Source organism: Molossus molossus, unplaced genomic scaffold (assembly GCF_014108415.1).
Source record: "Molossus molossus isolate mMolMol1 unplaced genomic scaffold, mMolMol1.p scaffold_m16_p_12, whole genome shotgun sequence".
Lineage (NCBI taxonomy): Eukaryota > Metazoa > Chordata > Mammalia > Chiroptera > Molossidae > Molossus > Molossus molossus.
In genome coordinates this window covers 87,886,401-88,030,579 of record NW_023425347.1, presented here as the reverse complement: position 1 = coordinate 88,030,579, position 144,179 = coordinate 87,886,401, and the positions used below count along the sequence as shown (strand labels likewise).

The window sequence follows — 144,179 nt, the reverse complement described above, 5'->3', positions numbered from 1 at the left end:
TATGAGGGTCCTGTCCTGGAAGGAATCCATGCAACGGTCATGCCTTGGGCTCTGAGGACAAACCGAGCTGCGCTCCAATGTCGGCTGTGCTCCGAGCGTGTCTACGTTGTTTATGTGTGAGTCCCCAGGACCTGGCATGGAAGCGGCACCCATTTGGTGAGAGTAAATAACCAAACTCAATTGTTCTGTGCATCCGTTTCCTCACCTGTGAAATGGGGTTAATAATAGTACTTACCTCTCAAGGTTCTAAGGATTACATAGGATAGGACCTGTAAACAAGCTTAGTCCCACCCGTGCGTGTAGTAAGTCTTCAAGAAATATTTCTTTCATTTTCTCTTCTATCTACGGATAGCTCTATTCTAATCTGTTTTTTGTTGTTGTTTTTGGTATGTGCCCCTAGCGGGAACCGAACCCGGGACTCTCTGGTCTGCAGGCCAGTGCTCCAACCGCTGAGCTCTACTCTAATAGAGCTGTCCAGGGCTCTATTCTAATCTGAAAGGTCTCCTTTAGAAGACATTGAATTCTGAGTCCTACAAATTCCACACACTGGCCTTGGTCTTAGTTCTGTCCCTTGAAGCCACAAAGAACACTTTCCAAACGATTCAGCCCAGCTCAGCTCAGCATCCATATGTTGCCTGTGTGCCAAGCACTGGGATTACCAAGACAAAGACATGACCACAGTGTCTTCCTTCTGGTGCCTATTGGTCTAGCCAAGGAGAGAGAACCGAGCAGCAGGGGGTACTCAGTGAATATTTGGAATGAATAATAGGACTTATTTATCGAATCTTCATAGCACCTTATTTAATTCTTCCACCCAGCATTCCCACAGGCACCGAAAGTTCATGTCAGCTGGTGAGCAGTAGAACCAGGATTTGGATCCTGTCTGACTTTAGAACCCACACCTTAACCTCTAAGCCATGTTACCACCACTCTGGGGGATGCTCTGAGGCCCATGGGAAATTTCCTGTTCCTGAACATTCCACCACTACTACCTGGGGGTTATTGTGTGGCTTCCCAGAATCTCTGCCCCCATCAGAGCCATTCTGTTGGAATCCCAGGCCATTCAGGTAGAGGTGGGAGCACCTCTAGCTCCAAGTGGGTTCAGATGGCTTAGGCCAAGCCACGTGTCATCCCATCTCCCCGGTCACAACCATGGACACTACTTCAGTCAGAGCCAGTGATTTAAAAGAAGTCAGCAGGTTAGACTACAAGTCAGGATGCTTTAGGATTTTCTTAGTTAATTTTTGTCCAGAGAGACATGAAATTTAAGGAGTAGCCTCACTTAAGACAATTGGGGTCTTCTGTGGCCATTCATTCATACCTTGGTAGTGATACGGCCATACACGTCTGCCCTTTGCCATCTGCCATCTCGTTCGATCCTCCCAGCAGCCAGTGAGGAGACAGGACAAGGCAGAGCTGGACTGACGTGGTCTCATCTCCAGTGATAAAACAGCCGCTGTTGTTCCTGAACAGCTGCTGTTCTTCTTGTTTTCCGCCTACTGTGTGCATGGTCGTCTCAGTTCACTCTCACATCAAGCCTAGAGGGGTGAGGCGTCCAGTCCAAGGAAAGCACAGCAAAAGCGAGCAGCGCCGCTGGAATTCAAACCCAGCTTGACTGCCTCCAGGCCTGTCTGTTTTCCATCACACAACACCCCCCTTTGACATTCACAGAAGCACAACGGTGGAAAAGGGTGGCACAAAGCTAGGAGGCCAGAGACTTGGGTTCTTGAACGAACTCTGAAAACACATGTGGCCGAGGTAAATCACGCATCTCGGGTCTCAGTCTCCTTACCTGTATGTGATACAGGGGTAATGGCTCTCACCTGAATTGTCAGGACTTGGGGAAAACATTTTAGTGAGGGCATGTCTACGAGTAGTACTTGTATATTGCAAAGAGTTGTCTAAATGTAAGAAATTGTTTTTCTTAATCCTAGTATAGGAAATGGGCAGGAAGTGGGCAGACTGACCAGGGTGAGCCAAGTGTCCCCAAGTGGCTGTTTCCACCCTCGACTACATGAAGTCCCCAGGAAAGGAGTGGAAAGGTCATAAGGAAAGGACAAAGCCCTGGGTCCTTATCTAGAAACATTCCTTGACTCCAAGTCTGGGCGTGGGGGGAGGGGGGACTTCTGGATGTCACCACTGAGTTCCAAGCATTCCAGAGGGCTCAGTGGAGAGGAAATCTGTCATCACCTGACCCAGCATCAGCCAAGGGGTTAGGATAGGTTAGCTGTCCTCCTCCCCTTGCAGCCTCTGTCCTTGCCCTGCCCTGGTCTCATCGTCCAAGACCCAGCCCCGTAGCCTGTCCGACCAAGAGGAACCAAAGCCACCAGGCCAGCTGTGAAGACCAGCCGTCCACCCTGCTGGGCCGCAGCTTTGCAGGATGACTGGAACTTGGAGTTGGGACAACCGGCTCCGGTTCTGGTTTAGTCACTTCCCTTCTCTGGGCCTCCGTGTCTCCCTGTGAAATAGGGAGTACTAGAGGGGACTGCCATCCTGCTTAAGTCTTGCCTAAACCACAGCCACCGTCTACCCTGGCCCGAGGGCCCCTCCCTCCTCCTTCCTCCCCTCCCTCCGCGCTGCTGGAGGAGCAGCCCTCGGCAATGCTGCCCTCTTGGTTGCCGGCTCCGGCCCTGGGATCTCACACCCAAAGCCATCTTTAAAATGTGGTGTCTCTGATTCTTCCTGAATTCTAGGTCTTTCTTGCTCCCAATTGGACTGAAAGCGACTCGAGGACGAGAGACGGGCCTGCTTGCTTCTGTGCACTCTCCAGAGCGCGTCCAAGGAAGTGCAGCCCAGAGGAGAACCTCAGACCCGGTCACTTACTGTGCTATTGGACCATCCTTGAGGTCCTTGATGAACACCTACTCTATCCTCAGTGCCTGTAGGAAAGCTGTGGTCACACAGAAAGGAAACCCCACTCTGTCCCTGGCTCCACTCTGTTCATTCTGTATGACTTCAGGCAAAACCCTTCCCTTTTCTCAGAAGCATCTGTGGTTTCTCACAATGTGCTCACCGGCTAATAGCATGCAGTGGCTATTTCTCAATGGTGGGACAGGCCAAGGGCATGACCCTGGCTCTTCAACCCCGAGCTGCTCCATTCTTCACATTTTTTTTTTTTTAAATCCTCGCCAGAGGATAGATTTTTCCATTTATCTTTAGATAGAGTGGGAGAGGGGAGAGAGGGAGAGAAATAGAAACATCAATGCCAGAGAGACACATTAATTGGTTGCCTCCCACATGACCCCAACCAGGGCCAGGGACTGAACCATTCTTCACTTTTAACTTTTACACACTGGGCTTTCACACGAGATTTTTGTTTTGTTTTTACACTTTTACTGAGGGAAGACTGATATATAATAAGCTGACATAAAGTGTACATTTTGATGTTTTGATATATACATGCTCATGAAACCATCAACACGATCGAGATAGTGAACATATCCATTGCCCTCCAATGTTTCCTCATATCCCTTTTTAATTCTTCCCACTACCCGGAACCACTGGTCTGCATTCTGTCATTATACATGTTTTCATTTTTTAGACTTCTATGTAAATGGAATCATAAAGTATGTATTCTTTTTTTGTCTGGCTTCTTTCATTCAGCATAATTACTTTGATACTCATCAATGTTGGCACATGTATCAGTGGTTCATTCCTTTTTAACGCTGAGTGGTATTAGCACCCCTATTTGGCCATTAGCCTCTTGACGGGCATTTAGGCTGTTCCCAGTCTTCAGCTATTACAAATGAAGCAGCTATGAATTTTCCTTTACACAATATTTTATCTGAAGAAGTTACATTCTTGCCCTGGCCAGTTTGGCTCAGCGGTTAGAATGTCAGCCCTTGGACTAAAGATCACGGGTTCATTTCTTGGTCAAGGGCATGTACCTGGGTTGCAGGTTCCATCCCCAGCCCTGGTCAAGGTCCTTCGGGAGGTGTCCAATTGATGTGTCCCTCTCACATCGATGTCTCTCTCTCTCCCCCCCACTTCAACTCCACCTAAAAAAAAAAATCAATGGAAAAATATCCTCTGGTGAGGATTAACAAAAAACAAAACAACAACAACAAAGAAGTTGCATTGCCCTGGCTGGTTGCTCAGTGGTTAGAGCGTCACCCTCAGACTAATGAGTTGTGGGTTCGATTCTGGTGAAGGGCACATACCTCGGTTGCGGTTCGTCGCCAGCCCTGCATGGGGTCGTGCGGGAGACAGCCACTTGATGTGTCCCTGATGTTTCTCTCTCCTCTCCCTCCCACTCTATCTGAACACAAGTGGAAAAATGTCCTCAGGTGAGGATAAAAAAAAAGAAGTTGCATTTTAAAATAAAAACAGCCCTGGCCGGTTTGGCTCAGCGGTTTTCAGAGTGTAGGCCCGGACCAAAGAGTCAAGGGTTAGATTCCCATAGGCAGCCACTAGATATGTCTCTCTCATGTTGATGTTTCTCTCTCTCTCCCCTTTCTACTCTATCTGAAGATAAATGGAAAAATATCCTCAGGTGAGGATTAAAAAAACAAAACAAAACAAAAACAAAAGCTGGACAAGATGATCCCTGAAGTCACAGGTTTTTAAGAACCTGGAAGCTGGAGAGTTGAGGCCAAAGGGAACGGCCATTTTTTTTTTTTTAATCCTCACCCGAGGACATTTTTCCACTTTTTTGTTAAGATGGAGTGGGAGGGAGAAACAGGAAGAGAGAGAAAGAGAAACATCGATGTGAATGGGACACATCAAGTGGCTGCCACCCGCACGACCAGCCAGGGCCGGGGACAAACTGCAACTGAGGCACGTGCCCTTAGTGGGAACCGAACCCGGGTCTCTCTGGACCACAGGCCGACGCTCTAACCGCTGAGCCAAACTGGCCAGGGCGGGAACGGCCATTTTTGAGCCCCTACTGGTGCCAAGCATCTGACTGCTTTCGCTCATTTAATCGCAGCACGTCTGTGAAGCAGGTGCCATTGTTATTCCCAGATTACAGACAAAACAGCTGAGACACAGAGACATCAATGTGGCTGATCAATGACACACATTGCGGCTGTGGCAGAGCGGTGACTCACCCAAGGTCTGGTTGCCTCGGAGCCAGGCTCACAGCCACCACACGCCTGCAAAGAGCCTGCCCTGGTTCCTGAGCTTCCTTTGACTCATCGTGTGCTTGGGGTTGCTATCTGCATTGTCTCTCATCACGCCCGGCCCACATGGGGACACCCAGTCAAGCCTGGGGGACCTGGGGGGACACTCGGGCAGAAGCAGTGGCAGAAAGTGACTCAGACATGTTAACGAGGGGCACCCGTCCAGGCTGGGCAGAGGAAGACGAGAGGAAGCCCACGTTATGCAGAGGCCACTGAACTTTTCACGCGTTTTCTCCTGTAATGTTGACAGTCACTGTGCGGTAGAAATAATCATCTCCATCTTACAGATGAGAAAACAGAGGCCTGGGAGAGTCTGTCAGGCTCAGGATTCTGTCAGCTTCAAGGAACAGAAAAGTCAACCCAAAGTGATTGAAACAATAAAGACATTTCTCTGACAACAATCCCAAGTTCTAGACTTGGCAAGTTCTAGTTTCTTCATCCAGGGACTCCACAGGCCTTCGGGGACCCAGGCTCTTTCCCTCTTTGGGGGTTCCCTTCTTCATGCCTTTGCCCAGTCCTCAAATGGCTGCAACAGTTTCAGGGGCCAGCAATGGCATCCAGAGACAAAGAGGGAACCCTTTCCTCCCTGACACCCTTCCGGTAGCTCCCAGCAGATTTCCTCTCACATGATCAGCCAGCATTGCCTAGCACACTCCCTGGGTGAGGGAGTGAGACCCCACGTGGCCCAGACCCACCGGGGGCCCATTCCTGGGGCACGGCTCTCCTGCAGGCCCGGGGTACTGAGAGGAGGGCAAACAACATTGGGGTTTTGTCCGCAAGGAAGGAGGGGTCTGCCTCAGAGGAGAAGAGACTTACTCAAGGTAATCCAACTTGTCAGAGGTGGAGCTGAGCCCTAAAACACGGAGATGTTTCGCCTTGCCTGCTAACCTCCATCTTTACTTTCCTATTCCTGCTGGAAAACCCAGGCCAGCCCCACTGCTCCATTAGGAGCCTGTGTATAATAAAATAGTACTTTGTCCCATCACCTATGAAGTAAGAGTCTATCATTACCCCCGTTTTACAGAGAAACACACAGAGGCTCAGAGAGAATAAGAAGTTTGTCTGAAGTCAGCCAGAAAGTGGTGGTGCTAGTATCTGAACCCTGCCTGGTATTCTTGGATTCTATCACATCAAAAGGTCAGGGGCAGCCCTGGCCAGTTTGGCTCCGCAGTTAGAGTGTTGGCCTGCGGACCAGAAAGTTCCGGGTTCGGTTCCCACTAAGGGCATGTACCTTTGTTGCAGTTTGTCCCTGGCCCGGGTTGGGGTCCTGTGGGTGGCGACCACTCGGTGTCACTCAATGTGTCTCTCTCACATTGCTGTTTCTCTCTCTCTCTCCTGCTCTGAAGAAATTTTTTTAAAAAAGGTCAAAGGTGGCCTGGCCGGTGTGGCTCAGTGGTTGAGCGTCGACCGGTGTGCCAAGAGGTCACCAGTTCAATTCCCCATCAGGGCACATGCCCAGGTTGTGGGCCCGATCCCCAGTGAGGGGCATGCAGGAGGCGGCCAATCGATGTTCTCTCTCATCGATGTTTCTATTTCTCTCCCTCTCCCTTCCTCTCTCTCTAAAATCAATAAAGGAAAAACAATTTTTTTTTAAAGCTCAAGGGCAGTCAGTGGGGCAGAGGGCGGGCGGGGCAGCCCCCAGACCAAACGGGGATTGCTGAACTGTAACAGGTGAAGACCAGCTGCTTGGAAAGCCCAGTGGCTGGGAATGGGGCTGTGGCCAGGCCAGCTGGCAGGCCCAGCCAAGCCTGCAATGTGAGTCCAGGAGCCACCGCCACCCACTCACCTCGCTTCTCAGGTTCCCGTCTCCTGCCCGGCCTCCGCCAGAGGCTGAAGTGCTGATTCAGGTTTGGTGGGCAAGAAGCACTCGCAGGACAGCTCGAGGAACCACAGATGCTTACAGCCAGAGAAATTTCAAGGAGTTTTTTTGTCCAACCCAAACCACCATTTTCCAGATAGGGAAACTGAAGCTAATCTCACACAAAGGGTTTTGTTTGTTTTATTTACTGCCTCTTCCTCGTTGCCTAGGACACATATTAGGCATTCAGTAAACATCTGTAGAATGACTGACTGACTCCACTGAATGACTGCTGTTTTTCTGAGGCGCTGAGCATTGCGACAGGAAGCTGGCCTTCAAAACAGAGCCGGTACTTCTCCAAGCCCTCGGGTCGCAGGTGGGAAGATCCGGGTCACAGAAAGGAGCTTGTCCACAGTCAAGGATGTAGCCTGTCACAAGCCACACAGACTCTCACGGGTGCAACATTTAATACATTTCCCCAACACCAGACACACAAACACACGCATGCCTCACTTGAGCTAAAAGGATAGAACCTATTCAGCTCGCTTAATACATTGGCGGTGGGGGATACTGACAGGACCCTCGTGCCGGGAACTGCAGCTAGAACTCCCAAAGGGCCAGAAACAAAACCCGAAAATAAAAAATTAAATTACCCGCCACCAGCCCTGCCCATCTAGTCCACACACCCATTTTTTTCTCCCTTTCCCTGCTTTCAATAGCCTTCACGGGGCCCCTGGCCCAACTTCAAGAGTTCTCAGTTCAAACACCCACCAGACACCGGTGTCTAGGTCTCCACCTCAAATTCCAGGACAGAGAGCTTGGTTACTAGCTGGGGTGGAGCCACCCCCGGGGTCCTGCACTGCTGGGTGCCCACCATCCAGGACTGTGGAGCAGACCCTGAGAAAGGGGGGTGTGGGTGGCTTCACTAAGAGGAATGTGGAGGGTGGAGGAAGTAATGCCTCCCAGTCCAGTCAGCTGGTCTAATCCTTTCCCAGCCCCCATCTTTCCAGACAAGAAGTCTTGAATATCTCCCGTGATGGACCGCTTACTACCCACACAGCACAATATCATCCATTGTCCCTGATTACTCATTATTGGTTGAGGACTGACATCATCCCTTCTTTTGAACTAGTCATTACTCATTTGCTCAAGTCTGTGGCTACAGCATTTACGCAAGTTGAATTCAAGGGAACCCAACCGTTCCCTCCTTCTGTGGGGTTGGCTGCTATAAATGATTTTACACCTTGTAAATCTAGACGCCATATAAGAGAGAATGTGATTGGTTCTCTGACTTGCCAACTTGTCAGGGCTGCTTCTGTTGGCGAGAGCGGTCACACCAGTCCCCACCCCCACCCCCAAGCAACCCCCATTGGTTGCCAGCCAACCTATAGAATGGCTTCCCCATCCCTGGACAGAGAGAGTTGTGGTCATTTTTAGCTTTGGTTTTTGCAAACATTTTCTCTGCTTCTCCTGACTTTCTTCTGGGCCTGGGCCAGTCCCTTGTGCTCCTACCCCCACCCCAATTCTTTGTTCATTGTTTACAGAGGCTTATTCTTCTCTTTCCTGGCGTTTCCCCACCTTTTTCCTGCCGATTGCACTTTTTGGACACAGCTCTGTTAACGTCAAACGTGACCATGTATATGGTTTGGGCAAGTCGCTTCCTCTCTTTGTGCCTCAGTTTCCCCATGTGAATATTGGGGCAACTACTCATAGGGTTATTGACAGGAAGAAAGGAGTCCATGTATGTGCAAGTTCCTGCCACAGAGCTGAACACTAAACAAACTCAGTGTCTGTCCTTCCTTTTAGCTTCAGCCCTTATTTAAAGCTGACAATGCCCAGTGTGGCTCAGTAGATTGAGCATGGTCCCGTGGACTGAGAGGTCCCAGTTCGATTCCCTGTCAGGGTCACATGCCCAGGTGTCAGGCTCCGTCCTCAGTGAGGGACGTACAGGAGGCAGCTGATCGATGTTTCTTTCTTGCATCGAAGTTTCTATCTCTTTCTCCCTTCCTCTCTCTCTAAAAAATCACTAAAAACATATTAAAAAGAAAAAGCTGACAAAAGACCCCAGAGACAAGCTGGACTAAGCGAGAGAAGAGGCCTGAGTTCAAGCCTGGCTGGCATCTAGCTTCCTGTGTGACCCGGGGAATGTTCCTTTCCCTCCCTGGGATCAATCTCCCCATCTGTCAAATGAGAATTGGACCAGAGGAGCATTTCCCAAACTGCACAACAAGGATTAATAGTACAACAAGAAAAAGAAAAAAAAAAAGCCCTGTCCGGTTTGGCTCAGCGGTTAGAGCATCGGCCTGTGGTCCAGAGAGACCCGGGTTCGGTTCCCGCTAAGGGCACGTATGTCGGTTGCAGTTTGTCCCCGGCCCTGGTTGGGTTGTGTGGGTGGCAGCCACTCGATGTGTCCCTTTCACATCGATGTTTCTCTCTCTCTCTCTCTTCCTCTCTCTCCCTCCCACTCTACCTAAACAAAAAATGGAAAAAATGTCCTCGAGTGAGGATTAAAAAAAAAAAAAAAAGAGCCAGGCTGGTATGGCTCAGTGGTTCAGCGTTGACCCAGCACCAAGAGGTCACCAGTTCAATTCCTGGTCAGGGCACATGCCCAAGTTGTGGGCCAGATCCCCAGTGAGGGGCATGCAGGAGGTGGCCAATCGAAGTTCTCTCTCATTGATGTTTCTATCTCTCTCCCTCTCCCTTCCTCTCTCTGTAAAGTCGATAAAGAAAAAAAAATTTTTTTAAAAAAAGAGAGAAAGAGAGAGATTGAAACTTTGGCCAAATATGTTGGGGAAAGTCACTTAACACCTATTAGAATGTTAAAGACTCTGAGGCTGTGCTGTCCAATATGGCAGCCACTAGCTGCATGTGATCATTTAAATTAAAATTAATTATAATAAAAAGAAAATTAATTATAATCAGTTAAGATTTAAAATTCATTCACACCAGCCACATTTCAAAGTGCTTGACAGACATGCATGGCTAATGATACCACATAGCTCAGAAGTGACTAGAGCATTCCCTGGGTCACAGAAAGTGCTAGTTGCTGCTGTGGTCAGAAGAGGCCTGTTTCACTTGAACCCCAAATCTTCCACACACCTTTGACCACACTACCTCTGCAGAACATCTTTTTCTTTTTTTTTATCCTCACCCGAGGACTTTTTAAAAAATATTTTGTTCAGCCCTGGCCAGTTTGGCTCAGCGGTTAGAGCGTCCACCTGCGGTCCGGAGAGACCCGGGTTCGGTTCCCGCTAAGGGCGCGTACTTCGGTTGCAAGTTTGTCCCCGGCCCTGGTTGGTCGTGCGGGTGGCAGCCACTCGATGTGTCCCTTCACGTCGATGTTTCCCTCTCTCTCTCTTCCTCTCTCTCCCTCCCACTCTGTCTGTACAAAAATAAAAATAAAAAAAAAAAAAAAAAAAAAAAAAAAAAAAAAAAAAATATTTTGTTCAGATAGAGTGGGAGGGAGAGAGAGAGAGAGAAACATCGACATGAAAGGGACACATCGAGTGGCTGCCACCCACACGACCCAACCAGGGCCAGGGACAAACTGCAACCGAGGTACATGCCCTTAGTGGGAACCGAACCCGGGTCTCTCCAGACCGCAGGTCAACGCTCTAACCCGAGCCAAACCGGCCAGGGCTGCAGAACATCTTTGACCAATGTAAGAAATAATCCCACTTCCAGGAACATGGTCTGGAAGATACTGAGCTAGAGGATCTCTCAGGGCGCTTCCAACTGTCAGAGTGGAGAAGGGAACATTCTGGCAACCGGATTCCTCTCAGGGGAGGGAACTGCCCGTGGTCAGCAGTTCTCCTGGAAAGACATTGCAGTTGTGGAGAGAGAGCCCCTCCATGGAGCTGGGATGCACTTGGAAGGAGAGGAGGCAGACAACTTAATTGTTGAGGATTAAAAAAAGGAAGTGGAATTGGAAGGGGAGATGAGAGTGGGTTGAAGGCAAAAGAGGGGTCTGGCAATCTGGAGGGACGATGGAGTGGAGACAGGGGGAGACCAGGGGCCAGGATGACTGAAGGACTCTTGAGAACAGACAGCTCTCATGCTCAGTTTTAAGTCCTCTGCACACAGCTGCACACAGTGCAGCTCCCCTCGCCCACCACCCACGAGTCAGTAAAAGTCTACCACATCTTCACACCTAACCTTGGGGAAGATCAAGGAAAAGGGGCTGGCTATGTTCCACTTTCGGGCTGTCAGTGGAGGGGAGAGTACCTCCAAGGGAGTTGAGAGCTAAAGGAGATAAAGAATTCAGCAGAAGCAGGTTATATGGGTCCTTGACCAGGAATCAAACCTGAGACCCTTCAGTTCAAGGGCCGACTCTCTAACCGCTGAGCCAAACCAGCCAGGGCTTATATGGCAAGAGGAACTGACGTTGACTAGGAAATGGAGTCCTCCGAGAGATTGGGAGGTGTGATGGTTCTAAACCATGTCACCCAAATGCTTTGACATTCCTCCTATCGAAATGTGAGGTTTTGCACGCCCTCCCCTTGAATATGGGTTCTGTGACTGCTGGAACAATAGAATACGGTAGAAGTGACCCAAATCTTAAGAGACTGGTAGGTTTCACTTCCTATTTCTAGAGACACTTATTCTCGGAATCCAGCTGCCATGCTGTGCCCAAGGCACATTAAGAGGCCATGTGTAGGGGTTCTGACCAACAGTCCCAGCTGACATCCCAGTTGACAACCAGTGTCGACTGGCAGGCATGTGAATGAGGAAGCCTCTAGAGTCTAGACCATTCCACCGCCATTCACCATGACCGCAACCACACAAAAAGCTCTGAGAGAGAATGCCCTAGTTGAGCCCAGTGACCCTATAGAACCCTGAGAAATAATAATAGACTGATCTTGTTTTAAGCTACTAGATTGTGGCTGATTAATTTGCAGCAATAGTTTAATAAGTAGAAGAGGAGATAATCCATGAATCCCATCACAGTGGGATGGGATAAGAGAGCCTATTTTTCATGAAATCTGAAAGTATATGGGGGGACTCGCAGGGCGTCACACTTGAGGATGACAGGGTGACATCTGCATAAACCTGGTATGAGATCGTCTTTCTGCTGTGACTTTGAGGTGCTGTCTAGGTGAGAGAGAAAGAGGTGTCAACAATGACTTGGAAGTTTCTGTCTTGGGTAACTGTCCTCAGTGACAGCATGAACTGAGAGGAGAGGAAGAGGAGGAACAGGTTTGGAGGAAGATGATATCAGTTTTGGACACACTATTACATTTGCAAAGAGAAATTCTTGCTGGAAATTTCAGCTTATGTTTCCAAAGCAAAGATTTGAGAAGTCTAAACCCCAAACTTCTTTGATAAGTGCCCACATTTTTTTTTTTTCCACTCACTTAGTCAGCCATTCAGGCAGGTACAGTCATGCTTAAGAGCACATCCCCCAGACCCCAACTGCCTGGGTTCAAAATCAAGCTCTATCTCTGAGTAGCTGCATGGCCTTGGGCAGGTAACTTAATCTCTGTGCCTCAATTTCCTTATCTTTAGACGGGGATGATAATAACAGTACCTGCATTCTTGTCAAGATCAAAGAGTACATATTCAGAAAACTCTTAGAACAGTGCTTGAAATATAAGTGCATATTACATGTTAGCTAGTAATATTCAACAACTAATTTTGAGCACCTACTCTGTGCACTGAAGAGACAGCCATGACAAGATAGACACAGGCGCCCCCCATGAAGCTTACATTCTAGTCCTTCTTTAGCACCTGGGCCCTAGGTTTCCCTTCATATGTATTGTCCCCTTTGATCCTCAGAAGGGCCCCATGGGGTTGGCACAACAGTGACTTTCCCCCCATTTGACAGAGATGGAAACTGAGGCCCAGAGAGAACCATTGATGTCCTCTTTGCACAGTGCCTCATCTGCTGTCACAAATCTCTGCCTTCCAACAAAGGCACTGTGACATGCATGGCCCAGAGGCCCCATGTCTCCTGTTGGCTAGCTGTTTCCTCTGCCTGCAACCCCTCCCGGAAATGAAATCGCACAAAGGGCAGGCCTCGCTGCTAAGTCCTCTCAGGAGAGAATTCTGGAGGCATGAGGTCAGGGCTCTGTGTGCTGCTGCCCGTCTCCCTCCTGGGTCTCCTTGGCGACGTGAGTATGTTTCCACTTGTGACCAGTAAAACCCACCCAGTCACATCTTCATGGATGCCTGAAATTCCACCATTTATAATTCATTCTTTCAGCTTGAGCAATGGCGCTAGGAACTTCTTTTCATCTCTAAAACGCCTCCGGGATGGATTGCTAACACCTTAGTGAGCGAAGAGTTGCCTTAAAGAGGACCACCTTTCTTCCCTCAAGAAACTGGTCCAGAAGGAAAAGTGACTTGCCCAAGGACACATAACCTGTAACAACAGCGCCAGTGCCCTGCCCAGTTGGGCTCAGCGGCTGAGCATCGGCCTGCAGACTGGAGAGTCCCGGGTTTGGTTCCCGCTAGGGACATGTACTACCAAAAAAACAAAAACAACAGCGCCAGGACCAGATGCTGGCACTGTTCACACTGCTTCGCGCCCTGGGTCGGAGGGACAGAGGCACGCAATGCCCCACATGCCTTGTGCTACCTCGCGGTCTGTAAAGAGCTTCCCCCCGAGGGCTCACCAGACTCAGGCTGTCCCTACAAGCAGGCCCACCTCCTCCCCATGTGGACCTGTTTGCTCTGGGCTGCCTCCACCGGTCCCTCTTCTGAAAACAGAGCCAGCTTTATCATTTATTATAAACGGCCTAAAGGCACTGTTCACTGGTCTGCTGCTGGATCCCTGGAGTGGCCTAGTTTCTGGCCTTTCCAAGGTCCAGGTTAGCTCCTCCTTCCATCCTTGGTGAGCCCCAGAGCCCACCAACACTTTCCTCTTTTTGTTGTTTAAGTAAGCCAAAGCTGGTTTCTGTTGCTTGCTTCTGAAGAACTCTAACTGACAGCCCAGCCAGTGTGGCTCAGCGGTTGAGTGTTGACCCATGCACTAAGAGGTCGCCGGTTCGATTCCCGGTCAGGGCACATGCCCAGGTTGTGGGCCCAGTCCCCAGTGGGGGGCATGTAGGAGGCGGCGGCCAATTGATGTTCTTTCTCGTTGATGTTTCTATCTCTCCCTTTTCCTCTCTCTCTAAAATCAATTTTAAAAAAAAGAACTCTGACTGACAGACACACTTTACAGATGATGAGGAGGTGTGGAGGGGAAATGTAAACAAGAGATGGAGCAAGGACTCCCACCCAGGTGTCCCGCTCCCAGCTCAGCTCTGGCCTCACACCGCTGCTGGCTGAGCAGCTGGGCCCCGAGGAAAGAAGATGGAGAGAAATGCAAATAAACAGGTCTGGACACAGAGAGCGAAGCAGTTGAGCGTGGTGCTGGAGTCAGGCAGACCTGAGTTTGAATCCCAGATCTGTCCCCTCCTTGTAATGAGGCTTTGGACAAGTCATTTCGTCTTCCCAGAGCTCACCTCTCAGCAGCTGCAACAGAAGGAGCATAGGACCTCTGTATAGACACAGACCTGCAGGAACATGGAGAGCAGAGCACCTTCTTGGGCTGGGCCTCCTGATGCAGTGAACAGCTGGACAGATAGATAACACCGGCCTTGCATGGTTAAATGAGATAGCACGTGTGAAGTCATTGGCACCATGACCAACACTTAGAAAGTGCTCAGTAAATAGCAGCCAAGTATTATGACACCATCAGGCCCAGTCAGGTCTCCGTCAGTCTGTGGTGAAACTACACATCCTAAGTAACTCCCGTTCTCACCACCCACCCCCAAACCTCATAACCTTTCCTGGATGGCCCCAGTACCCTGCCTCTCCCTCCAGGGCCTGCAGGTTTGGCCGGGCTGCCAGGGAACAGGATTCCGGCCTTGTCTACCACACCATGGTTTTCAGTTTGGCGGAAGCCCAGTATGTCAGGGCCCAGCTGGCAAGTCCTTCCTGCGCCAGGGTTTGGAAGGTTCCAGTGGCCACCCCTGCCCTCCAGCCTCCTCCCTCAGACCCAGGCAGAGGGAAATCAAGAAGCAGCCTATCCTGGGGGCCCCGGATAGCAGCCGCAGCCCCCGCAGGCCTCCTGCCTCTTCTGGGGCAGGCCCAAGCAGCCAGGGACTGGAATGGTTGTGCCCTCTGGAGAGCCACATGTGCCAGCCCAGTGCCTGCCAGCTCTCAGGCTGATCTCACAATGGCTCCTTTCACCAGGGAGAGGAGCTGGCCCATCTGGAGCCCACAGGGTGATGTCTCAGGCCCCAGGGGCAAGGAGTGGGAAGTCAGAGACTAAGGAAGGGGTTGCTAAGACTGGGAGAGTCAGAGGTGCTCAGCAATCAGCCCCTCACAACGCTCCACCCTCACCACGCAATGTCAAGGTGACTACCGCACAACGGGGACCACAGGGGATCAGGTTCCCTGGGGCCTGGGGGTGGGGGGGCTGGTGGGAGTAAGTGTGGAAGCAGACGGAGGGAAAGAGCTAGTCATGGGGTTTGGGGGGAAGGGAGCCTGGGCCCTCAGCCCACGCTCTTGCTGGCATCTGCAGGCCCATAGCAGGAGGGTGACGTGGTGTTGGTCCTTGAAACATCCCTTCCAGTAACAACCGGGCATCCCAGCCGGGCATCTTCTGCATCTCCCCCCTCTCTCCATGCCTTCTGCCCTAGGCCTCCAGGATCTCTTAAAGGGACTTGCACATTCCTACAAGTATCTCTGCCCTCATTAGTTCCCTCTTCTCCACTTCTAATGCCCCAATCTAATGCAAGCTGCTCAGTCCCTGAACTAAAGCCCTTGCAGCCTCCCCACCGTCAAAGGACATGACCTCATTTTGCCCACAGCACCCATTCCTTTTCCTTCTGATCTCTAAATCTCTTTCTTCTGGGAAGCCATCCTCCGGCCACTCTCAGTTCATGAGGTTTGGGTGAGGCTTATGCCTGGATAGGCATGTGACCAAAATTCATCCAATCAGAGAATTCCACCCCAGGCATAGTCATGCAACCAAACCAGTCGAGGGAATTCAATTCCAGAACTTGTGTTTAAACATTTGGAGAACTGGGAGGGTGTCAGCCTAAAGATGCCTCCATTTCGAATCGTTCTGTTCCAGAGTGAAGCCAGAGAGAAGCAGAGAGATGGGAGACCAAGTCCTGGTGACATCATTGAACGCCTAGATCCAGCTTTACCTGACTCAGACAAGCTGAATTTTTCAGTTTTTTAAGTCAATAGATTTCCTGTTCATTGAAGCCTCTTAGGATTGTGTCTTTTGCCTCTAACAACCAAAGCGTTCTGACCAATACAGAGGCCCGGCTACTCCGGCCTCAAACCACCTCTGCAGTTTATTTATCTGCCTTACTCTGGACATATGGAACTTGCCATTACCCCAAACACTCCTGCTGGGCTCTCTGCCAGGGAGGGACTCGCTTTTCCCCTTTGGCACTTGCTCATCTCTTGAAGGTCAGTTCAAATGTCAGTTCCTCCGTAGAGCCCTTCCCAACTCCTCCCAGGGAAAATGTGCTCTTTGCTCCTGTCTGCTCTAGAACCATTGTTTGGCTAGAATCATAGTGATCTGTTTGTCATTCTGTCTCCTCTGTAAGGTAGCCAGGCGCCGCCAGTGGGAGGTGGGAAGAAACCGAAGAGCCAAACAGCCGAAAAGCAGAAATCAGGCTTTATTGGGTACACTCCGGGCGGGTTCACAGACTCGGGGGGTCGAGTCCGAGAAGCTGCGCCCAATGCTGGGGTTTGTGATTTTTATATCTGCGCCTGTGGCAGAGGGAACTTGTTGTTAGGGTTAGGTCCTGAGGGGCTACGCATGGGGGCCCCTGGAATGTGAGTCTATTGTCCCGGAGGAAACAGTTCCTGGACTAGGACAGGAGAATGGGACAGGAGTTGATCTATGAGTTTGGGGCAAACAGTTCCTGAAACGGTGGGAGTTTAGGTTGGGTAAGCAAGGTAACGGCTGAACAGTTTGCTTGGCTCCAGTTCCCAGGCTCTCGGACATCCTCCACTAGATTATTGAGCTTTTTGAGGGCAAGAACTGTGATTTCTTTCCTCAGGGCTCAGTACCTGGTCTGGCACAGAGGCAGAGCTCAGGAAATGCTTTTGGGAATTGCCATCAGCTGGGCAGGCCCTAGCTAGTGTCGGCACTGCGGGCATGGGGCTCTGGCTCTGGCACCACCACCAGGAAGCTGGTGGCCCGTGCCCATCTCTAGGCAAGTGCTGTTTGCTCAGCCTCGAATGTCTGTCTCCCTTCAGTCTAAAAATCCTGCTCATCCCTCAAGGAGCTCATTGCCCTTAATGTGTGATGAGAGGGCTGCTTTGGAGTCAGACAGACTTGAGTTCAAGTCCCGGCTCTTCCACGTGTTACTCGTGTGATTTGGGCCAAGTCACAGAACTTCCTCAAACCTCAGTTTCTTTAAAATGGCAAATGCGGTGTTCGCTTCGGCAGCGCATGTACTAAAATTGGAACGATACAGAGAAGATTAGCATGGCCCCTAAAAATAAATAAATAAATAAATAAATAAATAAATAGGCAAACACGGAGTGCCTATTATGTGCTGGGCATTTTTCTAAACTTTTCATATCTTAGCACCTCTAGTTCTTTTTTTTTTTTTTTTTAATCCTCATCCGAGGACATTTTTCCATTTTTTGTACAGACAGAGTGGGAGGGAGAGAGAGGAAGAGAGAGAGAGGGAAACATCGATGTGAAAGGGACACATGGAGTGGCTGCCACCCGCACGACCAACCAGGGCCGGGGACAAACCACAACCGAGGTACATGCCCTTAGCGGGAACCGAACCCGGGTCTCTCCGGACCGCAGGCGGACGCTCTAACCGCTGAGCCAAACCGGCCAGGGCGGCACCTCTAGTTCTTTCATTCCCCGTCTGAGGTGATGGATTATTATCCTTATTCTAGAAATGAGGAAACTGAAGCCCAGACAGGGTAAGTGCTGCCTGAGGCATGGCTAGGAAGAGGCGGAGCTGGGGTTGGAACTCAGGCAGGCTGGCTCTAGACTCAGTGCTCTTCGTACTCTACTGTCCTGTGCCTGGCAAAATGGGGACGATACTAGGACCTTCGTGCGGACTGGAGCTGGTGTAGTCCAGTCTTACCAGAGAATCCTGGATCTTGGGGCCAAGTGCAGGGAATGGGGCTGTGGCTAGTTCAGGATGGTGCCCACTTGGCTCTGGCTGCCCTTTGGGCTCTCTCTGCCTGGCGGAAAATCTCTGCTCATAATGCTCGTTTGTCCGGATGTGGATCACAGCTTCTGCATTCTCCACACGCACTGCCTGGGCCCGGCAGGGATGGAGGGGGACGACCCAGGCTCCAGCCAGGCCAGGGAAAGCTGCTGGGAATGAAGAAGTCGGAGTGGCCTAGTTTCTAGAAACCCCCCCTCTGCCACTGCCTAGTTGTGAGAACTTGGGCAAATCACCATCTCCTAGGACCTCAGTTCCTTCATCTATAAAATGGGGACAGTCATGGTACCTACTTTATGGTGGTATAAGGATGAAAGAGGATACACACACACACACACACACACACACTTTTATTATATATATATATATATATATTTAAAGATGCTATATTCTTCTTTTTTTTTTTTTTTTATTCTCACCGGAGGACATTTTTCCATTCTTTGTTCAGATAGAGTGAAAGGGAGAGAGAGGAAGAGAGAGAAACATCGACGTGAAAGGGACACATCGAGTGGTCGCCACCCGCATGACCCAACCAGGCCCGGGGACAAACTGCAACCGAGGTACATGCCCTTAGCAGGAACCAAACCCGGGTCTCTCCGGACCACAGGCCGACGTTCTAACCGCTGAGCCAAACCGGCCAGGGCGAAAGAGGATGTATTTTGCAGTATGTGTTGTGGGCACTCAATAAACGACAGTTAGTTGTTATTCTCATTCTGCTGTGTGCTCAGCCAGGCTGCCTGGGGTTCAGTCCCAGCTCTGCCATTTCCCAGCAGTGTGACCTTGAGCAAGTTACTTAATCTCTCTGCTCAGCTCCTCATTTGTAAACTGGGGCCAATGACAAAACAATAACAAAGCAACTGTGTGTCTGGCACATTAAAAGTGCTCCACAGCCCTGGCCAGCGGTGTTCAGTGGTTAGAGAGCTGGCCCTTGCATCGAAGGGTCACAGGTTTGATTCCTGGTCAAGGGCATGAATGTGGGTCGCAGGTTCAATCCCTGGCCCCAGTTGGGGCACACGCGGGAGGCTACAAGTCCATGTGTCTCTCTCACATCGATGTCTCTCTCCCCACACCTCCACTGTCTCTAAAAATCAATAGAAAAAATGTCCTCAGGTGAAGATTAACAACAACAAAATAAGTGCTCTATAAGTGTTAGTCCTTCTTGTTATTATTCTCCAGCTATAAGACCCGAGGCGACAACCTGCCCCTTGCCAGGCCTCAGTTTTCCCCTTTTTTTTTTATCCTCACCCGAGAACACTTTTGCACTTATCTTCAGATAGAGCGGGAGGGAGAGAGGAAGGAAGAGAGAGAGAGAAACATCAATGTGAGAGAGACACATCGAGTGGCTGCCACCCACATGACCCCAACTGGGGCTGGGGACAAATTGCAACCGAGGTACATGCCCTTAGTGGGAACCGAACCCGGGTCTCTCTGGTCTACGGGCCAACACTCTAACCGCTGAGCCAAACCAGCCAGGGTAGTTTCCCCATTTGTTTAGTGAAGCTTAGACTTGACTGTAGGCGCCATTTGCTAACATTCTGGGCCTCCACCCACCCTAATGACTCAGTCCCCCTAGGGAAGCCAGGTGCCCTTTCATGAAGGGCAGATACTGGGTCCTTCTTTTTTTTAATTTATCTTTGTTGTTGAGAGTATTACAGATGTCCCTCCTGGATCCTTCTTGCTCCTGCGCAGGGCTCTGTCCCCAGAACCTGGCCTGGACCTGACATATGGCAGGCCCCCACTAAATGTTTTCTGAATTAATGTTTTTCATGAAACAAATACTGACTTAGTGCTTTCTACGTGCCAGGCACTCTTCTGAGTGCTTTACAGATATAAATGCGTTCACTCCTTGTAATCTTGTGGGGTGGACTATTATTACCCTCTTTTTTTTTTTTACAGATGAAACAATTGAGGCAGACAGTTGACATCGTGTCCAGTGATTCAAACCAGGGCCCTCCAGCCCCAGAGATAATCATCTGACTTTCTTTGACTCTGTTCCCTTCGTTCAGGAGTTGGGGCGAACTGGGTACCCACCCATCCTGGCATCTGTTACTCATCTCCTGGGATAGGATTCTTCCTTCCTCGGGGTGAGAGGCGGGGGCTGGCTGTGGGATGTAGGGACCTGAGAAATGGGCCCAGCCTCTGGGGACAGCCTGCCAACGCCTGCCTCTCAGCCAAGTCCGAAAAGCAGCCTGGGCACAGCTCACAACCTGCTGTTCTTCCAGAGCCCAAGAGGAGAACAGGAAAGCCAGGGGCCTGGCTTCGGTGCTGAGTCACGGAGAGGTGGGGTGAGCAACCAGGCCGGGAAAGTGAGCAGTATGTCAAATTCATCTTTCCTTCTCTGGATACGCACTGGAATAAGGCCGAGCCCAAGGGCCAGGGGCCTGAATCTACCTGACCCGGAGCCTCAGATGCTCAGACTACGGGGGAGGAAAAGCGGGTGAGATGGAAGCCTGGTCACAGAATCCCTCTAGGAAGAAGGTCTTTGCATGGCTAACTATGTTGGTGGTGGCCCTGGGTGCAAAAGGCACACCCGCCTCCGCCCCCATCCCGCCACAGCCTGGAGAGCTGGAGGGCTTGGGGGAGGCCTTGGGTAAGGAAGTAAGGGGAGACTTGAGACCCCAAAGCAGGAGGAGGGAATGAGAGTAGAGAAATGGAGCCTGAAGAAAGAGCAGTCTGGCTGAGGTCCAGAAGTTCCTGGGGTGCAAGTGTTTGCTGTACTTTTAAGAACCAGGATATTTAATATTCAAATTTCAGTTGTTTAGAGGTGGTTCCTTCCACTGTCACCCCTTGCGGACTATCTGCCAGAGCCGCCTTGTGGCTGTGGTCTATTTGAGTGGGAAGGATGGGGCTGTGTCCCAGCAGTGGGGGTGGCAATGTGGACAGCATTGATTAGAGCTAGATTATGTGGGTTTGACAAACTTACTACCTGTGTGAACTCAGGCTCCATCAGGGACTCTCTGGGCCCTGGTTTCATCTCTAAAATGAGAATAATAATATAAAGACTAATTTTTTGAGTGCCTACTATGTGCTAGGCACTGATATAAGTACCTTGTATGGGTTATCCTATTTTAATGCTTCCTATGACCCTGTGAAGTAGGTGCTATTTTCAGATAAGGAAATAAGCAGAACTGGCCAAGTTTACGCAGTAAGTAGCAGAGCTGTGACAACCCAGGAGGTCTCACTCCAGAAAATGTGCTATTAACTGTGACACAGACCGCATCTACCTACTAAGGTAGTTGTGAGTGTTAAATGAATGTATGCATGTAAAGCTCCCAGAACAGTTTCTGGCACATAGTAAGTGCTCAATAAATTGGATATGAGCTCTTGTGCTATGATTAGTGAAAGTGAACACCCAACTCAAATGGCTTAAACATTAAGGGAACTTCTCATTTCACCACCAAGAAGTCCCAGGGCATTCCTGGCCTCAGGATCAATCGATTCAGTGGTTCACTGATGACATAAGGACCCAGGAGCTTTCTGTCCCCTGCTGTACACGTTTACTTCCCCAGCAAGAGAAAGAGGCTGTGCCCCTAGCCAGACATTTAAGACCTTCCCTTCAGTCTGATTGAGCAAGGTGTAGGGTATTGTGGATGCAACTTTAAGAGCTAGTGACTCTTGCCAGCTCGAGGCCCTGGGGGGACCCCTGGGTCACACAAATAATTTCAGTACAATGTGCTCATCTAGTGTCCAGTGGTGCTGGATCCAGAGAAGGAAGAGGTTTATTTGGACTGAGGGTGGAGGTGTGTTTGTGGGAGGATCCCTGGAGACTTTGCCCTTGAATCCTGAAATATGAGCAAGATTCCCTCACCCAGTAAAGCTTGGAGAGAGGGTCAGCAAAGATCTGTGGGCTTCAAGGAAGCTGGGGCTTGTGGGCAGGGTAGGGCCTGGGGCTGGGGGAGGGTGCAGACAAGGCCCTCAGAACACAGAACTTGATCCTCCCCACCTCTCTGTAGGGCTGGCAGGACCAGCAAAATCACAACGAATCATACTGAGGGCTTACTACATGCAATGCATACATTTCAAGGCATTTCATCCTCATGACAGCTCTATGAGGAAGTGTTCACTCCTCTTTACAGACAGAGAAAATGAGATGCAGAGAGATTAAGTAATTTGCCTAAAGTCACACGGACAGCAAGGGCAGAGCTGGGCCATGAACCCAGGCAGTCTGACCCCAAAGCCAGTGCTTTTCACATGCCCTGAACCTCTCTGCCAAGCCCCTATCCCGACAGGGTGAAGGCAGCCGAAAGGAGAGAGAAGACCCAGGCAGGCAGGGGACCTGCAGGCCTGCATCTGGCAGACAAAGGCGGGAAGCCAGGCTTTTGTCCGAGGGCCAGAAAGGCGGCTCCTTCCTGGAGCCTGAGAAACGGGGTGGAGGTGGGGGAACTACTGTGCGAAGGGCCTCTAGAGCCAGGAGATCTTTGCTTCATAGGACTTGACTTTGAGTCTCCATTTTCTCTTTCGAAGGAATAATAGTTCTCATTATTTCAAATTTCATGCCATTAGGGCGGGGCAGCTGGAACACAGTAAAGAATACCAAGATGCTTTTTACCATGTCACTCAAAGGTTACTTGCTTTTCTTTCTTTTTTGTTTTCTTTATTGATTTTAGAGAGAGAGGAAGGGACAGGGAGAGAGAGATAGCAGCATCGATGAGAGAGAGCATTGATTGGCCACCTCCTGTATGCACCTCACTGGGGATCAGGCCCATAACCTGGGCACGTGCCCTGACGAGGAATCGAACCTGTGACCTCTCAGTGCATGGGTCGACGCTCAGCCACTGAGACACACCGGCCGGGCCTTTTTTCTTGTTAAAGCAGAAACCGTGGGTTGAAAATGGCAGCAGTGATTGCCTTTGCAGCATCGCTTTTTGTTCCGCTTTTCTGCTTTGGGTTTTTCCCCCAGTAGTCTCTACAATAAACACATTTTTGCTTTTTAATGGGCAAAAGAAGAACATTAACATTCATTTTTTAAATTCCTCCATGGGCTAAAGCTACGTAAACCTATGCATATATGCACAGCATGTCTTTGGAAGGCAAGCCAGGAAAATGACCAAGGCCTGGAGAGGGAAACGAGAGACCGGAGCCGTGGGGAGGGGTGCTCTGTGCTGAGGCTCTGTGGACTGCTAGAATTACTACTCTATCTTACCTTATGCTTGCGTAACCGCTGAAAAACACGTTTTGATGTTTGTTTGTTTGTTTTTAAGTAAAGAGGAACAACCAGACCCAACCCCCAAATCCCTGGGCCCCATAGTTGTCATCCTTGGGATCCATCTCTGAGCTCCCCTCTCCCATTCTCTCTTCTGGCTCTTTAAGAGACACCCCTTTTGAAGAGACCCCGGTCCTACTGGAAGGCTGACTTGCCTAGAGGGAGTCTCCCAGAAGTGGGTGCCTGGCAGCTGAGGGAGCAAAACTGCAAAAATACTCCTCTGCCTGCCCCAGTTTGCATTCCTTACCCCCAAAGCATTCACATTAATAAGGCTTCCCCCTCCACCCCCACCCATCAGCCTGCAGGACCAGCCAGGAGCCAGGCAGCTGCTCCTCACTGGCTCCTGGGGGCACCTCTGCACCCAAGAGAGAGGCCACATTTCTCAGGGTAATACAAGGCCCTCCCTGGGCGGCCCACACTGGACGTTATGAGCTTCTTTTTTTTTTTTTAATCCTCACCCGAGGACATTTTTCCATTTTTTGTTCAGGTAGAGTGGGAGGGAGAGAGAGGAACAGAGAGAGAGAAACATCAATGTGAAGGGACACATCGAGTGGTTGCCACCCGCACAACCGACCGGGGCCGGGGACAAACTGCAACCAAGGTACGTGCCCTCAGTGGGAACCGAACCCGGGTCTCTCAGGACCGCAGGCCGACGCTCTAACCGCTGAGCCAAACCGGCCAGGGCCCTGTTATGAGCTTCTTGAATGCTGTGGCTGGATCATGTCATCCTGCTGCTCACCCAGGGCCTGGTACATATTTAAAAATTCTTATTAAATAAATGAAATGATCCATTCAAATCAATAAACATTTTTTGAGCATTTGCTAACCATATGAAGTATCTAAAGCTCCGTGCCAGACACTGAGCTACTAAGTACTTTCTACACATTATTTCATTTAATCCTTGTGATGAGGGCTTGAGTTAGCTACTTGTAGTATGCCCTTTTCACAGATGGGTAAACATTCTATCCCCTTAACGTGTTTTATTTTGTCTCTTTTTAAAAATATTTTTATTTATTAACTGAGAGAAAGAGAGAGCGAGATTGATTTGTTGTTTCACTTTTGCATTCAATGGTTGATTCTTTTTTTTTTATCCTCACCCAAGGACATTTTTGCATTTATCTTCAGATAGAGCAGAAGGGAGAGAGGGAGGAAGAGAGAAAGAAACATCAATGTGAGAGAGACACATCGACTGGCTGCCACCAATACGAACCCAACCGGGGCCAGGGACAAACTGCAGCCGAGGTACGTGCCCTCAACGGGAACTGAACCTGGGACTCTCTGGTCTGCAGGCCGACGCTCTAACCGCTGAGCCAAACCGGCCAGGGCTGATTCTTTTTAAAAAAAAATATTTTTTCGCCCTGGCCGGTTTGGCTCAGCGGTTAGAGCGTCAGCCTGCGGTCCGGAGAGACCCGGGTTCGGTTCCCGCTAAGGGCACGTGCCTTGGTTGCAGTTTGTCCCCAGCCCTGGTTGGGTCGTGTGGGTGGCAACCACTCGATGTGTCACTTTCACATCGATGTTTCTCTCTCTCTCTCTCCCTCTCACTCTATCTGAACAAAATATCAAAAAATGTCCTCGGGTGAGGATAAAACAAAACAAAACAAAACAAAAATTTTTTCTTTATTCATTTTAGAGAGAGAGGAAGGGAGAGGGAGAGAGAGAGAGAAACATCAATGAGAGCGAACATCGATTGGTGGCCTCCTGCATGCCCCCCACTGGGGATTGGGCCCACCCACAACCTGGGCATGTGTCCTTACCAGGAATCAAATTGGCGACCTCTTGGTACATGGATCATCCACTGAGCCACACCGGCTGGGCCAATGGTTGATTGCTGTATGGGCCTAGAACAGTGCCGGGCACAGAGCCGATGCTCAGTTTACATCTGCGTTGAACGCCCACGCCTCTGGAAAAGCTTCCTTGACTGTCCTCCACCTCAGACTAAGACAGATGCCTCCACTCTGCGCCTTCATAGCACGCAGCAATTATGTGGATTTCCTCTAACCGAGCCGTTCTCAGGCTTCCTTACATTGCTTCTTAAATTGGTGGTTTTCTTGGCCAGCCGGCTAACTCTGGGAGGGCAGGGCCTGTGGTTAATAATAATAGTAACACGAAACATTCGTGCAGTGTTCAGAATGCCAGCTCTTTACAGGAAATAGTCCTTTCAGTAGTTCCAAGGAGCCTCGGAGGTAGGGTGTTGTCCCGCTTTCCAGAGGAGGAAACTGAGGCTCATGGAGGTGAGGAGGCTTGCTGCAGGTGAAGTGACTAGTGAGTCACTTGCTAGCAGTATAGACATGTAGACAACAAACCGAGCAAGGAGCACTCAACAAGTGTCTTCTGACCACCCCTGACAAGAGGAAACAGAAAAGGTGGTGGCTCCTGGCTCCACTGATTCCTAGCTCCACTCGGGACAATGGGGGGCGGGGTGCCGGGCGAAGTCCATGCAGGGGCAAAACGGCGCTTCTTCCTCCTCACTTCCCCCTCAGAGCGGGTCCCAGAGGCTCCGGATCCCTGGCCTTTTCCCTTTGGAAAGACCAGTGGGTGAGCTGGAAGGTTCCACCCTGACTGCCAGACTCTGCGGCCCCACTGATGATGATCTAAGAGGGAGGGAGTGTCTTCCTGGCTATTAGCAAAAGGGAACCCAACCAACCCACACAAACGTCCTTCAAAAGACAGAAGTCATAGAGTGAGTCTGCCACCATCATCACTCAAAGAGGAGGGGAAAAAATTCCCGGATTCAGCCAGGAATCCAGCTGTGCCTCCCTCTGGACCCCTTTGATGTTTATTTTAATTTAAAATAATTCCAAACTAACAGAAAAGTTGCAAGAATAATACCAAGAGCTCTTTACCTAGATTCACCAGTTTTTACACTTTGCCACATTTATTTTCTGTCTCTCTTTCTAGATAGATAAAGACAGATATAGTTACACATATAATTATGGGATGTGTTATTGTTTTTTAATCATTTGCGAGTAGATTGCAGACATCACACTCTCTTTATCCGTCAACACTTCCGTATGTGTTTCTGAAGGAGAAAGCCATCTTCTTACATAGCCACAGTACAGCTATGAAATTCAGGAACTTTAACGTTGGTATAATACTTTAATCTACTATCCATGGTCCCATTCTGTCAATTGACCCAGTAACGTTTTTATGGAATTCTGTTCCCTCCAGTCCAAAATCCAGTCCAAGAGTGTGTCCTGCATTTAGTCGTCATGTCTTATTTTTTATTTTCTTGTAGTTGTCATGTCTTTTTTATTTTCCTCTAATCTAGAATAGCAACCTTTCTTTGCCTTTCATGACAATAAAATGTTGAAGAATAGAGGCAGTTTTTTGTTTGTTTTTTATTCAGATAGAGTGGGAGGGAGAGAGAGGAAGAGAGAGAGAGAGAAACATCAACGTGAAAGGGACACATCGAGTGGCTGCCACCCGCACGACCCAACCAGGGCCAGGGACCAACTGCAACCGAAATACATGCCCTTCGTGGAAACCGAACCTGGGCCTCTCTGGACCACTGAGCCAAACTGGCTAGGCCCAGACAGTTACTTTATAGAGTGTTTCTCAGTTTGGGTGTGTCTAATGTCTCATGATTAGATTCAGGTTATGCTTTCTCAGCTGGAATATTACAAAACTGATATTGTGTGTTTCTTGGGGTGATAATTCCAGACACCCCTGATGTCTGTCTGTCTGCCTAAAGAGGGTGATATTCATTTTGATCCCCCTGGTTAAGAGGTGATCTGGTTTCTCCACTGTATAAGTTACAATTTCCCCCTTTGCAAGTAATAAGCAATCTGTGGGGGCACTTTAAGGTCATGTAAATATCCCGTTCCTGCTGATTCTTGAAGAGTTATTTCTGATCGGCAGGAAAAGGTACCCAGCCCCCTTTCAGCTTCTTTGTCATTGTCAACCAGCTCCTGCCTCCCCCGCCACCTCCACCCGTGGCTGGGGTGAGGCCACTTTTAGCATACTATACCAGCATTATGTGAGGCTTGGACATGCTCACCCGCCTTGGGAGCCCTGCTGGGTCACTCCAGGGCCTCTGGTCCCTGCCTTGGCAGAGTGGATCCAGCAGCTGGAGGGTGAGGAAGGACTCAGGGGGAGGAAGGGTTCCTCCCAGAGCCTCACCTGGAAATGAAGAGGCACACCAGACAGGGTAGGCGGGGAAGAAGAATTGGGCTCAACCCTCTGGACCCTGCCCATGTCTGTGTTCAGCTCAGGCAGGGCTGTTGTCCTTCTGTCAGGGACTGTCCCCTGTGAGTACAGTGGCCACACAAAGGCTGGGGGTCCTGGTCCAAACAGGACATTGCAATAGGAAGTGTAGCTCTGTATGAGGAGATTAGCAACTGTTTCATATGGAAAACAAACAAATTCGTGAAGCCTCCAAGTATACCACCAAGTGAAGGAGGTGCACTGGCAGGGTGTGGATGCAGCTGGAGAACGTCGCTGGCTAATTTCCCCTGCTGTGGGTCTCTGGCTGCTGAGCCTTGGCACAGCTCAGAGCTGGGGAACTCATTCTTCTGAAGCATGAAGGACACTGCTCGGCTTTGAAAAATACAGTTGCCTGCTTGAATTTCAAATAGCTTAACCAGGCCTCAAAGTACCGAATAAATGCCCTAGGAATGCCCAAGGATGAAGAAGAAATGTCAAATTATTCAAATCCAACTTTACAGCTGGAGAGGAGCATGTCCCAGCCCACACATTGCTGATAGTAGACTAAGATGCAAATTGGCGTTTGCTCTGGTGTTGTAGGGAAGCAGCTGGGAAGTGGACGACCATCCCAGGGCTCTCCTGGGGCAACAGCTGGCTGCCCCTGCACCTTTAGGCAGTAGAAAATGGGCACCTCATCTGAGTCGGGCCATCAGCTCTGGTGAGGACTCTCCGTGATAAAAGCTATTTCTCTGTGTTGAAAGTCATATCCATAGTCTTAGGTCAAGGGGCAAAGGGCAGAGCAGGCATCTGAGGGAAGACTGCTGAAGGCAGGGCACTGCCCACGGAGTGCTTACCGGTGATGGTAAGGGGAAGAACAGTGTACTAAACTGCACCATCTGGAGTTTGAATAGACTTGAGTTCAAATCCCAGCTCTGCTGCTTACTTACCAGCTATTTGACTTGGGCATGTGATTTAATCTCTCTAAGCCTCAGTTTTCTCCTCCGCATAATGGGATGCGATGATAATATTCAACTCGGGTTGTACATATTAAAAGAGGTTGAATAGGCAATGTACTTAATCAGGTACTCATTAAGTGCTCAGTACACTTCTAATAATATTGTAAGCTCTAATAATAATGATAATAATAATTATTATTATAGCATTGCTGGTGGTCATTATTGTTATTTCTGAGCCTCCAGACTCGTGTGAGGTTTGGCTAGGAAGCGGGAGCAGGGAAGCTGGAGCTGTGGGAGTGGGGACGTGGGCCAAGGGAGCAGTGAATGGCACCGCGTGGAGGCCACCAGGCAGGGTGCCATCATCCTGATTGCTGACTCCACGCGTTCCCGCCCGCGTTGGCAACTCCATTCTCAGGAACCTGCGTCATCTTTCTTGGTGACTGTGTATTATTCCATTAAATAGATGAACTATGTTTTATTTAAGCAAACAATCATTTTTAACAGAATATGCCAATGATTGGATGGATTTTTTTGCTAGGAAAGCAAAGAAGTGTGTTAGAATCAAAACAGGCTTTGAACAGATAGAGATCTTCAGTCATTTAGTCAACACTTTCTCAGCATCAACTTTGAGCCAGGCCCAAAAAGAAGATAGACGTGGACCTCACCTCACAGTGCTTACGGTCTAGAGGGGAAACAGCATATAACTGACCTGAGTTTAAACCCCTGGCTCTGTGATCTTAAACAAGCCACACTTGGTTTCCTCATGTACGGAATCTCTATGCAGATAGTTACAAGCACAGTATTCAGCAAACAAACATTAGTTCTCTCTTCTAATGATTAGTACATTTAAATAGGTATATATAGCCCTGGCCGGTTTGGCTCAGCGGTTAGAGCGTAGACCTGCGGTCCAGAGAGACCTGGGTTCGGTTCCCGCTAAGGGCACGTACCTTGGTTGCAATTGTCCCCGGCCCTGGTTGGGTAGTACGGGTGGCAGCCACTCGATGTGTCCCTTTCACGTCGATGTTTCTCTCTCTCTCTCTTCCTCCCACTCTGAACAAAAATGGAAAAATGTCCTCGGGTAAAGATAAAAAAAAAATAGGTATATATATATTTTTAATTTTTTTTTCTTTATTGACTTGAGAGAGAGGGGAAGGGAAGAAACATCAATGAGATAGAACATCGATTGGCCGCCTCCTGCATGCCCCCCACTGGGGATCGGGCCCACAACTTGGGCATATGCCTTGACTGGGAATCGAACCAGCAACCTCTTGATGCATGGGTCAACACTCAACCACTGAGCCACACTGGCCAGGCTACAGTTGTCCCTCGCCACATTGTGCTTCAACTTTTGCGGCTTGACTTTATCGTGATTTTTTTCAAATATAGAAATAGAAAAACCGCGATAGAGCGAAGCCGCGAAAGTCGAAGCGGGAAGTGGCGAGGGACAACTGTATATAAATAAAGAATCCTACTTCGTGGAAATTCATTTATCGTGGTAGAGTCTGGAACTTATTAACCGTGATAAACAGAGGCCGACTGTATATATATATATTTAATTTTGCCTTTATGGGTAATATAGCCATGGATATCCTCCTAAATGTCACCTTTTTCTTTTGCGAATAGTTATATATCAGCATAGGACAATTTCTGTTAACCAGCTAAAGAAGTTTTTCTTTTCTTTCTTTTTAAAAAATTTTATTTATTGATTTTTAGAGAGAGAGAGGAAGGGAAAGAGAGTAACATCAGTTTGTTTTTCCACTTACTTATGCATTTACCGGTCGATTCTTAAATTTTTTTTCTTTATTGATTTTAGAGAGAGAGAGAGGGAGAGGGAGAGGGAGAGGGAGAGGGAGAGAGAGAAACATTGATGAGAGAGAACATAGATTGGCCGCCCCCTGCATGTCCCCCACTGGGGATTTGACCCACAACCTAGGCATGTGCCCTGACTGGTAATCAAACTGGCGACCTCTTGGTGCATGGGTTGATGCTTAACCGCTGAACTACACCAGCTGTGCATCATTGGCTGATTCTTGTATATGCCCTGAATGGGGATTGAATCCACCATTTTGGCATGTTGGGATAATGTTCTAACCAACTGAGTTACCGGGTCAAGGCCAAAGAAGTTTTTCTAAACTCTGCTGCTCTTCAGTGTTCACCAGGCAGAGAAGAGGATAAGAGCCAATGAATTGGTGGCAGGATGTCTCAGCAAAAACTCACCAAACTGTTTGGACCTTGATTTCTCACCTGTCTCTTTACTGTTTCTCCAACACACTGAGGAAATTCCTGCCTCAGTGCCTTTGCACTTGCTATTCTCGCTGCCTAGAACATCATTTGCCCTGATATCATCTTCACTTTCTTCAGGTCTTTACTCAGATGTCATCTTATCAGAGAGACTGTTCCTACTCCATGCCTCCAACATGCCTCTCCATTCCCTTACTCTGCTTTATTGTTCTTCGTAGCTCTTATTACCTCCAACAGGCATATGGAACTGGGTATTGGTTTATTGTCTGACTTCCCAAATAGATATATTCTTTGTAAAAGTCAAGATGCTGTCTGTCTTGGGTCTGGAACAGTTCCTGGCACATAGTAGGCCCTCAATAAAAATTTGTGGCATGAGAGCAACCCACTTGGGTCCCCTCCCTGCTGCGGGGAGTCAGTCTATCTTTCAAATACAACTTTCCTTTCACTTGAGAAAAAAAAAAAAAAACTGATATGAGTGAATAAAGAGATCAAATGAGCCTACTTACAATACAGTATTTACTAGTGTCTGGAAACAGTAAAAAGCTATTCAACTGGAAGGGAGAATAATAATAATTGGAAACTTAATGCAGCACCTTATTTGGGTAGTAGGCCATTGAAGATCTTGGCTGGGTGTGTGTGAGTGGGGATTGGGGTAGGGGAGGAAGTATTTCCTCTCTGCCAAGCTGCAGCAAGAGGCTAATGGCCTCCACAGGGATCCAATTCAATTAAGGCCCTGGCTCCAAGTCAACTCGGGTTCCCTTCCTGGCTGCAGCAGCTTCCAAGTGACAAAATGAAACCTGTAACTTTCCCAAGACAAGACAGTCTCCAGGCGAGCAGGGCAGAGAGGGGCTGAGGGTAGAGTTTCTGCTCCCAAGGGAACAGATCTGCATTGCACCCAAATGGTTTTAATAGTGTGTGTGTGTGTGTGTGTGTGTGTGTGTGTGAGAGAGAGAGAGAGAGAGAGAGAGAGAGAGGAGAGAGAGAGAGAGAGAGAGAGAGAGAGAGAGAGAGAGAGGAAAGAGAGAGAGAGAGAAAACCTGGCACTGAGGCTGGGTCACTATCCCCAGGACCAGTCCTCACAGGGAAGCAGCTGGATGCAGTGGGAAGCAGCAAGATGCAAAGCAAGGAGACATGGGTTCTTCTGCTCCCATCCAACTGTGTAACATGGGATGGGGGTAAGCCAAGGCGCAAGGAGGATGTGCCCCGCCGGAGGACACATAGCTCCCTGCTGCAGAACTGGAAGGGTGACTGTCCTAAGTTTAGACTTAATTGCACTCAGAATGCTTCAACTGTTTTTTTGTTTGTTTTTTCTGTTCAAAATCAATTTGGGGGTAGGTGATACATACCCATAGAACAACATTTTAGAGTTATGAAACAAAACAGTATATAGTAAACAAAGGTACCCTCTGTCCTCAGTGGCCAGTTTCCCTCTTTGAGGGTGAAGACTGTTAACCATTTTTTTGTGTATCCTTCCAGAAAGAAGTGCAAATGTAATAAACTGGCATGCAAAGACAATACAGGAGCATCACAATACCTTTAGATTAATGTAGAAAGACCAAACATTGTGATAATTTTGAGTCTCCTTATCCTAAAATGGATTATACCTCTTGATTTATCAAAGCATTTTCTCTTTTTGTTGTTATTCTAGTCCCCGGACAGGCACACTTCTTTTTCTCTTCCTCCAATCTGTTAGTGAGTTTAATTTCTTTAAATTAATTTTTAAATTTTGTATTAAATTTATTAATTATTTTAAATTAAATTTATTTGGGTACACTGGTTAAAACATATACATTTTAGGCGTACAACTTTATAATACTACATTTGTATTCTCACCACGTAAAGTCTCCTCTCCTTCCACCACCGTGTATTTCACTTCCTTTACCGTCTTCATTCCCCCACCTCCATTGCCTCTGGAACCATCATTCTGTTGTCTGTATCTGTGAATTTGTTTGTTCATTTGTTGCTTTTGGTTTTATCGACCAATATGAGTGAAATCATGTGATTCTTGTCTTTTTCTGTCTGATTTATTTCTCAAGATCCATCCATGTTTTGCAAATAGCAAGATTTTATCTTTTTTACAGCTAAGTAGTTGTAATACAAATAAATAATACGATAATTATCAATAATAATACAAGAATAAACCGTGTTTCACGGACTCACAACTGTAAACCTACTTTTGCTCCCCCCTGTTTATATGTACCACATCTTCTTTCTCCAGCCATCCACTCAGGTTGTTTCCATGTCTTGGCCACCATGAATAATGCTGCAGTGAACATAGGGGGACATATATCTTTATTTATTTATCCTCACCGGAAGACATTTTTCCATTTTTTGTTCAGATAGAGTGGGAGGGAGGGAGGGAGAGAGAGAGGGGGGGGGAGAGAGAGAGAGAGAGAGAGAGAGAGAGAGAGAAACATCGACATGAAAGGGACGCATGGAGTGGTTGCCACTCGCACGACCCAACCAGGGCCGGGGACAAAATGCAACCAAGATAAGTGCCCTTAGCAGGAACCGAACCTGGGTCTCTCTGGACTGCAGGCCGACGCTCTAACTGCTGAGCCAAACCGGCCAGGGTGACATATTTCTTTAAGAATAAGTGCTTTCAAATTTTCTGCTAGGGATTGCAGGCTGTATTCTTAAAATTTTTGAGAACTCTCCATACTCTTTTCTATAGTGGCTATACCAATTTACATTCCTGCCAGCAGCTGTGCAAGAGTTCCTCTTCCCCACACCCTCTCCAGAACTTATTTCTGGTCTTATTCATATTGGCCATTCTAACAAGTGTGAGGTGATATCTCATTGTGGTTTTGATTTGCACTTGCCTTATAACTAGTGAAGCTGAGCATCTTTTCATATATCTGTTGGCCATGGGTATGTTTTCCTTGAAAAGTGTCTATTCAGGTCCTCTGCCCATTGTTTAGTTGGATTGTGTTTTTTTGTTGTTGTTGAATCGTACAAGTTCTTTATATATTTTCAATATCAGCACCTTATTGGAGGTATCTTTTGTAAATATCTTCTCCCATTTAGCTGGTTGCCTTTTTGTTTTGTTGATGGTTTTTTGTTTTTTTTTTCTGTGTAGAAGTTTTTTAGTTTGATGTAGTCCCATTCATTTATTTTTGCTTTATTTCCCTTGTCTTAATCAAAACATTTTCAAAGTTTTTTGTGAATATATATTCACATATATAATTCTCAAAAGCATTAACATTCTTTTTTTTTTTTTTTTATTCCTCACCTGAGGATATTTCTCTACCAATTATCAGATAGAGTGGGAAGGAGGGAGAGAGAGAGACAGAGAGAAGCATTGATGTGATAGAGCCACATCGACTGGTTGCCTCCCACATGACCTGATCAGGGCCGGGCATGATCCTATTACCAAGGCACGTGCCCTTGACCAGAATCAAACCAGCGACTCATTGGTCCACAGGCTGACACTCTAACCACTGAGCAAAACCGTCTAGGGCTAACATTTGTTTTTTCAAATGGAAATTTCACATATAATTAAGATGCTTTCCTATTTCTCAGATGTTTTTATATTTTTGGTTGCTTTAATAAATGAGATATTTTCTTCTATTACAGTTTCTAACTAGTAGAGCTTTGTATATAGGAAGATATTAACTTTAGTCACTTTCATGAGGTTTCTTATTATTGGTAATAGGTTTCCAGTTGTTTTTCTTTGTAATTAATGTTGAAGATAGCCAACCCAATAGATCTGTGCCCATGGATGCTCTGTTATTCAATTTAAAAAATGTGAATAATGACCTCTCACATCTGTATAAACTTCCCTAACTCAACAGAAGCCTCTAATATAGACATTATTGCTCCATGCCACAGAAGAATAAACAGACTCAGTAAGGTGAAATGATTTGCCTAAACTAGTAAGTGTCAGAGTTGGAATTTGAACTGAGGCCTGTTATGCAAAACTCTTTTTTAAAATTTTTATTTTATCCTCACCCGAGGACATTTTTTCCATTTTTTGTTCAGAAAGAGTGGGAGGGAGAGAGAGGAAGAGAGAGAGAGAAGCATCGACGTGAAAGGGACATATCGAGTGGCTGCCACCGCACAACCAACCAGGGGTGAGGACAAACTGCAACCGAGGTAGGTGCCCTTAGCGGGAACCGAACCCGGGTCTTTCTGAACCTCAGGCCAACACTCCAACCGCTGAGCCAAACCGGCCAGGGATGCAAAAACTTTTTGATTTTGGCATATGAGGCAAAGGAGGGAAGGAGTTGGAAAGGATTTGTGCAGAAGCAGAAGGTGACTTTCTGAATGCCTACGCTGTGCCCAAAACTTGATGTACTATCTTTTCGAACACTCAAATGGAGTCTTCAAGGCAGCATTATGAGCAGGTAGCTAGCAGGGCATGGGCGACATGGACAAAGAGATTTCAATTTGATTATTGTATTGACTCTGCCACTTATCAGCTGTGTGACCCTAGGCAAACTGCTTAACTTCTCTGAGCCTCAATTTTCTCCACTGTATGTTTGATACAAATGGTACCTGGATGGCCCTAGCCAGTTTGGCTCAGCAGTTGGAGTGTCGGCCTGCGGACCAGAGAGACCTGGGCTTGGTTCTCGCTAGGGGCATGTACCAAAAAAAAAAAGAAAAAAGAAATAAGAAAAAAACAAATGGTACCTGGATGGTCCTTCACTTATCGAAGGTCCATCTACTGAGGCTTGTGGCCAGGAAGAACAACTCAGTCCTGGAATTCTGTTCCATAGAGCCTAGAAAAGCTGAACTAAAATGTGTCTTCAGCTCTTGTATTTGTTGAGTGACTTTGCTTCCTTTATGAGGTCCTGGATCTATAGGGAGGCAGGAAAAGTTGGTGCATCTGTGGATACAGCATTCAGGTTAGACTTTAGCCAAAATTATGAATAAATCACAATTAGCAAGGTTTTATAGCATCTAATATACATCGTGGGAACACAGTTGAAGTTCAAAGCTGCATTAGGATGTTCCATAGCTGGGTTGACCAACATCACCAAAGATTAATTGAGCACCTATTACAAGTATGGTGAGAGAAACAACAATATAAAATTTAGAAGGTGAGAGTTTAAAAGGCAATGTTTAGACTTGGCCAGTTTGGCTCAGCCTTTGAGCGTCAGCCTGCAGACCAGAGAGTCCCAGGTTCAGTTCCCGCTAGGGGCATGTACCCCCCCGTAAAAGGCAATGTTTAAAATTTTAAATATTTTGCCCTGGCCAGTTTGGCTCAGCGGTTAGAGCGTCGGCCTGCGGTCCGGAGAGACCCGGGTTCGGTTCCCGCTAAGGGCACGTAATTCGGTTGCAGTTTGTCCCCAGCCCTGGTTGGTCGTGCGGGTGGCAGCCACTCGATGTGTCCCTTCACATCGATGTTTTTCTCTCTCTCTCTCCCTCCCACTCTATCTGTACGAAAAATGGAAAAATATCCTCAGGTGAGGATAAAAAAATAAATAAATAAAATAAAATAAAATAAAATTTTAAATATTTGTTCTTTCACTCAATCTGATCATTATTATCTTATTATGTTACAGACACTGATTTAAGCATAGGAGAACATAAATAATAGCTAATGTTTATTGAGCACTTAGTATATGCCAAACAGTGTGCATTTATTAACCAGCTTAATCTCTATAAGAACCTTATGAGGTAGATATTGTAATTACCATCATTTTATATGAGAAAATTGAGGTATAGAGAAGGTAACTTGCTCAAAATCATATAGCTGGGAAGTTGAATATTCTGCTTTAGTTAATATGGATATAACAAGGTTCCTTGCACTCCAAGAATCTCATGGTATACCAAGGAAGAAGACACTGGTAAGAATAGTAACATTTATTAAATGCTTTACATAGGTTATCTCATTTAATCCTTACAGCAACTTTACTGTTATATTTTGATGTAGTGATGAGGAAATTTGTTTGAGTTAGCAACTTCCCCAACTCGAATTCAAAATCAGGCAGATTACCCTGGCTGGTGTGGCTAAGTTGGTTGAGCATCATCCCATGCACCAAGAGGTCACTCACTGGATTACCGGTCAGGGCATATGCCCAGTTTGTGGGCTCGATCCCTGGTAGAGGGTGTGCAGGAGGCAGCCAATTGATGTTTCCCTCTCTCTCTCAAACAAAAACGTATTTAAAAAAATCAGGGAGCTTGCTAGGAAAGCCCCTGCAACTGCAGCACCACCCTGACCACTTTGATGGGTGACATAGAATCTAGACAAGTGCATTGGCGGAAAGAAGCTCCATAGAGCAGGGGGATATTTGAGTTGGGCCTTGAAGGATGGGTAGAAAACTAACTTTTCTCACACCCCCTTAGTATACAGTGTAGTGAAGAGATAGTGGTGAGTTCGAATCTCAGCTCCACCATCTTCCCAGCTGAATAACTTGCATTTATCTTCTTTGACCCTCAATTTCCTTAATGGTTAAATGGGGACAATGAAAACCGCTGAAACACCAAGGGGAATAAATGTGATTGGATATAAAAATATCCAGCGAGGTGTCTGGCAGGCAGCATAGGAGCTCAGCGGTTGAGATTGTGGACAATTGGATATAATAGCTACAGCAAGTCCCTACAGAGCACTTATCACATGCCAGGCACCATTCCAAGCACTTGACATAAAATTACTTATCAATGATCCTATTAAAAAGATACTATTTTTAGACCCATTTTACAGAGGAGAAACTGAAGCACAGAGAGGTTAAAAAGTTATCTGAGCTAGCCTGGCCAGTGTGGCTCAGTGGTTGAGCATCGACTTATGCACCAAGAGGTCACTGGTTCAATTCCTGGTTAGGGCACATGCGTAGGTTGTGGGCCGATTCCTAGTTGGGGTGTGCAGGAGGCAGCCAATTGATGTTCTCTTTCATTGATGTTTCTATCTCTCTCTCCCTCTCCCTTCCTCCTCTCTCTTTCTCTCTATCTAAAATCAATAAAGAAAAAAAAAGTTATCTGAGTCAGCAAATGACAGAGGCAGGGTTGGAACCCAAGCAATCTGACCCCAGAGTCCCCTGTACATAGTACTTGACTCTACTGCCTTAATTGCAGAAAGTGGGGTTGAGACGGTCAGCCAGCAGCACCACAGAATCAAGAGTGGGAGGAGGGAAGTGTGTCATCAGGAGAGACCTTCTGGAGGCTCCATGAAGGTGGCATTTGAGCAAGGACCTGAAGGAGGCAAAGGAGTGGGTATTGCAGGAATTCTGGGGACAGAATGTTTTGTAGAGGGATAAGAGCAAGTGCAAAACCCCGAGGCAAGGTGTGTTTGGCATGTTCAAGGAATAGCAAGGAGACTATATGGCTGGGGTTGAGAGCAAAGCAGAGAGTATTAAGAGAATGTCAGAAGTGTGTGTTGGGGGGGTGGAAGGAGAAGAACACGTCTCTACCCATCTTCAAGATTAGTGTGTGTCTGTTATAAAAAAACATGAGTATAGAATGCAAAATATGCATGCTTTTCAAAGTTCGAAGATGAGACTTGAGGTCAATGTGCTTATGGACCCTCCCCTGCATAAACATTCTCTCCCTCTGTCATCCCCCTCCCCAGACCAGCTCTGCCCATCCATGTGAGTGAGCCACATGGGAGCGGACACTGGGAAATGTTGGTGTGAGTGGCTGTGACCAAGTTTCCTTTCTTTTTTTTTTTTTTTATCCTCACCCAAGGACATTTTTCCATTTTTTGTTCAGGTAGAGTGGGAGGGAGAGAGAGGAACAGAAAGAGAGAGAGAAACATCGACGTGAAAGGAACACATCGAGTGGCTGCCACCCGCACGGCCGACCAGGGCCGGGGACAAACTGCAACCGAGGTACGTGCCCTTAGCGGGAACCGAACCCGGGTCTCTCTGGACCACAGGCGGACGCTCTAACCGCTGAGCCAAACCGGCCAGGGCCAAATTTCCTTTCTTTCTTTTTCTTGATTGATTTTAGAGAGAGAGGAAGGGAGATGGAGAGAGAGATAGAAACATTGATGAGAGAGAACGTCGATTGGCCGCCTCCTGCATGTCCCCCACTGGGGATTTGGCCCACAACCTGGGCATATGCCCTAACTGGGAATCGAACTGGCGACCTTTTGATGCATGGGTCAGCACTCAACCACTGAGCCACACTGGCCGGGCCTATGACCAGGTTTCCAAGAAGAGCCTCTGGGTCTGGGCCTGGGAGATCATCACTACCTCAGGGCTCTGTGGAGGGTAATGCCACTGGCTTGCCCAGCTAAGATCTGAGTTTAGTCAGTGAGGCCTAAAAATCCCTAGTCTGCTCAGTCTTCCAGGCCCTGGTCATCTCCATATCCTGGTCATCACCACAGTGAATATTTGCTGATTCAAACCGAATTTGATAAACCTTCAGACACACCTCTGAAGCCAGCCTTGAAATAGTCCTTTGTCTTAGGGCCAACTCTGGGATCTCCTTTGAGATTCCCTTTGATCTTTTAGATCTGCATCTTCTTGGATCTGCTTTGAACTGGTTCACCATTTTGGTTCCTTTTCAGACAGGGGGGAGGCTGAAATGGAACTTTGGTACAGCTCGTGATTCCATGAAAAACTAACACTGGTTTCAGTTCAGAGTCCAGCCAGGCGCTCAGTTTGTTTTTGGCTCATGTCCCCATTTAGGGTCAGCGTCCTGGTGTTTCTTTCTTTCTTCCTTTTCAACAAATAATCTGGTCCTAGAGGGAGTTGACTATGATGCCATCCCGGCCTGCAGGAGTAAACAGGAACAATAGAAGGCCCAATGCAGTGATAATAGCCATCACTGACTGAACAGGACACAAGGACCAGCAATTTTCCTCGTCTTAGCTGTAATGAAAGAGGTTTAGTGGTTTAGGGACCTTGAAGTTTCAGAACGGTTTGACTCCAGAGCCTGTGCTCCTAACCCCTGGAGTTCGTCCACTGCGTCTTTATCAGAGTCCCTACAAGAAAATGGGAGCAACTTGCTTTGGTCTGGGAGAGGAAGAAGCTACAGGTTTCATTGTATTTTTATGTAGACATTTAATTTGTTCAAACATTAAACCATTCATGAAACTTAACTGCTATGCACTAAGGATGTGGAGACAAACCTATGTTTGGCCTTTTCATGACTCATCATTCATTCATTTTAACCAGGGAAGTAAGGAGTAGCTGTGAGTCAAATATTACAGAAAGTCAGAAGAGGGAATAAGTAACTCTTTCCAGAAGGGGTGACACTTGCCCAGGCATTCAACAGCAGCAAACCTGGACTGGCTCAAAGTATCACAGCCCCTGTCCTCAGTGCAGTTTTTCTGGTTAGAGGATCCCTACATCAAAATTGTCCCGGTGCTTGTTAAAATGTGAATTTCTCCCTTCTCTGGAGGAGAATCTGAGAATTGGATAACACAGGTCTAGGAGTAGCACCCAGGTGGAACTGATGCACACTCAAGTTTGCCAGGTGAATGCGGGGATGAAATTGGTCCAGGCAGGAGGAACAGCATGTATGATGGTTTGGGAGTCCTTCGTGGCCTGCAGAAACTGGGGTTGCAGTTCAAGACTAAGTTCGGGGAGGAGCGGAATCCTGTTCGTACTGTTTGTCACCTCGGGCCTGGAACACACTTTGGCCTCCTGAATATTTGAGATATATTCACTTGGCAAATTTGAGTGTTTATCAGATTCACCTGGGTGCTAGGCTGGCTCCCAAAATGGAAGTGACAAGGGAGTCAAAGGGGAAAACAAAGACGTCAGAGGAGGGAAAAAAATGTGTCTCTAAGGGGATAAAAACTTTCCAAGAAGTTGTCCTGGAAAAAGCAGTTCCATCTAACAGAGGGAGGTGGGGAAGTAGCTGCTTCAGGAAAGGACAATGAATCTTGAGGATGCAGCTAGGGAGATGGCAGGAAGCGCCTTCTCACCTCCCCAGGCGGGCTGAAGGCATGAGGTCACCTGGCACGACTCCAGCAGCAGCTGCGGGGCCGCGCCCGAGCTGCGGCGGGAGGCGGTGTCAGGCTCCGGCCCCGGGGGGACTTTCCTTTCCACCCGTTCGGTAGGCGTGGCTCGGAGGCCCTCTCACAGGCCACGCCCCGAGCGTGGGCCACGCCCCCTAGCTGCCTCCGGGCGCTGGGACGGGCAGTCCTTCTCTCCCGCCGGAGGCCACGCCCCGAGGTCCAGCAGTCCCATTTCCTCCAGAGTTCAGAGACTGCGGCCTTGGCCCCGCCCCCAGCGAGGCCCCGCCCCGTGGCTTGAAGCGGCTCGGGCTGCGTCCGCCCAGAGTCGCGCTCGAGGCGTGGGGTGGTGCTGAGGAGCTGAGGCTGCAGCGAGCTCGACGCCGGGACCGTCCGGGAAGGCGCCGCGCGAGCCCACACCAGACCGCCTCCGGAGCAGAGCAGCCGCCGCTACCCCTGTGCGCGGAGTCAAGTCGAGCCGGCCATGGCGTTGTCGATGCCGCTGAACGGGCTGAAGGAGGAAGACAAAGAGCCCACCATTGAGCTCTTCGTGAAGGTGAGCGCTCGCCCGCCGTCCCGCCCCGCTGAGTCCCCGGCGCCCGCCGGGCTGCGGGGGGCGGTGTCCCCGCGCGTGGGGAGCTCTTCAGCCCCCGCGGCGCCCCCGCGTGGCGCGCAGCACCCGGGGCTGAGGGGACGCGCTGCTCCCGCGCCCCCGGCCCATTGTCTCGGGCCCATCGGCGCCTTCCCGCTGCCGAGGTCGGTCCAGGGAGCCAGGGTGGGAGCGGGACCCCCGAAAGCTAGCACTCCGGGGCGGTCGTCACCGCCTCCAGGCGCGCGGGCTCCGGCGGACGCTAGACCGTGGTCCCGCGTGCGGGTGGGACCGGCTGCTCGCCCTCGGGCCCCAGAGTTCCCGGGGCGGCGTGGGTCCTGTCACATCCCCGCCCGGGGCCGGGACCCCGACCCCCATCCGCCCGTCGGCCCTCCAGTCCCACCCCGCCGGGCAGCAGGAGCCTCGAGCCAGCGGTGCGATGAACCGAACTTCTCCGGACGCTTCGGAAAGAACATTTCTCTCCCCGCTGGCATGAAACGAACTTTAATTTTCCATGCGATCTTAATTTATTTTTTAAAAAGAGCCGACCTTCCTGGGCTTCCGGAAAAGCCCGAGATTCCCAACTTGGGTTTTCCTGGTTTAGGCATTTTAACACCATCTGGTTTACTTGTTTCTCAAACGCGGAGTGTTTTGTCTGATGCAACGTTTTGGCTGCTCCCCTTGATGTTGCTGCCTCGGGAAGGCTGTGTGTACTCTTTTGTTTTGAAAGAAAAACTGATGCGGGCAAGAGTAACTTGCTTGGGCTTTAAAGGGTTGATTTCCCCCTCTGGTCGCTTCAATTTTTATATCCTGGAACTCCCTAATTTGCTTACAAATTCTACCCCTGTCCCCCTTTTTCTTTCTTTTTTCATTAATCTTTTTCATTTGAGCAAAAGAGAGAATAGACGTTAGGAACATCTGGATCCAGCTGCCTCCCTCAAAACTTCTTTAAAATCCTCTAGATTCTCTTAGTCACTGCCTTCAGCAGACTTATTGAAAGCAAGGCTCTGAAGGAAAGTTAACAGAAATCCAGAACAATTTTGTTCGTTTTCCCCTGAGTTTTTATGTTAACGAAGGGAAGACATTGAAGGGTGTGTTTGAGGCGTGGAGAGAGGAACTGGTCTATGCAAGTGATAGAAACAGTGCTTGTTTTAGGATTTTTTTAGGCTGTCGGTTTTGGAAACGTTAGGTCTAGGGAACTGAAACAGGAGATTGGTATAGAACTCCCAGAATGTCTTAAAAGAGTCTCAGTTACTTTGGGTGGCAGATAGAGTGCTCGGAGGTACAGAGGATGTAGCAAGGAAGATGAAGTAAGAGAAAGGAAGAGGAGTGGAAGGCAGCGTGGAGAAGGGCAAAGGGTGGGTCAGAGATTAGTGTTAATAAAATTTTACCTCACTAGGAATAGAATGGAATTTCCATGAACTCAAAAACACCGTATCTACTAAAAATCTAAAAAAAGACATGATACTTAATGGTGAAACTTTAGAAGTAGCATTACATTTAGAATCTGATATGGATACTGTCAGTGATGGTTTCTTTTCAGTATTGTACTGGAGGTCCTAGCCAATACAATAAGACAAGAAAATGAAGTATATGAATTAGAGAGGAAGAGATCAATGCTTAATGCCCTGCTTGCTATTTTAAAAGAATATTTTTATTGATTTGTAGAGAGAGAGGAAGTGAGAAAGAAACATCAGTGATCCACTGCCTCCTGCATGCCCCCTACTGGGGATCCAGCTGAAACCTGGGCATGTGCCCTGACCTGAATCAAACTGGTGCATGGAAGAATGCCCAACTGACTTAGCCACACTAGCCAGGGCCCTGCTTACTATTAATTTAACCCTTAAATTAGAAGGGGTGGAACATGATGCATTATTTCCCAAATTTGAATTATTTGCATACTCCCTTCTCAGTGTTCCATATTTGTGTTAGATTGGTATTATATTATTTATTAAATACAACTCATTTTTTAATTTAATTCTCACCTGAGGATTTTTTTTTTTTTAAATTGATTTTAGGGAGAAAGGAAAGGGAGAGAAACATTGATTGGTTGCCTTCAACAGACGCCCTGAATCTAACGTGAAACCTATGTGCCCTGATGGGGATTCAAACCTGCAACCTTTTTGATATACAGGACGTTGCTCCAACCAACTGAGACACTTGGCCAGGGCTCTATAACCCACTCTTTTTTTTTTTTTTTTAATATATTTTTATTGATTTTTTTAGAGACAGGAAGGGAGAGAGAAACATTGATCCACTGACTCCTGCACGCCCCCTACTGGGGATCGAGCGGGAAAGTGGGGCATGTGCCCTGACAGGGAATGGAACCCGGAACTCTCAGTCCATGGGACAACACTCAATCTACTGAGCCACGCCAGCTGGGCTCTACAACCCACTTCTAAAAAAACGTAGTTTAGTCTTAAGTTATAATACCTGTGAAACTGGATTTGGTGTGGTGATTATATTTCTTATAGTGATAAAAAAAAGTTTGTGAATCAGCTAAAAACATGCGATTTATCACTAGTTGTAAGGCTTTCTCACCAACCTTGGTGGCAGAGAAGTAGGGTTCAAGTCACAGTTCTTTACTCACTGTCTTGGTTACTCTGGTCAAATCGTTTTCCTCTCTGAGACTTATTTTTCTCAATTTTGAAGTAAGAGGTAAAATGTTTTCTGTTGCCCCTATACTGTGATTCAGTATAGGCAAAATTTTGTACTGATGTAAATCAGGATAGTTGTTTCTATTTTTTTTTTTTTACCCAAGGACATTTTTTCATTTTTTGTTCAGATAGAGTGGGAGGAAGAGGGAGAGAGAGAAAGAGAAACATCGACGTGAAAGGGACACATCGAGTGGTTGCCACCCGAATGACCCATCCAGGGCTGGGGACAAACTGCAACCGAGGTACGTGCCCTTAGTGGGAACCGAACCTGGGTCTCTCTAGACCACAGGCCAACACTCTAACTGCTGAGCCAAACTAGCCAGGGTGGGGATAGCTGTTTCAAAGGAAAAAAAGTGGGGGGTGTGGCAGATAAATTGTGGTAAAGAGTATTTTTCATTTCTTCTCAAAACCTATGTTCGGGAAATGCAAATGGGGGGAAACACCTTGTAAATATAGTTATTTTGAAAGCCAGTGAGGGGGCAGAGACCATGGTTGTCCATTGTGGTATTTTAAACCGTGTTAATTATTCTGCCAAAAGGTTTCTGTAGCGGAAAACTATTAAAACTATTATCTAAACTTAAAGCACATGAGTGACAAACATTGAGCTTACCTGTTTAGACAGCTTTAAATTTAAGAGAAATAGGCTAGGACCTTTCCAACTAGTGTGACTGAATGCAAAGTCACATTTCCCTCCCTGGGAGTATTGTTTTTGGAATTATTTGCCCATGAGCCCAGTGACTCCCCATCACCTGTGTAATAGCAGTTGTCTATATTTATGTTTATTTACCTTAATACTGATAGGATAGGAACCTTCCCAATAGTAAAGAGGTTTACAAAGGCAGTCATCCTCAACAGTGAGGATGACCACTTCATCACCATGAAAGACTTGGAAAGTATATCTGTTTTGATAACACTAGCACCAGTTTGGAACCAATAGGGTGAAAAGTTCAAACTCTTCATCAAGGGCCTAAGGTCTTATCTGACTGCTGCCTGGGTTTCTAATTTGTTCACTTACTAATTGTGTATTTCAAGGAATGTTGCTTAGCCTTGCCTGGTTTGGCTCAGCGGCTGGAGCATCGGCCTGTGGACCAGACAGTCCTGGGTTCAGTTCCCGCTTAGGGGCACATACCAAAAAGAAAAAGAAATGTTGCTTTTTCTGTGCCTCATCTGCAGTTGACCAACCTCATGGGATTAAATTAGTTAATATATGTAGCATAGAACAGTGACTAATCCATAGTAAGTAAGTAAATGCTAATTGTGTCATTGTGTATGTGCATATTTAGTTGCAGATCCCCCTATTAGATAGTCAGTAAGGAATTGGGGTGGTGAGTATAAAAAAAAAGAAAAGAAATCTTATGCACAGTGGCTTAACACATAAGAATAGTTGTTTCTTTTGAGACATTTGGCAGAGTTTCTGATGTACTTGGACCCTGGAGCCAGACTGCTTGGCTTGGATCTGGCTTCCAGTAGTGTCAGGCAATTTCATAAGTTCTCAGTATCTTATTTTCCTGACCTTTAATGTCAGGACAACAATAATGACAATTTTATAGGGTTGCTGAGGGGATTATCTGGTAATCTCTGTTAACTAATTAGGGTAGTCTAAATTGCTGTAATAAATAATCCACCCCAAACAATGGTTCACATAAGATGGAAATATATGTTCTTTCTTGCCTAGCAGTTCAGTTAGGGTATCCTAGATGTTAGGGTGGCTTTCCGCCTTAGAGTCGTAGGGATTAAGGCTCTTCCCAGCTTGTTTTTCCACCAATCCTCTGAGTAATAAAAGCTGGTGGATGAGAAGTCCTGGTTGTAGCCAGAGAGAGGTGGAGAGTATGGAGAAGGTACATTTCTCTTAAGAACCCCAACCCAGAAGTTCTACCTGTCATTTTCTCTCATATTCCACTGGGGAGAATTTAATCACATGATTTCATCTAACTGCAAGGAATGTTGGAAAATGTGATCTAGTTATATACTACCCTATGTAAAGCTTTAGAAATAGTACTTGGCATACAATAAAGGCCTATTTTTGTTGTTGAAGGTAGTATATTCTTCTTTTTTTTTTTTTTTAATCCTCACCCGAGGACATTTTTCCATTTTTTGTTCAGGTAGAGTGGGAGGGAGAGAGAGGAACAGAGAGAGAGAAACATCGATGTGAAGGGACACATCGAGCGGTCGCCACCCGCACAACCGACCAGGGCCGGGGACAAACTGCAACCGAGGTACGTGCCCTTAGCGGGAACCGAACCCGGGTCTCTCAGGACCACAGGCCGACGCTCTAACCGCTGAGCCAAACTGGCCAGGGCTAGTATATTATTCTTAAATGTGGGCTTCGCCTGGCTGGGTGGCTCATTTGGTTGAGCATCATCCCTTACACCAGAAAGATTTTGGGTTCAGCTCCAGTCAGGGCACCTACCTAGGCTGTGGGTTTAATCCCCAGTCGGGGCACTACAGGAGAAAACAAATAGATTTTTCTCTCTTTCTACCCCCTTCCTCTCTTCCTAAAATCAATGAAAAAATATCTTCAGGTGAGGATTAAAAAAAATATGTGAGCCCTGGCTGGTTTGGCTCAGTGGTTAGAGTGTCAGCCTGCGGTCCAGAGACACCTGGGTTCATTTCCCGCTAAGGGCATGTATCTCAGTTGCAGTTTGGCCCTGGCCCGGTCGTGCGGGAGGCAGCCACTCGATGTGTTCCTTTCACGTTGATGTTTCTCTCTCTCTCTCTTCTCTCTCTGAACAAAAAATGGAAAAATGTCCTCGGGTGAGGATAAAAAAAATAAAAAATATGGGCTTCATTAAAAAGATTCTGTAAATTCTTGAAATCAACGTAAAATATTCTCTCTGAGTCCCCTCCCCTATCCTCCCATCAGATTCCTAACCCAAGGGTTAAGAACCATTTTTCTAAAAAAGTAAATGGCTGCCCTGGCCGGTTTGGCTCAGCGGTTGGAGCATTGGCTTGTGGACCAGAGAGTCCCAGGTTCGGTTCCCGCTAGGGGCAGGTACCAAAAATAAAAAAAAAAAAAAAAATGAAAAAGTAAATGGTGGCATTCTGATTGTCAAGCACAATTCATATAAGTAAGGTATAGAAGAAAGGTGTGTGCTAGATGATCATTAAAGTCACTTCCATCTGATTATCTGTGACTTTTACAGGCATGAGCTAAATGCCTAATACTGAGTTAAGTACTATGGAAGATATAAGAAATTATTTAAAATTTTCTATCTCTAGGTATATAAATTTTATTGGAAAGAAAACAATACAAGATGGTATATACTTAAGGAGTCAAGTGTGGTTCACATTAAGTTGGGCTAGGAAATGGTTTGGAAAGATGAAAGTAAGTTTGAACTTGACCTTGAAAAACTGGGTGAAGTAGGTGGTTTGGGAATAGCCAAGAATGGCAGTGTTAGTTGTGACATCATTTGTGAACTCCTTATACAGAAACAATAGGTAGATTGATACTTTTGAAAAAAGGAACAAGGAATGAATTAAGTCTATAGTGCCAGGGAAACAAATTATTTAAAAGTCAAGGATCAGGCCCTGGCCTGTTTGGCTCAGCAGCTGGAGCGTCAGCCTGTGGATCAAAGAGTCCTGGGTTCGATTCCCACTAGGGGCACGTACCAAAAAAAGTCAAGGATGAGACTTTTAAAACCTAACTTAGATTTTTGCTCATACATAAAAATTTCCTAGCCTTGTTTGTTCTTCCAGCACTTCCCTATTCAACAACTTCCCAGTGGGTTTGTGAAGGTGCAAATGGATCATACAGATGGGCAAACTCTTAGCTGTTTTACCAGTATAAAGCGGGAGTTCTCTATATTTTGTTTCAAGGGCAGGCTTCAACCGCCTCTTTTTTAAAAATATGTCTTGATTGATTTTTTTTTATAGAGAGAGGAAGGGAGAGAGGGAGAAACATCTATGTGAAAGTGAAATATTGATCGGCAGCCTCCTGCACGCCCCCTACTGGGGATCCAGCCCGCAATCCTGGGCATGTGTCCTGACTTGGAATTGAAGGGGGACCTCTCAGTTCATGGGACGATGCTCAATCCACTGAACCACATTGGCTGGGCTCAACCTCCTCTTTTTGAAAAACACAGGCAAATGAAGTAAATTTTCTGTTGGAAATGTTGCTGAGAACTTTGTTCTAATAATTGAACAAAAACTAACTCAACATCAATATAGTGTTACCTTGGCTGTAATTGTTTTGCTGTTTATTTGAGGTTTTCAGAGGGGAAAATTTAGGAGATAGAAATGAATGTAAAAATGTGAAGTTAATGGAACCCTGTTCTTGTTAAGTTTTGTCTGAGCTGTTACTGAAGATGCTTCTCTTAACAAAGGGGATACTTTTGGCTAAATGTTAAAATCTGAGAGAAAGGGACCCAAAAATGGAAAAGAAACAGGAAATTTGTGAGCCAAGAGGACTAAACATATGTGAAGCCGAACATAGTATGGGTGATGTTAGAAAAGAGGCAATGCGGAGGACCTGGCTGTCATGTCACTAAAAGTCACATTTGGTTTGGAAGGATGCTTGCAGAGTTGCCTGGAAGCCAGTTAAAGAATGATGAGCAAGACTTTCCCCCTTCCTGTTTCGTTAGAGCTGTGGAGCCTCACTGGTGTCTCCTGAATAGGGAATTAGTGAGTCCATAAAAGGGAAATGTGTTAGGCAGGATGGCAAGTGTGATTAAAACAGGAATTAAGATTTTGATCAAGTAAGGGAGTAAGTTAGGATGAATTTGCCCATTTAGAGGCTGTTGTAGAGAGTGGAAAGGGAGTTTCTGGAGGAAAATAACATTTAGGTCATGATTACAAACCATCCAAGTATGATTTAACAGAAATCTAAATTTAATTCAGTTTGTGAATTTATTGGGAACTTGTAATCCTGTTATCTTTTTTTGAGACTTGGCTTAAATCCCTCAGTGCTCACTACCAAGTACTGGTACAAAGAATATCAATTAGCCTTTTTCGTTTGTTATTTTCCTTTACTTAAAATATAAAACCAGGAGACTATTACTCTAAATTTATGGAAATACCAACTTAATGTAGATAAATAAGACTATCTGATAATTATGCCATAGATGGACTAGGAGCATCTTAAATTTTAACAGTAATATTTTGAAGAAGTAATGATATTAGAACCAGAGTCATCATGCATATATTTTGTCTCAGATTTTTTTCACTTCTATTATTTTTTAAAAATTTATTACTTTCAACTTTACATATGAAGTAATTCCTTCTAATGAAAAGAATTGTTTTCATTATAATAGAGTTGTAAAAGTGTCAATCATCTATAATAATTTAAGTATTGAAATTTACCACCATCCAGCATAGCTATTTATTAGTATGTGTGAGAGAAGAAAAAAAAGGAATCTGAACAAATACTGGAGAATACAATATCAAACAATTCATTGAAAGCTGAAGTAATTAAGAACTTTTAAAATATGTGAGTTCTATGCATATTTTTCTCTTTTAACAACCAGTTACTTTATTTTAAACATGGAGACCAGGTGGTAGATCACTAGGGTGAAAGTTCATTGAAAACTGAAGACAACCAAATTAGTCTGTTGTGCAGCCTGGAGTGGTAGGTGTAAGACCAGACTACACAGACTAATCAAAAGTAAAAGAAGAGCCCTGGCCGGTTTGGCTCAGCGGTTAGAGCGTCGGCCTGCGGTCCTGAGAGACCCGGGTTCGGTTCCCGCTAAGGGCGCGTGCCTCGGTTGGAGTTTGTCCCCGGCCCTGGTCGGTCGTGCGGGTGGCAGCCACTCGATGTGTCCCTTTCACATCGATGTTTCTCTCTCTCTCTCTGTTCCTCTCTCTCCCTCCCACTCTACCTGAACAAAAAAAAAATGGAAAAATGTCCCCGGGTGAGGATAAAAAAAAAAAAGCCAGGAGAGGGTTTTAAGAAGGAAGGAGTGACCAGTTGGGTCAAGTAAGATGAGTATCTATTTGGTTTATCAGCCTGGAAGTCATTGGTAATCTTACTAATAACAGCTTTCATGGAATGGTCCTGAGGAAGCCATAGCAGAGTGGGTGGAAGAGTGAATAGGATGTAAGAGTAGAGTCTCTGGGTAAAGCCAACTCTAACAGTAAACGTGGCTAATTAAAAGAGACAAGTTGGTAGCTGGAAGGGGATACATGTCAAGGGAAGGCATTTTTTTTTTTTCTCTTTAAAGTGTGAATCATAAGAACTATAATTTTGGAAGGAATACTATACACTCTCATGTTAGGGGAAAATATTTCCCCCGAGTCATCATAATTCACTGACTGGAAGATCTGGTTTGTGTATATTTAGAATTGATGCTTATTCCCACTGACTTATATTTTTGTTGCATTTCCCAAATGCAGGAGATAGAAGAAATACACAGAAGAGTATTTTATACTTAATTAAAATAACATAAACATTTATGGGGTGCTTGCTATGTACCAGGCACTATGTTAAGTACATTGCTTGTATTCATTTGATTGTTCTTTATTAAAATGTTTGCTGAAGGAGTATACAGACGCGCCCCCCCCCCCCCCCCCCCCCTGCACAGGGTTGATTCTAGAGGAGGCAGGTGGGAAAAGAAGAAATAAAATATAATGTGATTGGGGAAAAGCAGATACTTATTAAATTAATAGAAATAGTCATACAAGAAGCCAGAGAAATAGGCTGAAGTGTGATGCAAATCATTGGGTTCAGTTCATATTTGCTGTTTTGATGTAGTGCCTCAAAACGACTTTTATTTTATTTATTTTTTCATCCTCACCTGAGGACATTTTTCCATTTTTTGTGCAGATAGAGTGGGAGGGAGAGAGAGGAAGAGAGAGAGAGAGAGAGAAACATCGATGTGAAAGGGACACATCGAGTGGCTGCCACCCGCACAACCAAGCAGGGCCGGGGACAGACTGCAACCGAGGTACATGCCCTTAGCGGGAACCGAACCCGGGTCTGTCCGGACCGCAGGCCGACGCTCTAACCGCTGAGCCAAACCGGCCAGGGCTAAACGACTTTTATTTTAGATTGAAATGAACAGATTTACTCCCCACCTCTTGCGAAATAAAAAAGATCATAGGGAGAATGCATGACTATGTTCTGGCCCTCAGTGTGTGTCCTAACAGCCACTAGGATGAAGAGTTTCAGTCTTTGTCCTGAGGACTCAGCAGGGACTCCTTTGCTAGAATATGGTGTTGCCTTGGTATTGTTTGTAAAGGTTCCAAACTCACAGGCAGGGATGATTGTTGGCTTGAAGTATCATTTGTATTCCCCATGTAAGGCACTGAATAGTCTATTTTAGAGTTAAAGATGGTTAGAATTAATATTTCAAGTAGGAAATTGAGTTGTCGTTTGGAAGAGTGGATGTTAGTGTTGTGTTGTTGTAGTGCAGTGGTTAAGAGCATGGTCTCTGGAGCCATGTAGACAGTGTTTCAATCCTGGTTCTACTTTTCACTAGCTGCCTTGGTGTCTCCACTGGGGTAATAGTATCTAACTTTGGGGCTTTTGTAAAGATTAAAAGAGTTGATATAAGAAAAGTACTTAGCATTTGACACATAGTAAGCATTGTTTTCTTCTTATTTCATGGGCCTTTTGGAATGCTGAGTTAAGACATGTTTGTCCATTGATTACTTTATATATTCAATATATGTGCTTTCAGTCTCCAGGATGTTACTAAGAGAAGCATCTGCCAGGCTGTCCCTACAAATAAGTGGGAAACTTTCCATTCTTCTTCTTTTCCCCCCCAATTTTTATTAATTTATTTTTGTTAAAGATGTTCCCCCCCACCCCCCCGCCCAGATACCCTCCTCCCCACCCCGCCCACCCACCCCCTGGCATCATTGTCTATGTCCATTGGTTATGCATACATGCATATAAGTTCTTTGGTTCATCTCATCCATCCTCCCTGCCCCCCCTTCTCTGAGGTTTGTCAGTCTGAACCATACTCCTTTCTATGTCTCTGGGTATATTTCATTCATCAGCCCACCTTGTTCATTATATTCCACAAATAAGTGAGATCATGTGGTATTTGTCTTTCTCTGATTGGCTTATTTCGCTTAGCATGATACTCTCGAGGTCCCTTCATGTTGTCTCAGAGGAACTTTCCATTCTTTATCAGAAGAGCAGATTTAGTGCAAAAAAAGTCCAAGATTAGACTTGAATTTATTCCTGAGTTAACTTCAGTGAACCATCATGATCCAGCTGACACTTACTAGGTAACTAAAATAGTCAGATTGGACTCTGTTATATTAGACCATCTGCCTCAGCAGCTCTTTCTAGACTTGTAGCTAAAGCTGAGAGTCCATTATTATTAGGAATATTTCTCTTTTCTTTCCACCCCTCCCCCCAGACTTAGAGAGAGCACAAAAGAAGTAAAGAATAATCTGTGGCATATAGGATCTAATGGTTCTGCAGAAGTTCTTTTGAATTATGGGTTTTGGGCATATTTATTTCACTTAGCTCCCGGTGCTACTACATTTCACTATTCCTTGATTTTTTGTTGTTGTTGTTGTTGTTTATTCCTTGATTTGTATGGTCTTCATTAATAAAGTTGAACTGGTCACATATTAACTGGTATATTTCTAATGATTTCTTTAGGGGAAATGCAGGAGAGATTAGATTCTTTCTATTTAATTTGTAGCAGAAGAAATTGAACTGGTGTAGGTTTATAGGTTTATGCTTAGTACTTTTTTATTTTATTTATTTCATTTGTCCTTACCCAAGAATATTTTTCCATTAATTTTTAGATAGCGTGGAAGGGAGGGATTGCGAGAGAGAGAGAGGGAAACATTGATGTGAGACAGACACATCGATTGATTGCCTCCTGAATGACCTCGACTGGCGCCTGGGATGGAACCTGCAACTCAGGTACCTGCCCTTGACCGGGAATTGAACACAAGACCCTTTGGTCTGTGGGCTGATGCTCTTACGCTGAGCCAAACCAGCCAGGGCCATGCTTAGTAATTTTTGAGGAGTGAGGGTATAAAGAGTTGAAGTCTCCTAATTCCTAATTTATTTCTAGACCCTAATATTTAAAAATAATTTTTTGTCAGACCTGGCTGGTGTGGCTCAGTTGATTGGACATTGTCCTGTGCACCTCAAGTTGCTCGCTTGATGTATAGTCAGAGTACACACCTGGTTTTTGGGCTCCATCTCTGGTAGGGGGTGTGTGGAAGGCAGCCAATGATGTTTCCATCTCATCAATATTTCTCTCCCTCTTCCTTCCTCTCTCTCTCTCAAAAAAAAAAATCAATAACAAATATTAAAAAAAATTTTTTTCCACTTTAATCCACAATTGAATGATGATACAACTTTAGAAATTTAGCATGGCTAAAATTGATAGATGATGTAAGGCTCATAAAGTGACTTTAAAATCTTTCATTTTATAATAATGTTTTAAGCTTTTTAAAAAAAGTTTTTATTGATTTTAGAGAGAGAGGATAGGAGAGGGAGAGCAACATCAATCATCTGTCTCTTGCATGCCCCCTACTGGGGATCCAGCCTGCAACCGAGGCATGTGCTTTGACCCTGAATCAAACCTGCGACCTCTTGGTATATGGGACAATGCTCAACCCACTGAGCCACACCGGCCAAGGCTGTTTTAAGCTTCTTGAAACTACTTAATTTATTCTTAATTATGATAGAGTACACTGATACATAAAAATGAACAGTAGGTTTTTGCTTTTCTGTTAAAGTCAGAATAATGGTCATAAGATAATAGATAGCATTGAGTGCACGTTATAGTCCAAGCACCAGAACATGTGCCAAGCCCTTTACATATGTTAGCTAATGTAATCCTTATCTAAACTCTGAAATAGGTGCTATCAATACTATTTTACACATTAGGCTTGGAGAGGTCACCGCTTATGTGTGGTGGCATAGCTAGTAAGTAGCAGTAGTGGGATTTGTACCAAAGTCTTTGTGATCTGGAGCCTAACTCTTAACCACTAAGAGGTTTTTTTGTTTGTTTGTTTATATTCTTTTTCTCTATTTGAAAGTTGAATTTTTGTCTACCAGAGGTTTGTTTTAACTATTTGTTCTTTTCAGTCACCCTGAAAAAAAAATTCTGAGACTGTTTAAGGATATTTCTAAAACATACTAACAACTAGTGAGCCTAGACGGTTCTTTAAATGAGTTTGGTTGCTTTTAGTTCTTTTGGTTACATTGGAAAGGAAGCTGTAAAATTTCCATGACCTCACCTCTGTGCATTTTTGGGGCCTGGTTAATTAGTATTTTATAAAGTACTTTAAAAGGGTTATTTATAAACTTGTTAAGGAACTTGACCATCACATATTTTATTTTAGAATTATTTTCCAATTTGGAAGTGTCAAAGCAGTCCACATAAAGAAAAAATATTGTACTAAATTGTTAATATTTTTCTGTGTGTGTAACCTCTCCCTTCAGAGGAGCCTACACTAATTTTTGCATTGTTGATAGAAAAAAAGCAAGGAAGTTTCTTTTTGTGGAGAGAGGAAATGGCTGTTAGTTGGGGACTTTATCCATATTAGGTATAAACTAAATATAGACATGTAATCCAGGAGTGAAGTCACATCTATAAAGTTTCTTAAGCAGAGCTAATGAGATCAGCCAGTGCTATGGGATCTTGTGGGGGTGTGTGTGTGTGTGTGTAACTTTTGGCTCATTTAAACAGTTACCAAGCTGTTTAGTCCTATGGTCTTCCTCTGTTGTCCCTCAAAAAACCTAAATCATTCACAAGGAATCTTTCTTTAAAATAAACACACAGGCCTGGCTGGTGTGGCTCAGTGGTTGAGCGTCACTCATGCACCAAGAGGTCGCTGTTTTGATTCCGGGTCAGGGCACATGCCCAGGTTGTGGGCCAAATCCCCAGTGGGGGACATGCAGGAGGCGGCCAATCAATGTTTCTATCTCTCTCTCCCTCTCCCTTCCTCTCTCTCTCAAATCAATAAAGAAAAAAAAAAAGTAAAAAAAATCTGCGTTGTGTATAAGCAGTTGCCTATTTCTCTTTTTGAAGCAGGTTGTTACTGTTAGTTTCTTTAGTATTTTTGACTCTATGGTCATTTTCTTATCACTAGTTCTTTCTATCTTTTTTTAAAGTTGTTTTTATCCTAAGTCTTTTTCACACATATTTTTACTATGAGGCTGGACTCTTGTTGTCTAGTGTAAGAAACATATGTTTTACTTAGTATTTTCTTGGTTTATTCAGTTTTCTTTTTTTTTTTTTTTTTAATCCTCATCCGAGGACATTTTTCCATTTTTTGTACAGATAGAGTAGGAGGGAGAGAGAGGAAGAGAGAGAGAGGGAAACATCGATGTGAAAGGGACACATCGAGTGGCTGCCACCCGCACGACCAACCAGGGCCTGGGACAAACTGCAACCGAGGTACATGCCCTTAGCGGGAACCGAACCCGGGTCTCTCCGGACCGCAGGCGGACGCTCTAACCGCTGAGCCAAACCGGCCAGGGCGGTTTATTCAGTTTTTAAGTCAGATCTCAGTGTGATCAAGTAGTAGGTAGTAGATTCTTCTGATTGATTGTTTATAGATATTGTAGACAGAATGAAGGAATAAATCTCCTGTTTATGGCCAAAGCACATGTTGTTCTCAAATAAGGACTTTTAAAAGCCCCCCAAAAGCATTGTTAAAATAACTGTTTTCAGCTTTTGTGCTCCTTCTTGGAGAGAGCCCTTTGCAAGTTGCCAAAACACTCTGGCACTCAGGAGTGTGCTATGCTTCTGAGGAGAAGAGTGGAACACCTTTATGGCATATTGGACTAGAAATATTTTGGAACACAATTAACTTTGAAAAAAGTTTAGCTTAACATATCATTTCTGGGTTTTGGTTCATGAAATCCAATACCTTCCTAAGTTGAGTTCAAATATCTTCTGAATCCTTCCCTGACCCTCAGTAGAGCTAATCCTTCCTATTGTCTGCCTGGAGCACTTTGTGCATTTGTGTGTTCTGCCACTCTTCTGGATCATTTTTCATCTTATTATTCCAGGCTAGGATGTGAATTCCAGGAAATCAGGGATCAGGGACTGTTTTCTTCATCTTTTATATTTCCCATTTAACACAAATCTTGTTATATAGGAAATAACTTATTAATTCAGTAAATATGTCGTAGTGTTTGTTTCTGGGCAAACCTGGTATGTGTGGTCTGTGGATAGAAGCTTGTAGACAGGGTACTGTCTGTTTCTGGTGTTGTGTTTTATATTATGTCATAGTAAAATACCAGAGATAAAAATAATACTCAGTTTTTGAACTTGAGACATATAATTTGGGTTTTTTTACTAGTTTTTTTTTTTTTTTTTTTTTTTTACTATATAGATAGCCATTGAGCTAAACTTAATAACAGATTGGTTTAGAGTTCTAGAATTTTCAAATTATATAACTAGAAGACCAGGTTCAAGTTGTTCTCATCTGTAAAGTGGGTGTATGTCGCCCTGGCCAGTTTGGCTCAGCAGTAGAGCATCAGCCCATGGACCAGAGAGTCCTGGGTTCGGTTTCTCCTAAGGGCACATACCTTGGTTGCAGTTTGTCCCCGGCCCTGGTTGGGGTTGTGTGGGTGGCAGCCACCCGATGTGTCTCTCTCACATCGGTGTTTCTCTCTCTCTCTTCCTCCCTCTCTCCCTCCTGCTCTATCTGAAGATAAATGCAAAAATGGCCTCAGGTGAGGATAATAAATAAATAAATAAAGTGGGTGTATGTCTTAGAAGTGCTGTCCAATCTAGTTCAGATTTATTTTATGTACTAAAGTAGCCTTAGTCTTGGGTGTTTCAGGCCCAGACAGAAAGTTGAAACTTGAGATTTCAAAGTCAGATCCAGATAATTGAATTCCAGATAATTGGAAGCAGTTTATTAGATAACAGATATAAATGGAGCCAATAAAAATTCTCAGTGCCAATTGGGGCAGTTTGCCAGAAAAATGAAAACTTATTTCAAGAGTGAATTCTCTGACTAGAAGATACAATTGCCAAATGAACACCCTGAAAAGTAAAGTGAAGATTTTGTTTGTTGTGGCTAATAGATCAAGAAGAATATATGTACCCCTATGTTCACAGCAGCACTATTTACAATAGCTAAGCTCTGGAAACAGTCCAAATGTCCATCAGTAGACAAATGGATAAAAAAGCTGTGGTACATATACACAATGGAGTACTATGCAGCTGTAAGAAGGAAAGATATCCTTTGTGATGACATGGAGGGACCTGGTAAGTATTATCCTAAGTGAAACAAGCCAAACAGATAAAGACAAGTATAATATGATCTCACTTATTTGTGGAACTTAATGAACATAACAGTCTAAGGAATGGGGTAGCCCCAGAGACGTGGAAGTGGGGTACAGACTGACAATCCCCAGAAGAGGGGGTGGTGGGGGAGAGATATAAACCACAGAACTTATATGCATGTATGCATGAACAATGGACATGGACAATAAAGCTGGGGACAGGGTGGGGAGGGAGTGGGAGGGGGTAATCAGTGGTGGAAAAAGGAGAAACATCTGTAACAAAAATAAATAAATTAATAAGAAATAAATAAAGGAATTAATAAAGAAAAACTTAAAACAATAAAATAAAATAGATACAGAACTATTCTCAGTTAGAATTTGCCTTTATCATATTTAAGGCATTTGTGCATTGAAATGGTAAACAAAAATTCCAGTAATAATAAGGTATCTTGTACTATTCAGATATTTGACATTTATTTTAGGCCAACCAAGACTAGAGACAAGAATTCTGAATGTTAACTTTTCACAGTTGCAATGTATTGCTGAGTATATAATTTTAAAAGAAACTTACTTTGTAATATATATTAACGAAAAATTTAAGCATGGATAATTCAAAATAAAATACCAGAAAAATATTCATTCTTTCCTGTTTATTGAGTACTAATATTTTATATGAAGATATTCTATAGTTTTTATGACTGCAATTAAAAATTTTTTTTTCTTTACTGATTTTGAGAGAGAGAGATAGAAACATCAATTGGCTACCTCTTGAATGCCCCCTCCCCCCACTGGGGATTGGGCCCACAACCTGAGCATGTGTCCTGACTGGGAATCAAACTGGCAACCTCTTGGTGCATGGGTTGATGCTCAGCCACTGAGCTATACTGGCTGGGCATGACTGCAGATTTTTTTTTTAATGCTCACCCGAGGATATTTTTCTATTTATCTTCAGATAGAGTGGGAAGGAGAGAGAGGGAGAGAAAGGGAGAGAGAGAGAAACATTGACTTGAGAGAGACACATTGACTTGTTGCCTCCTGCATGACCCCGACCAGGGCTGGGGATGAACTGCAACCAAGGTACGTGCCCTTGACCAGAATCGAACCTGCGACTCATTGGTCTGTGGGCTGATGCTCTAACTGTTGAGCCAAACTGACCAGAGCATGACTGCAGATTTTTACTGTTCGTTGTTATTATTAATCCACTGTTTGTAGTCATTTAGAGGCCCAAAATTTAGCTGTTAAACAATACTGTGATGTGTATCTTGATAGCCATTTTTTTTGGTACAAAATTCATATCATGTAATTCTGTTTTTAAAGTCCCTCATATATCTCATTTATCCTCTGAATTCTTTTGTTTACCAGAAGTGTAATCTCTTAAAAATAACATTCTGGAGAATTTAGATTTTTTTTAACAAAAGGAGAAGTTGGAATTTTGATTCTACTGCTAAACTCTTTGTGGAATTTCTAGGTCTGGGATCTTATTTATAAAGAGAAATAGCTCTTTCTGACTAAAGTTAGGTAGCTGCCATAGCACAGATCAGGGAAGAAGAGAATTTTTGAACACTTAATTGTTTTCTTTCACTCCCAGGACTCTTTTTGAGTCTAGTTTATACTACTGCATGTATATTTTTATTTTTTATTGATTTTTTTAGAGAGAAGGGGAGGGGGAGAGAGAGAGAAATTGATGAGAGAGAGAAACATCGATCAGCTTCCTCTTGCATACCCCCTACTGGGGACTTGAGCCTGCAACCTGGGCATGTGCCCAGACCTAGAATTGAACCGGGGAATCTTACCTGGAACTCTCAGTCCATGGGCGGATGCTCAATCTACAGAGCCACACTAGCCGGACAGCATGCATGTATATTTTTAAACTGTTCTTAGGGAGATTGGGCTGCTGGATTTTGACTTGCATAAGAATTTTACCCTCCCCCAACACATTTAGCTTCTGCTGATAAACAAGGGAAGACTGGCAGTGAATTGATCTTTGGTTAGAAGATGTTAAAAGAATGAGGTTATTGAAAACATTTGAGGTAACATTTTCTTTTTATGTGACCAAAGTGAGAATAGCTAATTGTAAAGGGCACATGTTTATTTTATTTATTTATTTTTAATATGCTTTTATTGATTTTTTTAGAGAGAGAGGAAGGGGGAGAGAGAAATACTGATGTGAAAGAAAAACATTGATCAACTGCCTCCTGCACAATCCCCACTGGGAATCGAGCCTGTAACTGGGCATGTGCCCCAACCAGGAATCAAACTGGGACCTCTCAGTCTATAGGATGATGCTCAATCCACTAAGCCACACCGGCCGGGCCACATGTTTATTTTTAATAATATATCATGCCTTAATATAATGAACGCCTACTGGTTTTCTATGTTCTTGAAATGAACTCTTTTAAATGTCAAGCACTTAAATTCTACATAGTTTTATTTGAAATTGTCTTGATTTCACTTTGATTCTTTAAAGATATTTTTGCTGGATATAAGATTCGGGGGTGATATTTGTTCTTGTTTTTATTTTAGCACATTAAAAATGTTCCATGTTTTCTGGCCTCCATTATTTCTGATGAGAATGAAACTGTCTTTGAAATCATTCCTTTGTATGCAGTATGTTTTTTTTTTTTCCTCTAGTTACTTTAAAATTTAGATTTTTTTCTTTGCTTTTTAGCATTTTAATTATAATAAACCTAGGTGTGACTTCTTTACATTACTCCTACTTGATATTCATGGAACTTGTTGAATCTGTAAATTTGTTTTTATTTGTAAAACGTTTAGCCATTCTTTCTTTCTTTATTTTCTTTAATCCTCACCAGAGGACATGCTTAGAGAAAGGGAGGGAGGGGAGGAGAGAGAGAGAGTAAGAGAACAAGGAGGGACAGAACCTACAACCCAGGTATGTGCCCTGACGGGGAATCGAACCAGCAACCTTTTGTTGCACAGGATGATGCTCAACCAACCCAACTGAGCCACTCCAGCTGGGTGGGCCATTATTTCTTGAAATTTGTTTTGCCTTATTCTTTATCTTCTCCTGAGACTCTAATGAAAAATATAGACCTTTTGATATTTTCCCATTAGTCTTTTGAGGCTCGGTTGATTTTTTTCACTTTTTAAAAATTTTTCAGATTGAATAATTTTTGGATGTTTTCACATTCATAGAGCCCTTTCTCTCTTCTGTGTTCTACTGTCAAGACCATCTAGTGCCCTGACCAGTGTGGGTGAGCGGTTAGAGTGTCGGCCCACGGACCCGAGAGTCCCAGGTTCAGTTCCCGCTAAGGGCACGTACCTCGGTTGCAGTTTGTCCCCAGCCCCAGTTGGGGTCATGTGAATGGCTGCCAGTTGATGTGTCTCTCTCACATTGATGTTTTTCTTTCTCTCTTCCTCCCTCTCTATCTGAAGATAAATGCAAAAAAAAAAAAAGCCCTCAGGTGAGGATAAAAAATAAAAAAAAGACCATCTAGTGATTTTTAAATGTTTCAGATAGTGTATTCTTTTAGTTCTAGAATTTACATTTTGTTCTTTTTGTGGGCTCTTTCTCCTTACTGAGATGTCCTATTTTCATTTATCATGAACATATTTTCTGATTTTATATCATTGAGCATAGTTATAATAACCACCTTAACAATTCTTGTCTGCAAATTGTAGGATCTGGATCAGTTTGGGGTGTGTCTCTGATTATTTTTCTCTTGAGAGTGAGTGATATTTTTCTGTTTTTTCCTATGGAGAATCATTTTGGATTGTATTCTGGACATTGCGAAGGACAAGCTGTAGAAACTTTGGATTTTGTTGTGTTCCTCTGAGCTGTATGGGTTCTGTTTCTTTTCTTTTTTAAAGCAGGTGGTTAACTCAGCTGAACATAAACTGCAGATTTTAGGACTCCCTCTCTCTGGCTCTCTTTTTTTATGGTGCTCTACCTTATTTTCTGGTGGTGATGGTGACTCTGAACTTTGTTGTTTGGTTCTTCAAGCCAGCAAGCCACACTGAATTTTCCATTGGAGTTTTAGCTGCCCTCCATGGCACAAGGTTGAAAGATAAGAATTGGGGAAACTTGTCCACACTCTATATCCCTTTTCCAAGTGTCCACTCCCCTCCCACATCTGCTTACTTTTGTTTATTCTCTAGTACTGTCAAGTGGCTTTTTATGTCTGGAAGTTGTCACTGTTTTAGGACAGAGGGTTGATCCTATTGGATCAACTTGGTCATACCAGAAGCCTCCAATTGATTTTTAAAAATTAACTTTATAATTTTAGAATAGTTTTAGATTTATGGAAATATTGCAAAAATAGTACACAGAGTTCTCAAATTGATTTTAAAAGAAAATACTTCTAAAATATATTCATGTTTCCTTGACTTCTTAAAATGCTGAATTTAATTGCCAATTAATGTCAGCATTCTGAATACAAATTCAGTAATGTAGCAATGGTCTTGGGAACTAGTGAGCTGGATAAGACTGTTTTTGCCTTTCTGCTAAGTGGCCTCAGTTGTTATGCTCTTTGAACCTAGATCTCCTTTGTGTGTGTGCATGCATGGGTGTGTGTATGTTTATGTGTGTGTGTTTTCTATTTTTTCCTTTGCCAACTTAGCTCTATTGATATAGCCCATTTCCTTTAATTTTCTATTGTAATCTGTTGTGGTTTGCTAAGCCAGATAAGCAAACTTGTTAAAATTTGTTTGAAACAAGAATAAATAATTTCTGAGCTTGAATGTTGAGTTGATGGGTCAGGTATGCGACCTTTAGTACATGGTCTTGGGGACATTAGTGTTGGTTGTTCAGAGGCTTTTTCTCTATTTTATTTTTTCTTTATTGATTTTAGAGACAGAGGAAGGGAGAGAGAGAGAGATAGAAACATTGATGAGAGAGAACATCCACCGTCCGCCTCCTGTATGCCCCTCACTGGGGATCAGGTCCACAAGCTGGGCATGTGCCCTGACCAGGAACTGAACCAGCCGACTCTTAGTACGTGGGTTGTTGCTCAACCACTGAGCCACACCGGCTGGGCAAAAACATTTTTCAAAATGTTATTTAAATTAATTTTACCTGTTTCTTTTAAAAAACAGGGCTAATAGATGGGCAACCCATTTGAGTCCCCTCCCTACTGCCGGGAGTCTATTTTTCAAATAAAACTTACCTTTTGCTTAAAAAAAATTAGGCTACTAGATAATTTAAAATAAATTAATAGCCCTGGCCGGTTTGGCTCAGCGGTTAGAGCATCAGCCTGCGGTCCCGAGAGCCCGGGGTTTGGTTCCCGCTAAGGGCATGTACCTTGGTTGCAGTTTGTCCCCGGCCCTGGTCGGTCGTGCAGATGGCAGCCACTCGATGTGTCCCTTTCACATCAATGTCTCTCTCTCTCTTTCTCTCTCTCTCCCTCTCTCTCTCTTCCTCTCTCTCCCTCCCACTCTACCTGAACAAAAAATGTCCTCGGGTGAGGATAAAAAAAATAAATAAATAAATAAAATAAAATAAATTAATAAATCTGTGGGTTACATTATAATGGTTGTAGTTCAGATCATTTATCTTACTTGATAGGTGATATCCATCAAGTAAATATTTTCAAGCTGATGGTTGTACCATATAAGTCATGAGACTAAGCCTGTAAGATTTCCAGCATCTTTCTTACCTTTGTGTAAAAAACTGTAAACGTGGTTAATAGCATGGACCTCAGATTTCAGACTTCAGCTCTGCCACTCCTCAGTTGTATGACCTATGTAAATTAGTTTCTCTAAATCTCTTTCCTTATCTGAAATATGAGAAAAATAAACTAACTTCATATGGTTTTTGTAAGAATTAATATATATGAATCACTTTCATATAGTACTATCAAGTAAGAAGTAAACTGTTAAGTTAAATTGTTTCTGGTCAGTTTTGGTGACATTTTCATTTACTGGGTTCTTACAGAGAATATATTCAGGGTTGATCTAGATAGGAAAAAGATTATATACCTTTGGCCATCTGTTTTGTTTTGTTTTGTTAAATTGATTTTTAGAGAGAGAGAGGGAAGGGTGGGAAAAGAGATAAAAACCAACATTAATATAAAAGCAAAATATTGATCAGTTGCCTCCTGCACCCCACTGACCCCGGCATGTGCCCTGACTGGCAACCTTCTGGTGCCCAACCAACTGAGCCACACCTGCCAGGGCTTGGCATCGTTTTTTATCTTTCTTGTCATTCAGCATTTTAAAAAAAATCCTCACCCGAGTATATATTTTTCTTGATTTAGAGAGAGGAAGGGAGAGAGAAAGAAACATTGATGTAAGAGAGAAACATGGATTGGTTGCCTTCTGTAGGCACTCCCCCTCCCCCACTGGGGATGGAACCTGCAACCTAGATATGTGCCCTGACTGGACTAGAACCCAAAACCCTTTGGTGTACTGGACAACACTCCAGCCAAGTGAGCCACCCGGCTGTCATTCAGTTTTTAATTATATGGCTTAATTTAATTTGCTCTGAAGAATCTTTGCTCCTCTTATTTTAGGCTTTGGAAGAGTGGATGTAAACTTTCCAGAACTTGTTTTCATTATGGTTCTGTTGTGCTTAGATGGAAAGTCTGGTCATTGTGTATCTGACACTTTGTTTTAACAAAGTATTCCTGCTGAGACATTTCTAATTTGATTTTAGTACAGATTAGAGCTGTTGTTTTCATTTTCAGCATATCCTTTAAATATGTAAAAGAACAAAAGTACTCAATAGAATCTTTCTCAGCTGTCATTGTTTTTTCAGTTAGTTTTTGACTATTTTGCATTCAGGATTTTTTAAAAGTATTTTTTTCTTTATTGATTTTAGAGAGAGAGGAAGGGAGAGGGGGAGAGAGAGAGGTAGAAACACCAATGAGAGAACATTGATTGGCCTCCTCCCGCACACCCCACACTGGGGATTTGGCCCACAACCTTGGCATGTGCCCTGACAGGGAATCTTTACTGGTGACCTCTTAGTGCCTGGGTCGACGCTCAACCACTGAGCCACACCAGCCAGGTTCATTCAACATTTTTAAAAACAATATGAAGGAAAAAGCAATTCTTTCATATTTAAGCATTTTTCTATTTTGGCAGTGATTAGGGACAAGAAGACTATCATATGTAAACATTTGGAATACTTTATTCAAAATTTTTCTTTTTTTTTTTTATCCTCACCCGAGGACATTTTTAAAAAATATTTTGTTCAGATAGAGTAGGAGGGAGAGAAACATCGACGTGAGAGACACATCGAGTGGTTGCCACCCACACAACCCAACTAGGGCCGGGGACAAACTGCAACCAAGGTATGGGCCCTTAACGGGAATCGAACCCAGGTCTCTCTGGACCGCAGGCCGACACTCTAACCGCTGAGCCAAACTGGCCAGGGCTCAAAATTTTTCTTAAATCTAATAAAGGAGACAAACAGTACAGAGGTGTATAGAGTTAAGATACCTGTCGCTTCTCCTCCCCAAATGTGTCCTATGATGTAAACAATGTTAATTTTGGTTTGTAGCCTTCCACACCTAGGAAGTAATTTCAGACCAAAGCTACATACAGTTCTATGGTTGTTATCTCTTGAGGGGATTTCCCTTTTTATCTTCCTACAAAGTTTAAGCACATTCATTCCCATCTTGAGGCTTTCGTCTACCCAGTTGCACAAACCAGAAATCTAAGAGTTTTTTTTTTTACTTCTTTCTTTCCCTCACTTCCACATCCAAGCCATCCACAAGTCTTTAGGATTTTACCTTCCCTATTCAATTTCATCCATGTGTTTCTTTTCATCTCCATTGCCTCTACCTAATACAGGCTACATTTGCTGGGACTACTGCGGTAGGTCTCCAAAATTCCATTCTTCATCAGCTCCATACCCCGACTTGTTTTCCATGTGGTAGCAAGTATTATTTTTTGTCTGAAAATGGAAATTGGATTTTATTATCATATGTCCCCACCCACCAGAACCCTTCAGTGGTATCCAATTACTCCATTGTCTGGCACCCCTTTCACCCCAAGCTCCATGAACTCAGGAATATGGTTTCTACTTGGCATATGCTTTGTTACTGAGCACTCAACACATGCTGGGCAATGTTTTAAGAGATATGTTAACTCATTTAATCTAATAAATATTATTTCCCGTTTTACATGTAAGGAAACTGAGTCCTAGAGAGGTTAAGTAACATGGCCAGTATCACACAAGTGGTTAAGTAGAAGAACCCATGTATTAAACCAGGCACTGTGCTTCCAGAGTCATTGTGTTAAATTATTTCTTTCTATACAGTGGGTACCTGGTAAATATTTGTTAAATGAATGAATAAATTGTTCCCTCTGTAAGCATCAAATTCAAATTCCTTAATTTGGTCTAGAAAGACTTTCTTGACCTGGCTCCTGCCAATACCACTTTCCTCTTGTACTCATAGTAATCTTGTCACATTGGCTCTTCACATGGCTGGCACCTTCTCATTCTTTAGGTCTACGAGATCTTTTATGACTATCTTATCTAAAGTAGGTACTCCTTGTCCTCTCTCTTAGTACTTTGTTTCCCTTTAGGCACCATTGCCATTTATAATTGTTAACTAGATATATTTATTATCTGTTTCTTCCACAGAAATCTTTCATGAGGTGAGGTCAATCTGTCTCCTTCACAGTTGTTTCCCCAGTGCCAACTCCCAGTGCTTGGGAAGTAGTAAATGTGTGTTGCATGTTGAATAAATATCTCTGGGTTCTAGGCAAGGAGGTGTTCCATAAGATGTTCTGTGAATGAGGAGCCCAGAGCTTGAGCTTCAGTGGCAAATGTTAGACCACTGAAATCCTAGATCAAAGTCTAAATGACAGTCTATGGAAAATAGAATTCATTGTAAATAAACCAGAGCCCTAGCAGTTTTCTTTTTTTCATTCATTACCACACTTCAGTATTTTCATTCTTCCTGCTAATCTTACTTGGAGATAAATGGTGATACTGGTTTGTATGCTTATGGTTGTGAGTAACAGAAAAACTTCACCTCAAATTGTCTCGAACCATTAAGGAAATGTATCTAATGAAAGAAGTATAGTAGGAGGACTGCTCTATGTATTGTACGTCAGGGTCTGGCTCTCTGTGATTCTCTTGGCTTTGTCCTCTTTTAGTGTGGTTGCAGCCTCAGGCTACTATCAAGTTGGCCACAGTAGCAATAGCTTTCACATCCAAGGGTTTTCTCTTCCGGTGCTTTTGTCTTAAGAGCAAGAAACTTTTTTCAGGAGACTCTGTCTTGTTGATGAACTGGGCCCCATGATTATGCCTAAGTCACCGGCAAGAGGAATGGAACTATCATGACTGGCTTAGAATCAGTCAGGACTTACCCCTAGAATTGGGGATTGGGCCATCATCTCCTGTGTCCATTGGGGAAGAGAAGAAGGGATGCCTGATCAAAAATAGAAGTTATGTGAGGACAAGAAAAAAAATAAAGTGGGAAAATGGATTTTGGGCAGGCAACTGTCAGTTTGCTATAGTGGCGTCTGTGGTTTGTTAGCTCTGTCCCAATGAGATTTGGAGACCTAATTTAAATTTTTGAGAAAAATTATTAATCAGTATGATTTGACTTAATAAGTTTTTTTCTATACTGATAACCTAGAACACAATTTTTGTAACTCAAAGGCTTTTTTTTGGTATGTGCCCTTAGTGGGAACCGAACCCGGGTCTCTCTGAACCGCAGGCTGACGCTCTAACCGCTGAGCCAAACTGCCCAGGGCCTATAAAAAGATTTTTTTAAAATACAACATTTCTGTCCTGGCTGATGTGGCTCAGTTGTTAGAGCATTGGCCCTCGCACTGAAGGGTCTTGGGTTTGATACCTGGTCAAGGGCACATACCTGGTTTGCAGGTTCGATCCCCGTTCTGGTCAGGGCATGTGTGGGAGGTAACCAATTGATGTGTCTCTCTTATATCTATGTCTCTCTATCTCTCTCCCTCCCTCCTTTCCACTCTCTAAAAATCAATGGAAAAAATATCTTTGGATGAGGATTAACAACAACAACAAAAGGATATCTCAGTTATTTTCCAGTCTAGCTCAGGAGATACAGTGCAGAGATACGAATAGTAATAATAAACACAGTAACAAGAAATCACAAGGCAAGTCATGATTGCTAATAAGTGGCATAGGCCCGCTATTTCCTGGGAGTTTGTAAGAGAGGCAGAATCTTGAGCCCCACCCTAGCTCTACTGAATCAGAATCAGCATTCTAACAAGGTCCTCTGATGATTTTTGTTAACATCAGAGTTTGAGAAGCTGTAATCAAAGTTGAGAGGACAGGTAATTGGTTTGGCCTACAGTGATCTAGAAAGATTTCTTGGTGATGAGACTTGACCTTGACCTGAAGGACGACATGTATAGCAGTGGGCATTTCAGATGGAGGATAATGTGATTTTAGTCACCTAAGTGTTCAGATTTATGTTGCCTTATTGTTCAGAATGAATGGAAAGGTTAATGGAATAGTGGTATGGGTCTTCAAGAACATTGCTGGAGAAGTCATCCTAGGAAAGGAGGAGAAATAACTTTTGCAAAACCTCATTTGTGAACACTATTGTACATATATACAGGCTTTCTTTAAAAAATTAAACTATTGGTTACATTAGGTTATTGAATCATAATTTGGTCATTTACTAAAGGAAACAAACAGGTAACCTTTCAAACTACTGGAAGATTAATTATCTCTTCCATTCAATAGATTTAACTATGGATAGTTGTGGGTGGAAGAATGTACTTAAAAAACGTTTTTTGTTGTTTTTTTTTTACAAAACCATGACATTTAACTTAAAAATTTGGCTAAATTGTTTATTTTAGCTCTTTCCTTCAAATGTATCCAGGTAACTTTAATCTTGATGACTTTAGCAAAACTAGATTTTAGTAGATTATTTTAGATAGGTAAGGGCTTCAACTGAAGAACAGGTTGTTAGGCCTAGAGTTCTGTGTGTGAAGTATTTTTAAAGTTAGTTAACATTTACTAAAATATTTTACCATGTGCCAGGAACTGTGTGTGCACCTTAACTGATTTAATCCCCATAGTAAAAGGTGTATGAAGTCAAGTTTGACAAATGTTAAGTAACTTACTGAAGATTACACAGCTAATAAGTAGTGAAGTCAGGATTCAACTCCAGGTTTGTCTGATTCGAAACCTTGTTATTTCCTGCACACTCTGCAGACCCTGTAGAAGGATAACAGCTTATTAAACAAACCTTTAGACTCTAGACCTTAGTTCCATCATGTGTTTAGCAAAAATCAAAGAAATAGATAATAGAAACCAGGTGACTGCCCATTTCTCATGTTGTTTTGTGACTTTTAAGTTAATCTAAATCAAAGCAAGCCATTTTGTGTATTCAGACATCTAATTTTTTTTCTTTATTGATCTTAGAGAGAGAAGAGGGAGAGGGAGAGAGAGATAGAAACATCAGTGAGAGAGAACATTGATTAGCCACCTCCTGCACGTTCCCCACTGGGGATTTGGCTCACAACTTAGGCATGTGCAATGACTGGGAATCGAACCGGTGACCTCTTGGTGCATAGGTCAACTCTCAACCTCTGAGCCACACTGGCCGGGCAGACAGCTAATTTAGATAGAATCCACACTAAAGGTTCAATGAGGTTTTTCAGTTTTTGAGTGCATTCTTTTGGCAACACATTTTCTAGAAAATGTTTCAAGGGAAATGATTTAACGGTCAGGAACCCGTTCTTACCTTCAGAGGAAACCTCGTTTCCCTAGTCATCATTACCCCTCACCCCCAGTCCTATAAATACAAAGAGCTAGAGAGGGACAAGTTGAAGCTCTTTTTTGGTGTTTTAAGATCAGACTTTCTATAAACTGATTAAGCTAGGTTTTCTAAGTGAGCAGTTCCTTAACCTTGAATTAGTAAAGCATTAAAAATATTTATGGCATCTACCACTATCCCTTTTTCTGCAATGTAGGAGTTAATCCAGTAGTTTCTGATTAAATACTGGTATTAGGCAATTCAAGAATTACAACAGAGGTCCTGAGGGAGGAGGGTGAGGAACAGTTGAGTGTGTGAAAGGAACCCCAGATAGCAAGTTAAACAAAACTACCCCCTTTATAAGAACAAAACCCAAATGAATGCTAACTTTTCCTTTATCTGGAAATTGGTGGTTATTTCTGTGTCAGTGAGATTCAAGTTTTTGCTTTGATTATTTGGGTTTTCTGATTTTTAAGAAAATATTATAGACATTTTTTTTGTAATATGAAATCATAATTTTAAAACTATATATTCTAAATTAAAATCTTGTCCAGTGTATATATATTTATTCTTGTAATTTGTGTCTATATATTGTTTGAATCCACTTTATTGAGATATAATTCATATGCCATACAATGAACCCATTTAAAGTATACAGTTCACTGGTTTTTAGTGTATTCACAAAGTTGCTTAACCATCACCAGTCTAATTTTAGAACATTTTTATCATTCCTGGTAGCTGGTAGCAGTTACTCCCTAACCCTCTTTCTCTCTCTCTCCCCCTATAAGCCCTAGGCAACCACTAACTTACTTTCTGTCTCTTTAGATTTGCCTGTTTTGGACATTTCATATAGATGGAATTATGTAGCCCTGGCCAGTGTGGCTCAGTTGGTTGGAGCATCATCCCATAAATGAAGAAAAGGTTGCAGGTTTGATTCCCTGTCAGGGCACATACCTAGGTTGTGGGTTCCATCCCCTGTCGGGGCATGTACGAGAGGCAACCGATCAATGTTTCTCTCTTACATCAATGTTCCCTACCTCCCCCCAATCAATAAAAACATGTCCTTGGGTGAGGATTAAAAAAAAAAGAAAGAACGAAAAAAACACCCCAATGCTAAATTAGCAACTTCATTCAAAAATAAAAAGTACCTTTTAAAAACTAAATAAATACATGGAGTCATGTACTCTGTCATCTTTTGTGACTGGCTACTTTTATTTAGCATAATTTTTCAATTTTCATCCAAATTATAGCATGTAGCAATACTTCATTGCTTTTTATTATCAAATAATATTCCATTTTATGGATAATACCACATTTTATATATTTTTAATTTTGCTTTTTAAATTTAATACTTCTGAGAGACTTCTGCTCTTGTTAAGGTGGTGAGTGTGCTGTATTTTTGTCTCTACATCACAGACTGGGAGCTATAGAAACCAGCAACCTGGAAACACCAACAAGGTCAGACAAAACAAAACAAAACAAAAAACCCCAACAAAGGTCTGCTGTCTAACCAAAGAACCAGGAATGGGGCCGCTTAAGCAAGATAGAAAACTTGTTTTTTTTTCTCTATCCTCACCCGAGGACATTTTTTGCATTTATCTTCAGATAGAGAGGGAGGGAGGGTGGGAGGGAGGAAGAGAAAGCGAGAGAAACATTGATGTGAGAGAGACTCATCAAGTGGTTGCCACCCACATGACCCCAACCGGGGTTGGGGACAAACTGCAACTGAGGTACGTGCCCTTAGCAGGAACCGAACCCAGGACTCTCTGGTCCGCAGGCTGACGCTCTAACCACTGAGCAAAACTGGCCAGGACAAGATAGAAAACTTGTAGACAATAGCTGCTCTACTCCAGATACCACAGAAAAAAAAACAGCCTGTGGCCCATGCCAGCAAAGGCTAAATGGTTAGTCCAGACTCCCACTCTCTGGAGGTGGTCTCTAACTTGGATCCTTTACTGATGGCACTGAGTAATCTCCAGTGTTTTGATGTTAACAAGTAATGCTTCAGTGTTCCTCCTCCTTACTTATCTTTGGGCATCGTATAAGTGTTTCTACAGAATAATTTCTAGATGTGAAATTATTGGGCTAATAGCATTCAATGAAGCCTTCAAAAATGATTGTTAGATGGATGACAACAAAATGTTGAAATATGTAGGAAGCAATACATTTTCAGTATACTTTTTCTTTGTTGTTCACTTTGGGCAATTTCTCTAGTTCCCTCTTGTGTGTTGGAACTAGATGAGTGATTGTTTCCTCTCATCTCTATTTGGCAATTGAGCCTATCCTCTGAACTTTTCATTTATTGTATTTTTCAGTTCTAAAATTTTCATCTGGTTCTTGTTTACATCTTCTATTTCTTTGCTGAGGCTTCTCACTTTTTCGTTTGTTTCAAGCTGTCCATAATCGATCATTGAAGCTTGTTTTTTTTTTTTTTTATCATGGCTGCTTTAAAATCTTTGTCAGGTAATTCTAACATCATGGTCATCTTGCAGTTGACTTCTGTAGATTCTTTTTTTCATTCAGTTTGGTATGGTTTTTGGTATTACAAGTGATTTTCAGTTGAAACCTGGATGTTTTCATATTATGAGACTCTGGATTTTGTTTAAACCTTCTGTTTAAAATTTTGTGACACTCAAATAAGACTTTTCTGGCCCTGCTCTGGAGGGGCTTGGGAGGGGAGAAGGACAGCGTTACTGCTTTGTTAGAGCCAGTTGGAGATTGAAGTTCAGATGCCCCACCTGGTCTCCACTGATATCTCCTCATTACTGCTGGGTGGGGGTGTAAGTTCCAGTTTCCTCTGTGGTCTCCATTGACACTCCAGTTGAGGTTGTTTCATTACCTCTGGCTGATGGTGTCAGTCCTGACTACTGTCTGCTAGACCTCCTCTGACCCCCACCCTAGCAGCAAGGAGGGTGGGGTTCCTTGTTACTGGCTGGCAGTGTTGAGAGAGCCCTTGCCTTCTCTGACACTATCCTGGTGGCGAGCACTACAACCTCCAGAGGGCTGATTACATTAAATTGGGATTAAAAGATATAAATTGTGTGTGTGTGTGTGTGTGTGTGTGAGTGTGTAGTATGATGACATTTGAAAGAAAAACTATATAGTATATACATAGAAAAAATCTAGATGAGTAAGTAACAAACTAGTTTAATGGTTCAAGGGTAGGAAAACTTAACTTTCTGTAATGTTTCAGTTTTTATTTATTTTTTAAAATATGTATTGATTTTTAGAGAGAAAGGGAGAGGGAAAGAGAAACATCAATTAGAGAGAAACATCGATTGGCTGCCCCCTGCATGCCCACACTGGGGATTGAGCCCTCAACCCAGGCATGTGCCCTAACAAGGAATTAAACCAGCGACCTCTTGGTCATGTGTCTGTGCTCAACCACTGAGACATGCCAGCTGGGCTATTTATTTTTTTAAAATTATGAGTGTTTATATTGCTGTTAGAAGCAGTAAAAAGCAAAAAAAATTTAAAGAGATACTTTTCTTCTATGCTAGTGTTAGATATAGCTGGGTGAGACTTTTTTCTTCTTATTTTAAATGTATTTTAATAGCAAACTTACAGAAACAGCACAGAAGACAGACAACATTAAAATATGTACTTGCATATAGGACAACTCATTTAGAAAAGTATAGTGAATGGATGGAATCTACTTTATGATAAAAATGCTACAAATACTATTTAGTTGCCATCAGTAAGAAATTTACTTATTTTTAAAAAAATCAAAATGCTGGCATTGTCCTGAAAAATCTAACAGGTTTATTTGTATTGTTATAAAGTTGAACTGCTGAAACTTACTCCCCAAAACATTTTGACTTGTGTTAATGCCTTATGTTCCTGCAGTTATATTAAAAAAATTCACACACAAATGAAAATGGAAAAACTGCCAATACCTGATTTCTGCCCCCTATTTTCAACTTGCAATCATATCCTTAGGTACCTTTTGACCCCATGGAAAAAAAATATCTAACGTTCAGAACTACCAATAACAGGAAGCAGAGAATTTTTTTTTAAAGAATGAAATGTTTCCCATCAGTGGATTATTAAGCACGTTCTCCATGTATGTGGCGTGCCAGCTGGATGTCTTTTGGCATAATTGTTACACGTTTGGCATGGATAGCAACACAGGTTAGTGTCTTCAAAAAGGCCAACCAGATAGGCCTCACTTGCCTCCCTGCAAAGCACCAGTAGCTGCACTCTGGAAGCGCAGATCTGTTTTGAAGTCCTGAGCAATTTCTTGCACCAGACGCTGGAAGGGAAGTTTGCGAATCAGAAGTTCAGTGGACTTCTGATAACTTCTAATTTCATGAAGTGCCACAGTACCAGGCCTGTAACGATAAGGTTTCTTTACCCCTCCAGTAGAGGGCGCACTCTTGCGAGCCGCTTTGGTAGCCAGTTGTTTCCTCGGTGCTTTACCACCGATGGATTTGCGGGCAGTCTGCTTTGTAGGAGTCATGGTATAGAGACCTCTTTATTTACCCTCCATTCTCCTTCGGCTGGAGCTCAGTGAGCTGGAAGCGGGGTAGGTGTTCATTTATATTATTGCTATTAATGAAAAACTGAGTATAGAATAAAGGTATCCTAATTTCCAGAGTGTAATGCCTTACACTATACCTTAATATCCTCCTCTGTTTATTGTACCAATAGGTTTTATTCAGTGTAGTTCATACTGGAGAGTAATTTTTATCCTTTAACTTGAAAGGGATTTTATTGAAATGTTGAAATGGAATTTTATTAGTACAATATGAATTAAAGGAGGAAGTTTTTGATTTGTGACTTCTGGAAATCCACATTTTTCCAGCTTCACTGCACTTTGCAAAAACATCATCTGGCCCTAGCTGGTTTGGGGCGGACCAAAGAGTCTCGGGTTTGATTCCGACCAAGGGCATGTACCTCGGTTGCAGTTTGTCCCCAGCCCTGGTTGGGGTCGTGCAGGTAGCAACCAATCGATGTGCCTCTCTCACATCGATGTTTCTCTGTCTCTCTTCCTCCCTCTCTCCCCCTCTATTTGAAGGTAAATGGAAAAATATCCTTGAGTGAGGATTAAAAAACAAAACAAAAACATTATCTGCCAGGTAGCTCTCAATTTTCTAATGCTATGAAAACTTTGGAAAAACTTGTATGTCTAAAGTTTATTTGAATTGTCATGAGTTTTGGGAATAGTTAATAAAAAGACTGTTTTTCAGTTCTGACTTGAAGAGTATGCATGCTTTTATTTTTGTGTGCATAAAGGAAAGGAGTTATAAGGAACGTGAGATATATAATGGCTTATGATTGATACACCTGAAAGAGAAGCAAGTTGGTAAAAATTTTCTAGAAAATTATAGACAAAGGAGGTAAAACCAAAGGGGCATTTTTATCCTGACCAGGTCTTCATGAGGAGCATTTGTACCAAGATTCTTCCGTGTTGCTTGAGGTGATGCTCAGTAGATCATCGTGGGACATTATGGAGTGATGTTTTCATCTGTGGCCAGTTGCTTTTTATCTCCAGCTTGCCTTTTGTTTAATGTGTTTTCAAGCACCTACATGTAACATCTTTATTACATTTTCTTTGCCAGTTTAATTATTGTTATAATTATCATTGTTATTTTAAAATATATTTTAAAAATATGTTTTTAGCCCTGGCCAGTTTGGCCCAGCAGTTAGAGCATTGGCTTGTGGTCCAGAGAGACCTGGGTTCGATTCCCGCTAAGGGCACATACCTCGGTTGCAGATTGTCCCCGGCCCTGGTTGAGTTGTGTGGGTGCAGCCACTTGGTGTGTCCCTTTCATGTCGATGTTTCTCTCTCTCTTCCTCTCTTTCCCTCCTACTCTATCTGAACAAAAAGTGGAAAAATGTCCTCGGGTAAGGATAAAAAAAGAAAAATGTTTTTATTGATTTTAGAGAGGAAGGAAGAGGGAGAGAGAGAAACAGTGATGTGAGAGAAACATCAATCAGTTGCCTCCTGCATGTACCCCTTCCGGGGACGGTTCTGACCAGGAATTAAACCAGTGACCTTTTGGTGCACAGGAAGATGCTCAGCCAACTGAGTCACACCAGCCAGGGCCCAGTTTAATTATTTTAACACTGCTGTGACAGACAGTTTGGGAAGTTATAGTGAATTTTACATATTAAATAAATGGAAAAGGATGAAGACCTTGAATCAGATTTGTTCTTTGTCAACTAAACTACTGTTTTTTCAGTAAGTCTCAAATTTTGTATCCTTTTTCTTGTATTTGTGCTTTGCTGCTAAGCATGTTAAAACTGGGAGGGAAAACAAAACAACATTGAGAAAATTTGGGTGTCTAAAGATGCAGCCTTGTGTGAAAGTATTGATCATCAAGCTATATAGAAAGAAAATATGTTGCCCTGGTTGATTTGGTTCAGTGGTTAGAGCATTGGCCTGCAGTCCAGAGAGACCCGGGTTCGGTTCCCGCTAAGGGCATGTACCTTGGTTGCAGTTTGTCCCCGGACCTGGTTGGGTCGTGTGGGTGGCAGCCACTCGATGATGTGTCCCTTTCACGTCGATGTTTCTCTCTCTCTCTCTTCCTCTCTCTCCCTCCCCCTCTATCTGAACAGAAAAATGGAAAAATGTTCTCGGGTGAGGATTAAAAAAGATAATGTGTTAACTTTCTCTTCTGTAATAAACTCACTTGTATTTATGTGTTCCACATGTGTTTGGATGGTGAGCATCTTCAAAAAAGCAACTTTGAGTATCAGTTTGTTATATAATAGGATGCCTTAGTCCTAAAAGCTGACTTGTTCTCTGAAGAAAGAATGTCTTCCTAACCTTCCCATACCAGTGTTTCTCAGTGTGTCTGGCAGATGCCTTACTTTCTGATCTCCTTGGGTGCCTATAACAAAATGAGGGTTCCTAGGCCTCACCCTAGGAATTCTTACAAAGCAGAATCTCTGGATGTAAGGCACAGAAATCTTTATTTTAAATGTTTCCTCTAGGTTATGTTTAATCACTCTAAAGTTTAAGAACTAGAACTTCTTTAGGAAGTAAATTCTGTATAAGTTGCAGTATTAGACATTAATAAGATTCGCTCTGGCTACAATTCTGTGTATGTTTTGTTTCTGGCAAAGAATAATCAGTTTTTCCTCCCAAGCTCAGTTGTAACCATCCCATGCTGTCTGATTAGGGTAGGGTTCTGGGATCCTTATATGCCCATGTGTTTTGCTGGTTATATTATATGTAATCAGGTAACTGCTTTTATTATTTACACACACCCCTTCTCACCATTAGTTAGGAATTAATGAGGTAACTGAAGATAGCATTTTACTGAAATGGCTTCTGAGTTTTTTGAGAGTTACTTCAGAATAATAAACAGTACTTTTACCAGCATTTTTGAGTGATTTGTTGAAAGTTATTTCTGGCTTTCTCCATAAACTTCATGGTGAAGAGGGCTGTGTTGGGCCCTAGCAAGTGTCAGAATGTTCTCGTCCAGCAGCTGGCTCCCTCCAACCCCCATTTCCCACTTCCCCTCCTCCCTCCTTTTTAAACTTGGGGCATTCATGATGGGATTAAAGATTTGTTCCACTCTGATTTTTAGGAAAATTCTACCTCATTGTTAAACTCAGAAAAGTCACTGGCTGCATTTATTAATTGGATTACAAATAGTTTATTATAAAGCTACGTTTGTTGTTTTTTTTTCCTCTCTGAAGGAATGTGTAAAACAGGATGTGTAATTTTTATAATGAATATTTTTTAGAATGGGGGGAGGCTGGCAATTATTTAACTCTTTGGGCATACCTATGGGTTTCCCTTTTTATGATGCCCTGTAAAGAATATTATCTCATTGAAGAAGAAATTATTTATATTTTATAAAACCCATGATAGACTTTGTCTTTGCCTGGGGAAAGGATATATGTATTCCCTAGGGATTGATTAGACCCGTGCTGTCCTATACGATAGCCATTACCCATGTGTGACCATTTAAATTTAAATTAATTAAAAGTAAATAAAAATTTAAAAATTTAGTTTGGTTGAACTAGCCACATTTCAAGTACTCATTAGCCATATGTCACAAATGATTACTGGATCGGGCAGTGGTAATACAGAAAATTTTTACCATTGCTGAAAGTTCTCTTGAACAGTGCACTACTAGACTGGCCACTTTAAAAAGAGAAAGAGGCAAATGAAAGAGCAAAATAATGAAGACCCGAATTTTTACCCTTCCTTCCACAGTGTGACATTTCCTGTCTTCTTGTACCCTTGATTATAATTCAGAAAAAGGTCTGGTTTTTTGAGTATCTTCACTTTGACCTTGTTTTTTAATGTTTATTTCTGTTTCCCAGGCTGGCAGTGATGGTGAAAGCATAGGAAACTGCCCCTTTTCCCAGAGGCTCTTCATGATTCTTTGGCTCAAAGGAGTTGTATTTAGTGTCACAACTGTTGACCTGAAAAGGTAAGACTTGGTTGCAGTTTGGAGTTAACTTAATTTGTGTATATACCTTACTGTTTCACTTTGTTCCTGTCCCCATCCCTCACTTTGCTTACCATATGTTCTCTAAAGAAAATATATTGTATTAAAGTTCAGCTGATGTATGAACAATATTCACTTGTATTAAGTGTTATGGTAATTCACAATATCAGTAAATTGCATGTGGCCCCTCAGTCTGTTTAGGAACTTACTGTATGTTTACCTTAAATTTCAAGAGCAACACCAGGAGCTGAGTTTTAGTGTGGATGCAGTGAAATCTTTGCCTTTCCTGTGTAAACATCGACCTATGAAAAACTTTTTTTTAAATCCTCACCTGAGGATATTTTTCTATTTATCTTCAGATAGAGTGGGAGGAAGAGAGAGAGAAACATGGACACGTCGACTGGTTGCCTCTTGCACGACCCCAACAGGGCCAGGGATGAATCAAAACCGAGGTACATACCCTTGGCCAGAATCAAACCCAAGATTCAACCGGCCAGGGACAGAGCTGTGATCTTATTTCCAGTTCTAGGTTACCATTCCCTGGGACCGCTGTTCGTTCCCTATAGTTTATTCTTTACTTACTGCTAGTGCACTTATTTGAAATTTTGCAGACTTATAATTTATTTCTTGAAAATAAGCCGTGAAATCTTCCAGGAATCCCATTAGTTATGTATATGAATGTAGAAGCCTTTGGAGATAGTAAGAGTTAAAACTACAGGCTCTTTTGAAGACATACCTAGCTCATATCAGACAGGGCTGTTGTAAGAATGAAATAATTCATGTAGTTATCCTTCAATTGCTGTTTTTTTCCTACAAGCATTCACAAAGGAAGTTTCCCAATATAACTTCTAAGAATAGACCATGCTGCCAGGCACACACCCTTACTGTGTCTTAAAATACATGTATTTATCCTATTCCATATTTGGGTTGGAGCAAGTGAGTTGACTGCCATGCTTCCAAAAAGCCTTTCAACAGCTCAGTACAGTGCTTGATTGTGGTACATACCAGTAGTGGTGCCATAAATGATGGCAGTCTGGTTCAAAAAAGGAAGTTAACACATAATGACTATTTCAGAGTCATCAGTTTCACTTTTCATTTGCAAACTTTTTTAAGGCCTTATTCCTGTAAGTTGGTTGATATTTGAACATTTGTATACGTTTAAGGGTAATGTACCCTACATGCCAAAAGTGACTCTTGGGCCCTGGCTGGTGTCACTCACTTAGTTGGAGCATTGTCCCATACACGGAAAGGTGGCAGGTTCAGTTCCCAGTCAGGGCACATACCCAGGTTGTGGGTTCAATCCATGGTCTGGGTATGCATGGGAAGGCAACCTATCAGTGTTTCTCTCTCTCTCTCTCTCTCTGTCTCTCTCTCTCTCCCTCCCCCTCTAGTCAATTTTTAAAAAGTGACACATGGGAAGTACAATGAAAGATTCAGGGCCTTTTATTAGAAAATACCACCACTCAAAGAAGTGTATGTTTATTTCCTAGGGCTTTGTGTAAAATCAACAGAGAACATTAACATGGGAGCCTATATGTTGTAGTTTTCTTTAGAAATCTTAGGTCTACAGTTTATTTATTTGTTTGTTTGTTTGTTTGTTTTGTTAATCTTCACTTGAGGATCTTTTTCCATTGATTTTTAGAGAGAGTGGAGAGGGAAAGTGAGAGAGAGAAAGAGTGCACAAGAGAGAGAGAGTGAGAGAGAAATATCGATGTGAGAAAGACACATTGACTGGTTGCCTCCTGCAACCCCAAAAGGGGCTGGTGATCAAATCTGCAACCTAGGTACGTGCCCTTGACTGGAATTGTGCTCTTGACCAGAAACGAACCCTAGACCCTTTGGTCCGCAGTCTGATGCTCAAACTGCTGAGCCAAACTAGCCAGGGCTCCTTCTAATTATTTTCTATGAGTTTAGTCACTTATATAGTCTTTAGTTAGATTTCACAGAGAAGGTGGAAGTGACCATTGGCTAAGAAAAGAACAGTATAAAATAAAAGTTGTCACAGAAAAATAAAACATCCTGTAGTAAAAAGGGCCTTTCATAATACAGTCTTTTTTTTTTTTTTTTTATCCTCACCCGAGGACATTTTTCCATTTTTTGTTCAGGTAGAGTGGGAGGGAGAGAGAGGAACAGAGAGAGAGGAGAGAAACATCGATGTGAAAGGGACACATCGAGTGGCTGCCACCCGCACGACCAACCAGGGTCGGGGACAAACTGCAACCGAGGTACGTGCCCTTAGCGGGAACCGAACCCGGGTCTCTCCAGACCGCAGGCCGACGCTCTAAATGCTGAGCCAAACCGGCTAGGGCTCATAATACAGTCTTTATGACTGTTTTTAGAAGCTGTGTAGGAGAAAATACCTATAGTGCTTATTTTCCTGCTTTTCCTGATAATTGCCTAATTCCTCAGTGAAAAGTACTGATCCCAGAAGAAACTGGTGGTGAGCAACAGAACTCTCCTGAGAGCTATTTAGAAACCCACTCTGTGTTCTGAAAAAATTGTTACATGACATTTCATCCATAAAAGCAAGCCAGTTCTGGCACTGTGTGACATGTTCTCTTTGACTCTCAATTGGTGTTAATGACTATGCTGGTGGTATTCATGTGCCCCTATGAAACTTGGAACAATATCCCATTGCTTGCCTGCCAGTGCTGTCTTAATGCTTTAATGGAGTCATTTCTAAACCTAATTTTCTGTTCATGCTACAACTGCATTACAGAACTTTTGGATTTATTTGTTTTTGTTTTTTTTTATCCTCACCTGAGGACATTTTTCCATTTTTTGTTCAGATAGAGCGGGAGGGAGAGAGAGGAAGAGAGAGAGAGAGAAACATCGATGTGAAAGGACACATCGAGTGGCTGCCACCCGCACGACCAACCAGGGCCGGGGACAAACTGCAACTGAGGTACGTGCTCTTAGCGGGAACCGAACCCGGGTCTCTCTGTATCGCAGGCCGACGCTCCAACCGCTGAGCCAAACCGGCCAGGGCAGAACTTTTTTTTTTTTTTTTTTTTTTTATCCTCACCCGAGGATATTTTTCCATTTTTTGTACAGATAGAGTGGGAGGGAGAGAGAGGAAGGGAGAGAGAGAGAGAAACATCGACGTGAAGGGACACATCGAGTGGTTGCCACCCGCACAACCAACCAGGGCCGGGGACAAACTGCAACCAAAGTACGTGCCCTTAGCGGGAACCGAACCCGGGTCTCTCTGGACCGCAGGCCGACGCTCTAACCGCTGAGCCAAACTGGCCAGGGCCAGGGCAGAACTTTTGGATTTAAAAGTGCCCAAGCTTCAGAAGAAATTTGTGTTTTACATCAACTACCATTTGAACAAAAAGTTCAGATAAATAAGTGAAAATATTAAAGTTTGCAGCACATATTTGAAGATGTAATCAAATGTAGTCAAAGGGGAGCAACCGTGCATAGTAGAAAGTATTAGGGGTGGAGATCTGGTTCTGTTTGGAGAGAACCCTGGGACCTTGGGCAAGCTGCCTCATCTGGGAGGTCAGTTGTCTCATTTTTAAATTCAGGAAAAAGGAAGAGAAACATTAACAATTCTTCAATGTCTGTAATGTGCTCGCTTTTATTACTCTTATTAAACCATTTTCAGGCCTGCTATTGAATAGAATTCATTATTTTATTACACTGGTATTATAGGGCCTTTCTGGCTGATAGGTTCCTGGTAGCATCGAGATCTTTATTTGAAGACTTCCATTATCTTCATTATGCCCGGAAGTTACTAAATCAGAGATTAGCATTTTTAGAGCACATATAAGCCTGAGAGGTAGGCAAGGAAGAGAAAGAAGAAAGTATGAGAACAGAGAGAGGGAGAGAAAGAAGAGAAAGAAAGAGAAAGAAACTGAGACACTGGCTTGGATATAGCTGAGTGTGGCCATATTTTGTCACATGCTTGCTGGGATAAACTTCTCTAGTTTTGAGAAATGAGAATAGGAATGATAATTTTTTTTTTTTTAATCCTCACCCGAGGATATTTTTTCCATTTTTTTGTACAGATAGAGTGGGAGGGAGGGAGAGGAAGGGAGAGAGAGAGAGAAACATCGACGTGAAGGGACACATCGAGTGGCTGCCACCCGCACGACCAACCAAGGCTGGGGACAAACTGCAACCAAAGTACGTGCCCTTAGCGGGAACCGAACCTGGGTCTCTCCGGACCGCAGGCTGACGCTCTAACCGCTGAGCCAAACTGGCCAGGGCAGGAATGATAATTTTAAGAAATTAACTCTTTATTGTAAAAGCAGTGATGTCTGGTATATTACTAGTGAATAGAATACCCCTCCATGGTATTATCTGAGAAGAAAAAAGTAAATTGGAGATCACTTAGTCTGGGAAATGTTTGTTTCTGTTTTCTCATTCCCACCTTAAACACTGAAACTGTTTCCTCCTTTGCACTGTCACTAATGATTTTCTTGTTTCAAATGTCAACATACCAATTGTAACATACTGTGTGAGTCAGACCCACATGTAAGTTGCCATAATAATAGCAAGTTTTAGAAGATTACAGTAGTTTAACCTTTAACAATTTTGTAATAGTTTAAGATGTTACAATGAAACAATAAAATAGTTCTGTATTTCATCCTGCCAGTGTGGCTCAGTGGTTGAGCATTGACCCCATGCACCAAGAGGTTGCTGGTTCGATTCCCAGTCAGGGTACATACCCAGGTTGTGGGCCTGATCCCCAGTGGGGAGCATGTAGGAGGCAGCCAGTTGACATTCTCTGTCATCTATGTTTCTGTCTCTCTCTCCCTCTTTCTTCCTCTCTCTCTAAAATCAATAAAGAAGAAAATTTTTTAAAATATAGTTCTGCATATCTTAAAAAGCATTTATGAACTCAGAACAAAATCTGATTTCTAAGTAGTTTCTTCAGGTAGTTTGCTGTCATTATCATGTCTCTGTGGTTCCACTCTTCTGAAAACAGCTTTGGGCAAATTGAGAGGTCAGTTTGATTTCCACATAGGTTTTCAGAAATAGCAGTGTGAATGAGACACACAGAGAAACTAAATGGAATGAACAGGCCAGCCTTTTAGAGAGATCATACATACATTTCCTACTGTTGGCCAGTCAGGAAAGTACAAACACCATTCTTTCCCTTTAAAATTTTGACTTGAATTACATGAAGCCTGTTAAAGCAGTCTTAACAATTCAAGATATATGTCTCATGAATGCATTCTGATCATAGGTATACCCCGTGCAAGCACATGTGTGTTTGTGTGAAAGGGAGAAATCCACAGAGATAGACAGATAATCAGACAGAGGAGAACTTTGCTGCCACATGTCTTTGTGTTCTTTTTCAAGTTGATTTCTAAAATGATAAATTCTGTTGAGGCTGAATTAGAAATATGTTATTGAATATTTTTCTAAGCCTGTTATTAGTATAAACTACTTGTAAACCGTGTTAATAAAATCTGTTAAGAATTATAGAAGCTGTATTTGAAACCTTTTCATGGGTGCTATTTTGTTTTAAAACAATTGCTCTACAAATTGACATTAAAGTAGACAAAGATCAGCAGTATATCACGTTGAATCAAAATAAATAAAATCCTTTAACTGGTTGAACTGGTACAAAGAGACAAATACTTAGTAACTAGGATCTGGTCTGTGTTTCGGTGAGTCCACAATTCCCTAATTCAATTAGTGACTTTAATATTAGAAAATAGCATCTAGTGAAGAATAATTAATAGGAGTAAATTGAAACAAATACAGGATTTGTGGTGGTAACTTTTTAAAAATTTGCTTCATAGTGCCCAACATTCTCTTGATTTGTGTGAATTAATGCTATGCCTTGAAATGCAGCACCTTCAAAAGGGAAGTGGAAGTTCTACATATTTGGTATTTTTTTTCTCTGGTTAGAGAGTCAATTAGTTACAGACAGGTTGCCTTTAAGAATCAGCTTCAGTGTCCTATGCTACTTCTCTTATACTAAGCAGCTGGGACTGAGCCTCCAGCCCCACATCCTCCAATTGTTGCAAGTGTACTGAATTAAATTTTCATTGAAGTTAAGCAACTTAAGTTGCTTAAAGTATCAGCCCCAATAAGGTTCTTTCTTTTTATGTCTTTCTTTCCCTGTTTATTGTTAATTTGTTTCTCTTTATTTATTTCCTTTTCTTCATCTGGGAACAAAATGGGAGAGAACAGAATATATATATATATATATAATATATATATATATATATATTTTTATATATATATTTTTATATATATATATTTTATATATATATATTATATATATATATATTTTATATATATATATATTTTATCTAAAAGACTACAATGAAAAAAAGGACTACTTTGATAAGTAACATTAAAAATAAAAATATCCTCCCTGGCCGGTCTGGCTCCGTGGTTAGAGCATTGGCCCGCGGACCAGAGAGACCTGGGTTCGGCTCCCTCTAAGGGCACGTACCTCCATTGCAGTTTGTCCGTGGCCCTGGTTGGGGTCATGTGGGTGGCAAGCAGTTGATGTGTCTCTCTCACATTGATGTTTCTGTCTCTCTCTTCCTCCCTCAGTCCCTCCCGCTCTATCTGAAGATAAATGCAAAAATGTCCTCCGGTGAGGATAAAAATAAATACATAAATCCAAAACATTGAAGTATGTTTATGTTCTTATCTCAAGGCATGAATTCTGTGTACTTTGCTTTTTCTAGATATCTGTCACTCAAGGGAAACATCTGAATCAGTTTGACTGAACTGTTGAATATTTATTGAAGGCCTTTCATGATATAAACCAAAGATGACCTAAAAGTTTTAGCCATTGCCCGTCAATTCAGTTTCATTTATCTCACACTGCAGTACCTGAAATGTTAAGTTTGTGTAAAGCACCTGTAAAATGAGCCTTTGTGGGTCAAACAAAACCACTGAAGCCTCACAGTGCTGGGTGAGAACTAGAAGTTGAAGAATCTAGATTCTGTTTGCTTGATGACTTGGTATACCTTCTGAGTCACCTCAGTGTTTACAACTTGCCCGTTTTTTTTGTTTTTTTGTTTTTTTTGAAGTCTACTAATCCATTTAGAGGCATTAAAATTTCTTCTCAAACCTGTTTTCACTTGGAGGACTTAAGATGATTGTCCTTCATCTTAACAGTTAATTTTGGAAAATAGTTTCATCACCTTTGTTTTTTTTTGTTGTTGTTGTTTTTAATCCTCATCCGAGGATGTTTTTTCATTTATCTTCAGTTAGAGAGGGAGGAAGGGAGGGAGAGAGGGAGAGAGAGAGAGGGAGAGAGAGAGAGAGAGACAGAGAGAGAGAGAGAGAAACATCTATGTGAGAGAGAGACATCGACTGGCTGCCTCCTGCACAACCCCAATCGGGGCCAGGGCTGAACTGCAAACGAGATATGTGCCCTTGGCCGGAATTGAACCTGGGACTCTTTGGTTTGCAGGCTTTGTAACCACTAAGCAAAACTGGCCAGTGCTCATCACCTTTGTTTTTAAAAAAACCTATGTAGTCTTTGAGCAGAAACAAGATGGACTGTTCACTAGTCACTAATATTAATGAAAAATTGGTAATGATATGCCTGCTTTTACTTCACTTACATGCCTCTATATTAATCAGATCTCTTATTGTCAGTCATTTGGTGCCAAATAATCATTTTCAAATAGAACCATCAAATAAACCATCAGACTCAAATAGAGTTTAAAACTGTCAATCTCACCTCCTGCAAAATGCTTTGTTAATGTGATACTGAGAGCAAAAATGACTTTCATTTGCATACTTTAGTTCACTTTCACATGCATTATTTGATTTGATCTTTGTAGGCAAAGCAGGCCTCAGATCCATAGTACAAATGAGGAAATCCAGACCCAGAAGTTGTGATTGACTTAGTCACCTAGTTGGTGAATGGGACAACTATTCTATTTAAGATTTTAGTCAGGTGTTTTTTTTTTTTTTCCGTCTTTTGGTTTTTTTCTTCTCTAGCATGCTAACTTTATCTGTCCACTAATAAATATTTTTGTTTGGAGAGCTTAAAAGCTGTCATAATCTATTATGGAAGTAATGACTTATTATTTTGCTGCCCTCTCCCCATGGGTTATTTTATTTAAAAAAATTTTTTCTTTATTGAGTTTTAGAGAGGAAGGGCCTAGAGGGAGAGAGAGTTAGAAACATCGATGAGAGAACATCTATTGGCGGCCTCCTGCATTACCCCCACAGGGGATTGGGCCCACAACCTGGGCATGTGCCCTGACCGAGAATTGAACTGGCGACTTCTTGGTGCATGGGTCGATGCTCAACCACTGAGCCACAGCGGCTGGGCCCCATGGATTATTTTAAAGCATTGATCCTTTTCTTCTTCTTTACTCCACATTGTTCATGAAAAAAATAATTGCAAAAAAACTCAAACATCTGTTACTACTTTACACTTAGGCATTTAACGGACTGTTTGTTTGGTCATAAAATGTTGATGGATATGTTTTATAACTTTGGAATAAGAAAAGTGTTTTCTGGGTGACCACAATTTGTATATGACAAGATTAAGGAACATTCTTACTCATCCCTGGCATCATTCATGGGAGATGTGTGTTCTTTTTCTCTTGAATATGTTATACAAATTTTATTAAGCATACTTGCTTTGATGAGATACTGTTGTCCTTATTCTTATCCGTGTGCTTTTTTCTTTCAACTTTAAAATGTTAAGATTTGAAAATAGATATATAAACTCTAAACTGTTAAGGTTTTTGGACTCTTCCTGAATTGAGGAGGAAGTAAATTATAAGTGAGAACAATTGTGTATCTGTGAGTAAAAATGTGAGTGGGTGACTTGAAGTCTAAAGATGACTGTGGTCTTGGACATGCTGGACCCTTTAATGATCAAAGAAGAATAGGTGGTCAGGATGATAAGTGAAAAAGAATAACCAGAAGAAACTAATGACATGAAAACTAGAAAAGAATTAGCCCTGGCCGGTTTGGCTCAGCGGTTAGAGTGTCAGCCTGCGGTCCTGAGAGACCCGGGTTCGGTTCCCGCTAAGGGCACGTACCTCGGTTGCAGTTTGTCCCCGGCCCTGGTCGGTTGTGCGGGTGGCAGCCACTCGATGTGTTCCTTTCACATCGATGTTTCTCTCTCTCTCTCTGTTCCTCTCTCTCCCTCCCACTCTTCCTGAACAAAAAATGGAAAAATGTCCTCGGGTGAGGAAAAAAAAAAAAAAAGAATTAGTTCTAGTTTGGAGTTAAGTACTTATACAAGTTACTGACTTCCATAGATGTGCATCTGGAAGACTGGCTAAAGTTTCACGTCCTGGTCATTTTGTGCTGACTTGACCTGGTCAGACTAAAGAATGCTCAGTGAGCCCTGGCCAGCTTGGCTCAGTGGTTAGAGTGTCGGCGCTTGGACCAAAGAGTTGCAGGTTCCATTCCAGTCAAGGGCACATACCTTCGTTGTGGTTTGGTCCCTGGCCCTGGCCAGGGTCATGTGGGAGGCAACCAATCAATGTGTCTCTCTCACATTGATGTTTCTCTCTCTCTCTCGCTGTCTCTCTTTCTTTTTTTCTGTCCCCCCACTCTATCTGAAGAAAAAGGGGAGAGGTGTGGAATCCTCAGGTGAGGATTAAAAAAAAGGAGTGCTCAGTAAAAGAGTCAGAGTTGAAAGTTAAGTCAGATGTTGACTTTTATCAAGTATTTTTTTTCTTTATTGATTTTAGAGAGAGGAAGGGAAAGGGAGGGAGAGAGAGAGAAACATCAATGAGAGAGAACATCGAATGGTGCCTCCTGCATGCCCCCCACTGGGGATTGGTCCCACAACCTGGGTATGTGCCCTGACCAGGAATCGAACTGGGACTTCTCAGTCCATGGGACAATGCTCAGTCCACTGAGCCACACTGGTCAGGCTTGATGACTTTTTTAATGACTGGACAAAATCTTCATTTAATATACACTTTAAGCCTTTTGTATTCACCATAATATTTTTTTTTCATACTACGTTGCCTCTTAGCTTTGGTTATGCTGTCTTAAATGTATTGAAGTAATTTCAATTTTAGATAGTCAAATTTGGTGATCTTTTTCTTTGTTAAGTCTAAATTTGTAGGAAAATGGAAAAGAAGTAGCATCTGAATTTGGAATCTTGTAGTTGAAAAGGACTGTAGGAATCAGCTGCTCTTCTCCCTTGTTTTACAAAAAACTTAAAGGAATGGCCTAGATAAATTATGGCTTACCCAATTTTAAACAATGAGTTGGTACCAGAGCTGAGACTAGAGACCAACTTTCTCAATCTCCAAGTCTTTCTCTCTTCATTCTATTACCATTTCTAATAAGCACCTCAGTTAAACTTGGAATGAGAATGAAGGGCTTTGTCTTTGGTTCAAATCAAAGACTCCTCCCAATTTTCTTAGAAATTATGTGCTTTGTGGAGGTTTGCTTCTTATCTGAGTACCATTGCAGCTGTTATATCTAGTGAAAAAAATACTGTTATTAATTTTTACATACTTTAAGATGTAGAACCACTCTGAGAATTTCAAGGATTGTTGCCTTCTCAGTTGGAGTAAAAAAAAAATGATGCAATTTTGACCTATTTTGCCTAACAGGAAGCCTGTAGATCTGCAGAACTTGGCTCCCGGGACCCACCCACCATTTATAACTTTCAACAGTGAAGTCAAAACGGATGTAAATAAGATTGAAGAATTTCTTGAAGAAGTCTTATGCCCTCCCAAGTGAGTATCAAAGAAAATATGCATAGAAATATTGCCATTTCTTTAAAGCTTTGTCTTGTCTGGCCCTTAGAGACCTCTCTCCTAATGGTGCTTGAGTTAAATTCTCACAGTGTTAAGTTGGAATGACTAGGACTTCTCTTCATTTATTATAATTCTACACAGATGTCAGCATTGGCTTCTGGCTAGGCCAATAGCCATGCTACGAAAGACAGGAATCTGATTAGGTAGGAAGCTGTAGAGGACACGGTGAAAGTAGGCTTGGGGCATGTGAGATAGGTCAGGAAAGACTGGTTATTCGAGGGGCATAGGTTCCAAATTGAGAGAGAAGTTTAGGAGGGAGAAGAGATGGGGAAAGAGATTCAAACTGAACCCAGCCAGGTCTAAGCAGGTGTGGTGCAGATTGCTGGGGGATTTCCTATCAGGTCATTTTATAAAGGTAACGTTCTGAAGATACTACCCAAGTGAATTAAATTTTAGACTGTGTCCCTGGGATTCATTTTCTATTTATGTATTTCTTTGAGATGTTACAGATTCCCAGATTCTACATGGTTAACTGTTTGAAAGTACTGTTTTCTATAATATAAGGTACAGTTGACAAATAGATGAACTCTCATGACAGTGATCTAAATTGCAAATATGCAGTTTTGTATCATACTGTAATATTGGCATAGATTTAAAGCATTATTGATTTATTTTAGGCTTTTCTAGTTTCATTATCCTGAAAACAACATTTTTTTTTCTTTTAGCCCGAGCTTTTCTTGCTAGTCACTTATCTTCCTTATCCAGATAAATTTCCCAGGAATGGTATTGTTGGGTCAGAGGATTCTAAAATAATTAATTACTCAATATTCATTCTGAAAACAGCTATTGGACAACAAAGCCTTGTGGACACAATAGTGAATTAGAAGACACAGTTTCTGCAGCACAGTCAAATATGGGTGGTAGTGGTGGTGGTTTGGGAAAGTGAATGGATCGATTGTAATTTGGGGGGGGGGGGGGGGGGGGGGGAGACTGACCAAAAAAAGAAAAGAAAGTGAGTTGAGTCTGGAAAAGCTTTAGAGAAAAAACGATACTTGAATTAAACTTTAATTTCAAAAAGTGGCATTCAGCCCAGCCGGTGTGGCCCAGTGGATTGAGCATCATCCCAAGGACTGAGAGGTCCTGGTTTGATTAATTATCAGGGCACATGCCTGGGTTGTAGGCTTGATCCCTAGTAGGGGGTGTGCAGGAGGCAGCCGACCTATGTATCTTTCTCACATCGAAGTTTCTATTTCTCTTTCCCTTCCTCTCTGTCTCTAAAAAAAAAAAAAAAAAATCAATGCAAACATATTTTAAAAAGTTATATTCAGCAGGTGAGCAAAGGAATGACAGTCATTCCAGGCAGAAGAGCAATTTTGAATCAATAGTGCTTCTTTTGGGGACTTGAAGGTATGATTGGAGGTATACCTCTGTCTACAACTAACACATCTTCTATTGTGAACAGAATTGCCTTCTGTTTAGCAATTTTGTACTAAGGTTAAAATTTTATTTTCTTAATCCTGTGTTATAAAAGCTATCCTCTTCCTGTCTTTCTAAGAGCCTCAAACTTCTTTTATCTCTGTTTACCAGGAGTCCAAACCTTCCTTCCATCCCCAGTAAAGTTTCTTCAGACTAACATTAATAAAACTGTATCTTGACTTTTCCTCCAGGCCATATATATATATTTTTTATCCTCACCGGAGGACATTTTTCCATTTTTTTGTTCAGATAGAGTGGGAGGGAGAGAGAGAGAGAGAGAGAGACATTGATGTGAAAGGGACATATCGAGTGGTCGCCACCCACATGACCCAACCAGGGCCGGGGACACACTGCAACCGAAGTATGTGCCCTTAGTGGGAACCGAACCCGGGTCTCTCTGGACCGCAGGCTGAAGCTCGAACCGCTGAGCCAAACCGGCCAGGGCCAGGCCTTATATATAAGTAGAAGACCAATAAGTCAAAACTGGGATCTTTGTAAAATATATTGTAGTTTTATGCACATCAGTGAGGAACTGTTATGAACAAGAATTGGGAGTTCCTTCCCCTCAGTGGGCTCTGCAACCCAAAATATGAAATGGTCATCAAACAGCATAGTCTTTGTCATGCAGAATTGTATCTAGAGGAGGAGTGGGAGGGAGAAGTGTTTCTGGGACTATCACATGCATTCCTTTTTCTTTCCTTTATTGTTCTATAGCATCTGAGGACCATCCTGGCTCACTGTCTTTTCTCTCTAGAACAAGTAGACCTTCAGGTCCTTAACTATCGCTGATCCTCCTCACACATGTTGTAAGCCTTATTGTTTCCAGATAAAATGAGAAGAAGGCAGAATTGCTGTACAAGCTGGTAGACTAGAATCTAGCATTTCTAATAACATGTCTTTGGCATTTAATGGTAATGCGGACAGTGTTTTTATATGAGCACTTCTGATATAATCATGCCAAATATAATACAAGCAACTGTCTGTTTGAATTTAGAGACTAGCAAAAAGCTAAATCAAGCAACTTGCTGGTCAATGTAACTGTAGGTTTTTTGTTGTTAATCCTCATCTGAAGCTATTTTTCCATTGATATTTAGAGAGAGTGGGAGGAAGGGAGAGATAGAGAGACATCAATTGGTCCCGACCTGGGATCGAACCTGTAACCCAGGTACATACCCTTGACCAGAATAGAACCTAAAACCCTTCAGTCCACAGGCCAACATTCTAATCGCTGAACCAACCAGGGCTGTAACTATAGGTTTTAAGAAGATGCTTACTCTTCTCTTTCTTTTTCTGTGGGGAATGTGTTTATGTTTTTATATTTAGTTTCCCTTGCTTGAATGAAGGAACTACTTTGCCTCTTCCACACCCCCCCCCCCACACACACACACAAGCTTTAAAGAAGCTTTGAAACTTGGAATTTTAACTGAAGTGGGCCTGTATACCTGGCTAACTTACTGATAAAAGGATAGAAGGATAGAGAAATCTAGATAATTTTGGAGACGAGCTCTCTATAAGTGTTATAAAGCCTTTTTAAAAATGAGAAATACAGTCAATGAAAGTTGAATTTACAAGGATAATTTAATAGGCTGTATAACTAGGCTTTATTCTTATATTGGTTTGAGAAAGGAGAAGTCTGAAATCTTTCCTAAAAGGATGGAAATATTATTAGCTAGTCCTCCATTAATAGTCTAATAGGGCTAATTGGAAAGCCTAAATACACTGGGTGCTCATGTCTGTGCTGTTGTTGACACACAGCCTTTTATTAATTATTTGCCTTCCTTTTGTAAATGTTAAAATGAATATTCACAATAATTGAAAATTACTGCTTTATCAAGCTGTCTGCTGCAACTAATAATAATGGATGAATTATTAATATACAGGGTTTTGGGGGATGCAGGAAAAGTTGGCAACTAATTTAGGACCTACTGGTTTAGAATTTGATTTATATTTTAGGGAGAACCTGATCTGTAATAAAACAAAAACAAAACAACACTGCACCTGGGGACAGGAAATGTGAGCTTTAGTTTGGTGATAGTTTAAATTAATCTGATGACTTTGGAGCCAAGTATGTAAACTTTCTGAAATATAATTTCCTTTTAGCAAAATGAGAGATTGAGGTGAATGGTCTCTTGTAGCTATAGTATTGTATGCATTAAATTAATCATGCAAATTTAATGGTTTGTCTTGGAAGGAAAGAATAGGGCACATTTAACTTGCTTTAGAGAATAGTGTTTTTAAAATTTTTTAATACTATCTATTTCTGTATGAATGAGGATATGCTTATTGAGGCCTTTATCTTACCTGTTCATTAAAATAGGTCTGTAGTTAGTATGCTTATCATTACATCCCATGACTTAGTACAATGCCTGACACATAATACATACTTAATAAATGGATATATGTGAATAGTCATTTATTCAATTATATTAATTAGAATAAATGAATAAAATAGCTGTAATTTGAGCCTGCTTTCCTGTAAGTTATTTTGAGAATTATGAAGTTTACTTCATTAGAAAAATTTGGTACAGCTAAATATTGAGGAAAGAAGACTAATTTTGGAAACTTGGCTAGAGAAAGACATAGATGTATTGAAGAAGCACTTATATTCCTTGTACCTTCTTTTGTTGGAATGAGTCAATGAAGGTACTGTTTTACCAGTGGTGCAGACATTTAAGGTGGAGGTTGGTTGTTTTTATAGTCAAGAAACCCAGAGATGTTGAAGAAGGGATTAACTGTTACAGCTCAGGCAGGGGGAAAAAGAGGTGTTTGGGGGTGTATAAAGTTTTCTATAGATAGGAGGGGGGAAAATTTGCATAATATATAATATATATAAACTCAGATGAGCCCTGGCTGGTTTGGCTCAGCGGTTAGAGTGTCGGCCTGCGGTCCAGAGAGACCCGGGTTTGGTTCCCGCTAGGGGCACGTGCCTCGGTTGCAGTTTGTCCCCGGCCCTGGTTGGGTCGTGCGGGTGGCAGCCACTCGATGTGTACCTTTCACGTCGATGTTTCTCACTTTCTCTTCCTCTCTCTCCCTCCTGCTCTATCTGAACAAAAAATGAAAAAAAATGTCCTTGAGTGAGGATAAAAAAAAATAAAATAAACTCAGATGAAATTCATTTACCATAATTGTTCACTGAAAAGCTCATTTTTTAAATAATTTTGTTTATAAGAGAAATCTTTAAGCTTAAAAATGGAGAGATATTAAAAAGAAAGATAACTTGAACATATAAATATTCAATAGATATTTTATATTCTTACCCAGTATAGTGCTATGTCCAATTTTTAAAAGCTATATCTCTTCTTGAATTCAAAATAGTAAAATGTAGAAAATGTGACAATAAAAACTAACCTGAAACCACACCTTGCAACTGAACTAAATTTCTATCTAAAAAGACCTCATCTTCATTTTTAATTTAAAGAAAACTGCTAAGACAGTACCTTAAAATACCTAACTAAATCTAAATTACATTATAAGGTATTTTGTAAGGTACCTTAGGTATAAGGTATAATAGGTATAAGGTAAGTCTTAACAAAGATATTTGACCAACCTAGACTTTTTCTGCTATCAAGGTTATCTGGTGCTGCTGGACAGGGCTGGTTCAGTACACTGCTCACTAAGCATCTGGGACATTTTTTTTTGCACTTATCTTCAGATAGAGTGGGAGGGAAAGAAGGATGGAGAGAGAGAGAGAGAGAGATCGAAGTGAGAGAGACACATCGAGTGGTTGCCACCCACACAACCCCAGCTGGGGCCAGGGACAAACTGCAACCGAGGTACGTGCCCTTAGCAGGCAGCCCAAAGCTCTAATCACTGAGCCAAACCAGCCAGGGCTAGCATTCCTATTTAAGAGAGCACTACAGCCTGGCCAGTGTGGCTAGGTGATTGAGCGCTGTCCCATGGACTGAGAGGTCCTAGTTCAATTCCTGGTCAGGGCACATGCCCAGCTTGCGGGCTCAGTCCCCAGTAGGGGGCATGCAGGAGGTAGCCCATTGATGTTTCTTTCTCACATCAATCTTCTGTCTCTCCCTTCCTCTCTAAAAAAATCAATAAAAACATATATTTTTATAATTTTTTTTATCCTCTCCCGGGGACACTTTTCCACATTTTGTTCAGATAGAGTGGGAGGGGGAGAGAGAGAGAGAGAGAGAGAGAGAGAGAGAGAGAGATTGGCGTGAAAGGGACACATCGAGTGGTTGCCACCCACACAACCCAACCAGGGCTGGGGACAAACTGCAACCAAGATACGTACCCTTAGCAGGAACTGAACCCAGGTCTCTCTGGACCACAGGCCAACGGTCTAACTGCTGAGCCAAACCGGCCAGGGCAAAACGTGTATTTTTAAAAAGGCGCTACAGCTGGAATGTGGCTAGTGCAACTGAAAAACTGAACTTCTAACTTTATTTAAATTCATATTCAAATAGCCACATGTCACTAATGGGCTACCATATTGGACAATTCAGATATAGAATATTTCCATCATCACAGAAAGTTCTCTTAGCACTGCTCTGGGGTTCTCTTTCTAAGACGCCCATTTCCCCAGCATTTTAGTTTATAAAATGTAGATGGAGTGTGGATGCCTTTTGGTTGCCAAGAATATTAATATGTGAACAAAAACACTGTGCATAGCTTTGTTTCCTAAGGAAAAAAAATCTTAAAAATATCATAGGAGATTGCACTCCACCCACTCGGGCCACCAGGCCCCTGACCCCCACTATCCTCCCAGCCATTCTCACCCCAACCCCCATTTGCCTTCAGGATATCTCCCCACTGCCCGCCACCCCCCTAACCCCGCTTTACTTCCCCTCTGACCCCAGCTTCACTTCTCTTCAGCTACACCCGTCCCCCCACCCCCAGCCCAGCTCCCATCTGGCCACCCCCCAGCGACTCAGGCATACTCCCCTACCTCTATAAACTAAAAAAGAAAAAATATATATCATAGGAAACAGATGATAGCATTTCTTAGAGTAATAACTGTTAAAAGATATCTAGTAACTGCTAGCACAATGGTTTGTTGATTGAGGGAATTTATATTGATGTATCTTTGGAGGATCTATAATCCATTATCCCTTTTTCTATTTAGGTATTTAAAGCTTTCACCAAAACACCCAGAATCAAATACTGCTGGAATGGACATCTTTGCCAAGTTCTCTGCATATATTAAGAATTCAAGACCAGAGGCTAATGAAGGTAAAAAAACAAACAAACCCCAAAACCATAAATGTTAAAAACTGGCATTCAGAGTTGATCAGAGATTTGGTGATAAACCAGATAAGTCCTTAAATGGCTGTTTTTCTGTTTCTGACTCGTGGGACAGTACCTAGCAATATAGGAGGTGTGTGATAAAATGTTTATTGAAAGAATTTGTTCTCATATTCTTTTGAGAAGTTACTGTGAAGGGAGCTATGCAAAGAATTAACGGTGCATCAAAAACAATGGATTGATAGAACTTAATTTAGTCCATTACTAAACCTTTTGTTTATTGTTAGGTGCCAGCATTCTAAAATCAGCCTCAGTGGATTTTTGTACTAATTACCCTTAAAGAGCAATTAAAAAAACAAAAAAACTTGTCTCTATTGTTGAATGTATTACAGATATTCCTCCTTTTTTCCCTATTGCACTCCCCTCCTCCCTGATCCTTCCCCCATCTGCCTTTCCCACACTGTTGTCTGTGTCCATTGGTTATGTGTATATGCATATAAAGTCTGGTTTATCTCTTCATGCCCCCCCTTCCCTTTGAGGTTTGTCAAACAACCAATTTGTACTTCTTAATCCCTTCACCTTTTTCACCCATTCCTCCAATCACCCTCCCATCTGGCAACCTACAAAAGGTTCTCTGTATCTATGAGTCTGTTTCTGTTGTGCTTGTTCATTTTGTTTGTAGATTCAATTGTCAATAGATATGTATTTTTTGCCATTTTGGTTGTTCATATTTTTTATCTTCTTTTTCTTCAAGAAGACCCTTCAACATTTCATATAATACTAGTTTGGTGGTGGTGACTCCTTTAGCATTTTCTTGTCTGGGAAACTCTTTATATGTCCATCGATTGTAAATGATAGCTTTGCACGATAAAGTAATCTTGGTTGTAGGTTGTTGCTTTTCATCACTTTGAATATCTCTTGCCACTCCTTCCTGGCCTGCAAAGTTTCTTTTAAGAAATCATTTGACAGTCTTGCCCTGGCCGGTTTGGCTCAGCGGTTAGAGCATCCGCCTGCGGTCCTGAGAGACCCGGGTTCGGTTCCCGCTAAGGGCATGTATCTTGGTTGCAGTTTGTCCCCGGCCCTGGTCGGTTGTGCGGGTGGCAGCCACTCGATGTGTCCCTTTCACATCGATGTTTCTCTCTCTCTCTCTCTTCCTCTCTCTCCCTCCCACTCTACATGAACAAAAAAAAATGTCCTCGGGTGAGGATAAAAAATAAAAAAATAAAAAAGAAATCATTTGACAGTCTTATGGGAACTCCTTTGTAGATAACTAACTGCTTTTTCTCTTGCTGCTTTTAATATACTCTCTTTGTCTTGAACCTTTTGCATTTTGATGATGATGTGTCTTGGTGTGGGACTCTTGGGGTTCACCTTGTTTGGGACTCTCTGTGCTTCCTGGACTTGTATGTCTGTTTCCTTCACCAAATTAGGGAAGTTTTCTGTCGTTATTTTTTCTTTTTCTTTTTTTTTATCCTCACCCGAGGACATTTTTCCATTTTTTGTACAGATAGAGTGGGAGGGAGAGAGAGGGAGAGAGAGAGAGAGAGAGAGAGAGAGAGAGAGAGAGAGAGAGAGAAAAACATCGACGTGAAAGGGACACATCGAGTGGCTACCACCCGCACGACCAACCAGGGCCGCGGACAAACTGCAAATGAGGTACGCGCCCTTAGCGGGAACCGAACCTGGGCCTCTCTGGACCGCAGGCCGATGCTCTAACCGCTGAGCCAAACCAGCCAGGGCTGTCGTTATTTTTTCAAATAGGTTTTCAATTTTTTGCTCTCTCTTCTCTTTCTGTCCCCCCCCCCCCCCCCCCATGATACAAATGTTGGTACACTATAAGTTGTCCCAGTGGTTCTTTACACTGTCTTCATTTTTTTGGATTCTTTTTCTTTTTGCTGTTCTGATTGGGTGGTGGTGTTGTTGTTTTTTTTTTGCTTCTTTATATTCCAAATCGATGGTTTGCTTCTTGGCTTCTCCTACTCTATTACTGATTCTCTGTAAATTATTCTTTATTTAAATTAGTGCCTCCTTCATTTCTGACTGTGTATCCTGCACTTCTGACTGGTTCTTTTTTATGTTCTTGAGGCCCTCACTAAATTCTTTGAGCATCCGTACAACCAGTGTTTTGAACTCTGCATCTGTTAGATTGCTTATCTCCATTTCATTTAGTTCTTTTCCTGGAGTTCTGTTCTGTTCTTTCATCTGGGACATGTTTCTTATCTCCTTATTTTGGCTGCCTCCCTGTGTTTGTTTCTCTGTATTAGGTAGAGTTGCTATGTCTCCTAGGCTTCCAAGGGTGACCTATTATAGTAGGTGTCCTGTAGGGTCCAGTGGCACAGCCTCCCTGATTACCCCCGCTGGGTCCTCAAGGTGCACCCCTAGTATGGACTGTATACCCTTCTATTGTAATTGAGTCTTGTTTGTTATTGTCATATCAATGGGAGGGATTTACTCAGGTTGATCAGCTGCATGGACTGTCAGGTGCCCACTAACCACTGACCTCTGACTACTTTGGAGGACCAGTTGTGCAGGGGCCCACCACACAAAACTTACTTCAGCAGTGCTCTGGAGTCCACTCCTTGAGTGTATGTCACTTGTGAAGGTGGTTGGGTGGTGGTGCTTCGTCGTGGTCTGAAGCTGTCCAGTGGGCATGCTGGCTCTGGAGCAAGGTCAGACCGCTAGCCTTCCAAATTTCTCTGTATCCTAAAAGTAGGATTTTAATTTCAAGTCATATTTTCATGGTGAGAATTGTTTAGGTATTATGAATATGATTTTCTTCTTTTATTTATTAAAAGACACTGTCTCATTATTTCATTTACCAAACTTGTATATGGTATATTGGAGGAAAGCCTCTTTGAAAGAAGTCTCTTTAACAGATCTTTAAAAAAATTGATTTGTAGACAGAGAGGAAGGGAGAGAGAAACATTGTGAGAGCGAAACATCAATTGGCTGCCTCCTGCATGCCCCCTACAGGGATCAAGCCTGCAACTTGGGAATGTGCCCTGACTGGGAATCAAACCATCAGTCCTTCAGTGCATGGGACAATGTCACACCAGCTAGGGCTGAAAGAGGTCCTATTTAATGTACCTGTCTTAACCACACCATTCACTAATTTCCTTGTATCTTCCTTTGGGATGTTAAGCATTGTTCTGTCTGGACAAAACTGTATAGGGAGAGCATTAGTATTTAAGTAAGAGTAATAACAACAACCAAAAGGCCAGCTTCTAAAGATTTTTAATCTGTCATCATTTTTTTTTTTATTATCCTCATCCAAGGACATTTTTTCATTTTTTTGTTCAGATAGAGTGGGAGGGAGAGAGAGGGAGAGAGAAAGAGAGAAACATCGACATGAAAGGGACACATTGAGTGGCTGCCACCCACCACAGCCCCAACCAGGGCCGGGGACAAACTGCAACTGAGGTACATGCCCCCAGCAGGAACCAAACTCGGGTCTCGGGACCGCAGGCTGATACTTTAACCGCTGAGCCAAACCGGCCAGGGCTAATCTGTCATCATTTTAATTTTTGTTATTATTTACTGATTTGAGAGAGAGGTCGATTTGTTGTTCCACTTATTTATGCATTCCTTGGTTGATTCTTGTATATGCCCTGACTGGTGATGGAACCCACAACCTTGATGTATTGGGATGATGACCTTAACCAACTGAGCTACCTGCCCAGGGCCTCCATTATTGTATTAGACAATTGAGTTTTTTCACATATATTTTCCTATTTCGAGAAGAAAGATATGAGTATGTGATACTTAAATATGTAAAATATACATTTGTGTGCGTTTTTTAAAAAAAACTTGTGTCATGAATGTCTACTCAAAGTAGGAAAACTTTGTAACAACGCCACAGAGCATCTTATTTTTCTGTTGCTTAGTGCCACCCTTACAAAATTTAATATATGGGAGAAAATTCTGTGTGTAGGGTGATCCGAAATGAGTGATCTGCCTTTTGTGTTCTTTTTTTTTTGGTCCCTAACCTACTGTGATTGATCAAGGTGCTTGGCCAGCCTAGAGGTGTTCTTTTGGGTAGAAGTTTATGGCAGCATATGGCCAAGAATACCAAAGGGCAGCGAAGGGATGGGGGTGGGGGGGATCAGTGTTGATGAAGCAAGAATAAGCATTTTTTTTCAAATAAAAAATTGAAACAGTTGCTGATTTTCTTATATTGTTTAGACAGATTTCCAAATTATTCAGGCTTCAGGCTCTTTTTTTTATTACATTTTTAAATTGCAGCATTTTATAATTTAGTATTGAATTTCAGTGGTTCCTAGAATAATATTCACTGCATGAATTGTTTTCTACAGTGAAGGGAGAAAAGTGAAGAATGTTAGTACTCAGGCCTGGCTTACATCTATTATATGTGTTCTAGAAGCTGCCTTGGTTTGGGAGCAACTCTCCTTAGTAATTGGCTTTTTGACTAATGTTTCTGTCTAAGCATTTTATATACTAAGTAAACAGTTATGCTAGAGTCCCTCCTGTCCACAGTTTCGATTCTGTTCTGCCTGTTCTTATCATAAAACTATCTTTTATAGCCAGATGCTCTTGCTACATAGTTCTTTGAATTCTCTTAAAGTCATAATTTAAAACATTTTTTTTTTCTTTGTGTTTTTTGGAAGCTGTAAGGTGGTTGAATTTCTTTTGACACTTGGTGGGGAGGAGAGAAAAATAAAATGTGCTTTAAAAAAAATTGCTTTGGTGGATGGAGTTGGGGGAGAGAATAGAGGAGAAAGGGAGTCATTTAATTATAAATTTGTATTCTGTTTTTTTTCCCCTATCAATTTGTACTGTCTTAAGTTTACTTACTGTCTTATGCTTACTTACTGTCCTTAGAATTCTATTACCAGTAAGAACAAAAACAGTGGATCATACAGTGCATACTTAGAAGGCCTTATATTAAATTACCTATTGGTAAATAAGAATTCCAGTTGCCAAGCAACTTCTCCCCACAGGGGCCTGTCACTGCCATGAGACTTAAGAAAACAATGTTCCAAATCATTTTGGAGACCCATTAGGGTCTCCCTTATGTATATTTGTTGCAAGTCTCTTATCTGTTTCATGCAATTAAATGCCTTCAGTAAGCCTAGGAAATGAATGATCCACCTCCTTATTTCTCCAAACAATGAACAACTTACATAGAGATGGATTTGTTATTTTATATGGTTGATCAGAATAGGCAGATTTTTGATTCGTTTTACCAGCCTATGACATACTTTATAAGATCCAATATTTTACAAAGATTTGGACAATTTTAAGACCCCATTCTAAGTAGAGGATTAAATGTCTAGATGCTACTGTATTGGGCTAGTGAAATTGAAACTGAAGGGCTAATGCTTAGATTGGGATACAAATTAAACATAAGATTTAAAGAATAAAATAAAAGGAAACACTGATAATAGATAGATAAAATATATAATTCTTTTGAAAACATGTCCAACTTGATTGGGAGTAAGAGTTTATATAATTTTTTAAACCATCAAAAGAGATTAAATGAGTAATTCCTTTTATGTGGATGGTTCGGCATAACCTATCCCAGATCTGTGATTTCATTAATTTATATAATTTATTAAGCTCTCATGTATAACTAATAGATTACTTATAGTCTGGTTGGTATTTATAATATTCGTTGGAGATCCATGGATTTAACATTTTTGAAAATCTGCTATTATATGCTCTGAGGCATATTCCTTAATGTTCAAATTCCTATTTTTAAATGGAGGAATTAAATCTGTAGGTTCTGATTAGTTCCTTTTTATTCAAGATTCATTTTCTTTTCCTTCCTCTCTTTATCTCTGGAAAAGTGTTTGGAATCAAAGGATGATTGTTTATAATTTTAGCTATGAAATGACATTATATCTTTAATCATCTTTAGATACTCATTACCTCTGTTTTACCTTAATGTATTACTTAGCCTTTAAAAATTGTTTATGTAAGATTATCCTTTAGCAAAACTAGTAGTAGCTTTAAAATAGTTTTATTCATGTAAGTGCTCATTAATTTTTATTTTCTTCTTAGTGAATTGTATTGTATTTCTACAACAGATATGGACTTGTTATATTTAATGGTTTCAGCCTTGTATTTACTCTTTGGAATATATAGGTAATAGAGTAATGCCTGCTTATTAAAAAGGTTAAGGTAGTGTACACATAAATTTAATAAAATTTCAGTGCTCCTTGGTCACATTATGTAACATCTTCCCCAACATTGTGCATTTTTTTTCTATGTAATTTTGCAGTGTACATAAATGTATATTTATATTATGCAGTTGTCTTTTTCACATATTATGTGGTGGAAGTTTTTAAAATATAGATCTACTTCATTTTTTAGAAGTGCTGCTTAATATTTCATAATGTGGATTTTTATTTAACCATTTCCCTGTTGGTAGACATTTAGATTATCTCCAATTTTTTTTTTCCATCCTCACCCAAGGATATTTTCCATTGATTTTTTAGTGGGAGTAGAAGGGAGAGAGGGAGGAGGACGGAAGAAGGGAGAGAGAGAGAGAGACAGACAGACAGACAGACATCGAAGTGAGAGAAACACGTTGATCGGTTGCCTCCCATATGCACCCCAGCTGGGGCCAAGAATTGAACCTGCAACCCAGGTACATGCCCTTGATGGGGAATTGAAGCCACGACCCTTCGGTGCGAGGGCCGATGCTCTAACCCCTGAGCTACATTAGCCAGGGCTCTCCAGTTTCTTTATTCTGACAAACAATGCTGCCAGTGAATGTCCTTATGCTAGATTCCAAACAGGTAAAGAAAAGTTTATTCTCCAAAAGTCTATACCAGTTAATATTCCCACTAACATAAAAGTATTCATTTCCTCATACTTCTGACCCTGGTGTGTGCATGTGTGTTAATCTTTTAAATTTGGCTGTGTTCTCATGGGCAAAAAGGGGTGTTGTGATTTTCATAATTAATTTAAAACTGACTGTATGGCCCTATGATGCTTACTAATTTTTTTGAGAGCCTTTGAAAGACCTTCTTAGAGATATCAATATTACTACAGCAGGAGAATGAGAGTGTTACTTATTACAAAAGACAAGGAGCTACTTTCTGGTGGCCTGCTACTGCCTTCTAGTGGTTAATCTTTACATTTTCCTTATCTCAACCAACTTCAAATTCCTTTGTGATGGTTTTTTGTCTTCAGAACTTACTATGTTTATTGAATAATGCTCTTTAGCACCTTTGGTACTTCTATTTTTCTTTGTTTTTGTTGGCCATTCCTTATATTGATACATAAAAATGGTTCAGACTAATTCAACATTCTTTGTGTTCACTAACATACCCTTTATTCTGACATTTTTAACTATGAAAAATCACCTAACATTCTAGTCAGGTACAGTAATCCAGCTTCATTGCAAGTGCTGTGCTAAGTACAGAATTATAGAAAGAACAATTATTGTAATGTTTTGTTAGTTTCATCTTAGTTCGTGCCTTACATCTGGGATTATAAGCATTGTGTGTTATAAACCTTGTCAATTTGGGATATTTTATTTTTCTATTGGATATATTTGAGAATTAATTCAGAAAAAGGATCAATTTAGAACAGGTTTACCATTACTGACTTGCTCAAACTTGTCTTAGCACTCAAGTTCATTCAGGCATTATTTCAGTGTTTGAATTCAGGCAATGTTATCTTTCTTACTGGCCATGTTTCTGTTCATTGTAATCATATCAAAGAACACGTTCTTATATCTAATATGTATTATTCTGTATTCACAGCTTTTGATGGGAAGCATATTGAACCTTTAAGTTCTTCTATAGTCCTGAGATTCTACTGTATCTTTTTTCTTTTTTTTTTCTTTTAAGCACAACCATGAACAGTTTTCCATCATGCCCTGATCTCCTTACTAACGTAGCTATTTCTCACATTGTATTTTCTTGTTAATTTATAAACTTTACATTGGAGCTGACTGTATGCATTATCAATAGCTTGCACATGATTAATGAAAGATTATATTTATTACCTTTGTATTTTTTATCTTTTATTTTTAAATGGCTTGATTCCCTGTCACTCCTTTACTTTTAGTTGAACTTTCCTAACTCCTCAAGTTTATTTTACTTGGTTCCAGTGCCCTTTCTGCTTAACTGTTTCCTCTAAGAAACACACTACCTTGATCATGGCTATGGCTAGAGTGACCCTTTATTAATAAAATAGGCACTTCTTTGATCCTGATATTGACTGTCATTTTATGTAACACATTCTAGTTTGTTTGATATTCACCTAAGTAAAAAATATTACCAATTCTTGCTCTGGTTGGTTTGACTCAGCGGTTAGAGCGTCGGCCTGCGGTACAGAGAGACCCGGGTTCGGTTCCCGCTAAGGGCACGTACCTCGGTTGCAGTTTGTCCCCAGCCCTGGTTGGGTCGTGCAGGTGGTAGCCACTCGATGTGTCCCTTTTACGTCGATGTTTCTCTCTCTCTCTCCCCCACCCACTCTATCTGAACAAAAAATGGAAAAATGTCCGCGGGTAAGGATAAAAAAAAATATATTACCGGTTCTTTACATTTTAAAGTGGCTATTATGTTCTATAGCAATGTGTAGCACTTACTTATTCTCAGTTTTCCACAAAGATATAACAGTCAAGTACAAATGTTGTCACTTATCTGACTTTAAAAGTGTCTATTCTACATTGTTATCTAAGTTTCCTTTGAACCATATCCATACATTGAAGAAATCAACACTTTTCTACTTAATTATTATCCTGTATCAGTCTGGGCCAGATGTTGATCAAATGTCCCATGTGTGCTTAGGTTGAGTGCCAAGAATTTTAGGGGAGGTACAGAAGAAGCACAAAACATACAAAAAAAAACATACAGTATGGCAGTGGAAATAAGAAGTGTACTTGAATTTAATAACAAGAAGTAGAAGGAAGGAGTTCATGATTTAGTAGACTATGAGTTTAATGTAAAACAGCCCTGAATTTAATAATGTAGAACTTTTAAAATCTAATAATAATAATAGAAAGAGCCCATATCAAGGACTGTGAACATAACTAATAAATTTTCTTTATATTGAATTTATTGGGGTGACACTGGTTAACAATATTATACGTGTTTCAGGTGCACACAACACATCATCTGTACACTGTAATGTGTTCACCACCCCAGATCAAGTCTCCTTCCATCACCATTTATCCCTCTTATACCCTCCTCCACTTCCTCCCACCCCTCTTCCCCTGGCAGTCACCACACTGACTAATAACTTTTTAAAAAAAACATATTAAAAACTACAAGGTATTCAATTATCAGATACTGGCTTTTTGTATTTTTAAAAAATTTTATTCAGTCTTTTATTTATTTTTAGCTATCATGGCAATTTAGACATTTATAATTAGTATCCCAATATTTTTTATTAAGATAAAATTGATATTAACATTACATTACCTTTCAATTGTACAACATAATTTGATCTTTGTATGCGCCATAATCACCACAATGATTCTAGTTACTAGCTGTCACCATACAACTGACCCCCTTCACCCATTTTGCCCACTCCCCAGATAACCATTCATCTATTCCCTGTTTCTATGAGTTTTGTTTTGTTTGTTCTTTTGTTTTGTTTTTTAGATTCTACATATAAGTTAAATAATATGGTCTAGGCATACCTCGGAGATACTGCAGGTCATGTTCCAGATCACTGCAATAAAGTGAATATCTCAGCAAAGCAAGTCACATGAATTGTTGGTTTCCTAGTATATACAAAAGTTATGTTTATACTATAGTCTATTAAGTGTGCAAGTCTTCTATGAATGGTAATATTTTTGCTGGTGGAGGGTCTTGGCTCCATGTGATGACTGCTGAGTGATCAGAGTGGTGGTGGTTGAAGGTTGGGGTGGCTGTGGCAGGGTCTTAAAATAAGAACAATGAAGTTTTCGCATTGGTTGATTATTCCTTTTATGGATGATTTCTCTGTAGCATGTGATGCTATTTGATAGCATTTTACCCACAGTAGAACTTCTTTCAGAATTGAAGTCAATGCTTTCAAGCCCTGCTGCTGCTTTATCAGTTAAGTTCATGTAATACTCGAAATCCTTTGTTGTCTTTTCAACAGTCTTCGCAGCATCTTTGCTAGGAGTAGATTTCATCTCAAGAAACCACTTTCTTTGATCATGCATTAGAGGCAGCTCCTCATCCGTTTAAGTTTTATCATGAGATTGCAGTGATTCAGTTACTGCAGGCTCTACTTCTATTTTAGTTCTCTTGCTGTTTCCACCACAGAAATCTTGAATCCCCCAATCTCGTGCCCCTCAATCTCGTGCATGAGGGCTGGAATTGACCTCCTCCAAACTCCTGTTAATGGTGATATGTTTTACCGCTTCTCATGACTCATGAATGTTGGCCTGCCTTGGTTTTTGACATGCCTGCCACACTAACTTAATCATTTCTAGCTTTTGATTTAAAGTGGGAGATTGTGATTCTTCCTTTCACGTGAACACTTAGAGGCCATTGTAGGGTTATTAACTGGCCTATTTCAATATTGTTGTGTCTCAGGGAATAGGGAGGCCCAAGGAGAGGGAGAGAGATGGAGGAATGGCTTGTCAGTGGAACAGTCAGAACACACACGACGTTGATTAAATCCAGTTTGATATGGGTGTGGTTTGTCATACCCCTAAATAATTATAATAGTAACATCAAAGATCACTGATCAAGTATCACCATAATGAATATAATAATTATGAATAGTTTTGAAATATTGCAAGAATTACCAAAATGTGACACAGAGACACAAAGTAAATGCTGTTGGAATAATGGCACCGATAAACCTTGCTCGACACAGGTTGCCACTAACCTTCGGTTTGTAAAGAACACAGTGTTGTGAAGCACAGTGCAGTGAAGTGCAGTCAGAGGAGATAGCTCTGCGTTTGTCTTTCTCTGCCAGACTTATTTCACTCTAAAATCCATCATTCCTTTTTATGCCTACAGCCCCTTATCTAGCCAAGACCACCGTCTGTTGTCTGGGCTACCTGAAGGGACCAGGGGATGAGTGGGTGGGGCATTTTGGAAGAAGAGGTATTGGGTTAGAATATATTTAAACTTTTTTTTTCTTTATTGATTTTAGAGAGAGGGGAAGGGAGAGGAGAGGAAGAGAGAGATAGAAACATTGACGAGAGAGAACATCGATGGGCTGTCTTCTGCATGCCCCCCACTGGGCATTTGGCCCCCAGCCTGGGCATTTGCTCTGACAAGAGTCAAACTGGCGACCTCTTGGTGCATGGTTGATGCTCAGCCACTGAGCCACACCAGCGGGGCTGGGTTAGGAGATATTTATGTTGCTGTGAAATATCTAATAGGCAACATATGAAACTGCCTTTTTCCATAATGGATCTGACATTATTCAGATTTATAGCTAAATAGATTGTCACCTCATAACACTTTCTTTTACAACCAAGTACTATAATCATTTGTGTGAACTCATTTATTCTGGGAGTGGGAGGTGAAGGTGGATTGGGAAGGTAAAGGTTAAGAAAGGATAATAGTAGATCTATCTATTGTTATTCCATATTCCTTTCTAATGACATACCCACCTCCTCTCTGCTAAGTGTCACTAACTTGACTTCCCAGATATACAGGGGTGGCTCTGTCCCACTTCTTTCTAAATCATACCAGTTATAGCATCCTAATCTGTTTGTCTAGAAAGATCCTCAATTCAGCTCTCTAGTCTGACCTCTGTTTTTCATGTTATTATGTAATATGCTATTCTTGGCTTCCTGTGTAATATAAGACAATGCAAAAACTCCAGGTTTTCTGCTCAGATTGTTTGCATTGGGGTTTCTTAGCACACACACACACACACACACACACACACACATTTTTGTTAATCTTCACTGAACAATATTTTTTCCATTGATTTTTAGAGAGACTGGAAGAGGGGGAGGGGGAAAGAGAGAGAGACATTGATATGAGAGATGTCTCCTGCACATGCCCTGACTGGGGCTGGGGATTGAACATGCAACCCAGGTACGTGCCCTTGACTGGGAATCGAACCCATGACCCTTTGGTGTGTGGGCCAATGCTCTAACCACTGAACCACACTGGCCAGGGCCTTAACATATTTTGTGGTGAAAAACCAAATATTCCAGGGGAATAGAACTTAAAATTGAGAGTAAAAAATCTGTTTCTGCAGGATTTCTTCCCTAGATTTGAAATAATTGGTTTGATTTTTCTCCCCAGTTTTTCAGTTTAAACATCAACCGTGTCGTAGGCCATAATGTGTTTGTATGTGGGCTATTTATTTATTAAGATCTTACAGATACCAGTATCTGAAACTATCACACTTGTTTTTGTAGTTATCTAAACAAATTTGTTTGTTTCACCCCCTGCTCCATGTAAATAAGCCCAAGAGAGCAGGAACCTTGTCTATTTTGTTCTTAGTGCATAGTGTCAGAGTTAGCATTGGACAGTTACTGACTGGAAGAGTAACACTTCTACTTTGGGCCTTGGGAGGCTCTCCTTCTTATAATATTCCCATCTTTCTTTCAGCATTGGAGAGGGGTCTCTTGAAGACACTGCAGAAACTGGATGAATATCTAAATTCTCCCCTCCCTGATGAAATTGATGAAAATAGTATGGAGGACATTAAGTTTTCCACACGTAAATTTCTGGATGGCAATGAAATGACATTGGCTGATTGCAACCTGCTGCCCAAACTGCACATTGTCAAGGTAGGGCGTGGGGCCACATCGCCACTAGACCTAGTCTGTTATGTACTGAGATTGCACTTCCTGTGTAAACTTTTCTGATCTTTTAACATATGACTGGGAACCCCCCAAATAGTATGATTTAATGCTCTTAGGCAATAGAGTTAATTAAATGGAAAATTTTGTCTTAACATTGAGACATATGAGAAAGAGGAATATTATATTTTTCTATTTAAGGCAAAAATAATTTATTGAGCATTTATTGTGTGAGACACTGTTAAATAGGATAGTAGTAAATACCAGTTGTACAGTAAAGATTAAGCAAGAAAAACAGAGATCTAAAATAGTGTGTGTTTTTTAGAGTATCTGCCCATGGATGGCTCTTGGCCATCTCTCTGACAGTCAGGGCAGGTGTTTGCTGTCAGTGTCGCACTTCGGAATCTCTGGTGTAGTTTGCAGTTCTTATCATTATTTAAAATTCTAGTGGGAACGAAGGCGACTTCTGACTTCATGCTCCCCCTCGCTGGTGAAATTGATGAGAATGGTATAGAGGACATTAAGCGTTCTTTCAAATAGAAGAAGTTCTCAGAGATTCACAAAATCTGTGTTCCTTAAAAATCAGAGATATTTCTGGTTAACATGGAAAATAAATGTTTACTTTTGATCTCTTTGTATTACAGGTGGTGGCCAAAAAATATCGCAACTTTGATATTCCAAAAAGAATGACTGGCATCTGGAGATACTTAACTAATGCTTATAGCAGGGATGAGTTCACTAATACCTGTCCCAGTGATAAGGAGGTTGAAATAGCATATAGTGATGTAGCCAAAAGACTTACCAAGTAAAATATCACTTATGAGAGAGTTGTCATCACATCTTTTCCTGATTAAGAATATGCTTTTCCTAACAGACTGCTCCTCTTCCTATAAAGTAGAAATTTTATTTTGCATGAACATGGCAGTTATTGAAGATTAGGATAAAGGAATAGTAAGGTATAGTAGTTATCTTTAAACATACACTCCTAAGCAGTATTATTTTAAAATTCTTTTACCCTGCCTACCTCCCCTACCGTATCCTCCTCTCTTCTAATTTGGAGACACTTCATCACAAACTTTTTCCTTTAGAGGTAACTTGCCATCTCTCTAGAGCCCTCACCATTGTGTCCTTTCATTGTGTTTTCATGGCAGGACTTTTGAGGTGCAGTGTTTAACTGTTAAAATAGTAACCGTGACCTCATCAGTCATCCCCAAACTGGTGCACAATGCATGGTACAAGGAATATTTATGTATTTTTGGACTTTTATAATATTTAGTAAGAGTATATGAAAGGATTGCTACTGTATCAGAATACTCTGTTTCAGTTTAGTCTGTCCTGAGATGTACCTGAAAGATGTCACCACCAGAGAGGAGAGCCTTCTACAGAAAGTCACTACAGATTTTGCTGTTCTACTTTGTACATGGATTTTTACTTTCCTAAAAGCAGTTATCTTTTAGACCAATTATAACTTCTGACACTATGTAGAAGCTAAAAGTTTAAGATAAATCAATGGGCACCTTATATTCTGTCTAAATGTGGTATTCGCCATACTTATTTTGCCCAGTGCCATCCATTTGGAACGTTATTGCTTTCTTCCTTTATTTTGAAAAGCTCCTTTTTAGTAAGCATAGACCTTGCTGTTTGTAGATCTTTTGAGCAACACTACATAAACTGATATTTAGTTGATTTAGCTACAGCAGTACAATGATTAGTAAGGTAAAAAGTAACACAGACATTAACCTAAGGAATTTAGGGTGGGTTTGTCAAAATATCAAGTAGAATTTTGTTTCTAAAGCATATTTAATGTGGGTAATCTAAAGAATGCATTATACATCCTTTATTGAAAATAAAACACACAGATTAGCAGCTTTTTCATTCCACCCCCATTTACTCTTAGATCTTTGGCTCACTCCTTTTGGGCTAAATTGTAGTTGCTATGGTGAGTACGTATTTACTACAGTTTTGTCTAATGTTAATCATTGTATTTCCTTCAATTAAATTTTTCTACAGCCACACTGAGGAATAGCACTCTGCATGTTTGTATTTTTAAATTGAAGTCCTAAACTAGGGTTTTTTTGTGCTCTAACAAGGATGAACTTTGTGAAAATAAAACAGAAGTTTGCTGTGTATTTATTTTTTTAATTGGACTTTCTAAATACTACTCCAAAGATGGGGTTGAGATTATAATACATTTTTGCTAATTTTTTATACCTACCAAGTGTTATTTCTCATAGGCTGTTTTTGGAAATTTCAACTATATTACTTTGAAATGGCAATGATTTTCTCCCTTAGATATGCTAACATTTAGTAAGCACTGGCTTTATGGAAGCAGCCTGATTTTTATAAGCATACTGCATTTTTTTTAACCTACCAGTAATTAGTACAGAAAATAAGAAAAGCTCCATATTGTATCCATTTGGCTCAGGGAGATTATTTTTGCTTTCCTTTCTTAAAACTCCTTATTGCTGATCAAAAGTTTGAGCACCCACCGTTTAGTAATTAATATTGGATGCTGATTTATCTGGTTCCAGGAAGAAGTACTATCAGGTTGTCTGCTGTGAAATTGTATAGCAGCAGCTTCAGTGGGTGAGAATGTCACACCTGCACCAGTACACAGGCAGCCATCATCACTTTTCACCTAGTCTTAAATAGTGGTAACTGGGCATTCGGTTGATACTGAACCTTGCCTCAGAGCTTAAATTATGAAAAAGATTCAGAAGAAGGGGTGACTGTTCTTTCCAGTGAATGGTGGACTAAGTGGTGCAATGTAGAGGGTTAACGAGGAAAGAGCAACATCCCTTGAAATAGAGTGATGAAAAATAAATTCTGAAACTCAATTGTGAAACATTTTTGCCTTGGATATTTATTCTCTATCTTAAAAATCAAATTATCTTTTGATTCCACCTATCTGGCCTTCTCAATGTCCAAGGAAGGTAGGGCTGTTAAGATTTTGATGAAGGCAGAATGATTTTTTTCTCTGTAAAGACTTCATTACTTTATCAGGGAAGTTAGTCACATGAAATTGAGATGGGCAGATAGACAAAAGCCAGTAAATAGGATGATCCCAGCAAAAGCTCTTTTTCCCTATTATATATTTGTATAGAGATCATAGCTTAAATCTTAGGAGATTTGCATAGCAATTTGTGTAGTGTTTGGGTTGATATAATGGAAATCACCTGATATTATTTCTGCAACTACTGAATCATTTACCCCTTCATTTAAACCAACAAGATTAGAGTCTGAATGGAAGCTCTCACTATTTCCCAAGCTCTCTATTTCAGTTGATGGCTTCCTTTTTTTTTTTTTTTTTAAAAGTTAAATGTAGATTTTTCTATACAGTTCTCTTATCTTCTTTTACTAGGATTGTTGACTTGTGATTAAATTTATATAAGACTTTATTTCTTGATAACTTTGGCTTACACAACTTTAAGTCCTTGAGCAATCTATATACAATTAGGAGATTTCTGACATTTATTTTTTACCCTAAGTTGATCAACTCTAGAATTTAGGCAGTTTTGCTTCTGTTGAGTTTTGGATCTCCCCAGAAATGCATGTAGATAGATATTAAAAATCTATGAGGTAAAAATGATAAGAAATAAAAATATTTTTTCATTAACGTTTTTATACACATTTCATCAAGTTTATTGATCAACCAATTTCTTACACTGGTTATAATAGTATTTGATTCAGAGAGAGGGAAGCATTCATTATTGATATACTGTATGGGCTTTTTTATTTCATTCTTTATAAATTAAGGTTGGGGCTGTCAAAATTATATTTTTATTGTGAAAAATAAATTCAACTCCCCAAGTCATAATGTTGAACAGAATTGGAGTATTTTCTTTAGAATTACTTGAAAAGACAAATGAAAGCTTATTATAGAATGCTTGTATTTTCTTTGGTCTCTCTGGACCCAGTATATTGCTGGCAGCTATTGTATTAAAATAAAGTATATTTTCACTATCAATAAAGGTTCTTTTTTCTCCCCCCTCATGAAAATAAATAACAACTTGGGGTAAAAGTGTTTTAATTGAGACTACTTTTTTTCTACAGGTGGGTGGTTTAGCACAATTAATACATTAAAGGGAAAAAACCATATAATCTCAATAGGTGCATAAAATAATTGCATAAAAATTTTCATGATACTCATTCTTAGTAAAATAGGACCAGAGGTAAATTTTTTTCTAATCTGATAAAGACATCTGCCAAGAATCTACAGTACATTTCATATATAAATATGAAACAGATGCCCTCACACTAAAGTCAGGAATGAGACAGGATCACCCTCTATCTCAGCTATCTCCAGCTCCTTTATTAGAGGCATCGTAGCCAGTGCAGTAAAACCACTGAAAAGAATTCACCAAATGATTGTTCTTTGTCGATGAATGCATATACATAAAAGAAATTCCAATTCTACTGTTAGAAATAATAAGAAAAGTGAGCCAGATAACTAGATATACGAATGAGGAACAAAAATCAATATAACTACTATATACTAATATTTACCATATTAAACTTGATAAACTGGTAACTGGTTTCTTCTGGGGGAAGATGGTGACTGAGGAAAATGGGTGGGAAATCGTCAAAGATACTTTTTTGAGCTTTTAAAGTTTGTAACAAACATATTCCCCCCTCCACCCCCAAAGTGCTTTAAAAGATAAACAATAAGGTTATTTAGGATCAAATCTAACAAAGTGTACAATTCCTTTATGAAGGAAAGTAAAAAATGCTAGAAATCTGTCCAGTGGAGAGGTTTACCATGCTCACGGATGGATAACTTAAAAGCGTGAGAATTTCAATTCTGTCTCAAGTAATTTATAAATTCAGTATATCTCCAATGGAATAGCAACAGATTTCTTTCTTTGTTGTTGTAGGGGAGGGGGACTAGATAAATTGATTTAAAAAATTCATTTGGAAGAATTATGTCTCCAAATAGTTCACGTATCTGGAGGGGGTAGGGGAAGGAAACTTGCCTGAACATGCAAAGACTTAAAAGCTTACAGTAATTAGTGTGTAGGGTGGAGTAGGCCGCAGCAACACAACACTCCTGCTGCAACTACCAGAAAAGAAAAATGATTTAAAACACCCAAATAATATTTTTATGTATCAGAAAACTGGAAGCAAAATAAAGACTAACTGAATTGGAGTTTCAGAGGAGGGTCTTTCTGAGGTGAACTGATGGTGTGGCCCGTTTCTCCCCAGGGGCATCTACTGATCCTGGGCCTGGAACAGGTGGTTTGGTCCATGCAGAGGGGCTCTCTGCTGGAGAAAAGAAAACCGTAAGGTTCGTGGTTACAGGACACGAAACCTGAGACACCTCACACACATGGCTGGTTTTCTCAGGACATTTGCTGAACTTCAGAGCTGTACATGACATGCTAGGAGCCAAGCCAGGGGCTTCCGAAAGGCAGAGTGAAGTCTCCCACAACAGCACAAACTGATGAGACAAGATTTCATGAGGCAGGGCTTTCTCGAAACCAAGCAGCCTTGTGGTTGCCGGGCACTGGGAATGAGGGATTGACTGCAAACAGGTCTGGGGTATTTTGGGGGTGGCACGACTGTCTAAATATGTTGTAGGTAACGATCTAGTATTCAGTTATAGAAAGAATTCTTACAGCCAGTGATAAAGACATCCCAATTTAAAAACGAGCCAAGGGTTTGAATAGATATCTCCAAAGAAGATACACAAATGGCTAATAAACACATAAAAGAAGCTTAACCTTACTGGCCATCAGGGAAATGTAAATCAGAATTGTACACACAAACACCCTCGAGGATGACTGTAATCAAGAAGAATGACAATTTTAAGTGTTGACAATGATGTGGAGGAATTAGAACTCATATATTGCTGGTGGCAATGTAGAATGGTGCAGCTGATTTGGAAAACAGTTTGGCAGTTCCTAAAAAGTTCAACGTATCCAGCAATTCCTCTCCTAGGTTTGTAACTAGGAGAATTGAAAACATGTCCACATACCTTTTACATGGATGCGTGTAGTAGTGTTATTCGTAAAAGTAAAAAAAGCGGGGAGGCGGGGCCAGGGATAACCCAAGTATCCATTAACTGATGAATGGGTAAACAGAATGATATATCCAAAGAATGGAATACTACTCAGCCATAAAAAAGTAGATACAAACTACACTGTGAATGGACCTTGAGAACAAGATGCTCAGTGAAAGAAGCCAGACACAAAGGCCACATATTGTATTACTCCATTTATGTGAAATACGCAAGTGTACGGAGGCCTATAGTTAACTGGTGGTTGCCAGGAACTGGGGGAGGAAAAACGGAGTGACTCCACAAGTTAGTGAGTATGGGGTTTCTTTTTGGAGTGATGAAAATGTTTTGGAATTAAATAATGATAATGGTTGCACAACTTTGTGAATGTAATAAAAACCACCGACTTTTATAGTGTGAAAGGGTAAACTTCATGGTATATAAATTCTATCTCAAAAAATTGTAAGGGGTCAATTTGTCTTGCTAAAGTTTTGGATAATCAGTGTATTGACAGGTTGAGTGGCAAAGTTAGTGAGGTGTTTGAGTTAAAGTTCAAATTAAATGTCATCTAAATATATTCTTAAAGGGGAAAAAGAACAAAAAAGAATTGTGCTAATGGTTACTCAACTCTACAAATTTACTAAAAATCATTAGTTTTGTTTACTTAAAATGAGTGAATTCTCCAGTTTGTAAATTATACCTTAACAAAGCTTTCTTTTTAGAAAGCTTAAAGGCACAAATCTGAACTTAAGAATTCATTGTATGGGTTTAAAAGGATGGACACAGCAGAAGACAGGATTAGTGCTTGAAGACAGGTCAGTTGAGAAAAATGCAAACTGAAGCAAAGACAGTAAAAAGATTGCAAAAAAGCCCTGGCCAGTTTGGCTCAGTGGTTGGAGCGTCAGCCTGCGGTCCAAAGAGACCCAGGTTCGGTTCCCGCTAAGGGCACGTACCTCGGTTGCAGTTTGTCCCCAGCCCTGGTTGGGTTGTGCGGGTGGCAACCACTTGATGTGTCCCTTTCACGTCGATGTTTCTCTGTCTCCCTCCCACTCTCTCTGAATAAAATATTGAAAAATGTCCTCGGGTGAGGATTAAAAAAACAAAGATTGCAAAAAACAAAACAACAATAGATACCACAAGAAAAGAGCATAAGAGACGTGGAACACAATCTTAAGATAATGTGTAATTGAAGTCCCAGGCAGAAAGGAATTGGGGCAGAAGCAATATTCGATGAAATAATGGCTGAGGATTTTCCAGAACTGTTGACAGGTATCAACCCACAAATTCATAAAACTCCGCAAACTCCATATAGAATAAAAACAAAGAAACCAAACCAAGGAATATCATGGTCAAATTGCTAAAAACCAGAGAAAATTCTAAAGACAGCCAGAGAGAAAGGACACAAAACTTTTGAAAGTGTAACAATAAAACAAATGTCTGGCTTTTCAGCAGAAATTTGGAAGCTAGAAAATGGAATCTTCAAAGAGCTGAAAAAATCTGCCAACCTAGGATTCCATACTTACGTCAAAACATTCTCAAAGGCGAAAGCAAAATAAAGGCATTTCAGGCAGACAAAAGCTGTGAGAATTTGGCACCAGCAGGCCTGTGCGACAAAAAATACTGAAGTATTTTAGCCCAAAGGCAAATGACCCCAGATGGAAGTATAGAACCAGAAGGAAGAATGAAGAACATTGGAAAAGATAAATATGCATGTAGGCAAGTATTTAAAAATGTTGACTATTTAAATAACAATAATACATATACATATAGTCTTGAAGACATATACTGTTACAAAATATATAATGTGGAATTTAACAGCGGTAGAAGGGTGGAAGGAAGGTAAGTGGAGTTAAATACTTTTATGATCCTTACATTATTTGGCAAGTAAAAATACTAATTTAAGAAAACTATATTAGCCCTGGCCAGTGTGGCTCAGTTGATTGGGCGTCATCTCATGCACCGAAAGATTGCTGGTTCGATTCCTGGTCAGGGCACATGCCTGGGTTTCAGGCTCAATTCCCGGTGGGGGGCATGCAGAAGGCAGCCGATTGATGTTTCTATCCCTTCTTTTCTCTCTAAAAAAATCAATAAAAACATTTTTAAAAAGATAATTACAAGAATAAATAACTTTAAAAATCTAAGATTCAAGGGAAAATGGAAATTTAATAAATATCCAATGATGCCAAAAGAAAGCAGGGCAAGAGGACTAGATGAAAAAGAAAAATTGGAAAAATAGCAAGATGTTTGCTGTAAACCCTACACCATTAGTAATTATATAAATGTAAGTGGACTAAACAATTTGATGACAAGTCAGAGAGTGTCAAACTGGATTAAAAAAAAAGCTAAACCCAACATTATGATACAAGAAACAAACTTTGTAAGGACACAGAAAGGTTGAAATGAAAGGATAGCATAGTCTATCCATTGATAGTAAATAACAGAAAGCAGATGTAACCATTTATCATACAAAGCAGGCTTTGAGACAAGAAGTATTACTAGAGATGACGGACATTATATAGTATATTTATAATGTCCTTTTATCATGATGAAAGTTTTACTCACCAGGAAGACAATAGCCCTAAATTGATATGCATCTAGTAACACAGCCTTGAATACATATAGCAGAAGTTAAGCTAAAAATTAGACAAATACATCATCATAATTGGAGATTTTAACACAGCGCTCAGAAACTAATCCAATAAGCAGGAACCCCCCCCCCCCCACACACACACCCAATAAGGAATAGCAAGCAGATTTGAGTAACACAACCAATTTGACTTGACATTGGAACACTATATCCAACTATACCCAACAACTGCAGAATGCACATGCTTTTCAAGTGCACATGGAACTTTTAACAAGCAGACCATATGCAGGCCCATAAAGCAAGCATCAACACATTTCAAAGGAATGAAATCATACAGTGTTCTCTGATCACAGTGGAATTAAACTAGAAATATGATTGAAAGACAGCAAGAAAATCCCCAAAATAAGGAACTAGTTACAGCAAATGCAAAAAGCCCACAACCTAAACTGAAATGTAAAAGTTTTAATTTAATAAACATATGCTAAAGCCAGAAACTATTATTCGAAGCACTTTACATATAACCCAGTCTCTAACAATCTTGAAATAGAGACTATGATTCCCATTTTATGGATCAGGACATTGAGGCACAGAAGGTTAAGAAACTAGCTCAAGGTCACAGCTAGTGACAGAGTGAAAATTAAAGCCCTGTAGCAATGTGCAGATTGTGCTCTGCAATCTTTAGAACTGCTTTCCTCGTTAGGGTGGATTTAGCTCTCTGACTCCTGACAGCCAAGGTAACTGGATTGCCAGGTAAGCAGAGATCCAGCTGGAGCAAATACATCCTTGTGTTTGTCCCCGGAGCAGAAGGTAGAGGGTCCTGGGCCACCCAAGCCTGCATATCCCCAGTCGAGTTTACCAACCTTCCGCTGCAGGAGGCATTAGCCCGCTCTTGGGCTCGCTTTCATTTCACCAGATGGGTGTGGTTCTGCAATGGCCAGCAGGGGGCAGGCACCCCTCCATTCGGCCCCGCGGCTGCAAAATTGGCGGTGACCGCTGCAGGGCCTCAACAGTTTGGGGAGCTGTCAGCTCGGTTCCGCGGCGTCGCGGGCTTCCTTCCTCTTTATCAGATCGGTCAGGGCTGCTGCGCGTTGTGAAGGCACCTCCGGCCTCCTTCCCTCCTTCCTGTGTCGAACGGACGCTCTCGGGGCGCACTCATCTACACCTTCGCTCCTGGGCCAGGACCCCCGCCCCCACCCCCGACACCCCACCCCCGCGCTCGCACCCTTCTTCGGGGGCGAGAGCCTGCTTTGAGGTCAGGATGCCCGTGGGCTTTGTCTTGCATCAGAGCGGGTGTGCGCCTGGTTCTTGCAGACCTCGAGCACTTCTGCACACCCTTCGTTCTCGCCGGCCAGCAAGGCAGCTGGGGGAAGCGAAAGGAACAGGTCTGGGTGGCAGTTGGGTCCAGGACAGCAAGGGGATGTGCTGCGGTTAGTCCCGCGGGCTCCTCCCGGCTCCTCCCTGCCCAGCGAGCGCGGAGGCCCTTTAACACCCCTGCGACTGTATAGGCTGTGTGCCCAGGGCCTGCCGTGTGCCCAGGGCCTGCTGTGTGCCAGGGCCTGCCGTGTGCCCAGGGCCTGCCGTGTGCCCAGGGCCTGCCGTGTGCCCAGGGCCTGCTGTGTGCCAGGGCCTGCCGTGTGCCCAGGGCCTGCCGTGTGCCCAGGGCCTGCCTGGCGCCGCCACCGCTCCGGTGCTGGTCGCGGAGCTCCCGCAGGCAGACCACGCGGACGCCCAGCCCGTCACCGCAGAGCGAGCTCAAGAGCCACCTGGAAATCAGACAGGCGGGAGAGGGGCTCTGAATGGTGACACTGTCTCTAGGAAAAGGGTCCTCTGCATCAAGTGAGCCGAGCTGGCGTTGGGGTCCTTTGTGAAAAAAGGGGAAAGCCAGTCATACATTTCTGATCCCATTTCTTTTCTTTTCTTTTTTTTACATGTGTTTTTATTGACTTTTTTAGAGAGAGAGGAAGAGAGAGATAGAACCATCAAGTGAGAGAGAAACACGGATCAGCTTCCTCCTGCCCCCTACTCGGGACTGAGCCGGCAGCCCGGGCATGTATGTGCCCTGCCTGGGAATCAAACCAGGACCTCAGACCATGAGAAGATGCTCAATCCACTGAGCCACACCAGCTGGGCTGATCCCACATCTTATAAGATAAGAAATGGATATACTTCAGTGTCTTCAAATGTTCCCACTTTCTCTGATTTCCTCAGTCAAATAAGAATAATTTCCATTAAACAGTATGTGCCAGTTAATGTACTAAGCTTATATACATATATTCTAAATATATTTTTTAAATATATAAATGTTTCAAGTCTTTTAATTGTATAAACAGTCTATTGAGGTAGGGATGACCCCCCCCCCTTTATAAGCCAAGGATAGAGAGGTTCAATAATTTGCCCAGAGAACTGAGAGGCCATGTGGCTGTGGAGCTTAACCACCATGACACTGGGTTCGATGCTGTCACCTCCCCTATGTTGGGAGGAGCTCAAGTGGGGATTCTGGAAGGCCGATTTCCTGGCCCAGCAGTGGAGCAACCCGGAGCTCCCCACGAAGGCTTTTCCAGCGGGAAGTTCAGGGGATTCATGGCTGTACGTGCCCAGTTCCAGCCTCCGGAGCACCGAGCGGGGGCGATGCAAGCAGGGCTGGCCAGTTCCAATGCACCAAGGGCACTGGTGCTCCCGTTTCTGTGTAAAAGGGGAGTCCTATTTGGTGACAGGGGATTTGGGGAGGCCAGGGAGAACAGAAGGGGCCTCTCTACAGCCTTGGCTCAGAGTAGACCTGCAACTCCCTGCTGTCTGCAGAGGTCACTGTAAGCCAGCAAAACCACAGGGCTGGAGGTCTCCTGATCAAGGAAGGGGCCGGAGAGGCAAAGCCCAGGTTCCTCTCCAGGCCCTTCCTTTAATGGAAATGGTTATGTCAATGACGTCATCTCATTCTCTTAAATAGTTCATTGCAGAGGAATTGTTCCTAATCTTTACTGATGCTCCAAGAATTCTGTGGTGCTTGCCATACTCTCAAGGTTGCCCATTTTAATCATTTAAAAAATAGAGGATAAAGAAAAAAAATGTAAATAAAGTGAAGAGGAGCCCAATTCACTGATGCACAGTATTGATTTGATTATTGGAAGAGTTTTGTTTGTTTTTTTAATCCTCACCCAAGGATATTTTTCCATTTATCTTCAGATAGAGTAGGAGGGAGGAAGGTGGAGAGAGAGAGAAACATCGATGTGAGAGAGACACATTGATTGGTTGCCTCCCGCATGACCCCGACCAGGGCCGGGGACGAACCACAACTGAGGTATGTGCCCTTGACCAGAATTGAATCCATGACTCTTTGGTCTGTGGGCCGACCCTCTAACCACCGAGCCAAACCAGCCAGGGCGAGTTTTGTGTTTTTTCTTTTAAAGAAAAATTCTGCAATGTTCTAAAGATTCCCTTTTGCCCTGGCCAGTTTGGCTCAGCGGTTAGAGCATCGGCCCACGGACCAGAGAGGCCGGGGTTTGGTTCCTGCTGAGGGCACGTACCTCGGTTGCAGTTTGTCCCCGGCCCCGGTTGGGGTCGTGTGGGTGGTGACCACTTGATGTGTCTCTCTCACGTCCATGTTTCTCTCTCTCTCTCTCGCTCTATCTGAAGAAAAATGCAAAAATGTCCTCGGGTGAGGATAAAAAATAATAATAAGAAGAAGAAAATATCTTTATCTCATGTTGAAACACACTTAACCAAATGAGATGCCCAATTCATTAACACATACCACTGTTGAGCAACCTCCTGGGTGCAAGGCACTGGCTGGAGGTGAATGAACGGAGACGCGTGATTTCTGCTTTCTAGGAGCTTCCAGGATTGCAAGGGAGAAAAGACATAAACCCTAAGAACCAGGCCATAAAAGGTCAGAAACAATTCACAAAAGACTTAAAAGCGCTACTCAGTCATTCACTTACTAGTATTTATTGAGCCGACCTTGTGCCAGTTCGTAAAGGGAACATTGGCTTTTGCTTGTCACTAGGAATGTCATCAGTGTATCAAGAAGGATGATCTTTTACAGCTTAAAAAAACTGTTTATCAAAGTAATTCTGCTCATTGTAGACATTCTGGAAAGTACCGAAAAGGGTAAAGTAGCACACACAAATTTCCCCCCAAGTCACCACCCGGAGGCAACCCATGTGTGTTTTTCAGCCTACTGGCTAGGATTTTTTTCTTTAAGAATTTTAGAACTTACTTTCCATTACAAATCATTATATCATAAGCATTTTTCCTCCTCATCTGAACTCTTGATTCTTATAGGCTGTTTACCCAGCGCTACCAGCTACATGGACGCGTCATGATTGGCTCACCCATTCCCCCGACTACAGGGTGTTTAGGGTGTTTCCGACTTTCATTATTACTCATTTATATTGCAGTGGACACTTCTGTACCGACATCCTCGGCGGCATTTCAGCTTCGAGGTTTCAGAGGAAACGATCGGAAATGGGAGCTGAAAGTATGAACCTCTTTAGAAGATTGATCAATATCACCCAATTATTTGCCAGAACGTTTTTAGGAAATGGTCTGAAAATAAACAGGTGGACAAAAAGTAGGAACATTCTTCAGGCTTTTGGTAAACGTCATTAAGTGGCTTGTCAGGCGTATTTCACCAGTTGACACCCCGCCCAAGCACCTGTGTGGGTGCCATCTCCCTGTGCCCCAGCTCACTTACCGAAGGTTATCTGATTGCTATTTGTGTTTCTTTGGTCCTTAGAGAGACTGAGCACTCTCCCCCCAACCCCCACACCAAATATTTATTGGCCACTTATATTTGCTTTTTATTATGTCCTGTGCCCTTTTATCCATCGGCATCTTTGTGTGTGTGTCTTTAATTGATTTATGTGGCTTCTTCATAAAGTAAGGGTTTTAACCATCTGTCTGTGGTATTAGCTGCAAACATTTTTCCCCCAGCTGTTTGTCTTTTAATTTTTCTTGTATTTTTAAATCACACCAGAATTTTTTGTTTTTCTGTGCATGGATCTGTCAGACATTTCCTTTGTGGTTTCTCCACAGCTCTGAAGCTCAGAGAGCCCTTCGAGGTGTGAAGATCAGTCGGCGAAGGGAGTTCCCGGGCGAGGGATGCACTGGGACCTTGGCCTGGAGGCCAGAGGTGACCCAGTCTCAGGTGCATGGATTGAACTTGTAGTTTGGGGCCAGATCAGGGACAACTTTAAAGGCTGTGCTGTGGGGTGACGGATGGGGGAGTCACGAACAGATTTTGAGCTGAGCAATGGCATATGGGAGAGGCTGCAAACAGTGTCTTCAGGACACTATCTGAATGTTGGAATGTTTAAGTTCTACTGACAACAATGTGGAATCTATTCTGGTGAGATATGGGAAATGCAACGTTCGGGGCTCAGGAAAACTTGAATATTCTCTCCACGTCCTTCTGAGTCGGCAGCTATTTGGGGTTATAAGGGTGATGCTTCTGCCCTGATTCTGTTACTATCAGGACCCCAAAGGACCCTCCAGGCTGCAAATTGCCTTCTCCCTTCACTGCAAACGGACTCTTATTGCTCTGTTTGCCCACCATGTCGCCAACACCTTCTCTCTCTGCTTGGCACGCTTCCCTCCAGCCCGGCGGGACGACAAACCCTGGGAGCAGGCCTCCACTTTTCTGCTTTAATGAAAACGGTAGTTTCAATAACCAGTTCTGCTAGAGAAAACACACTTGAACAATTAGTAAAATCTCTGGGAAGGAGTTATTCTGGGTGGCCAGATTTTTGGTGCATAAAAAACTTACTCCTTAGAGGACTATATTTGTGTTTCTGGTTAGACGCCCTGTGGACATGTATTGCACCTCTCGGCCTTTTTTGCATTCTCCTTGACAGGAGAGTCTTAAATGAAATACTTGAAGATTTTGAAATGACCTGGAATTCCTGCTTCCCAATACACACATTTCCATTTGTTTTCATCCTGCTTTCCCTGTATGCATTGCATTTTATTTTATGTTTTCAATATGTTTTTATTGATTTTAGAGAGAGAGAGAGAAAGGGAGAGGGAGTGAGAGAGAAACATTGACGTGAGAGAGAAACAATTGCTGCCTCCTTCACCCTCCCTACTGGGGACTGAGCCTGCAACCTGGGCACATGCCTTGAACCGACAACCTTTTGGTGCACCCGATGACACTCAACCGACTGAGCCACACGGGCCAGGGCGGCATGTGCACTTTACAGGCCTGCGGATCACCTAAGAGTCTGTCCTCTATGGGCTCACCTAAAGGTCTGCCCTTTTCCTGGACCAGAGCTGGTCACAGGTGTAAGATCTTCTACAGTGCCTATAAAATGACCTTTTAAAACATTTTTGTATTGAAATATAGTGTACCTACAGACTAGCGCACAAATTGTCAATGTACAGCTTGATGAATTTTTGCAAACTAACCCACACAGGATCTAAACTAAACAGATCAAGTTGTAGAGCGTAATGAGCACCTGGAGGCCCCTGGCGGCTCCAGTCTCTCCTCTCCCCTCCCCAAGGGAACCACCGCCCCGACAGCAAGGATTCATTTTGAGAGTATTTTTACTTTTGTATTAATAAAATCACAAAAAATGTCCTCTATGGTATCTGACTTCTTTTGTTTAACATTATAATTTGAAATTCACCCATATTGTTGCAACAGCAGTTTATTCACTTTTATTACTGAATAGTATCTATTCATTGTATGGGGTGTTGGTTCTTGGCTGTGGAACAAATTACCCCAAAACCTAGTGACTTAAAACAGTATATATATATATATATATATATATATATATATATATATATATTCTTTTTTTATCCTTACTGGAGGACATTTTTCCATTCTTTGTTCAAATAGAGTAGGAGGGAGAGAGAGAGAGAGAGAAACATCGACCTGAAAGGGACACATCGAGTGGTCGCCATTCATACAACCCAACCAGGGCCGGGGACAAACTGCAACCGAGGTACAATTCCTTAGCGGGAAACGAACCCGGGTCTCTCCAGACCACAGGCCGATGCTCTAACCGCTGAGCCAAACCGGCCAGGGCAAAACAGTAATATTTATTACCTCATCATTTTCTATGGGTTGAGAATTTCAGGAGCCGCTGAGCTGGGTTCCTCAGGAAATGGCACTCGAGATGTCTGGCAGGGCTGCCGTCTCCGAGAGCTTGACTGTGGCATGAGGTCTGTTCCCAAGACGCACACGCACTCGGCCACTGGCAGCAGCGCTCTGTGCCTCCTGCGTGGGCCTCTCAGCAACGGGCTGGAGTTTTTTCACACGCTGATGGCTGCTTCACCCCAGAATGAGTGATCGAGAGACCACTCATTCTGAAAATTCTTTTATGACTTCTCCTTGGAAGTCACACACGGTCACTCTGACAATATCCTGATGCTCTCTAAGTCAGCTCTGTTCAGTGTCGAGAGGGAATGTCACAAGGGTGTGCCTGGCAGGAGGCAAAGACCATGGGGCATCTTGCAGGCTGGCTACCACATATGGACAAACTATCCATTGTACAAGATCACTTTTAATCGCACACTGTTGTATTATAAATCATTTGCTATTACAGTCAATACTAACATGAACATCTCCACGCATGTAGCTTTCTGTTTCTGTGGAAGCCGTTTTTAGAGCTACAGCCCTGGGAAGGGACTTCCTGAGTCAAAGGCCTCAACCTGTTTATAGCTCTTGGTCCTCTCTCACCTATTGCTTCCAAAGGGTTGCACCAATTTTCAGTGCTATTGGCAACCAAGTGGTAGACTGAGTCCACTTCACTGTGTCTGCAGGAGGCATTAATGCCAGCAGACAAAAGTTTGTACATGAAACATAAAACAATCTCCTTATCAAAAAAAGGCAGGCAAGGGTCATCAGCCACTGTTCTGGGCTACAATACAGTGAGGGGCCGGAGGGGCCGCTGATCATGACGAACCAGCAACTCTTCTCGACGTTGCTCAAAGGTAACAGGGCCTTTGGATGCTGTTAAACCAGACTGGCTTGGAATCGCGGTTCTGTCACCTCGCGAGAAGGCTGCATGGTGAGTGGAAAAAGCAAGTCACTTTCCCGCTACATGCCTCAGTATCCCCATCTGTAAAATGGGTATTGTAGCACCAAACTCCCAGGGCAGCTGTCAGAATTAACAAGATCATGGATGTAGTGCTCCCAGCACCTTGCTCACCACAGAAGTAGGCACCCAACAGACACTGGCTTCCTTCTCTCTCCTTCTTCCATTTCCTCTTCTTGGTTTAAAGAGGGTCACACATTTTACACGCACTGGCTGAAATACTTCCTGTAATATGTCCTTGAGAAAAAAGTGCAGTCATTTGTTTCTCATTATAACAACTGATACACGTTCACCGAATAAAAATTTGGAAACTGTGGGAAAGTACAAAGGCGGAAATAAAAATTACCCGCAATTTCACGCCCCAGATATGCCACTGCTAACATCTGTGTGTCTCTTCTCAGGATGTTGGGCCACTTGTTATTTTCAGAATTCTAAGGTGTGGCTCTTGGGCAGTGTGGCACCTCTGTCCAGGTCCCAGGGACGCTGGGGATTGGGTGAGCTCTGGAGCCACTGAGTCCCAGCTGTACCTGGTGTCCTCGGGTCGGACCCACCTTCGGCTGCACATGCGAAGCAGATAAGATTTCAAGGCTCAGTCCTCACCACCGGCAAACAGCAGACCAGGGACCCTGCCAATGACAGGACTGGCCTTTACTCTCCCCCGTTCTCCAGCAAGTCCCTGGCCACACATCCAGACTTTGGGCACCTCCTGTCTCTGGGCCTCAGTGTGCTATAATAGACTGGTTACGGCACTGTTGGCAGAGAGGGACCGCCCAGGTTCCAACCCCAGCTCTGCCACTCACTGGCCCTGTGACCTTGGGCAGGTTACTTAACTGTTCTGGGCCTCACTCATCTCTAAAGTGGAAAAGATGAAAATTATATGTGAATTATGTCGATCAAATGAGTTAATATGCATGAAGCCTTCAGAACAGTTCTTGGCACATAGTAGGTGCTATGTGAGCGTTAGGTAGTATTATTATACTGTCTGAAAGGCAGTGAGTCTCTGAGGTCCGTGCAGCTTAGCATTCCAAAATTTGTGAACAGATTCCACAAATGCAGATTGTCTGCCATGAAAAGGGACAGTTCTCCACCTACTCTCGTTCTCCAGAAGTAACCTCTGGGAGCAGTTTGGTAGACCACCTTCTAGGTTTTTTGTTTGTTTTTTTATCCTCATCTGAGGACATTTTTCCATTTTCTGTTCAGATAGAGTGGGAAGGAGAGAGTGGAAGAGAGAGAGAAACATCGACGTGAAAGGGACACATCGAGTGGTTGCCACCCACACAACCCAACCAGGGCCGGGGACAAACTGCAACTGAGGTACATGCCCTTAGCGGGAACTGAACCCGGGCCTCTCTGGACCGCAGGCCAACGCTCTAACCGCTGAGCCAAACCGGCCAGGGCGGTAGACCACCTTCTAGATCTTTCTCTAAAAATACAAAATGGTCTTAAATATCTGGTGGTTTATTTTATTTTATTTTTTAAAACATCATATTATACAGATTATTCTGCAACTTGCTTGTCCATCAGAAAGCGTGGACATACCTTTATGTCAGGATGTTACATTTATGACTCCAATCCCCTCCTGTGGACAGTTAGGCTATTTCCATCTTTTTATTATGCAAAATACAACAAGGACCATCTTTCTCTAGAGTGTCTCACCCCAAAAGGGGTAACCTGAGAGCAAGGGGGTGGGGGACATGAGCTGCACACTCACTGCTCTGGGGGGCAATGGTCCTCCCTACGCGGGCACTGGCTTCTCAATGACTCTGACATGTCACCCTGGGAGGACCCCCTACTCCCCCAGAGGAGGCAGGGGTCTGCCCAGGAAGGTTTCTCTGGAGGTGGAGGCAACAGTGCAGCGTGGGAAAAGACAAGGAGAACTCTCATGACCCTGGAGTCCCCTTTCACCATTTCCTTTTACAGAATTGTTATTCAAATGTTTTTTTTCATTATGAAAAATGTCAAACATACAGAAAATGCAGGAATAGTCCAACATATATCATATGCCGACCATGTGGATGTAACAATTATTGACACTTGGCTGTATTTGTTTTATTTTTCTGTATTATCTCTCTCTCCCCCTCCACATTTTGGCTGAAACACTTCCTAGTAAGTTAAAGTAACTTATAAACATCATGACACATCTCCCTGAATAATCCATCTTCTGAGAACATGGATTCTCCTACATAACCCAATGCCTAAGGAAATTAACAATCATTTCCTAGTATCATCTAATAGTAGCTGATTTTCAAATTTCACAAGTTGTCCTCCAAATATATGTATATAGTTTTACAAACCTAGTGGGTCACCATTGTCTTCTACCGGAGCCTGCACCAGCAGCCCCACCACGGCAGGGGCATGTCAGTCATGGACACCCGAGTTCCCACAGCCTGCATGCACTGTGGAGGTGGAGGCATGGGGTGGGCTTGGGGACACGCATTGCTGGGCTGGAGGACAGTACTGGGTAAACATGGAGCCGATCCCTTGACGACAGCGGCTGGGGTTCCAAACATCGGTCATCCCCTGTGTGGTGCTTTGGGGCAGACTAGAAAATGTGCTCCCTGTGGGTACTGTTCACATGCCAGCGCCCGGCTGAGTGGCATCAGCCCAGCTCCCGACAGCCCTGTGTCCATGCGCAGCTCTGCAGCCAGGCGTTGCAGCCCTGAGGGAGGTAATGTGGCCGGGGAGGCGAGCAGATTGAGATTCCAGCCTGAAAGGGGGCAAGGCGGTGCCCCCGCGGCCCTGGGCCTCGGCAGCAGCAATGCTGATCCTGACAGGGGGCGGTGCTCCCGCCGGCCCTGGGCCTCGGCAGCAGCAGTGCCGATCCGACAGGGGGCGGTGCTCCCGCGGCCCTGGGCCTCGGCAGCAGCAGTGCCGATCCGACAGGGGGCGGTGCTCCCGCGGGCCTGGGCCTCGGCAGCAGCAGTGCCGATCTGACAGGGGGCGGTGCTCCCGCCGGCCCTGGGCCTCGGCAGCAGCAGTGCCGATCCGGACAGGGGCGATGCTCCCGCCGGCCCTGGGCCTCGGCAGCAGCAGTGCCGATCCGGACAGGGGGCGGTGCTCCCGCGACCCTGGGCCTCGGCAGCAGCAGTGCCGATCCGACAGGGGGCGGTGCTCCCGCGACCCTGGGCCTCGGCAGCAGCAGTGCCGATCTGACAGGGGGCGGTGCTCCCGCCGGCCCTGGGCCTCGGCAGCAGCAGTGCCGATCCGACAGGGGGCGGTGCTCCCGCGACCCTGGGCCTCGGCGCAGCAGTGCCGATCCGACAGGGGGCGGTGTTCCCGCGGGCTCTGGGCCTGGGCAGCAGCAGTGCCGATCCGACAGGGGGCGGTGTTCCCGCGGGCTCTGGGCCTGGGCAGCAGCAGTGCCGATCCGACCGGGGTTGGTGCTCCCGCGGGCTCTGGGCCTCGGCGCAGCAATGCCGATCCGACAGGGGCGGTGCTCCCGCGGCCCTGGGCCTCGGCAGCAGCAGTGCCGATCCGACAGGGGAAGGTGCTCCCGCCGGCTCCAGCCTTGGCAGCAGCAATGCTGATCCTGGCGTTCCCTGCACCCGGCCCGCCCTGGGAGCTGTACCAGGTTCTCAGAGTCTCTTCATGCTGCCTGAGATGGGGGCCAGTATTAGCCTCACTGTAGGGGTGAGAACAGAGGCGGTGAGAGTTTTGATCGTTTGTCCAAGGCTGCACATAAAGGGCTGACTTAGAGCTTCGTGCTGGGGCTTTTGGCTCCTGGGACTATGCCTGAAGGACTCCTGCCCCACATGGCCCTTGTCAGGGGCCCAGTTCAGGGCCAGGGTGCTGGGGGTTCTGGTCGGTAGGTCTGGGGTGGAGCTGAAGTAGATTTCAAACTTGTGCCTTCGTCCTCACACTTGGTATCCTGTCATGCCCCCCATCCTGGTTAAGAACCACAAGGAAGGACAGGGCTCCTGCTCCCTCCCAGCCACTGTCACTGTGGAAGGCTGCTCCCAGGCAGAAGTCGTGTCCCTTGGAGGCAAAGATGAAGTGCAGGGTTGGCAGGCAGGAGGCGAGGTTGGGTGTGGCCCACGTGGCACCCAGCCACCCTGGCTACCCTGGCCAGGGGAGCAGTCCTGGACAGCTAGAGGACAAGACTGGCCCTGTTCTTCCCCAGAAAACCAGAGGGTGATAATGCTGATGTCCTCTACCCTGGCCATGACTGTCAGCTCGGCGGTGGGGCGGTGCGGGTGGCAGCCGACCAGCCTCCAGCTCACGGTTCCTGAAGGAGCAGAGGCGTGGACCAGGGCAGATTCGGAGGCTGCTGTCTCTGCTGTCACCCCACAGCCCGTCCTTCGGACAAGAGACAATCACCGCCCCTGCCCAGATGCTGAGTCTCAGGCCGCACTCCCTCTGTCTACTGGGACAGGTCACTGCAGAGGCCCCGCGGTTTGGACAGGGCTGGATGCACCCTGAATAATATTAAATCTGCACTCACCAGTCTGGGGTCTGCCGGGCCACCTGCCCCCCAGAACAAACATCTGGCCACAGTGGCACCAGAACTTGGTGCTGTTCCTCCCCTGTCAGCCGGGGTCACGTTTTGTGCACCTGGGCCTGAAAGAGATCAGGCAGGGCTTAAAGATCAGGTGCAGACCCACAGGACACTTAGACTGTGACCCCTGGCTTGCTTGTTTTGGAAGGAGAGGCAATTAGTAGAAATTGTTGGCTGTCGCCCCAGCTACGGAGGCTCCGAGGCTCCGAGGGGTGGCCGTGGGGGAGATACAGTGGGTAGTGTCAGATTGAGCCATTGATCTGTGGGGAGATGAGATTCCCAGCCTTCCAGAGAGGAGACTGAGGTTCAGAGGGATCACTCAGTTCGAGACAGAGCTTCTGTGCACGACTGATGGACACCAGGCATTTTTCCAAGCCCCCCCACCCCTCCTTCTGGTGGCAGACCTGCGTCTTCCCTCCCCCTGTCCCTCTGTCCTTGCTCTCACTCACACCCCACTTTCCTTTCTTCCTGCCGGTGTGGGTGTCCCGAGGGACTTCAGGCCTTGCCCTGCTCCCTCGGTGGCACGGGCCCTGACCCTGTGGCAGCCCCTCCCTCCAGGCCCTACAGCGGCTGCCTCTCTGCTGGGGTCCTTTGTCCTTTTCCCCTCCCACCCTCTGCCACGGCCGTGCCAAGGCCCCTGCTAATGATAATAACATGACATGAAAAATAACGCGGCTGTTTACTAAGACTGTGGCTGGCACAGTGCTAAGTGTTTGTGAACATCATCCGCTCCTACAGCCCAGGTGTGGGGACAAGTGTCTCATGCGGCAGCTGGGGCAGCAAGCTGGTGATTTTGGAAAACACAGAGGACCCTTTGATGGTTGGTCAGGATGCTCCCCTCGACCAGAGGAAAAGAAATTAAAGTGGTTGTGTGTGTGTGTGTATGTGGGTGTGAGTGTGTGTGTTGGGTGTGAGTGTGTTGTGTTGAGTATGTGTGTGTGTTGGGTGTGAATGTGTATGTGGGTATGAGTGTGTGAGTATATGTGTGTATGTAGGTTGAGTGTGTGTTGGGTGTGTGTGTGTTGAATGTGTGTGCATGTGTATGTATGTGTGTGTTGGGTGTGTGTGTGTGTTGGGTGTAAATGTGTGTGTGTTGGGTGTGCATGAGTGTGTATGTGTGTTGGGTGTGTGTGCATGGGTGTGTGTGTTGGGTATGTGTGTATGTGGGTGCGAGTGTGTGAGCATGTATTGTGTGTGTATGTGTGTGCGTGTGTATGTGTGTTGAGTGTGTGTGCATGGGTGTGTGTGTTGGGTGTGCGTGTGTGGGTTGGGTATAAATGTGTGTGTTGGGTGTGTGAATGTGTGTTGGGTGTATGTGCATGGGTGTGTGTGTTGGGTATGTGTGTATGTGGGTGCGAGTGTGTGAGCATGTATTGTGTGTGTATGTGTGTGCGTGTGTATGTGTGTTGAGTGTGTGTGCATGGGTGTGTGTGTTGGGTGTGCGTGTGTGGGTTGGGTATAAATGTGTGTGTTGGGTGTGTGTATGTGTGTTGGGTGTATGTGCATGGGTGTGTGTGTTGGGTGTGCGTGTGTGTGTTGGGTGTGTGTGCATGGGTATGTGTGTGTTGGGTGTGCGTGTGTGTGTTGGGTATAAATGTGTGTGTTGGGTGTGTGTATGTGTGTTGGGTGTATGTGCATGGGTGTGTGTGTTGGGTATGTGTGTATGTGGGTGCGAGTGTGTGAGCATGTATTGTGTGTGTATGTGTGTGCGTGTGTATGTGTGTTGAGTGTGTGTGCATGGGTGTGTGTGTTGGGTGTGCGTGTGTGGGTTGGGTATAAATGTGTGTGTTGGGTGTGTGTATGTGTGTTGGGTGTATGTGCATGGGTGTGTGTGTTGGGTGTGCGTGTGTATGTGTGTTGGGTGTGTGTGCATGGGTATGTGTGTGTTGGGTGTGCGTGTGTGTGTTGGGTATAAATGTGTGTGTTGGGTGTGTGTATGTGTGTTGGGTGTATGTGCATGGGTGTGTGTGTTGGGTGTGCGTGTGTATGTGTGTTGGGTGTGCATGTGTATGTGTGTTGGGTGTGTGTGTTGGGTGTGCATGTGTATGTGTTGAGTGTGTGTGCATGGGTGTGTGTGCTGGGTGTGCGTGTGTATGTGTTGAGTGTGTGTGCATGGGTGTGTGTGCTGGGTGTGAGTGTGTGTGTGTGCAGACACACATGCATTTTTATCCACCTTTATCTGACTTCCTGCAGCTCCCCTGCCTGGGCTCCCTAGACTTTCCGGAGTCTTCCTCGTTAGCGTTGTGATTCATTGTGTGAGGGGATTTAGTGCCGCTCGTAAAACACCACTTCGCGTTGTTTTCTTTTTTCCCCTTTCTCTCTCGGCCCCTCTGCTCTGTAGCTGGGTTTCTCCCCTCCGTTTGGCCAGAAATATAAAAATAAATACATCCACTGTGCAGGAGGAAATGACCTCTGGGTTTCGGGGCCTTTTTAATGGGGCCTGAGCTGCTGACAGTACCACGCTTCCCCTTTACCACTTCACGACCTGCGACTGCCTAGGAGCAGCCTCTTAGATCCCGGGGAGTCGGGGGCCACCTTGCAAAGCCCGCAGGCCCCTGGTTTCTCATTTGGCTTCCACTAGCTTTGCATTTTTATTTCTTTTTAGTAACTAAAGAATCCTATGTTTGTCTCTAAAACTATAAACAGTACAGACACGAAGATTCGCTCTTCTGGTTCGAGTCTCTCCCTCGGCAGAAAGCACCTGGCTTGCAGAGTCCGACAGCAGCTACGGGCTTCTCATCCCCTCTGGAATGGAAGTTGCTTCAGGCCACTGTTTTAAACTCTACTAGAGCAAGAGGCCCTAGCTTATGGCAGGCCCTTGACAAAGGCTGAATGAATGAATGAATGAATGAAGCTGTGCGAAGCCGTCTGTCCTGAGTGGGTAGTCCGTCCCAGAGACACATCTTCAGCCCTACCAGAGTCAAAAAATCCTGCTTTGGGAGGTGGCCTCCACTCTTCCTTCTGTGTGACCTTGGGTAGGTGTCATCTATTTTTGGAACTTCAGTTTTTCCATCTGCAAAAGGGGATATTACCTGTCAGCTCCATCACAGACCAGTGAAGGTCAGAGTAGAAGGCAGGAGGGGACATCTCTGAGACAGGCCTGAGTGGGAAAATCACAGGATGATGATGCTTTTTTTTCCTTTATTGATTTTAGAGAGAGAGAGGAAGGGAGAGGGAGAGAGAGACAGAAACATCGATGTGAGAGAACGTCCATTGGCCGCCTCCTGCATGGCTCCCACAGGGGACCCGGCCCACGACCTGGGCATGTGCCCTGACTGGGAACCGAATCAGCAGCTTCTTGGTGCATGGGTCAGTGCTCAACCACTGAGCCACGCCGACCGGGCTGTGGATGCTTATTTTAATGCCTCCCTTTATCTCTCCAGATGAAGAGGGAAAGTTCTGGAAATTACTCGCCAAACCAGCAGTGGCTGCCAGGAGCTCCTTCGCTTTATCTGCAATGTTTAACATTTTTATACCAAGGATGTACTGAGGTTCTACTTGTGCTGGAAATATTTCAACATATATGCCTATAAATAAAATACCATTGATAACAGTCTCTGTGAGGATTATTATGATCTCCATTTTACAGATGAGAAAACAAAGAGAGCCCTGGCCGGTTTGGCTCAGCGGTTGGAGCGTCGGCCTGCGGTCCAGAGAGACCCGGGTTCGGTTCCCGCTAAGGGCGCGTACCTGGGTTGCAGTTTGTCCCTGGCCCTGGTCGGTTGTGCGGGTGGCAGCCACTCGATGTGTTCCTTTCACATCGATGTTTCTCTCTCTCTCTCTGTTCCTCTCTCTCCCTCCCACTCTACCTGAACAAAAAATGGAAAAATGTCCTCGGGTGAGGATAAAAAAAAAAAGAAAACAAAGAGAGGCGAGGAAAGGCAGACGCAGATTCTGAATGCCCGGTGGGAACTCTTAGCCCCTAAATGACAGCGATGACAGCAGCCACCAGGCGATGGACAGGAGGGACTGGTCCAAGGGGAGGAACGGCCCCGAGAATGTGTTACCAGGGACAGGATTTATGACGTTGTGTCGAAGAACAAGGGGTCTGTGATGTCAGGCAGGTCACTTCCCCGCTCCGGGCTTCCGTTTGCTCATCTCCAAAGTGGGGGAGAACCCACCTACCTTACAGGCTTGCGCTGTGGACAGGAAAACACCCTGCAAGAGGTAAAGTTCGGCTTATCCATTCCTGAAATGAGCATTTATGCCAAGCCTTCCTCTAGGATCTGGGGGTACAGCAGCAAACGTGACAGACCAGGTCCTGGTCTCTGGAGGGGACACTCCCGTGGTCAGAGCCAGATGATCAACTGGGAAACCAGTACGACAGTTTGGGGGTGAGGATGAACGCGAGGCAACGGAGGACCTCAGTGGGCCAGCGAGATGGGGCCCCGAGGAGAGGAAGACCCGGTGTGGTTGAGGGACAATGACCGTGTCTCCTGCTGGCAAGGGAGCCTGGGAAAGGCAGCCTGCGGGCAGCAGCCCCCTGCGACAGAGGGCCCGCCTATGAGGCAAGAGGCCTGGGACTGGCCCAGGGGCCGTGCCTCCGAGCTTCTGGGGAGCTCTCTAGCTCTAGGGGGAGCAGCAACAGCCCATGTCGCCGCCAGCTGAGCACCAGCCTTGGCTCAGAACAAGGACGAATGCTGGTTTCCCTGGGACCCCAACCCGAAGATGAGGGCTTTGTCTCGAGCACAGGCCCTTTGTGAGGCAGCTGGTTTCTTCATGTCTCCTGGCTTTGCTCCTGTGGCCGTATCTCAGGAATGCCCTTCCCACCTCCACTGCTCAGCAACTGTCACTCACCAGGTGCGACTGGCTCTGAGGGCTCTGGCTCCCCCACACGGGCGACGGTGCCTTGTGCCCTCCCACCAAGCTTTCCTCTCTATTAGCATAGACTACATCACAGGAAACCCCAGCTTCCCTGTGGCTCCACCTGATTCTTCAGGGGCACGGAGTTTGGTGGACCTGACTTTGCCTCCCCAGTGCTAGCACCATGTCAAAGGGATGTTCTCCGAGGCACCGACAATGTGCTACGCCAAGTGCTTTACATACATTATCTGACGTGATTCTCCTGGCCAGCCTGAAAGTAGGCTACCATTATCCCCATTTCTCAGCAGGAGAAGCTGAGGTTCAAAGAGGAGGGTGCCCAAGGCTGCTGGCTGGTGCGGGGCGGAGCCGGGATTGGAACGCAGCTTCTTCTGGCTGTGAAGGCCACGTCCTTGACCCTGGGACCTCGGGGTCATGCCCCAGTTCCGCAGGGCACGGGGCAGGAGGTGCCTCCAGGAGATGCTTTCAGTTCAGCTTTGGGCGCTGCTCCTTGATCCTCTGTTTGAGCCCCTGCCTCAGCCCTTCACAGCGGGGAGCTGTTCCCATGGCCACTTCTGCATTCTGAGATGGCCAAGAGGCCAGGCTGGGACGGCAGGTCTGACCGCAGATTGACAGATGTTTCCACGTGTGGAAGTGGGGTTTGAGCCTTGATGCATGTTTTCCCGGTTCCCTTTTCACTTTCCCTGGGGTGCCGGGTCCAGTCATGGCCTTGTTGCCCTGACGTGGTCCCTGTCGTGGTCCCTGTCTGTTGCTCACTATCTTTAGACTGTTCTTAATTGTTCTTTTCGTTAGCAGAGCACTTTCCAGTTTGCATAGCACTTTTTATTTTTATTTATTTTTTTCTTTATTGATGTTAGAGAGAGAGGAAGTGAGAGAGAGAAAGAGAGAGAGAGAGAGAGAGAGAAACATCGATGAGAGAGAACATCGATTGGCTGCCTCCTGCGTGCCCCCTACTGGGGATTGGGCCCATAACCTGGGCACGTGCCCTGACCGGAATCATAGCGGGAATGGAACCGGGCCTCTCTGGTCCGCCGGCTGATGCTCTAGCTGCTGAGCCAAACCAGCCAGGGCTAATTATTATATTTCCAGAAATCTACAATACCATTGAATATAGACATGCCACTATCTTATAGACAATGGGAAATAAAAATACTGTCAAATAAACTGACATAATACTTTCTTATCACTTAGACATTTTTATTAATAAAAGAGCTCTTTTATTAGATATAGATGTCTGTCTTACATATGTATATCACTCTTGTGCATCATAAAAAGAATATTTATATGAAAATAAATTTATATGAAATTAAATTTATATGAACATAAACTTCTTTACATTCAAAATGCAGCTTTGACTGAGCGTGCTCATGCTTTTCACAGAATATTGTCTCCTGTGCCAGCGAGTGTTGGGGACACAGATTTCTCTGTTTTTAAAAACATTGAGCTAAAGTTGACGTATAATAAAGTGCATACATCTTACACATATCTGATGAGTTTTTATCCATGTCCAGGTATATCTATGATCAGTGGTGAGCTGATTGTTAAATATTCCGGACTTCTGCAAACTGGCTTTAAACTGTTAGTCACTTAAAATCAGCCAGGATAGGAATACAGTCGGCCCTCGTTTGTGGCGGTTAATCAGTTCCAGACTCTACCTCCATAAATGAATTTCCGCGATAGAGTGAACCCGTGAACGTCGAAGCACAAAGTGGCGCGGGACCACTGTATTTACACCATGGAAATTGGCAAATGCTACAATACAGGACCTTTTATCCCCCTCAACAGCACACACTGAGCTGGAGCCAACCACCGCTGGAGCCAACACTCCTAGAAGGCTTCTCTGTGCCCTCCCCTGCCCTCTCCACCAAGAGGGCCACGCTGAAGCAGTATTTCTTAAAAGAATGCAGGGCGGCACAGGGACCATGCGCTGGGCGCCTCCTGGCTTTGCCATTGTGCCGTGCTCCCCACTTGGACACCACGGGAGGAGTGCTGCTGAACAGTCTGCTTCACCAGCTCCCCCACCTGACCCCACAGCCCTTTGGTTCCTAGAGCTTAAAAGAATACTCCTCTATTGTCTCCAGGATTTCCTTCTGAGCCGCAGAAACCTATTCATGGCCTGAGCTGGCAACAGCAGCTCCATCCAGAGAGGCTCTTGGCCGGAAGCCACTGTAAGTAAGACACACCCCGATTTCAGAGATAGTCAGGTGAAAACTGGGCCGCTCTGAGTCACCGACATGCGGTGCATCGCCACCCCTTCCAGCTGTCCCGACCTGGCGCGGTTTTCTTGGAGAAGCAGCTCGTTTGGGCGATCAAGCCCCATCAAGCACACGCCCGTTTCCTCGTGGCCAGCAGCCTCACTGGTCAGCTGGTTCCCAGACACAGGTGTCTGCCCATTTTTTCTGGGGTCAGCCAGGTGTTACTGCCTCTGGCCCTGACCGGAAAGAAGGGCCGGTGCTGTGGGGACCTCCTGGGCCGCACGCTGCCCCGGGACAGCCTCTGGGCGCAGAGCCTCGGCTCCTGCCTACCGGCTGACGGTTCAAGGTGCTCGTCACCGAGCCGCCCCGCAGACAGACCCCTGCGAAGGCTGTTCCAGGGCCAGTGTCATTTTCCCGAGCCGGCTGTGACCTTGTGCAGCTGAGGTTTAATCACCTTTGTGTTCCCTTGGAGCCTGGCACACCCCAGGAAATGCTCGCGTGCATGGCCCACGGTAGACCGGGAACGCAGAGGCCTGATCCGCGGCCGGGACCCGCTGCCCCAAGGAGCCTCTCGGTAGGACAGGCCCGCAGCCGTGCACGGCTCTCCGTGAGCTCTGGGGGTTAACCGAGGGGATGCTCTGTGACCCTTTTGGGAACCCGGGCGCCGCCCCTTCCTTCTGGGACTTGGTTTTGGCTGCTTTACCTCAACATTGCGGGCGGGGGCCAAGGCCTGGGTCCTGACGGGGCGGGGAGTGGCAGGGAGGACCAGGCTGAGACCTGTTTTCGAGGCTGGGAAGGTGGCAGGAAGCAGCATCCCCAGTGACGTGGGTCCAGGGCGGCAGGATTGGGTAAGAGCTCAGAATGGCAGGAAGATGGCAGCAAGGAGGAGGAGGAGGAAGGGGGAGAGGGGGAGGAGGGGGAGAAGGGGGAGGAGGGGAAGGAGGAGGAGGGGGAGGCTGGAGGGGGGCGGACCGGCCTAGTGCGAGCTGCAGGGCCGTGGGAAATCAGGGAGTGAAGAGTCTTCAGCCGGCACCAGGACACCTGGGCCCGGGTCCCAGCCCTGCCACCTCAGTCCTCATGACTCCACGACTGTTTTCTCTGGGCCTCGGTTTCCCCAACTGAAAAACCAAAATAATACCGCTGGTCCTGCAAACCTCCCAGGTATGGCTGTGGGAATAATTAAAATGTGCTCTGGTAATAGTGAGTCCTTGATCTGGGGCCAGACACAGAGCACTTCGCATGAATTAATTCGGCAGCTTTCAAAGTGCAGTCCGGAGAACAGCAGTGTCCTCATCACCAGTGGAAATGAAAATTCTTGGGCTCCAGCGGAATTTGAAAACCCGGGAATGTGGCCAGCAGTTTGTAACAAGCCCTCCAGGAGATTCTGCTGAAACCTAAAATGTGAGAATCATGACATTAGCTCATCAGTCTGCCCATCCGTCCTCTGAGGGGCGTACAGTTAGCGTGAAGAGTAAAAGCCTCCATCATACCAGTTGGTCCCCATTTCTCTAGAGATGAAGGCAGTTTTTAAAAATTATGATTCATGTACCAAACAATAAACCCTTTTACAAAGTATACAATTCAGTGGTTTTTAGTATATTCACTACCATTACCACTAATTCCAGAATATTTTCACTGCCTATCACCACCCCCCAAATTGTACCTTTTAGCTATCACTCTGCTTTCTCCTCCCCCTAGCCCTTGACAATCACTAATTTACTTTCTGTCCTCATGGATTTGTCCATTCTGGACATTTCATATAAATGGAATCATATAATATGCAGTCTTTTGTTTCATTTAGCATAATGCTTTCAAAGTTCATCCAAGTTGTAGCACCCATCAGTACTTCATTCATCTTTATTGCTGAATAATAGTCTATTGTATGGATATACCACATTTTGTTTACTCGGACATTTGGGTTGTTTCTACCTTTTGGCTATTGTGAATAGCGTTACTATAAATATTTGTACTTGTTTAAATACTGATTTTCCATTCTTCTGGGCATATATCTGGGAGCAGAATAGCTGGGTCCTGTGGTAATTTTGTGTATAACTTTTTAAGGAACTGACAGACTGTTTTTCAAAGGGGCTGCACCATTTTACATCTTCACAATTATGAGGAGTCTAATTTCCTCACATCCCTTCCAACACTTGTGATTTCCCTTTTTTCTTTAGTCATTCTAATGGATGTGAAGGGGCATCTCGTTGCCGTTTTTACTTGCCTTTTCCTAGTGACTAGTAATGTTGAGCATCTTTTCATGTGCAGCTGCCTTAGGAGGCATCGTCTTTTGCTACTAGAGCTGCTTTGCTCACACACAAACACTCACATAGTCAGTTGCAGAACTTCTTCGGGGAAATGTCGATTTAAGTCCTTTGCCCATTTTTGAATCAGATTGTTTATTTGTCGTTGAGTTTTAGAAATTATCTTTATATTCTGGATATTAATCCTGTATCAGACATGTAATTTGCAAACATTTTCTCCCAGTCTGTAGATTGCCTTTTTACGTGGTCGATAGTGTCTTTTGATGCACACGATTATTTATTTATTTCTTTTTAATGATGTTCTCTCCCTCCCCCCCTTTATTGATTTTAGAGCGAGAGAAAGGAAGGAGAGAGAGAGAGAAACATCAATGAGAGAGAACATCGACTGGCCACTTCCTGCATGCCCCCCACTGGGGATTTGGCCCACAACCTGGGATGTGCCCTGACCAGGAATCGAACTGGCGACCTCTTGGTGCATGGGTCGACGCTCAACCACTGAGCCACACCAGCCAGGCCACAGTTTTTTATTTTGATGAAATTCAATTTATCTATTTTTTTCTTTTGTTGCTTGTGCTTTGGTGTCATATTTTAGTTTTTTGACAAATTCAAGGTCATGAAGTTTTAACTCCTATGTTACCTTCTGAGAGTTTTATCGCTTTAGGCCCTTGATCCATTTTGAGTTGATTTTTCTATATGGTGTGAGGTAGGGGTCTAACCTCATTCTTTTGCATGTGGTTATCCAATTTTGAAGACACTAGAAAGAGGTAATATTTTAAAGAAAAATCTTGAGTAAAATACTAGTTAGCTGATATGTGCCAGATGTGGCAGACAGTGGGAAGATGGTACTTGAGTGAGTGAATTTCGGGAGATGCTATTTCTAGTGGATTCTTGCTCGTTAAGGATTTCCTCCGGCCTGGGAGATGCTCTGTTCAGTAACTAAGGCGATAGGGTTGCTTGTGTCCCAGCCAGAGGGCAACTTGTGTCCCAGCCAGGGGGCAACTGGGCAAGACCCCAGCCAGGCACTCCCTCCTCTGCTCTCCCTAGACCTGCATTCATGAACAAGGGGTCTCCAGGAGCCAAGGGGAGAGACCCCTCCCTCACTTGCTCACCTGGTACCAGCTACTCCCTCCTCTTCCCCTAACTTGGCCTTGGTCCAGCTGCCAGGCCTGACACCTCTACCATCTGGCCAGATGTGGTTCCAAAAACAACCTCAGAAGCATTTGGATATGTTTTCCAGCCCCAGCCAATGGCACTCCTGTCCACAGCCTCGGCCCAGGTTCTGGCTGAGTGGGGGAGCTCCTTGTTTCCTGGAAGGCAGTGGAAGTGTGTGGTTTTTCCTTTTCTCATTTTGGAACATAAGTATCTTTCTGAGTCCCTCTGGCTAAGTGAAGGCATGCGGGCCTCTTGCTGTCCCTGTCAGAGCCCAGCGGCTCCGTGTGCTGTCTCTCTTACCTGTCACCCGAATGTTCCAGGTATATTTATTTCCTGGGACTGCCATAAAAATGTGCCACAAAATGGGTGGCTCAGAACAGCAGAAATGTATTCACTGACAGCTGTGAAGACCTGACATTTGAAGTCAAGGTGTCGTGGAGTTGGTTCCTTTGGAGGCTGCGAGAGAATCTGTCCCATGTTCCCTCTAGCTCCTGGTGGCCACCGCAGTCCTTGGGGTCCCCTGACTCGTAGGTACATAACTCCAATGCTCTGCAAGCAGAGAGGTGTCTCCTGTCCTTCCTCAGTGAGGCCTCCCCAACCACGTCACCTAATCTCGTCCTTTCACGCTGCTGACCAACCCCCGTGGGAGTTAGCGCTGACGCGGAGCCCTCCTCCCTCCGTGTGAAGGGTTGACCAGATCCTCTGCTCATCGTCCCGGGCGCCGGCCCATGCACCAGACCTGTGCTTTTACTCCTCAGGTGGTCGACCATCGGAAACTGTGACCATGAAGCTGCACATGTGTGCTGAAGCACGGGCATGGATGCCACAGAAGTGGGTGACATGGGAACCTGGCATCTCTTCATGGAACCTACTGGGATTCTAGGGACTTGCCCAGTCCCCATTCCAAATGTATCGCTTCCTTTCTATAGTGGATTGTTGCTGTGCCCTCCAAATCTGATGACTTGCTGGATCCGATAATACCCAGCTCACGATGGAGGCTCCGGTAGTACAGCTGCTTGGTGTCTCACGGGGAGGTGCTCGGTCTCTGTTAGGACCCAGTCGCATGCCTGAAAGTGTTTTTCAAAGAGAGAATAGCTCCTTGCTGCAGAGCATCCCAGGAGTCTCCACTCACACCCTTCCACCGGGGTTTGCCGAAGACTCCGCCCAACAACTGTATCTATCAGTGTGGCATCTTCTTGGCCATGTGGCTTGACTGGCAGGGCAGCTGGCCCTGAACTCGGGCCTCTGCAGAGTCATCGCTTTCTTTGTGTTAAACTGGTAGCTTTCTGTAACAAACGCTGGTGAAGATGTGGAGAAGTTGGAGCTCTTGTGCACTATTGGTGGGAATGTCAAATGGCACAGCCATTGTGAAAAACAGTATGGTGGCCCCTCAAAAAATTAAAAATAGAATTAGCATATAATCCCACAATTCCATGTATGGGTATATACCACAAACGAATGGAAAGCAGGTTTTGAAGAGATATTTTTATACCCATGTTTATAGCAATGTTATTTAAAATGGATAAATGGATAAGCAAAATGTTGTATAACCATACAATGATATATTATTCCACTTTAGAATAAGAGAAGGAAATCCTGTCATATGCTACAACATGGATGAACCTTCGGGGCATTATGCTAAGTGAAATCAGCTAGTCACAAAAAGACAACACTGTCTGATTCCACTACACGAGCTACTTAGAGTAATTAACATCACAGAGACAGAAAGTAGAATGGTGGTTGCCAGGGGCCAGAGGGAAGGGGAACTGGGGCGTGGTTTTTGCTTAATGAACATACAGTTTCAGTTTTACGAGATGAAAAGAGTTAGGGAGATGGATGGTGGTGATGGTTGCACAACTCTGAGAATGTGCTTAATGCCACTGAACTGCACACTTGAATGGTTAAGATGGTAACATTTTTTGTCACATGCGTTTTAACACAATAAAAAATGGATAGCTTTATGATCTTCTAATAAATAGGCAGGATAGTATTCCCAAGTGTGGTATATGCTGCTCTGAAATGTAAAGAGGCCAAAGAGGGTGGCTCGGAACAATAGGAATTTATTCTCCCAAAGTTCTGGAGGTCAGAAGTTGAAGTCAGGGTGTTGGCAGGGCTGTGCTCCCTCTGGAGGCTCTAAGGGACCATCCATTCTCTGCCTCCACCAGCCTCTGGTGGCTCCAAACATCCCTTGGCCTGTGTCTTCATTACTCTGGTCTCTGCCTCGGTGGTCACATCGTATCCTCTTCTTTCTATGTGTCTTTTTAAGGGCATTTGTTATTAAATTTAGGACCTGCTCGGATAATCCTCACCTTGAGATCTTTAATTTAATTACATCTGTAAAGACCCATTTTCCAAATAAGGCAATATTCACAGGTTTCGGGATTAGGACATAGACAAGTCTTTTGCAGGGCGGGTGGAGGGGGCATCTTTTTTTTTTTTTTTTGCCTTCTGCATGGTAGAAGGAGCGAGGTGCAACTTGCAGCCTTGTCTTTTATCTCGGAGGTGATGGCTTGGCGTGCCTCCGCTCAGCTCCCAGGCTCCTTAATATCTTCAACATGGTGGACCCCTGCATCTTCATGGGGTTCATCTACTCCCTGGCACACATGTTCTTGCCACTTTTCAGCTCCCCAAGTTCACAGCATCGAGGGAATGGGGCACTGGCCCAGTGAAGGGCATGTGGGTAATTTTCCAGCAGCATCTGCTACAATGTGATCAACTTGACATTCCACAGACATCACCCATCATGTTACATGGATGTTGGCTGCTAATAGCTCAACGCTAATAGCTCACCCTTCTCTGGAGAAGGGCTCTCTGCCTAACAGTAAGGATCTTACCAGGGAGGTTACACCCCTCCAGCGGGTCAGCCGGCCACACTCTCTGGCTGACTGACAAGGGGGTGCCGGTGGGGAAAGTCATGCTCCAGAGGCCCCTGTGAGACCAGAATGAGGTCAGTCTCCAGCCCAAGACATCACGGCTCAGCTTCTTCCCTGCTCTGTCCCCCTTTCCTCATTCCACTTCTGAAAACCCACCCCACAAAAATCCCTTGCTCTGCATCTGCTTCTGGGCAAGCCGACCTACGCTAGTCCCCGGCAAGGATCTTATGATGGGGAACAGTCAACACAGCCCCGTGGGCAGGGCCGTGAAGGTGTCCTGCTGTCCCTGCCGTGTAAAGGCAAACTGCTCTGGCTCCTCTCTGCTGCTGGCATCACGAAGAACGTCTTTCCCAAATCCAGAGCTGATGCCAAATTCCAGACACTCCGTTGACCTGCCCCAGTCAAGATACCACATGCAGCACCGTGACTGAGATCGGGCTGTACCTGGCTAAGCGCAGGGGAGTCTGCAGCCCCGTCTCTGCGGGCCCTTCCCTGCCCACCTCATCTAGCGTCGCCTTGTAACGCCCAGGCTTCCTCCATCACATTCTACCATGTTAGTTTTTATGGCTCTGATTGCTATCTGAAATCATGTCATGTATTTATTTGTTTATGGCCTTTCTCCAATGGGGGCATGAGCTCTGTGGGGCCGAAGACTTCGACTTCTTTACAGCTGCCTGCCAAGCGCCCAGCGCCGTAGGAAGTGCTTAGCCAGTATGTAGAATGAATGAAAGAGCAGGCCAAGGTGCTTTCGCTTGAAGTGGACAGAAAGGAATAAAGAGGGTTTTCTGCAGAGTTTCTGAAGTGGAGGCCATTGCTGAGGGTCACTGGGTGGGAGGAAGCAGGTCAAGGTGGGCTGTCTTCCAGGTGGTGAAAATCCCCTTGGCCCGTCCCAGCCCCTCACTGGCCGGTCTTTTTGTTGGGTCTGGCGCAGACCTCAAGGAAACATAACATTTTTAATAAAACCTCAGAGTCAATAAAGCCGAATGGTCTCGAGTGACCCTCCCGCCTTCCCCAACTGTTGACTTTAGAAGTCAAGAGGTTGGGGTGTTGCCCAATTCCTGTGTAGTTCAGGGAGATATAAGCTAGAAGGGCCTGGCCCATTTTATATGAAAAAAACAAAACAAAACAAAACTCACTGGGTCCTGGAAAGATTCCACCGCCAGCCAGAATCAAAGGTCCATTCAGAGCGACAGAACTCTTCACATTCGCTGCTAATGAAAACCAAATTTCTCGTCCCTCTGCGCATTTCCAGGGGCTGCAACTGGACGGGGCGGCTGCCGAGCTCTTGGCCACCCCTCCTGCCACCGAGAGGGCCCCACTGTGCTAAAATAGTTTTATGATAATATGGGCCTCGTATTTTTCTAATTTCAGGCGTTGGTGATTTAGGACTGAGTTGTTTTCATGGAAAAAGAACTGGAACTTGTGTGAGACGGGAAGACTGCCGTCTCGGCAGATATTCCCCGTGTGCGTGTGCAGGCTGTGGGCGTCCCCCGAGCGCGGCGGGGTGGGCGGCCGTGGGGCAGAGGGTCACTGGAGGGTCCAGAGACACTGATTTCTGTGTTTTGATTTCAAAATTTGCAAAATCTTAGAATCACAACCCAGAAAGGCAGACACATCATCTCAGAAGCAGAGAAAGAGCCATAAAGACTTGTGTTCCTTCTGCTTCCACTTAAAAAAAACAACAAAAAAAAGCCCACTATTTTCTCATTTCTCTTTCCTTTCTTTCTTTTTCTCCTTGATAATTAGTCTTTATAGCAAGTATAAGTCACGGGGCATAAACTCAGGTGTGCAAGAAATATCACCTTTTTCCTGAAGTTAACTTAATTCTTACTTTAAGCCTCCAATACCTTTAATTGATGAGAAACTTACACTCAACCTTTTCAGGTATTGCTCTGCCCTTGTTAGGACTGAGAGGGGAGCCATCCTTATTCCTCAGTTTCCTCATCTGTAAAATGGGGATAATGGTAGTACATACCTTAACAGGCTGAGTTAAAAATGGTAAAACAGCCCTGGCCGGTTTGGCTCAGCGGTTAGAGCGTCAGCCCGTGGACCAAAGAGTTGCGGATTCGATTCCAGTCAAGGGCACGTACCTTGGTTTCGGTTCATTCCCGGCCCTGGTCGGGGTTGTGTGGGAGGCAACCAGTCAATGTGTCTCTCTCACATCAATGTTCTCTCTCTCGCCCTCCCTTTCACTCTATCTGAAGATAAATAGAAAAAGATCCTCAGGTGAGGATTTAAAAAAATAAGGTAAAATATTCATAATAGTGTCTGGCATGCAGTATTAGTTATTTTTATTATTATTACAAAGATAAATGCACCTTGAAGGGACCAAACCCAGTATGGGGTTATCAGAGAAGGCTGCCTGTAAGAGGTGATAATGTCAGATGAGTTGGTCCAAGCATGCTCTTGAACTCTGCTTAGATATTTATCGAGGTCTAGTAGCTTATTATACTATACCTCTAACTAATGTGTTCATTTTAGAAAACTTGTAAAACACCAAAAAAATACACTGTGAAGGACAAAACAACTATAACCCCTTCTTTCTAGTGATTTCATTCTAGATTACTTTTATTTCTATTTTTAAATTACATTAGTTGAGATACAGTATATACAATGTGTACCTGGCTAGAAAAATGTTTATTCCTATGAAAGTATGTATATATTTATAGAAAATAAAGATCTGGCTAGGGGGGAAAATCCCTGAAATATTAACAATGGTTATCTTTGGAGGGGATTCTGGATAATTTTTCTCGTGCTCTTGTTGGTAATCTGTATAACCTACTTTTGGTCCCAT

General features: G+C 43.7%; 1 protein-coding gene and 2 pseudogenes across 2 annotated transcripts; 2 read left to right on the top strand and 1 right to left on the bottom strand.

Moving 5' to 3' along the window:
* Nucleotides 1-17,304: 17,304 nt before the first annotated feature.
* On the top strand, nt 17,305-17,402 carry LOC118627349 (annotated as a pseudogene).
* A 23,406-nt stretch (nt 17,403-40,808) lies between these two features.
* CLIC4 (chloride intracellular channel 4) lies at nt 40,809-110,293 on the top strand. 2 transcript variants are annotated; one of them, XM_036255270.1, is made up of 7 exons: nt 69,400-69,451; nt 69,903-69,981; nt 76,807-76,916; nt 87,464-87,589; nt 94,167-94,273; nt 106,780-106,961; nt 107,618-110,293. In XM_036255270.1, the coding sequence occupies exons 3-7, from the start codon at nt 76,861-76,863 to the stop codon at nt 107,780-107,782; spliced, it is 636 nt and encodes a 211-aa protein (XP_036111163.1). In that variant the 5' UTR covers nt 69,400-69,451; nt 69,903-69,981; nt 76,807-76,860; the 3' UTR covers nt 107,783-110,293. The 2 variants fall into 2 exon arrangements, with proteins under 2 accessions (XP_036111162.1, XP_036111163.1); XM_036255269.1 differs by lacking the exons at nt 69,400-69,451; nt 69,903-69,981 and adding an exon at nt 40,809-41,011.
* LOC118626044 lies at nt 72,570-73,024 on the bottom strand (annotated as a pseudogene).
* Nucleotides 110,294-144,179: the final 33,886 nt, after the last annotated feature.

Excerpts from the sequence above, each read along its gene's own strand:
- CLIC4 (XM_036255269.1), top strand. The coding sequence starts at position 40,940 with ATGGCGTTGTCGATGCCGCTGAACGGGCTGAAGGAGGAAGACAAAGAG. Across the intron at positions 41,012-76,806 it reads CCATTGAGCTCTTCGTGAAG|GCTGGCAGTGATGGTGAAAG; the intron begins GTGAGCGCTCGC and ends TCTGTTTCCCAG. Across the intron at positions 87,590-94,166 it reads GAAGTCTTATGCCCTCCCAA|GTATTTAAAGCTTTCACCAA; the intron begins GTGAGTATCAAA and ends TTTTCTATTTAG.